Raw genomic sequence first — 144,179 nt, 5'->3', positions numbered from 1 at the left:
GAAAGTAAGCCAACATCAGTGGATCTTTGATAAAAAAGTTGACTGTTCTTAGTCTGAGGAGTTTTTCTCCCTAGTCTTCCTTTTATCACAAACATACCTATAGAATCTTTCTGTTTTGTCTTTCATGTCCTTGGCCAGATTCAATTCTATTAGAGCTTTAGCTTTCCTAATTTGATCCCTGACTGCTTGGACAATTTCTCTGTATTCCTCCCAAGCTACCTGTCCTTACTTCCACCCTCTGTAGGCTTCCCTACTATGTCTTTCTAATGAGACTTCTTTTTTAACACCTTTGCTCATCTCCACCAGTCCCCAAGTAGCAGACATTTTATTTTTTTAAATCCAGAGATATAACAGCTTCCTGAAAGGCATGCAACCTACAATTAACTTTTCTCTTTGCTTTTATTTTTTGTAGAAGAATCAAACTTTCTAAGGTACTCTTGACAGCCTGAGTCATTTGATGGGGTCCTCCATGGTAAAAGGGTCAAGAAACATCACAGCAAAGGGAGCCTTCTTATAAAAACCCTAGACCTTCACCTTTGCTATAACTCTACTTCTTTTAATTCTCAAGAAGAAACACTGTGCTTCAAAATGATATTTTTCTACCATACAGTAATAACCTAGGGTCGAATAGGGAACAGATAGAAATTTTCTCCTCATTTCTGTCATTTTTTGAAGTCTGTATTGGGAAAGATGATTAGTAAAAGGTTCATTAAAATAATTTGATTTAATTTTTGTTACCCTATTCTTTGGTCTAGTTTCTTCTTTCCAAACCAATTTTATGAGCTACTACTTGGGACAATACCCATAACACCAGGAGAATTTGCAAAGGTGGTACAGCTATTGTGATCCATCCATCCATCAAATGCAAACTATAATTAATAATAATAATATTAAAATAATGTGTTTGATGTCAAGCATCACATTTTGCAGTAGGTCTAATGCTCAACTGTACCACCAGGAATGAAATTTTTCTCTCATTGCAATGAATGGGGATTGGTTGCATTGCTCTCAATGCTCAGACTCTGAGCTAAACATTACCAGCTATATTTTCTGCTTGCTTTTCAAGCATGAATGCTGCAATTATAGTTCTTTTAGAAAAGGGGAAACGACATAAAGAAAATCTCTATGACAACTATGGCAGCTTACTTGAGTGTCAATGTAGATATAAAGAACTATTGATAATTGTGTAAAATAATTTTACCCTTTAAATGGAAACTAAGGAGATGAAAAGTGCTCTAATCTATCATTAAAAGACAATGAAACTTCAGAAGAATTTATGACAATTCCCCTAGCTCTCTGTAGCCTTGTGGCTTGTGGCACTTGTTATGAACATTAATCAGGAAAGTCACGATGGAGTTGATAACAATAGTCAGGTATATGGCAAGGTAATTGAGAGAACTGCCTAATCTGATTAGAAAACTGACAGATACCAGGAGGGAAGTCAGAAATGTTTATGGGCTAAGCAATGGCCAAGGACCTGGAGAGTCAGATGAACAGACATACTTAGCACAAACTGGACACCAGACACAATAGAGAATCTAAAAGTAAGAATCTGGGTAAGTGGTGGTGTCTGAAACATGACTTTCAAAGGGTTTGCTTCATTTAGGAAAGACAGGACTTAAAGTGACAGGTGATTTTCTGTGCTAATAAATCTGTAAAGTAATAGAAAGAGAGAAAGAAAGAAAAAAAAAACCAGAAGAGATAAACAAATGGCTTTGAAACTAAAGTGCTTCAGTGTTGGTTGAACAAGGACCTAATGGAAAATATCAGCAGTGGGCTATATGCTACCAGGCAAAGTTTTGGCTGAGATTAAAGAATCTAGTTACATGGTCTGCAGAGCACTGTGAGAATTGTGTTGTGGTGGACAGGTTTAATTTTCCACATAAAAATGAGTGAAATACTGAGAAATGGTAGGACCCAGCTTTAATTCACTGTGGGAATGAGGAGCTTATCAAGTTTTTACAGGAGAAATAAAAGGTGAAACTATGCTGTGTTAAGCAGTGAGTACATAATAATATTCAGATAAAATTCTTGTCTTGGTTGATGCTTTGATTAATTTCAAATTAAGTAGAAATATATCTCAGACTGGTTTTGAATGACCTTCTAGCTTAAAGAAAGCAAAGCAAAGAGCTATTCAGTGAGTTCACTTAGACACCAGAACTCAGGACACAGAATTGCTTTTAAATTGTTGGAAATATATGTTGGAAATTTGCATCTTAAACAAGAGGGAATAAGCTTGTGAGGAAGGTTTTGAGGTCCAGTTTCAACTGGGTAATGATCTAAAAGATTTATTAAGAGTAAAAATCCCAATAGAAATTGGGAGATCAGTAGAAGTGTCTATGGTACCGAAAAACAGAAGAATAAAAGTTTTGTTTAAGAAGTGTATGCATGGTGCTGAGGATGGTCCAAGGTAACTGGCTATTGTTCTGTCTTTAACAGTATTCACAACCTTTGAAAAGAAACTAAAAGACGACATATTAAAAAAACAAAAATGCTCAGGAGATTGATTTAAAATGGGCGAATACACATTTATTTACCAAAGATCGATTATACAATAAATCTCTTTGATAAATTAAGTTTTTCATGCAAAGGATTTTTTGTTTAATCCTGACTTCAAAACCAAATTCTGCATTGGGTCACATGGGAAAAACCATGAAGGTTGGGATAGAGGGAAATAAGAAAAAAACATAAGGTAGCTGAAGAATTCTGCAAAAATCTATTCTAAAAGTGAAATTTTTTAATTGGAAGTAGATTGTATGGAGGTGTTTTTGAAGACCATCTTTCAATCTCTGTTACATAACAGTGAAATAAAAAGCAGGTACAGCATAATTAAATTATTGCAAAGCCCCAATTTATGAAGTCAATGGTATTAAGAAATGAAAATAAAAAAAGAATTTGGTGACTGAGGATAATGGAAATGGGAAAGCATTTAACAGTACAAAGGATGATGCTGTGCTTTTAAAAACTAGTCATAGGGATTTCTTTTGTAAAATCTGAGCTAATCAATTGGAAATGACAACAAAGAGAAGGCACTGAATATATTAGCAGATTGCAGGGTGAGGGTGAGCTACCACTGGGATGTGGGTTGTTGAATAAAGCAATAGTTTGACACCCCTGAGGAAGTATTCCCAAAAGGGACAGCTTACTGCTACGGTCATATATGTGACAGTGCTGCATGTTACTAATGTTGTTATATGCTGGTCTTGCCTCTATTTTGGTAGTGTAGTTCCAATTGAAAGAGGTGCAGGAAAAGGCTACAAGGGATATCAGTGAGCTGGAGAACCAGTCTGCTGAGAGGAGCCTCAAATAGATTGGTTTGTTTAGTCCAGCAAGGTGAATCTGTGAAAGAGGTTGTTTGCTCTTTACAGGTATGTTCAAGAAATGAGCACCAGACAAAACAGTAGCTTAAGAAAAGGTAAAATATTGGCACAAGAATAACTGGGGATCACCTGGTCTTGGATGTATACATTAGGACTGAATATGAGGAGATCTTTAAAGACTGGAGAATGGAGATGCCAGAAATGCTATCAGATGGTAGAAATGGGAGAAATATGCCAAAGTACTGTTAAAATTAAGTATGATTAATTTATAAACCAGGTTGTATGATGATGTGGCTGGTGATAGCAGGCAATAAATTTTTATTTAGGAAGCTTCTTCATGCCCTGTGTTTGGGATTCCTACCTGCCTTAGAGTGCATGTGGAATGGGATGGCATGGTACTGAGGGAATGCCAACAATGTTGTTCTCAGCTGTGTCCTGAAGTCAGGGGAATCACCAGTTGAAGTTCCTGAGGGTGCTGTGACTTTTCTTGAGTACTCTCTTACTGCTTATGACCTTTTCTAGTTTGCCAGTTTTATACCTGCCTTTTTTCTCTTGCAGTTTTGCTGTCTCAGTATAGATCAGAATATTTGGCCAGTTCTGGCCTTCCTCATAGAGCACAGAAAAGCAAGGAAGAAACCAGACTTCTCTAGCTGAAGAGTAGCTCTGAATTCCCTGACCCAATTCTGGTTCTGGGATTGCATCCTATGAACCTTCTAACATCTCTGGCACTGCCTGAGTGGATGTGGGAGGCAGGAGCAATGACTGAAGTGTTCTTGAGCTTCACCAGCGAATTCAAAGTGAACCATCCTTTTTAGGAACCACAGCTGGGCAGTTCTGTGGTGCCTTCTGAGACACTCTCAGACACAAGTCTGTCATGAAAACTGATCTCAGAATCCAAAAAGCTGTTGTGTTGCTGGTTCCTCCCAGTTTTCTTCTGGTAAGGCTTCAGTTTTTCTGCAAGCACTGGGTGAGCTGGTTAAATCAATTCAATTTGTTGTTGAGCATTAGTAAGCTGTAGCTGCATCCCTGTTCTGCAATATGTATGTTTTAATGAATGAAATTACATTTAGACATAAGCTGAAGAAAGTATGACTGAATATATCTTACACAAATGACAACTGTTATTTTTCCTGTTGCATTTAGTAAATTAAAAATGTGGATGCTGAGGGTACTAACCCAGATGCTTCAGCCTCAACAAAAAAAACAATGCAAAAACGAGTTATGAAGAATAGCTTTTTGTTTGTTTTGGGTTTTGTTGGTTTGTTTGTTTTCCCTCAGGAGGTCAAATATGAATTAGAAGAACTGGACTTGAACTGGGATTTTGAGGTAGGGCAAGAGTTTGGTATTGTCTGCAAAAACCCCATGCAGCTGGATTGTTTACCAATGTATCTTGGAAAGAAATCTTTGAAATAAGGAACTCACCTACCTGAAAATCTTTTCATGTTTCTTTCTACAAAATTGTCATGAAGCTTTGACTCTAGATAAGGGAATTATAATGAAATAAAGGAAACATTGTTTAGTTGTCAAAACGAATTTGAAGTGTGACATGTGTGGGAAGGAAGCAAGCACATAAAATTGGATATAGGCTTTTTAAAATTTACAGATGTAATGTGATGACTGTGGATTGTCTAAAAGAATCCAGCCCTACGTGGTTGGTAGAGTCCACGGTTTTCTTGACCTTTCCATTTTTATGTTTTAAAGAATTTTAATATTACTGTCACAAAAATACTGTAAAAAAAAGAAAAGAAAAAAACCCTCAAGAAGTGTTTATTTGTTATCAACTTGATATTCATTGTTTCTGCTTTTTTCATGTTTTATTATCATGTTTGCTCAAATTTCCTAGTAAGTGTTTGTCTGTGAAACAAAACACTTGCATCATAAAATTGGTTTACTTAGTTGATTAATATTTGCTTTTATACAAGTAAGAAGTAGTCACGTGCCCTGCCTGCTAATCAAAAATCAGATATTTTGGTATAAGAGTGAGCAATGCTGTTTCACCTAATTACTGCTCAGTGATCTTCACAAAGCTAAAGTATTTAGTGTTCAAGTATAAAGGAATATAGAGAAATCTGTTCTCTCTCACACATAGAAATTTATATATGAGAAGAGCTAAATAATGAATGAGCATCTTTTAAAATACAGATACAGATTTAAGGCATTGTGCTTATCTTCTAATAGCCAAGCATTTGCATAAGCAGGATTGTATCAGCTTCAGAAGAAATGTAAGGGATCCTGAAATCAGCTTTGACAGCTATAGCACAGGGAGCTACCTCAGTCTTTTGTTTTTGATGTGCCTTTCTGGAGAATCCTAGAGTATGCAATGATGATAGTGCAAATCAGCTGCTGTAAGACAACTTGTTCTCTCAGTAATATTATATAACTCAGTATAAACCATGAGTAAGTTTCTTTTGAGTTCTCTTAGGCCTTTATAAAATGCTATAGGAATGTACATGTAATATGTTTATGCTGAGAGGGATAATAACCTGGAGTGAGGTGGATGAGGGTCTGTGTTATCACAGTGCAGTGACAGAGATGGTGCTGTAAAGCCAAAACCAATCTTACCTGATGCTTGGGGTTTTTTGCCATTTTATGCTCAAAAAGTACTCTTGAAAACTAGGAATAGTAGTATTTTCCTTCACTGACACTAGTCAGAAGTAAAATTTTCCATTTCCAAGAGGGTTCACAGAACAGAAATTACTAATATAAACTGATCACTATTGGGAGGGTAAGGGCAGGGGGGAGAGGCCTGAGCTGCTGACAGGCAATGTCACTGGTTAGAAACTGCTGGAAGCTGGTAGTGACTGAAGTGGTCATTCTCTGATGGCTCTTTGATAGTTGTATAAACCAAGTTCATGCTTCACTCAACTCTTAGTTGATAAATGCCTTCAATTTCAGAAACCACTGTGGTGGCTGTAACAAACTGCAATGATTTTTTTCAGCAATTTTGCACTGAAATTCAGGAATGCATGAATTACAGAGACTTAGATGTTACTTTGCTCCTAAGTTTGCAGGGAAGAAGTCCATATGGATTTATAAAGCCTTACAGAATTTGAGTCTTACCTCTATTAGGTTTATGGTAGTCTCTCCCTTGATGTGTCTCCATGCAGTTTTTTTCCTGTGTTTTCTTAGTGTGGGTTTATTGGCCAAAAGGAGACTCCACCTGACTGTGGGAGCAGAACCCCAGTGAGTGGTGGCTCAGTCTGACAGAAGGCTCTGCCTCCAGGCATGGGCTGAGTGAGAAAGCTCTTTCCCTCCGCTTGGCTTGCTCATGATGGGAAATAATCTTATGCCTCCTCCCTAATTATAGGACCCACCACACACACACCTTCTTCCTGTGCTAGGAGGTGACTGAAATGTTGAAGAAAAGCTTAAATTCATTTCTTTCAACCAGCCTTATGCCTTATCTGCATGAGGAAATGTGAAACTGTGGCTGTAATCCCCTCTCTCCAGGTGTGCATTCATATGAAATGAAATGATGCTATGCAAGTGCGTGGCCCCTGCGGGGCTGTGGCGGAAATGCAGGGAGCCAACCAGACAAAAAACCCAGTGCCCTCACAGAAAGAACAGGGAACTTACACCAGTACTGCATGAAATGTTTCAGCAGAAGAAATATTTGTATTTAAACAGCAGTTTACAAAGTCAGTTCAGCAAATCAAAACTCAGTGAAAGGAAGGGTTTAGTAAAAAATTGTATTTCTTTGAAAGCGTGATATTTCAAGACAATTAAAACTAAAAAAGAACAGAATGTGTTACTAGTGAACAAACCCTGTTCAGGAAGACCTATGGTTGCAGTTAGTCTCTGGATGTGTTTTCCCTCCTGGCCTTGTACACACCCCAGCTGTTTTTTCCCTTCTGCACCCTATACCTGGATGCAAGAAGTGATTGCAGCCCAGGCTGAGGCAGACATAGGCTCTGCTTCTGCTCTCTGTAAAAGCTGAAGTAGTCCCATGTACTTTAATGGTTTCAATCCTGATTTACTGTGGCACCAACTGAGCTTTTAATCTGACTCAAAAATAATAAATCGAGGCATACTTGAGGGAAAAAAGATCTTATGTAAAATCAGGGAAATGCTTTTGTTAAAGAAGGACTCTGAGGTGTTATTTTAACTTTGTTTTGTTGGGTTTTTTTATCCATGATAAAATGCCATTTTTTTTTCCTCAGATCAGTTTGTCACATCAGAGTAAAATAAAAATAATATATAGTAAATAATATTTTGGGCTTTATATAATTAAATGTGTTGTTCATATCAGTGAACTCCTGTCTTTTTCAACACGTCAGGGGACTTTTGATACGCTTGTGTTGGCATCATTATACTGTGGTAGGAAGAAGCCATTTATTTATTCCCTTTTGGCATCCAGTGGATTTAGAGATGAGACATTGCCCTTCTGGATACATAATCCAATTCTGATGCTTTTGTTTTTTCCAGGAAAACATCAATAATTTGATACATTTCTATTGTCTAAAGCGGCTTAGTCTTGATGAAAGACATTTTAAGTGGGCAGTGTTTCAGAACAAAATTTCTCTCATGTAGCTTGTCATTGTGTGTATAATACGAAACCAAATCTTATCTATTAAATTAATGAGAATGTAGGGAGAAGGAAATATTTTTGATCAGCGGTAACCAAACTCTGAGAAAAGGGAGGAAAAAAAAGATGTGCAAAAAGCTTCAAAATACAGCGCCGCATTGTTTGCAAAAAGCCTGCTGTTTCCTTTATGTCTAACTGATCCGTGCCAGAAGCCCTCTTGAATTTCTACAAGAATAGAGCTTCAGATCATCTGCATTCAGTGCCAGAGTCATGGCCCTGGAACCGATAATTGCCTCTGACAGGATTTAATTACCTTCTCCAGGACCTTTTCTCTGTTTGATTGGAGACCACCCCCTGCCTCCGATCAAATCAGACAGGAATAACACGCCGCGGCGCCGGAGCCAATCCCGAGCCCGGCCGGCGCGGTGACCTTGCCGAGCCGGAGCGGATTGGTGGCGGTGGCCTTGGCGGCGGTGGCAGCAGCCGTCACCGGCCACCGGGAGATAAGAGAGCAGCATTAATGCTAATGGAGGCTGTCAGCAGCCCGGGCCCCGGCTGGCTGGTGGAGCAGGAGGGCTCTGGAACCCGTGCCGGCCACCAGCGTGACGTGGGGGTTTTGGGGAGAGGGTCTTCCCGCGCTCCCCTTCTGAAAGAAGTGGGGGGGTTTCCTGGGGTGAGACCCACGGGAATGTTGGGATGTAGATGAAGGACGTCCCTACTTGGTATGCATCACGCAAGCCCTGTTTTTAATATTAAGTCGACACATGCAGTCACTATATTATTTATGGTTGTTTTAATGTAGAGTCTAAATGTCCCCTTGGCTTTAAGAAAGAAAACTGCAGGCAGCTTTTCAAGACTTCAAGCTTTCGAGGTGAAATAGCAACAGAATTTAGAGTGTGGGAGTTTTTAGCAAATATTTTTTCGTTCTCAGGAATTAAGCAAAATCTTCTGCATGCACGTCATTTAGCAGCTGGCTGTCCCAACAGCATTACTGTTTCGAGAGTTTAATTGGCTGCATTTCAACTCTAAGGTGTGCATAGCAGCCAAGAGTCAACAGATATTCCTTTGTTTTTGTTCAAACTTATATTTGATCCTGGTGCAGGTAAAAGGTTTGTCCCTGCTCCAGTGAAGCCAGTGGCTGAGCTCCACGTGGAGCAGGGGTAGGTCCAAGCTTATTTCATGCTGTATTTGTTGCTTCATCTGTTTTCACCTCGAAGGGAGATGTAAATGCCATGTAGTGAAATGGAGGGGAGGGGGTGATTTGATGTCATGGTAACTTCTCCCAACTCTCCGTGTACAGCTGTACATAAAATGCAGTGCTGCCAGAGGCAATGCATCTCACAGCACCTCAGACAGCAGCAGGGGGATGTGGATTCAATTCTTTTCCTTGCAGCTCCACTGACAAGAGCTGCAGTTACCCTGGTGAAAGCCTTGCATCCCAAGATTGCCCCACAGGAAAAAAGATCCCAAGCAGTGCTGCAGAAGCAGCAAAGGAGCAAAAGCAGAGGAAGGTGGGGGGAGCACGTTCAGTTCTGCATTAGATAATCTCCCCCTTTGGTCTTCGTTTTGCCAGTTACTCTGTTTTTCCCTTTTCCTCTTTCCACATAACTGGGGATTCAAGATGTTTTTGTACACTCTAAGTGGGAACTACAGGGGCCTAGGGCTCTCTTATCTCAGGGCTAATAAACTTTCACAGGAAATTATTGTTTGGTGAAAATAAGTTGTGTTTCTGCAAGGCAGCTTGTAATCATGTAGGTGTGACTCTGGTCTCACCAAAGGCCAATTTAGTTAAAAGTTATCCCATCCATCTGTGGCTGGTCTGGCAACACAGGTCTCTCCTGTGATGAGAAGATGTTAGAAAGAAAAATGCAGAGGGGGGGAATTTTTTTTTCTTTCAAACCTTTACTAGCATGTGGCAAAGTATGTAGACTGCTCATACAGACTGAGACACCCCACAAATGGTCTTAACTGCAGTGCAAAATCTCTTCCCTTTCCTCAAAGCAAAGTACTGAAAGATCAAATTCTGAGTGCAGGTCTCGGGAAACATGGAGAGAAAATCCACTAAACCCGCTTCTATAAAATTTCATTTTCTACAATGGAAAAAAACCACCCAATTTTTTCTTATTTCAAATAGTAACACAGTAAAACAGAAAGTGTCTGTGGTGTGTGTGTGTGTGCCTGTGCTGGGGGAGGGTGAGTTGAATCTGAGGCAAGTAACATTTATTTTTGTTTTTCATTTGCCCAGACAGATTCCACTGTGAGCATGTAATGGTTTTCACTGAGGCACTGTGTTATTTTAAGGTAAATCTGCTGACTTCAGAATGCATAATCAGTTTCATGATAGTAATAAATTATATCATGGCCAGCTCTGGTGGGAAAATGGAAAGAAATGCATAAAGCAAGAGCACTAGGACAACTTGCTGGTTAGGATGCTAGCCTAGAATCCATTCTTTTGTTGCTTTTTTAAGCCAATATTTTCAAAAGCATCTCGGTCAATTAAGTGCTGATTTTTAAAGCATTGTAGGCACTCAGAATTCAGGTGTCTCTGAAAGATACTTTTAAAAGCATTGCAGTTCAATTCCATAGCTGTAAATTAGGAATTGCAGTGCTTCTTGCAAAAGTGATGAGTGAATTAAATATATTTGAGGGAAACTGGAACAAAATAGAAACTCTCTAAGGACCTAGGATAGACAAACAGGCTACACAGTCTGTGGTACTGAGAACATTTATTCTCTAACACTCATAGCTTAAGTAGCTGGGGCATTTATCCCTTCTCCTGCAGGTTTTTCCCAGCTCTTGCTTTTGTTGCCACAACTGTTGGTACTGTGGCAGAGTGAACTTGTTTAAGGAATAGATCCAGCTGGTAAAAGATAAAATATATGCTGACTGCATGGCAACACAAATGTCTGTGCCAGCCAAAACAGTGGTTGTCACGTGAGGCAGAAGGAAGGCTGAGGAAAAGGAGAATGGGAGCTACTGAAACAACCCATCACCAAATGCAAAATCATAGTGTATTCTAATTTTCTGAGCACTTTAAATGAGATTCTAAAACAGTAAAGCTTTTGGCCTAATGTGCAAAAAGGTTTGACCCGGGTCTGCTGAGAAAAACTGCGGGTTTAGTCACTGATTTCTGTACAAGCAAAATTGGCTCTCATTTATATATTAAAAAGGAGAAGTAAAATATACCAAATTTTGTTAAACTTTCATGGCAGCAGCCCATGAAAGAGGTGATTTAGGAGGCATACTGTTGAGTGTTATATTTTGATTTTTCTGAGGAATTTAATTGAAAATATACAGATGGAATGCTGCCTTTTAAAAAGGCAGCTATAATACATTATAACATTTCTTTTTTTTGGAAGCTTGTGTTGTATGTCTGCTACAGTATTACTTTTTTTAATTAGCACTGCCTAATTATCAGATAAATCATTGCTGCATTACCTGTTTATATTTGAGATACAGATACTCATACTTTGGGTTTGTCTTCCCTGGCTTCAGTGAGGATATAGTAAAGATGAATTTCATCTATTCCATGTGACACAGGTTGTTTAACAGGAAAATGTTTTTATTAGAAGAGCTGGTTTAAGGGTCCATCTGGAACCAATTGAATTCTCTGATGGTCTAACCTTCAATTTCTAGAGGGAGAGAGGAGAAAAAGCGGGTAGGAAATTCAGGTCAACAGCAGAGTTCTGCAGTGTGAGTTTAAAAACTTTCCCCTCTGCTCTCTCCAGCTTCTTGTTCCTCCACTCCTGCTGCAATTTGCCACATCCTCAGCTTTGCACATACAGCTAATTCTATGGCTTGCTGTAAATTATGCTGTTCAAATAACTGCAGTTAAAAGTCATCATCAAAAGAGGAGGGGGGGAGCACTTAAATGGGGGCAGAGTCAGTTATGTTGTTGGGAAGGAAATGCACATGGGTCTATGAGGGAAGAGCAGGAGCTCCTCAAGCCATTATCACTCAAGCCAGTCATTACCAAAGCCCATATAATTACAGACTCAGTCATGGACTTTGAATGATCAGCAGCTCTCTTTCCCAGCACTCAGGCAAAGGCTTTATCAATATATTAAGTACTGTAAAAATGGGAAGCTCCATATTGCAGCCTGATTCAGTCTGGTGACCATTCCAGATGTCATTCTGGTATTCCAGGTGGTTTCTAGAGAACCTGTGTGTAGGATTTCTACATCAGATGAGAAGAATTCAGCCCATCACGTGCTACAGATCATGCTTAGCTAAAAAAAGGAAGATTTGCAGTATCTTTGAAGGACTTTTTGCATATCAGAACTGAAGTTCTCCATTGAAAAAATTCTGTTTCTAAGTCATGTTGTATTATTAACTTGTACAGGAGTGGACAGACAGCAAAATCTAGAAATGGAATATTGGTAACAGAAACAAACAGCTGTGACATCTGAAGCTGTGACTTTTGTATAGTTTGTGTTCCTCAGCACCACATCCCTTGCAGAAGCATTATAGGGTAGAGTATACCTAGAGGAAATTAATATTAAAAGTGTTGTTTATAAAATATAGGTGAATGCATTTATTTGTGTTTGGGGAGGAGATAACTGTGCAGTTCACTTCTAACCCCATCTGCTTAAGTGCACTGCACAGTTATTTGAAAAACCTTATTAAAAAAGATAAAATCCTGAGTGCAAAGAGCCTAAAAATGCATCTATATTGAGAAACTGTAGCCAATTGATTATTCAGCTGGCAAAATGGAAATTTCAAGTTGCATAGACAGCTAATTGTGGGCTGCCTGTGGAATGACAGGTCTATAATTTTTAGTTTTGTGCACATTCAAAGCCAGTCACCTTGACACTTAACAGTCCATTATCTGCCGGCCACCAAGCATATGATGATATTCAAAGAGTGACAGATCTTTTCCATTACTGAATGATAAAATGCACTATCCTTTATTTGGATAAAGCTGTCTTCAGACAGAACAAACCAGGTGCTTATCTGATCCTTGCATGCAACAGTGACATTGGGACACCTTTTACTCCACAGGGCTAACCTTTTTTTTTTTTCTTCTTCTGGGACAAAGATGAGCAAAATGAGTGTGATATGGTTTCCCCAGCATTATTTTCTACCTTGGCTTTTCTATATTGGTTCACTGGATTTTTCTGTCTGTGATTTCTTTTTGTGCTAAATAAGACAGATTGCAGGAAGCATTGGGGGCCAGGTCATGCAACTGCATGATTCATTATCTAAGGAGAAATTTTTTTTTTTTTTTTTTTTTTCATAAAAAAGATGTTTGTTTAAGAGCATGGATACAGGGCAAGGTCAGGAAACATGTCCCAGGATACTTACTATCCAATAATAAAAAACAACAAAATGCCACAAATCAGGCCAAGACCTAGCATTTAGTTCAAACTTAAACAAGGAGCTGGATCCACCCAGGGACTCTGCTGCATCTTCCCTGGATGTGGTCAATGTGTCCAAGGCTCTGTCCCTGGTCTGCAGCAAAGACCGCAAGACTGGTGACCATCTGTCTTTATAGGAAAAAGATAGCCTGAAGAGCAGACAGTGCTTGGAGCTGGTTCTTTAGGTTAGGGTTTTCCCTGCCCAGCCATCTCTTCAGTGCCATAGTGTAATCCAGGGAGCATGGGGAAGCTGGGCTTCTGGAGCAAAAACTCAAGCCATGGTGGACAGACAGAATCTCTTGTAACTTGCTCTGGGGAGAAAGCCACACTTTTGAATGCTACAAACGATCTGAGTACAGGAGCTTGGAGTTTTCAGGAATCTTATGGCAGATGGGCCCACATGAAAGTCATAAACTCTGCTTTGGCCTCAGCCCTGGCTCTTGTGCCAATTGCTGCCAGTGAATTTTATGTACTTATGTCTAAAAGTCAATTTTAGTTGGGAATTCTGAATGTGCCTTTAAAATAACTATTTTAAAACTATTTCTGAAGTTTTAGCAACAGTCAGTGTCGTTTTTCTTTGCCAGGGTTTGTTTCAGCTCCCAGTGACATTGGCTGAGAGATGCTCACAGATCCAGTGTGAGCTGGGGCAAGTGCTGCCTCAGGAACCCTGCAGAGCATTGAAGAGATCAGCTTTACCAACAGGTCCCTTTGAAATTAATTTCAAATGAGAAAAATCTTTTGAATAACACATTCACAAAGCAATGTTCTTGAGCATTTAGTGTTAACAACACCAACCTTTGTCACTGGAAAAGGTGATCTCTGGATTTTCCAAATGTTACAGAGCTACCATTACAGTGTTAAATATTATTCTTTTAGTTCCTTGCTTAATCAGTAGTGAGTGATGTTAAATCTACAATACTTATATGACCTCCCCCTACCATTCCCCCCATAAGAAATGTACTTCATATGCAAACATTCAGTCTCCTATGTTCCCATATGTACAGTATATTACATGTATTTATAGCTCTGGAGAAAAGGCTAATGAAGAGACCATACTGTAAAGAGAACAGCCATGACACTTCATTTGTTCCCTGCATACTACAATAATACTAATATAGCTTTTACTCTACAGAATGTCTTGTACTTGGGGAATTGTGTTTCATCCAATTTTCTTGCAAATAATGAACAAGTTCCTCCAGGTTTATTGGCACTACCTTGTGCACACTTTTTTTGGTGTAAATTATTTATCCTACTAATTTAAGAGCAAACAGTCCTAGGTAGTGAGCTTAGTGAGGCAATTTCATACATATTGGTTGTAGGTTAATTATTTAGGGACTGATATATCTCTGGTAATGCCAAATAAGTGCAGACATAATCAGAGAAAGCAATTGAATGCATCTAGGTTTTCCAAATCTCAGATCATGCAACCATTATTTGATGGTCATTAGGTTTGGTGGTTTATTGCAAAAGAACACAAATGTGTTTTGAGGTAGCCCACAAGTTAACCCTTATGGTTCCTGTCGTTATGAGCCAGCAAACCAGACTGTTCAGATCCACATGTTCTGTTATTCTGAAAACAGTTAATGATGGGTTGGGATATGTATCTCATGGGATAGCTTAATGGTTTGGAGGCTGTTGAAATATGAATGCTGAAGAATCAACAGATAAATCATATTTAGGACTAAAACTAACATCCTCTGATTTATTTTTAAAGGTACAGCCACACGGAAGAGATAACATAACTGTTGTAATTGTCACTACTTCATTTTTATAGAGAGTTTTTTGTATTAATAATTTGAAACTCTTGGAATGTCTCAAGTCTTACGTAGCATCACTATACAGTGTCAGTTTAGTGGAAATGAGTAGTCTGTTTTTTTAATTCAAAGTATTAATCTGTATGAGGCTTCTTCAGCTGACAGAAAATAAATTGGGCAACTCATTGGAGAGAAGTGTAAGCTCTGTGTAAAGCCTGGGAAGACAATGAATAAAAAGCAGCATGAGAAGAAATCTGTGAGCAGTGCTTGGTTGGGATAAAATTATGTTACAACAGAGATGTTTCCATACTATCTGCTTTATTTCTAGAGCAAAAATGCAGCTCTGGGCTGTATTGTGCTTGATTCCTTAAATGGCACTCAAACCAGGCTTTGGAAGGGCTAAAACCTGTTTATCTTTTGTCCCTATTCTAGCATTTCTTCAGTAGCATTTGGGAGAAGTTGTTTTATTTTTTAAGATCCCCAGTGGGACAATCTGCTCCACAGGCTGTTCGTTTTGGTAGGGTTTGGTTTTATTTTATCTTTGTCTTTGTTTAGGTTGTTTGTTTGTTTGTTTTTAAATACTCATGTGGCTTCCTTTTTAATCTTAAATTTAAAGCAAATTCCTAAAATGTGCCTAAAGTTGGAGCATTTAGTGGGGAAGAGATGATCTCTTATTTTCTAAAACTGTTTATTCTACAGTTTTAGACCATCCCTCCTGGAAGTACCTCTTTCCTTTCAGATGAACCCTGCCTTCTTGGTTAAAAATCTGTGTTGCTGGGGGAGTGTGTAGTTCCTTGCAAAGCTTTAGGATTCACAGGTTTTCCATGTCAGAGAGGAGAAGATACGATGGTGAAAGCCTGAGAGTTGGGATGGTTAAAGAGATGTGCTGCACTAGTTGGATTTTATTTAGCATGGAAGCCTTTGTGCCAGATGTGTTGCACTGGTAAGAGGAATGAGGAACAGAAGCAGATCATTAAGAAGCAGGATAGGATGGAGTCACTTTGCAGCAGATCCCTCTCTGGGAGGAAGATTTGCTAATCTGCTTAAATTCTCCAGTTGCTGTGGGATTTTTTGCATTTCTGAAGAGAGAGCTAATAAAACTCATGATTAGTGGAAGAAGATAAGAGAACCTTGGGAAGTGCTTTAATGACATAGTTCTTCAGGGAAGCAAGGAGGAGACCTGGGGCTATGATCTCAAGGACAGTTTCTGAAAAGAGGCCTGAAAAGATGGGTGTTAAAGTCTGTTCAAGGCTCTATATTGCTGTGGGGCAGACCAAGAGTTACTTCCAGCCATGAGCTTAGAGATCATTCAGAAACTTGTATTTTATGGAACCTTGGAAACTACAAATTAAAAACGTGAAAGGAAGACTAATAGTTGGAAGAGTATATGAGGAATCTTGGCAAAAGTGTGAAATAAAACATACACAGCTGCATGAAGAAAAATATTTAACTCCATTTTAAATGCCATGAATCATCAGGATGTGTTAAAAGGCAAAAAGCATAGTATGGTTTTCAAGCAAAAAGTAAGAACGAAAACTATACCTCTCTTCATTATAAATTTTTTTAACTACAGGAGTGTGCTGCAGTTCTGCTTAGGTGTAGTCCCTGGGCTCTTAAATCCATCATCTTAGAGCTGTGCAATTATCTGTGGACATGAAAATGTAGGTAATCAAAGCTCCAGAGTTATACAGGGTGAATAGAGGATGGGCTGAATGGGTTATGTGAGGATTTGGAGGAATTGGACATGTGCTAGTTCTTGTTAATTTAGAATCTTATTTTGTTATTTTAGAATCTTATGTTGTTATTTTAGAACCTTATTTTGTTAGACAAGGTGCCAGTGACAAGTAAGAAAGATGACTTTTTCATAATTTAAGAATTTGTAATCTGGAAGAAAACAAAGAAACTTTTAATATTTGGCTTCTGTGGGTTGTTCATGCAGTACAGCTTTTTTTCTACAAAATTGAGAACATGTTGAGAAACTGAGCTAATTAGAATTGAGGAAAAGTGCATTTAATTTTCTGATACCAGTCTGGCCAGTGAGTGAGAGCAACAAATGAAAGACACAGCTTCATGAGATGTGTGATTCTGACTGTGATAAACCACTTGCTCATTCAGTATGAGTAAGAAAAGTGGATATGGGTTTAGAAAGCAGTGATGGATAGGTCCTTAAAAGCCTTCTAGTTTAAGGAAAAGAATCAAATATTTATTTTACCAACCTATATGAGGACACTTTAGCTAGTCCAGTGTTTAAAGTTATGCATGTGTTTGACATCTTGGAGTTCTGTAGAGAGCTACCTCAAATAGAGTTAAGTGAGCAAGACAGGTACTGGGAACAATCTGGTTTCTAATAGTTAAGAATTCAACAAGCCCTAATTTATCCTGTTAAAGAAAACACTGGTTGTGAATTGCTTGTTTTTTTCTTGCCTACTTATACATTTTAAATCATCAGTGCACGATGCAGTGACATTCATGGGTTACAAATCTACTATTTTGTTAGTTGTGATGCTGCTTCAGGGTGACAATTCAGTAGGAAAATCCTGGGTCCCATTCTGCCAGGTTCCTTGCTCCTGTTTTGCTGATCTGAGCTAAGAGATGCTTGCTGCAATGTGACACAAGATCCAGCACTGTATTTCCAGTGACAGGCTTTAAGTTCCCTCTTCTGTTCACTCAACTGACTTGAATTTTTGAAGAAAGAATATAGTAGACAGTCACAGTCATAATTTTATATGAAAATTTTTTCAGTGAAAATCTTCAGAAACTCAACATATTTTGTCTAGTAGATTTGTGCAGTAATCCATTTTTTATTTCTGCTGAAAAGCAGTTTTTAAATGGAGTACAAACCATTAGGAATGACTGTACAAAAAGTGGGATACTTTCCATTGTACTACTACCCGTTTACCTAGTTCATTTCCTGGCATCTCTAATAGCATGAAAGGCAAAGTTCACAGCCCAGCTACACGAGAAGGAGGACACAGAACTGCTGGTGCTCTGAGGTGAGGCCAATCAGCTGATAAGGGGGTGGCACCCAGCGCCGCCCAGAGGGATATGAAGGGCTGGGGAGAGCTGCCACACCTTCCTCTGGTGCTCTGAGGTGAGGCTGATCAGCTGATAAGGGGGAAGGACACAGCATCGCCCAGAGAGATATAAAGGGCTGTGAAGAGCTGCCACACCTTCTGCTGGTGCTCTGAGGTGAGGCCAATCAGCTGACAAGGGGGTGTCATCCAGCACCTCCCAGAGGGATATAGAGGGCTGCGAGGAGCACCAGCGACCTGGAGCGTGGTGAATAGTAGCAGGCAAACAGGAACGGGGCACGGCAGTTAGCGAGGCAGTTTGCACAGGAGGGGCACAGCCACCTCCCAGCTCTCTTGAAGGAGCAATGGTCTCCAACAAAGCAAAACCTATTGCTGTTAAGATGTAGGGTGTGCCCACACAGATAGAACCCCTTCAGAGGAACAGCAAGAGGGATGTAGCTCTTCAGGCCTGTGGATGTGTAGAGTGTCTGAGCCTCGTGTTAGCACCAGAGGACAGTGTGAGTGGGGTCTGTGTGCGATGTGAGTAGGTGAATGACTTGCTATGCCTGGTGGCAGAGCTCAAGGAGGAGGTAGAGAGACTGAGAAGTATTAGGGGCAGTGAAAGGGAAATTGGCCAGTGGAGTCACACCCTTTCTAACCCAAAAGTAGTCCAGAAGGGGATGGTGAAGCCCTGCCCCTGCTGCCATCAGGCAGCTGGAGCAAACCAGGTGGATGGGAGGGAATGGAAACAGGTCCCTCATCAGAGAGGCAAAAGAATCGCCTCCCAACCCCCACCATCTCCCCAGGTGCCCTTAGAGAACAGATGCTCCTGTCCAAGCTGTCTGGTTATGGAGCAGATCATCTTGGGAGCAATCACACAGCACTTACAGGATGGACAAGGTATCAGACCCAGCCAGCACGGGTTAGGAAGGGCAGGTCCTGTCTGACCAACCTGATCTCCTTTTATGATCAGGTGACTCGTCTGGTGGATGAGGGGAAGGCTGTGGATGTGGTCTACCTGGACTTCAGCAAGGCCTTTGACACCGTCTCCCACAGCATCCTCCTGAAGAAGCTGTCATCCCACAGCTTGGACAGGGGCACTCTGCGCTGGGTTAGGAACTGGCTGGAGGGCCGGGCCCAGAGAGTGGTGCTGAACGGGGCTGCATCAAAATGGCGGCCGGTCACTAGTGGTGTCCCCAGGGATCAGTGTTGGGCCCGATTCTGTTTAATATCTTCATTGATGATTTAGATGAGGGGATTGAGTCCATGATCAGCAAATTTGCAGATGACACTAAGCTGGGGGGGGAGTGTCAATCAGCTGGAAGGCAGGAGGGCTCTGCAGAGGGACCTGGACAGACTGGAGAGTTGGGCTGATTCCAATGGGATGAAGTTCAACATGGCCAAGTGCCGGGTCCTGCACTTTGGCCACAACAACCCCATGGGGAGCTCCAGGCTGGGGACAGAGTGGCTGGAGAGCAGCCAGGCAGAAAGGGACCTGGGAGTCTGGATTGACAGGAAGCTGAACATGAGCCAGCAGTGTGCCCAGGTAGCCAAGAAGGCCAATGGCATCCTGGCATCCATCAGGAACAGCGTGGCCAGCAGGTCCAAGGAAGTGATTCTTCCCCTGTACTCAGCGCTGGTGAGGCCACACCTCAAGTACTGTGTCCAGTTCTGGGCCCCTCAGTTCAGGAAGGATATCGAGGTCCTGGAGCAGGTCCAAAGGAGGGCAACTAGGCTGGTGAAGGGATCCAGCACAAGTCCTATGAGGTGAGGCTGAGGGAGCTGGGGGTGTTCAGGCTGGAGAAGAGGAGGCTCAGGGGAGACCTCATCACTCTCTACAACTACCTGAAAGGAGGCTGGAGCCAGGGGGGGGTTGGGCTCTTTTCCCAGGCAACTCTCAGCAAGACGAGGGCACGGTCTCAAGTTATGCCAGGGGAGGTTTAGGTTGGAGATTAGAAAGAATTTCTTTACCAAGAGGGTGACCAGCCATTGGAATGGGCTGCCCAGGGAAGTAGTGGATTCTCCGTGTCTGGAGATATTTAAAAAGCGACTGGATGTGGCACTCAGTGCCATGGGCTGGGAACCACGGCGGTAGTGGAGCAAGGGTTGGACTCGATGATCTCAGAGGTCCCTTCCAACCCAGCCAATTCTATGATTCTATGCTATGGATACAGCCAGACTGGTCAGGGAAACTTGAAATAAGAAAACCTGATAGATTCCAGTTTCTGGGTAGAATATAGCCTTTAAAAGGCTCAGGAGAATAATGCATTGTCTTTCACTGACATGTCTTTCAACCAGTCCTCTTATTTTCACATTGTTCTTTAGTATGAAATGTTAAATGGAGATTCCACCTGGCTGTTCCACAACTAGGTCACCATTTGATAACTGCCTTAAAATTGGCCTCTTAAATCCTCTCTCTCACTGTAATCCTTCCTGTCCCTCTCAATTTTCCTATGTTCTAATGCTCCATTATGGAGAAAATATTGAGTCTTTTACAGATTATTTCCAAACTTTCACCCACAATAGAGCTGTTTTCTTTCTGTTTTGGATCATGTTTCTTCCTCAAAAGCTTCCAAAGATAGACATCATAGGTATTATGCCACATGGAAAAGAAGTTGCGGGATTTTTTTTTTTTAATGCTGTTGTTTGGTTTGTTTTTTTTTTTAATGCTTTAATTCCATGTCTTTTTCTGTTGTTCTGAAAGGAAAAAAATGCAAACAAATTACTCTGTCCTTCTGAAAATATCTTAAAGAATGTATTCAGAATATTTAAATATACATGGAAATTTAATTCTGAAGCCTATCATTCAGTTCGTTTTAAATGTGGCCTATCACTTCTGGTGTGACATTACTGAAAACCTTCTGATTAAAGCCAGCTCTCCTATGCATACTTTACCTCTTTGACCTATGAGTAGCTTGAAACCATTTGAACTCTGTCTAAATTGGATCCCCCTGGTTGTAAGTGTTACTGCGTGGCAGTTCTGTGTCAGTTGGATGGAAATCTTGCTGCAAAGGATGAAAGTTCACAGCTCAGTATTAATCTACTGGGCAAACTACATCTAATGCCTTCAGCTTTCTTGAAATACAGTGTCTTATGACCTCTGACAGGTAAAGTACAATATGGGATTTTCTAATATTCATTTTTAGTGTAGATATTTAAAATGTAGCATGTATCATCCTTCTGTAGCAAATAAATGCTATAAGAGACAAAATTAAGAATAATGCCAAGTGCGTTATTAGATGGGGAGACTTTTGCTCATGAAATATGTCTAGGTCCATTACTTCACAATTGTTGTGTTTTCAAAACAGAAAATGCAAATCCTGTTTTCAGTAAAGGAGGCTGTGTATTGATGAACTGCCTGGGAATCTCTTGATATGTTTTGCATGAGTCTTTCAAACTGGTGTGTGAAGATGAGTTTAAAAAAAACAAAACAAACTCTTGAAGCTTCATGGCTCTGGAGTCAGCAGCATAAAGCATCAAGTGCTGGTGGAGTCTGCTAGAGACAAAATCACAAATAAGAACTTTAAATATAGCACCAACCACTGTTTGAAAAAGAATCTGTGCAGAGGAGATGTCACCAGGAGCATCCTCTGTTACAAAGTGTCACCTTTAGCCTGCCAGTGTTAGGGAGTCTTAAATTGTAAATTCATTACATTGGCTTTGCTCTTGAAGTGACCATCTTATACATAAAATGCCAAGCTAAAACAAAAAAAGCAAATTTAATAGGGGCAAGTTTGTATGTCTGCAACTTGAGCTCACTTCTGTTTAAACTAATGGTAAAACTCATACTTCTTTCATCAGGAGCAAGATTTATTTGTAAATATCTACTTATCATCCACAAGGAGACTGGGCCTGTATTCCTTGTATATCCCAAATTGTCTCTGAAAGTAGTGGGACTGTTAGGAGGAAAGAAATTTTAAAAAACGAAGCTCTGGCTTGAGATGGGATGGTGCTGATGCTGTGAGGGGTGTTTTTCAGGTAATAAACAGGAATCAAATTAATTTTTCTCAAAACCTTGCTCCAGTCCTGTTGAAGAGAAATGGAAAAATGTCCTTGTGTGAGGCCTGAGGGGAGCCTTTGGCTTTTCCAGAAGCCTGTGTTTGAAAGAGAAATGTCAGTCTATAGGGTATGTACCTTGTTCATGGAGGAGTTCCAACTCCTCTTACTCTGTAACTACAGCTTGTCATTAGAAAACATTGCCCTTTGCAAACTTGGACAGAATATCTCATGATTCTCATCCTGTCACTCCTCTTAGGGAATTACAAAACAATAGTAATACATCATTATCAGTACACCTAGAGGTATTTTAAAACAGTGGCTATTGGATCAGTTCTTGGACTTAGATTTAGGAGCATATTTTCCTCTTGTTTCCATTTCTAAACCCCAGCCTTCTAAAATCCTAAGAGCATGACTCTTTTTCCTCTGAGTAACACAAAGAAATGAATTTTTTATTACACATCCAGAACCCAGAGACCAAAACCTTGGAGTTCTCTTTTGTTGGAGTCTCTGACACCTGTTGTCAAAAGATATGTGTCAGGTTGGTGGAGTTTCGTGTGGGCTCAAATTTTGGGTCATGGTGCTCTGTAGATCAGAGCTCATTCAGTAGCAGTTCCACAGAAGTTCTTTGTGAGAACACATGCTGTAGGTACACCCATTCTGGTATACAGAATAGTAACTCGGGGACTCTTACAACAATGTAACATGAATAAAGTATATTTAAAAAAAAAAAAAAAAAAGAAATGAATCAGTTTGAGCAGTTTGCAATCTATCTGATCCAATAATTATGTGGCAAAGAGCACACTGTTGAAAATCCATCAGAAGATAATGTTTCAGTGTAACATGAGTCTGCAGATTAGAACCTGAACTGAAAGTACTGAAGTGTGGACTGAGAGCAGTGATCTCTTCCTCTACTGGTCCTTGGCTCACACTATTAATTTTAATGGAATCCCCCAGATATAGAGGAGTAATTTACCCATTGTAGCACTCTCATATGTGGTAAATTTTCTTTTTAAACCTACAGAGTGCTTCATGATAGACTAAACTTGAAAGAATAGAAAGAAACAAACAAGAGTGGATGAAACAGTATGGCTTAGGAGTTTTGCATATGAAATAGGTGGTTCAGAATCATGTACTTAAATAAAAAACCAACAAAAGAACGAAAACACAACAACAAAAAACCTGCTATATCAACAGCTAATTTTGCATTTCAAACATAAGGATTTTATCTGAAGGCAGAGCAGAACATCTGTTCCTTTCAGTTTTATCAATTCAGCTAGAAGTGAAGCTAAGGATTTCAGTGGGATGAAGGTGATTCTGTAGCTTCTGCTCTCTGACCCAACAACATGAAGGATATAGCCCTAAGTCTGAAGCTTGGTCAGAATCTTAAATATATATATTTATCTGGGTTTATTCAAGATTTTGTCCTTAACAGCATGTTCTAACTGGGAGTCATTGTCAGACTGTTTATCTTGCATTTGGGTAGAGATATTGGCTAATCTGTGGAAGCTTTGTGCCTGCATTTGTTTTAAAAACTATAGAGTTTCTAAACTGTTTCTAAACTGCAGGTTTAGCCCCATATTGGATATACTGGGTCAGATTTCCAGCTTTTGGAAAGCTGGAATCTGAACCCCTACCTTTTCCTTTCTTTTTTACACTGCTGCTTTGATATTTTTACATTTTTACATTGCCATTTCTTAATTTTTAATATTTTTTTCCCTTTTCACATCACTACAGAGGTGAGACATCTCAGTAGATGGGTCACTGTGACAGTGAGGGTACAGCAGTCAGTGTGACTGCTGCTCTCAGCTAGTGTCAGAAGCTATGCTGTGTGTGAACCTGAATGCACAAAAGGAATTCACAGGAACCCAACATGGAGAGAAAGGTACCTTGGTTCAATTCTAACTGAGATTTAGAAATTATTTTATAAACTGGCTTTCTTTTAGGAGGCAGTTTTGTTCTGTTTTATTTTCAATAAGATCACAGGTTTGATTTTGCAGTAATAATGTCAGAGAGGAAGGAATTGTGGTCAAGAGGTCCGGGGAGGAGGGTAGGGAGCACTGACAGAAGGTTCCTTGTGTGCACAGTTTGACTTAACAGTAACTGACAGAGAAGATGACTTTTTAACATATAGGTTTTGAGATCACCTCATGGGAAAAGATGATATCAAAACCCATGGAAATCATGCCTAGATTAGTTTAGAAACTTGAATGTACTACCAGAAAATCCTCTCAAGATTCCACTTACCCTTTTTTCTACTAAGCCTCCTATCTGTATATTCCCTAATAGAAAGAAGTCTTCCAGATATTTGTTAGCACAACTTTCTAATTAGGCTTATTGATAATTAATCTGGATAAATACATGTGGAGAAATTTTTCATTGTCGTTCTTTTAAAGCATGATATAGGACCTTCAAGAGATATTTGTTTTATAGATATTCTTCGTTTCATGGTTTCTGCTGTGTGCATGCCATGGTGAGATTGTGGATACAGTTAGCTAAATTTCCAAATCAGTATGCTTTAGAGTAATTAATGTTTGGTATCCACTGCTTGATCTTCATGATTGCCTTTTTAACATGAAAGTGCTGATGTGACTGTAATAAATATCCTGACATAAATATTTTAATGTACAAGAGCACACTTTCTATCATTTCTGGGTGATTTTGTTGGTTGGCTGATTTTATTTTATTTTTTTTTTTGTTACTTCCCAGTTCTTGTTCAGCTGTACAAGCACCCTGCTAAGTGGCAGGAGGAATAACATATAGCATGTAGTCCATCATCTGCATTCCCTTTGCATTAGGTGTAACACTGGCATGAAAATCAGAGCCCCTGCTCCAATTTTTCCAGCTGTCTCTGTCTCCCTGTGATCTTTTTGTACAAATTTTCTGGCAAGTCTTTGAGTATGCAAGCTTATATCCCTTTCTTCAGCATACATGCACATGGTGCTATCTAAAGACATGGGCACAACTGAATAGAATAATAAGTGTTTTTATCAGTAATTCGAGTGTTTACTGATGCAGGCAAACCCTAAAAAAATACAGCATTTTCTTCCTTTGTCCTCTTTTACTGATATTTCCATGCAAGTTTGTTTTGTTTTCATTCAAATTGTATGAATAAGAAATATCAAGATCTTTTCACTGCCATCTTCAGGTCTTATTTATAGAGTACTTTTACAGCTTCAGGAATTGTTAACTTTTAGGCAATAAATGTCATCTTACTTCTGAGGTTACATTTGTTTTATTTTCCTTAGCAATATTATTGCTTTAAAACTGTAATATGTTTTCTATTTTGGTCTTTTTCTGTTGCCCCAAGGGACTTGAGCTATAACTAGGATTTGCATTGGCCACAGTGCTGTTCTTATTCTACACATGGTTACAGATAGACAGGGGAGAGTGCCAGGGCCAAACATGGTATTCTATGAGAGAGCTGGTGCCAAGATTTGGGCCTGAACAATTTGGAGGAGACATGATGTCACTGTCTCCATAAAGTGAATTTGGACAAGAATGTTGTATTGTACTTTGGGCATGTGTTTCAAAAATAACAGTGAAAATAATATCTTGTATGTTTCCTTAATTTTTATATTTACTCTCTGATTTCACAGTCCTTGCTCTGAATTTCTCATGTCCTAGTGTTATTTCTGTTTCATTATTTTTCAAGCAGAGTTTGATGACACTGATTTAGCAGTTTCTCACAGTTCACTGCTTCAGTTTGCATCAAATTATACTTCTAGTTACACTAGACACTTTCATCATCAATTTCCATATGCCTCAAAGACATGCAGGCACCAGTTTGCCAACACTGAACTCAAATGCTAGACAATAACTGGAATACAGGATTTTTTTCCTCGGGTGTTTGAGACAAAGAGTATATAATCTCTCAGTTCTTAGCAAGTGTTTTCAGCCTGGATGCATTAGAAATCTAGACAATAACTACTATGTGATACTGATTTTAAAATGTTTAATCAAAGGATAAAAAAATAACATTAACTGGAGATACACTATGAGACTTTATCCATTTCTTTCCAAAAGCTTAACAGGAGAGAGCACTGCATCCAAATCCAAGCTTTGCTTGTTCACCACAGAATGGGAGGATCCTTAAGCACCCTGCACTGTATTTTCTGTGCAACAGTATTTAATAATTATGATACTTAACACATAATAAAGGTTTGGGCTTCAGGGTCTAGGTTTATAGGTACCTTCAGATCAGCAGTGTTCTGGGGGACACTTATATTGAAAAGACTCCTGATAAGACTGTCCAAGTCTTATCCTCTCTTTAGGGTGTCTTGTCCTTAACTTTATGCTCAAATTTGAAAGATTTCCATTTTGGAATTACTGACCCCTTTAAAGGTAATTAGGAGTCCACAAACTGGAACTAGGCATAGATGTGCTGGAGACCATTCTTAGTGACTGTCAAAAGTGTAAAGTTAATTGTGCAAGGCATGAAATGAAGTTCTATGTGTTCAGATATAAAGAAGTTAAGTCTGAGTAACTGTTGACAACAGTCATCATTATCAGATGAATTTGCTATTAAATCTGTAGTTTTAAAAAGAAAAATCTTCAAGATAACATATGAGGAATATTCTCTTTTCTGCACCACCATGTAAATTGCTCTACTTGCACTCTGATCTGAAACCTATTTCAGTTTTGCAATTTGTGTTCCATGTGGGATTTTGACTGATATTGAGAATTTCAGATATAACTTTCAGTGCAATAGGGACCTCCTCTCAGGAACAGAATGAAGAAATTTTCTCCATTTTCAGGAATTTCAGTATGTGGAGTCTGTCATTTGCAGAACTCACTCATTGTGGTATAAGTCCACTTCACTGAATCTTCTCTTTCAGGTCAGAAGGACATGAGGGAAAGTGAAGACAGGAAGCTGAGTAGTACCACTGTGACTTCTCAAAACTCATGGGGATGTGGTTCATCTCACATCCAGGAACAGAAATGTAGTGTGGACAGAGTCTGCCACAGGATGAGATAATCTGTGTGATGAAGAGGGAAGGGAGTCACTGAGTAAGTTAAAGGTCAAGGAGAAGAGGGATTGGTCATACTCTTTGCTGTGATCCTACATTCTTGTTTCCTGACAGACCCTCAAGTTTTGGAACTATTTGGTACAATGAGCTGAGAATGCCTGAATTAAGTGGAAGGTTTTTCTCACTTGTCTCCATGCATTGTACACCATCTAAGTGATAAAACAATTTGAAATTAGCATCTACCTTCATTAATCCTCAATAAATAGATCATTTGAACACCTCACTGTTGTGTGTTCCTTGCCACAGCACACTGACCAGAAGGTGACCACCAAAAACCTTTTCCTGTAGTGTGCCATGAGCCTTCAGTATCTAGAAGTTCCTGCAATGATGTCTTTGCAAGAACTGCCATGCATCCAACAATGCTTGCATCTTTATGTCCATATAAACCTGCAGTCACTGCTCTGTTGTGAAGGAATAAATCGCCCACACATCCTTCTTGATTTCCAAAAAAGATTATTTGGTGGGATGTCCAAAACAACAAAAAATGAGAGGAATAATTTCTTCTCTAGGTACCCTGACTAGCAGTTACACTGGCAGTTTTTAGAAGGGCAAATGAATCACCTACATCTTTTTTTGCACCACTTTTTATTTCTGCAGAGAGCGAGTAGGAAAGTTCCAATCAAATATTTAATGTAATAAGAGCAAGGCAGCAGACAACCATTATCCTGTGACAGTGTTCTGGTCCATCGAATATAAAAAGAATGCCCAGAGGACAACTAGTGAGATTTCCTTGAGTAGTCTTACCTGGTGCTCTATCAGCATTATAATAATGTGCTTCTCTCTCTCTGCAGATTCAGACAGAAGGCTCAGGTTTCAGTTCCTTTTGAGAACTGTCCTTTTTCTCCAAATGCTGATGCACTTCCATGGAGAGGAGATGGATTCTTCCTGAAGACGCAGTGTTTGCTGGAGTAGTGAACAGGTTAGTGCGTGGGCCCCTGTTTGTGACAGAAAACAAGTCAGATAAAAATTCACAGTGGCAGAGATTACAAAAATCAAAACCCAAGGGCCATTTTTAAAAAATTCATTTTTTAAGATGAAATTAGCTGCTCGTTCCAGTCTGTGATTGTTTTATAGAAGAGAAGATTTAAGAGCTAAAAAGCTTCTTGTATATTCAATATTGGAATTCTGGTTTTGGTGCTTTTTTGGTTTGTTTTTTTGTTTTCTGCTGGTTTTGTGTCTGTGTGTTCTGTTTGTTTCTGTTTGTTTGTTCTTTATATTTAATACTATGGGTTTTTCTGGTGTCTTTTTCTTGTTAGCCAGCATGCAGACCAAGTGATCTGTGACTTATGGACTACAAATGGAGGAAAAGAGCAATGGAGAACTTCTGATTTATCCAACCACATTCTGCAAATTCGGAAGGTAGTACCTGCTCAGTGGGCATGAAAGCCTAAATTCATGCAGTTTTCTCCTGTTGCCTTCTGTTCCACTGAAGAATTTCTTCTTTAATGAGGGGAACCAGCCTGTTAAGATAAAGTTTTTGTCAGAACTATAGTGCTCTATATTGAAATGTGGTGATCTCACTGACTTTGAGTGTAAATTGCTACCAATGGCTGTCCATTGGGTCAAATTCTGTCAAAATGTTACCAAATCAAAATATGCATTGTCTGGTACTGTACCAGCACGCCTCATGAAATTGTTTCCTGTCTGCAATACAAACAGGAACCCTTGGTGCTCTGGTCTTAAAATGACTAAAAATCCAGGAAATACATGTACTAAAAAAAAACCCCAAAGCCCTCTGATAGTCTGTCCAAACTAACAAGTAGTGTGAGGCCCAACTTCTTCTGTACCTGTAGCAAATGCTTAGGCTGGTCTTGTGTGCTTTGTAAAACAGGACAAATAAGTGGCAGAGGAATGGGGAAGTTTTGGAAACACTCTTAGAGTAACATTGTTGATCATTTTATACAGTGAGACATGGCCTTGTATTCAGGTCTTCCCTTCTTTGGTCAGAGAATGGAATATTCTTGAACTCACTTTGAGAGTACTCTCAACAAACAACATGCAGCACATTCTGGAGGACAATAAAGCACCACATCACATAGTGCATCCTGACCAGTTAGGATCTGAATCAGGACAGTACCAGCCCAGTATCCAACCCACCATAGCCCAGTATTATGATGTATGGTTTGAAAGGGTTTTTTTAGAGGGTTTTTTTGTTTGTTTGTTTTTTTAAATTCCTTTTACACAGAAAGATCACATGAAAAATCTTTTTATTTAAGGAATGAGTTCTCAGAGGTAGACTTGAAATGATATTTTCATGTATTGCTTCACAGATACACGGGCAAGATTTTTCCCTGCATAAAGAGCAAAGTGAGAGGGGAGTCCATGCTTCATTCTGGACTACTCTATGTGTGTCTCCAAAGCTGTTAGTTCTGCCTTGTGCTTGGCTGAAACTGGAGACAGGGATACCTACGAAGTGTATTAGAGATGAAATTATAGATTTTGAAGAAACTGTACTATTTTTGTGGCATTGTCATGCTTTATAATTTTTAACATAAATCTACTGCATCTGTTCATTTGATGATACTCACTTTGGATTTCTAAAAGTGAAAAAACCCAAAACCCAGCACAAACTCTGAACGTGACTAAAGTTTTATGTATAACATACAGTTTCAGTGTGACAAATAGGAAGTATTATAGTAAACAAAAGCTGCTTGTTCACTGTTTTGAATTTTCCCAACCAGAAAAGTCAGTCTCATGACAGTCACAATAAACAGTTTGTTTACTTTTTAAGTTTTCAAATTTACTTCTGAGATGCTCTTATCAAGCATGTATTAATAAATACACGTTCCAGCCAAAATTAAGTTCTCTATTTCTGTATTTACAGGCTTGTGTGATGTGAATTAGAGAAGAAAGTTGCAAAATGCAACTCCTTTCCTCAGAAAACTCTTAAATCAATTTAAGAAAAATATTTTTCCTTCTTCTAACTTCTCCAGGGCATCCTATTTCTAAAATGGGTACACTTTTGGAAAGCATAGCATTCTCAGGGAAATAGAAAACAAATAGTTTTTAAATGGAAGAGTTTTATTATGTGGTCTTTATAGAAGATGTTTCAGTTTGTTAAGCTATATATTAAAAACAGAACTCCCAGTGTTTGTATTACAGCTTGGTATTGTTGCTGAACAGTTAGTATTATAAAAAAGATGTGACCTTAGAATCAGGCCCTACCCTGGATCCATATGAGCAAAACCCAAGTGCTAGTAACTTTCAGACTACTTACATTCCTTTATATAAGGACCAGCAAATTAGGTAATTTTTTAAAAGATTATTTCAATACTAGGACACTGGGGTAATGTTTGATTTGTCTCTCACAAAAGGTATCAGAGAGGAGGTCTCTGAGCTTTCTAATTCTCAGCACAGTCATCTACCCAGGCTTCTGCTCTCTTTTCCCCTCTGTGCTAGAAGCTCATTTCTGTAGTGCTGGGGGCTCTATATGTGGTTTGGGGACACAAATACAGGAAAAAGTCTTCGCTGCAGCTGCAGAGAAGGGATGCACCAAGTTCAGAATAACACCCTCTCCTTCCCACCCTCCATTTTTATATTTAAGCTGGCAGTGGTGCCCATGAATCTGTTGTGCTCTCTTTGTGCTCTCTTCCCGCCATTGCTCATCTCACTCTTTGCTTTGTTCCATCAGAAGCATTTGTGCAGTTGTGAAGTGGATTGGATGAGGAGATTGACCCACACCAAACCAGACTGGTTTTCCCTGTAGTAACTGGATTGGTTTCATGAAGAGGGTTCCCTGTTCTCACACGAGGACTGGTACAGGGACAGAAGTGGGGTAAGTGGGCTGAAGCTGGATTCTTTATTTAACAGCTATGTCAGAATAAGTGATCTCAGAATATTTGTGCAACTATGGCCTCATGCTCCATTCTAGGCAAAGATTGATTGGGAATGTTGCTTTTTTTCTGTTGAGGACGACTCATCTGTGGGCCTTTTTATCTGAAACAGGAATTTTCCTTTAATGGTTCAGAGTGTTTGCTTGTATTAGAAAGGACAATTACTAGTAAAATCAGACTGAAATATCTAATATAAAATCTTAAAAAAACTTACACAGTTATTCTTTTTTCTTGATTTGCCATGCTTCTAAACAGGACGGTGTATCCTAGTGGATTTCTGTATGGCAATAATGGGGACCTTTCTCATTGTTTTCCACAACAAAGAAAAACCTGCTCAGTTGATATGCATATAAGGTTGGCCAGAGTCAAAATTACTTATTTAAAATATGTAGGGCAGTACTTACTCATAGAGGCCTGCTAGGAGCTTTTATTTTCTGTGAGGTCGATTATACTGACTTATGTGGATTTTTTTTTTTTTCCTGCCTGCTCTAAGTGTATGACTTTGGAAGTCCCCCCTTCCGCTTGCTGTCTTGAAAGTAAAAGAACAAACACCTCTAATCTTTACTTTGTTACTGCTGTGGCTGTTGACACAATTGCTGTGGATTTCAGGAGGAAAAAAAAAAAAGACCCAAAAAGAAAGGAAAAAAAGACAACAACAATCCCTTGGATTCTACCTCTCCACAGAATATCCCCAATTACCCTAAGACAGCGTTCAGCCTCAATGGCTAGCCCTACAGTAGTGTGTGTTTATGGGTTTTTTTTCCTGCTTGCCGAGGTTAGCTTCCCTACAGAAGGAGCAGAGCACTGCATTAATTCCTAACGTTGAAAGGTGTGGAAGACGTGAAAACCCGTGTCGAGGACTATTAATTTCTTTTTTTTTTTTTTTTTTTTTTTTTTCAAATTGTTGTTGTTATTTTTTTTATTTATTTATTTCATTATTTATTTAGGCAGAGGAAGAGCCGAGCAGCGATGCGTGGTGCCGGGCCGGCAGGATGGAAGGGGTGCCAGCCGGGTGCTTTGCCGCGGCCTCCCAGGCGCTGCCCCGCCGCGTGGTTGGGGGGTCCCGGTGGGGTCCCGGCTCTCGCCTCCCCGTTCCCCCGGGGCTGTGGCCGCCGGTACCCCCCCTCCCCGCCTTGACCCCGACTGGGCTGCAGAGCCGCTGCTCCTGCCGGCCTCTCCTGCCTGCTCGGCGGGGGGGAGGCTGTGCTGCACTTGGGAAATGCAGCAGCGATTCCTCCCTCCCTCCCTCCCTGCCCGGGGGGGGTGAAGTGCGAGGCAGCGGGAGGAGCTGTGCGTGTGTGTATGTGTGAGTGTGTGTGTGACTGTGTGTGAGTGTGTGTGTGAGCGAGCAGCGCTCCGTGGCCGCCGTGTTTCCTGGTGCCTGCTCCCTGACCCCAGTGGCAGTCCCGCTCACTGCACCGCGCCCGCCCTCGCCGCCTCCCAGCACCCAGACCCGGACCTGGACCCGGACCCAGGCCGTCGCCAGCACCGGGCACCGCCGCGGGGTCGGGCGCAGGCTCTGCCCCGGCCGCGCCCCCGCAGCCCCATGGAGCGGCCCCGCTGAAGGCATCCCCGACCCGCCCGCAGCAGCAGCCGGCGGAGGGAAGGTGAGCGGCCCCGGGTCGGTGTCTGCATGCTGGGGGGGGGGCAGGGGAGGCGGCGGGGGGCAGCGGCGCACAAAGCGGCGGGTTAGAGGTGCCGTGTCATGGACGAGAGTGGCGGGGAGGGAAAGAGGGGGGGGGGGCGGGCGGGCAGGCAGGAGCTCCGGCGGCGGCGCCGGGGCCAGCCTTCTGCAAACAATAATAAGGATAAAACTGGCCGCCTGCTCTCCCCGCCTCCCCCGCCGTGACCGCCCCGAGCCCCCTGGGTCGGGTCGGGTCGGTGCGGCGGCGGCGTTTCCCTAATACCGAGGAGGTTTTTTTCAGCTGCGTTGAGCGAGCTGCCCTGCCCTTCCCTCCTCCCCCAGGCCGTGCCCCCGCTGCCCTCCGCCGCCTTGCTTCTTGGCCGGGGTGGAGAGATGGGGGGGGGGAAATGATAAGGGGGGGGGAAGCGTTGCAGCGCTGGAAGTGGCCTGGGGGTGGGAGGCAATGTGGCAGCTCTTAGCTCGGGGGTCGGGGCGGGGGGCGCCGCGGCGGGGCCGGGAGGGTAGGCCGGGGAGCATTGTGCTGGCTGGGGCCAGCGGCAGCCCCGGCGGACGCAGCGCCGAGCAGCCGGCGGGGAACGGGGACGGGGCTCCCGGTACGGAGGGACCGGGGGATGGGAGATGGGGAAGTGTGTGGGGGGTGGGGGTAAGGCAGCAAAAGTAAGGAGGATAGAGTGGGTTGGTTTGCCGTTCCCCGGTGGAGTTTCCCCTCTCCGTTTCGCCGGCGGGAGAACCCGCTTTGAAACCCTGATCCCGGAGGCCGCGAGCACTTGGAAACCTTCCGGGCGTGGGGGCGAGGCGCGGGGGACGGCGCGATTGGCACTGCCAGAATAAAAAGCAGCGGGCATCTTCCCCACCCCCTCTGTCCCCGCCGCGGTCGCCCGGGGCTCGCTGTGGAGTTCACTGCATCCCTCCCCCGAGCATCCTCCCCTTTCTAAAGAATTTCTGTTCAGTGACAGTCGGGGTGGGGGGGTGGGTGCGTGATGTGAACTTTGTGCGCCATGGCACGTATCGCGCAAAAATTGCAGAAATGCCCCCCTCGGTGAAGAGCCGGGGGCTGGGGGGCAGGGCAGGGGGCGCGGGGCGGGGGCTGCGGCACACGCCGGGACGGGGCCGCGCCGGAGCCATTGGCCACCCAGAGCCATCAATCACCGGGAGGGCGAGCCCGGCGCCCCGCGGGGCCGCGGCCCGGGAGCCGGCGGCAGGAGGAGGTGGGGAGCGGCCGGGGCACCAGGTACTGTGGGTCGGCGGTGGGGTAATAGGGGGAGGAGGGGAGAAGTCGGGGTCTGGCCTCCCTGGTGCCTCCGCTTCGGGCTTGGTGGGTAGGCTGGAGCCCGGTGTTACCCGCAAACTGGAGCGGAGCATCGCGGGGGCTGTGGGGCAGTTGCTGAATGGCTCTCGAGGTCGGGGTAACGCACTGTGAGAGCCCGGGGATGCGAGGGCTGCTGCGGCGGCAAGTGCCCGCGCTCCGGCTGGCTGTGCGGTGTTTTGTTGCTGTAACAGTGTCGGGATAGTGGATGTATCAACAGAAGGTGTTGACACGGAATTAACCCTTTCCGTCTCCTGCCTTTCAGAATTTTCTTTTCCTACCCTAAAACAAGCCGGAAGGCAAATTTTTGAAATTCGCATGAGGACGGCGTAAATATTTTATTTGAGGGAAAAAATGTGTTTTTTCGCGTGCCTGTATATGCATATACATCTGTAACGTGAGCTTGTGCGTCTAGCTCTCCGGGAAATGCAACCCCACGTTTTAAAATTGTACATATTTTGTGATCGGTTTTTTTTTGACGTGGCAGGAGTATGATGATTTGAAATTGGCTGCGTGTAAGTTTGCGTCAGCCCTTTTATGAAAAAGTGCCGGTTTATACCTGTAAAACGGAGCAGATGTATACAATAGCACATCTGCCTCGCTGCCGGTACAAATCCACGCTGGGAAAGGTTTGTGGCTCCCAGGATAACAGCTATAATTTGGGAACAGGCAACATGCAGAAAAAACAAACCCAAATAAAAATAATTTAGGTTTTTAATATTATTTCTTAAAACTGCCACATAAGGCGTGAAAAATTCCGCACATTGTTTTACTTGACAGATGTGAAATATATTGCAACTTTTATTCCTTTGTACTCATCTCCTGTATTTAAGCTTCAAAGAGTGATTGCAGTTGGACAAAGAATGGTAGTGATGAAAAAGCCTTTTTTAAAAAATTAATTTTCTTTCAATCTTGGGCCTAAAATAAATTTGTTTTTAAAGTTTTGAAGTGTTCAGATATTTTCTTCAGAGAAGTTCACTGTAAGGAAGGTAATAGATACTTCTGGTAGGTGAGCTCTAGCAGTCTGTGGAGCACTAAATGGAAAACAGAAAATTGACACAGAAGCCAATGTCAATTTTTTTTTCTTTAGTCCGCATTTTTTTTTTTAAATTTCATTTCAAAAGGATGCTTTGTTGGACTTTGTCTTAATTTAATATAGAGATTTATTCTTAAGATTAAAGATTAGAACAATGGGAAGCCATTACAGCTTGCATACTTAAAATCTTACTGAAAGTCAACTTTGAAGTATTTAATACAGCTATTCAAGTATCCTCTTATCATTTGTTTTATGCCAGTTAGTTGTAATTTCTTTCTATAACATGGATTGTTATAAACCTTGTAAAAAAAAGCTTATTATCTTTCTGTATAATGCACTCTCGTGAACAAATTGGATTCTTTTTCTCCATGAGCCAACTACAATATGAAATTTAATGTTGACCTTTCTTATTCTAGATTACTGAAAATAGGGTGATTTAGCAATTCTGAAAGCCCAAGATTGTTTCAGTTGTTGCTTTAACGTGTTGTTTTACATTGTAGCTTTTAATGGCAAAACCTAACTTCAGATAGATTTTTCACACTACTACTTAATTTATCTGGACGCTTAAGTTCTTGCTGTGTAAAAAAAAAAAAACAAACCGGAAAAAAAAAATCAACCCACTACAAAAAACCTTAGGAGTTTTTCCTGGGAGCTTTGACGGCAAGAATTCTTGTTAATGACAGTCATTTCTCTAACAGGAAGATGTTTTCATTTGTATTTACTTTTCAGTGCAGGGCAATTATGCTGCTCTGTGTTGCACACTCTTTCGTAGTTTGTATCTCAAAAGAATTACAGTACTTGGAACAGGACTGCAATTTGAAGCAGGTGTTGTGTTTTACTGTTATGCAAAATAACACTAAAATATAATTGTAAGGGAAATTAAGGAAACAGCTGCAAACTTAGTATGGTAACCACTACATTATGAGCAGTTGTCACACACATCTTACATCATAACACATCTAAGATTTGGTTCTCTAAAGCTTACCTTGCTGTTTTTTTACTCCTGTAACTATTGTGCTTACTCTTAAGAGAGGGGCTTAGTGCAAAGACCAGACTGCAGCCTTAGTTATTGAGATGTACTGTCTCACCAGTGACTCAGTTTTTAAATGGGAACTTTATGGTTTAGTTTCATCTGCATTTTTCCCCTCTCTGTAATGCTAAAGAGAATGAAGGATAGAACCCAATTACTGGAATGAAGGTTGCAGAATGTCTTAACCCAACTAACATATGGGAGTCTACATAGGCCTGAGGTTGTAAAATAGTAAAATAAATGGCCTATAGCAGGCCATCTGCCATTTCCAGGGCATTTTTATCATGCTTCATGCCAAACTGGAAATTAGTCTTTGTATTAAAAATATATTTTGAATACAAATCAAAGATTTCAAATGTTTAATGTTACACATGGCAAACACATTTCTGTCTGGGAGCTGAGAAGACCAGGAATATTACACTGGAAAAACAGTGCTTAGTTTGATGCCCAGGACTCACTCTCTTATCTTTCCTGATTGTCTTCCCAGTAAACACTGATTCACTTTTGTAAATTACACACTAGATGTGACAAATCCACTACTGCATGTAGCAGCTGAAGGGAGGATCAGCTGATGGAGGGTGTTGTGGTCTCATCCAGGTCCTTGCAGCTCTGATAGTGTGGCCCAGCTGAGCATCTGCCTCTCAAACAGGGCTTTTAAAGAGTTGCTCATCTTGAAAGTATTCTTCAACCATCAGCTGATCAATTTTCACAAAGTCCCTCTGAAAGGAAGGCATCTGAGGTATCCTCAGTTTATTGATAAAAGAAATTGAAGCTCAGATTCTGTGCAGGGAAGTCAACAGAAATCAGGTTTGGGAAGTTTCTGGCTATTTTGCTTGTGCTCATTTTATAGAATTCTTCCAGTCTTAATGTGAAATCTGTTTAAGAGCACTTTGAAGAAATGAAAGATAGGGGCGCACAGAGAGGGAAGAGCATTTTTCTTTCATCTTTTGGGGAAATATTTATGCATAAGATTGCACTTAAATCTGTCAGATAAATCATTACTGTGAGATGATGAATCCAAGCCCATTTCCTTCCTAGTGCAGTAAAACATGGATATTCTGTTAAAATTGTCTAGATACTATCCTTTGTCTGGACAGATAAATAGTTTGATTCAGAAGTATTTGGGTGTACCTTTTGCTAGGCAAATGTGAAATTTTCTGCTTTGCATTAGCTTCTTGTGTCTCAGATGTAACTTATTTTGTAAACTTAAAACAGAGCCTTGAAAACAAGTGTGTGTATTTGTGGAAGACTATTGTTCAGGAAACTGGGTCCATTTGTTAATTTCCATTGTTGCAGTTAGCTCAAGATGTGATTTTAAATAAATAGTAGTTAATGTGGAGTATTTAACTGGAGCTTTCAACAGTTTGGGGTTTTTTTGTGGGGGTTTTTGTTTTGTTTTTTTCCCCCAAAGATAAAGCCTTTTTTAAAGCATTTATCCTTTGGATGTATTTAATGATGGTGGCGTTAACTGATAAAGCAATTAAAAATGTGAATAGTAATGCTTGGAGAGTTGGGTGACGAGTACATCAAAAATACAGAAAAAGATATTTGGATAGAAATCGGGAGAGGATAGACCAATAGGTTTGAGTGTGTTTAACATCTTTGAGTTTATAGAAGTGTTTGCTCTCTTTCTTTCGTGGTAGAGGTCTGTGGAGTTGATGAGGAGCTGCTTGGAGTGTGGAGTTGCCTGGAACACAATGCCCTACCCTGCTCCTGGCCTTGGGAAGTTGTGAGCTGCTCATGTTCATAAGGAGGAAGGATGGCTCATGGAATTCCTTCACAAGGCAAAGTTACCATAACGGTGGATGAATACAGCTCCAACCCAACACAGGCGTTTACTCACTACAACATCAATCAGAGCAGGTTCCAGCCTCCGCATGTGCATATGTGAGTATTCCTGAGTATTCCTGACACGGCCATCGTGTGTGTGGGTGTGAGTGGGGCTGTGTGTGCCTTCAGACAGAGCTGCTGCTGGCGGCGTGGGTTGGAAACTGGAAAAATTGGTTAGTCACATCAGCTAACAGGCAAGAGGGTTATCAGATTTCTTACATGGTGTGCTTGACACACACTGCACCATCATCCCCTGCTGCCCGGGGCTCAGTGCCACCGACTTGGTGGAACTTGCCCCAAGGATGGCTGAAATAGGGTCCGTTTTCCTGAAACTTGGCACTTCTGCTGATCCGCACTTTAACTTGCCTGAGGGACCCATTGCTTTAAAATTTAAGCTCCCTTCCCCCCAGCCCTTACACTCAGCTGCGAAATAGGCCTAATTGGGACTAATTGTCCCCCCTGATCACTGAATCCTTTGTCCTCCTGGTTGCGAGTGGAACGTGTGCCGCATGCTGCATTCCACTCGCAACCCGCAGCACAAAGGAGCGGGGGGCTGCCCACCAGTTCCTCCCAAGAAATGCAAATTCTGCCTTAAAACCACGTCTTTGGCCCGAACTTAAAACCAACAAAAGCCTGGGAAGTGGGGAGCTGAAGGCTTCTTACCTCTACCTTGTTATTCCTGTTATTCCTTGTTATTCCTTGCTTGACCCCCAGGATCATTCTGCTGCCCAGTACCTAGGCACAATGCTTTGCTGGAAGAACTAAGTACCAGCTTTAACTCTGAATTTCCTTTCCATTGTTTAGTTAGGTTTGATCTTTATCGGTTATTTCTGTGAGGGTTCTTTTTCTTTTAACATTAATAGACTGAAAAGCACGTGGAACTAAAACAAAGACGGCATCTCTTGACCTCCTGCATACCATTGTTAGGCAGGATTTGGAACTATTGTCACACTATTGAATTTGATAAGGCTTTTGCATAATAAGGGGGGGAAAAGTTGTATGGAACTTCATTGCATTTTTGTTATGTAGAAGCCTGCCGGAAGAGTCACAATGTAAGAGTTCAGCACCTTCTAATAGGATTTCATGTGGCTACAGTCTTCCTAAGGGCAACTTTAGGAAGGATGCTGGAGTCTGTCGTGACTTTCAAGGTGGAAAAGATTTTAGTTTTATTTATTACTCCAGTGATGATGTAACTCTTCTTTTAGAAGTATGTCCATTTTTTTATTCACCTTTCAGACCTTTTGTCCAGCAAGCTTCTGTGCAGTTTGCACTCAAACTGCACTTCAGCCTGACATTAACTATAAATTCTATGTAAAGAATTACTTAAAAACAAACAAAAGAAATGTAGAAAGCAGTTTTAAAGGACCCTCTCTCATTGACATTGATTTCAGTGCGTGCTGAGTTCAGGACCAACTAAATGTGGTGTTGAACACTGCAAAAACTACTCGTGCTTTGTTTCAAAAACTCACAAACATTTATACAGCTACTTGCCAAATAGTTCTGTGTCTTAAAAGATCTTTTACTTGCTTGAAGAAATTATATAATTGAAATAAAAAATGAAACAATAAAATACAATATAGTGAAAGTATTTAAAAGAAATTTTAACTGAAATTTGCAACTTTATTTAACTCAGTAGTTTGGTTTCAAGGCAGAGTATGGCATACTGAAAGGGATAAAAATTTAGAAAAATTGGAAGGAGGTTATTCTCACATTTACAATGGAAGCAAAGCAAACAGTGCTGCAGTGCAGGAGGTGAGTTCAGGTGTAGGTGTGGATAGCTACCAATGGATTCTGGATAACCTGATGGGTCCAAAATTATAGGATCCTACCAGGCATTTGGATTTGGGTTGTGTGGTTTGGCCGTGGGTTTGTGTGTTGGTAAGAGTAGTAGAGTTATTTCTGGGGAGGAGAAACTAGGTGATGTGGTAGCTTCACAGGGAGTCCTTATTTGTCTTCCCAGTGTTTTGTAGTGAAAGCATTATTTATATTTCTGAAAGAGGATGTCATCAAATTAGAAACCTGAACAGAAAACTGGTAAAAGCAGTATTATCAAAGAAACTGATATTTTTACCCTGTTGTATCTTTGCTAGTGTTGTATTGCTGCAGCTCCAAGGATTGTGTGATTTGATTTGGTTTTACAATCTGCTTTTCTTTTTTGCTATCTTAAGCAAACATATGAGGGATTTTTAGGAGGGAACTTGAGGTTTTATTCTTCTCTAGTAAAAAAAAAAGAAATACTTAAAAAATCATGGGATGATGAGGAAGGAGTAAAACAACAGAGGAACTGAGCATTACATGTGTGAATAGCAGGGTAACATTGCCATAGAGTCCTGCTGCATACCATAAATCCGTGGCTGGATGAATATTAAGGATGATGTTATTTCCTAAAGGAAATAATTATTTAAAAAGTAACTTCCTATCAATGTGCATCTTCCCGTGCAAAACTGGGAACTGTATTCTTGACATATACTGAGCCATTTCTGGTTCTGGTATTCTTTGGGCCTGATTCTCATCTTGGGCAAAGTAAATGGAGAGACTGTAGAATATTTCCAGCAGAAACCTGTTGGTTAAGGCACAGTGGCATTATGCTGCCTGTTCTGTGGAACACATGTCCCCTGCTTTTCGTCCTGCTTTTATTTTGTGCCTTTCACGTGGCAGTATCAATGCACTTCAGTCAGCAGGGGTACAGTTCTCTTATCTTGATATGTATTTCTACATCAGCACTTCTTATTGAATCCTTTTAACTCTCCTATCAGGTAAATAACAGTGTATTAAAGCTCCCCTTGCTTGGGCTGGTTGTGACAGCATTTATTTTAGGTTCTGGTATCATATAAATTTTGAATCAATTTGGCCAGTCTTTGTGTTTTATTTTCCTAGTAATTAATGTTGGAACAGGTGTTCTAATGACAATTTATACTGTGCAATTATTTTGAATAAAGGGATATCATGTAAATTTTTTTGTCATCTTAAATGCTCCCACCCACTGATTTCTCTCTTTCTGAAGATGTTATAAAACATTTGTATTTAAATGCTAAGCAATGTTTGCTTTTGGTTACTTTTAATTAACTGCATCACCATAGTTCTCTGCTTTAAAGAGCAGCTGCAAAATAATAACAATTATAATGTGCCTGACTTTTAAGATCATTATTATTCTTCTGAAAGTCTTTGTACTTTCCTGATTTTTATCAGGAATTGTGCCTTCAAGAGGCAAATGCTTTTTGCTCTTTTGCTGTAGTGCTGCCAAGCATTATAAGTTTTTTTTTATATATAAAAAACCCTCCAAAACACTGCTTCTGTTTAGTCCCTTGAGATGTTCTATATGAGGCTATGGTCAGTGGTGCCAGTGATAGCAGAGAGCAGCAGTGGGATGCAGCCTGGGGCCAGGCAGAAGGAACTGAGCAGCTGCAGAAGGCTTCATCCTGTGAAATTGCAACCTCAAAGTAGAGAGGATAAAGAAATATTATGCTATTGTAAGCAAACACTAAGAAAAAAGCAAAAATTACTAGATTTGGAAGATAATTGGATTCATCAGGTATATTTGTCGTTTGCTTAGGGTGTTCTCTCTTTTTGGGGAAGACTTTTTCAGTTCCTCTAACTCTTCAGCTTTACAGCAGCCACCACACTGGGTCTTTAGAACATATTAATTTCACAGGAATTACTAAGACCCAGTTTTGTGGAACCTTCCTGTGTCTCACTGTGGTTTTTGTTGAGTCCACTGGAAGGGAGCTGTGAAGAAAACGGGACAAATCCAAATGGAAAATTGTAGGTTTTAATCAGAGAGGAAAATCTTACTGTCTGGGTAGAACACACCATTTACTTTCAGAGGAAAAAAAAAGAGGGAGAGGAAAATAAACTTTGTGAATATGTTGTGGAAAGTGGATGTTTTGGCAAATCATGTTGCTGAGGGAGAGGGGAGTTTTGTGGTGGTAAGGTGCAGTCAGAGCTGCTGCAGGCTGAGCCTTCTAGAGAAGTTCAATAGCTTTCTTCTGGTCTCACCAGAATGGCTTGGTGGCTTGCTTTTAGGGTACTTGGAGTATATAATAAAATTGTAGTATGGTTTAAATTCAGTGGTCAGGGAATAAGAAATATAGAGGTTTCTGTGCTGGAGCAGAAGTCTTCTAAATGAATTTACACAAACCTGGAGATACATAAAATGATCTGTAACTCTATGATTTTACTGCCTTTTCTGTACTGGAGTAATTCCCTATGTGAATATTCTTATTTTAAAACAAAGAGTAGAAACAGTGTTTTTATATTAATAGAACACTATATGTATAGCTGAATAAGGTGTTTAAATGTATGAGTATGTGTAAATGTGTATATATAATAGTAATATAGAAATAGAGCTGTATAATATATATATATGGGAGAAAAAACTTTAAACTGTGACAAAGCCTTAAATTGTGAAAACTCTGAGACCTATTAGATTACTAACCTTGAGAAATAGCATGTGTGAGGGTTTTTTTGTTTTTTTTTCCTTCGGGAAACCATCTGCATTTAATGGGTTTAGTTAACTCCCACCGAGATTAGGGGGAAAACATGCATTTGATTTGTAACATTCTCAACTTTCTTTTCATGTAAGGTGTGTGATATCTAGGGGGAGGGGAAAAGAGTTGACATTAGTGGAATAAGGACTCATTTGACATTTTACAAATGGCAGAGTTCATACATGTGATAAGACTGATTGAGAGAATACAGAAATTCACTCTTAAGCTAGTTAGCTGTACCTGGTGTGACCAGGCAGGCTGTTTCAGTTGATACTGATGTGACAGTAGGTGATAGTTTTGGTGGAAATTGTTGCCTGGTCCATTAGTAACACTTCTTAGAAAAGCATACATAGCTCATGACCAGCTAAGCCACTTCTCACTATTAGTATTACATAATTTTTCTAAATAAATTGACAAAACCAGTCAAGTCACATTTAAACTCTAGTCATGAAAGTGCGAGTACGTTCAATGAGTGCAGTTAAAACTTGAGCCTTATTTTGGGCACAGTGATTTTTACTGGGGTCATGGTTTCCAATCAGTCAGCTTAGCTTCTCTTTGTGCAGTTTCAGTCCCCTTTCCCTTCCTGGTCCTTCAGTGGCCACTGAAATGCAGCAGTTGACAGCCCGGTGTGTTAAGTAAAACAAACCTGGGGTTTCTTAAACCAACAGCAGCTGCCCTGAAGCAGCTGAGCTCCCTGCAGCAGCAAGGCAGGAGGAGGAGGACAGCTGTAGGTGAGGATCCTGACAGCTGTCCCAAAATATACAATCCCCACACATTAACCGGTTGTGTTTTCCAATTCTCCTGCCATAGGACAATGGAAACTGACAATTATCAATTGTCATTAAGAAACCTTTACTGGATACAAGCATGACTTAATATCTTTTAGGATCAGTGGGGATATTACATTATTTTAAGTTATTTATTTTGCAAAATCTAAGCCTAACATGAGTTCTAAACTTAAACTTGTAAAATGAGAATAAAAACTCATTCATGAGGACACACTTATATTTAAAGCCATTTGAGATGCTGGAGTGGAGCATGCTGAAGGTGAAGTGCTCATATAAGGCTCAGGTATTGCAGTCCTGTAATTAAAACTTGTATTTAGTCCCCTTGTGTTGGTGCAGTTTAGTCATAACATGCTAAACTCTTGAAAAAGTAATCAAGTATCTGACTTTTCTTTTTGTCATTAGAAAAGAAATAACAGCAACCCACCTTTAACAAAATGTTCTGACGTCCCTGGGAGGCTGGTGATGTTCAAGTGCCATTATTACGATGAGGATGGATGTGGTTGTTGTAGTTGATGTGGCTGTTACTAGTGTAGGACAGATTTAAAATAATGTTTTATCAGCAATACCCGATTAGGTACTGTATTTGCAGATTGATCATTCCTCAGATGGAAGCCAGGTCTGGTTTAAACTGGTGACAAAACTCACCTCTAGTACCAGCGGGAGCAGCCTGCTAGAGGAGTCTCCATGCGGAATCACGGCATCCTCATGGTTAGAAAAGACCTCTGAGATCACTGTGTTTAGCCATCAACTCAGAAAAAAAAATTAAAAGCAATTGGTCCCTCAGTATGAGGTGTCAGCCTTGTACAATTTTACCATGGGTTTCTGACTGTGAAAGCAGTGCCTGTAGGTTCCTTGCAGGGCTGGAGGGGGAAAGCTTTTGCCGCTGTGTCACACACTTTGCCACCTCCTCGGGAGTACTGGCAGAGCCTTTTGTGAGGCTGCTGCATAGATCATAGCCCTGAAAGGGCCCAGGTTAAAAACATCCATTCTGTGGTGGTTTTGTGGTTGTTTTTTTCCCAGTGAGCTACTTTTAGTGGTCACTTTCTTGGCGTAGCCTCACCAGCAGTGGGTTATGGGGATGGCCAGCACGGGGGTGAGGGCAGTGAGAGTATGGATCAGCCAAGGGCAAAGGTAGGAGATGGATGTTTCTTCACCTTGTTTCTTCATTGACAAAATAGTGCTGTTAAACCAACACTTTGTAGGGTCAGTCTGACCCCTGTGGTAAACACAGAGAGGGAGAAAGAAAATTGTTTTGGTTTTATCTATTTTTCGTATGCATGTATGAAGTGCTTTTATGCTGCAGAAATTGTATAAAGAACAAATACTTTAATTTTAAGGCCTATTTCAGTAACTGAGGGCTATAAATGGAAATTTTCATTCCATGACCTGATTCTATGTTACAGTTTCATCTATGCAGTTCATTTAGTGGTCAGTCATACAGAGAGCTGCCTTATGGTTTCATGTTTGTGTACAGTGTGTTCTGATCTCATGAGAGATGTGGGATGGGATCTGACCAGGAATGCCACAGTACCCTGTGTCACAATACCCTGTAACAGAGAGAGGCTGCTCACCAGGGCAGTGCTTTACTGACAAGTAGTCAGTCAGATAAGGTGGCAATAACATTACAGTCAGGATGTTGTATTGTCACTGGAAGCTTGTCACACAAGCTTTGTTACACACACAATGTTATTTTATTTTATTTTACAAAGCCTTGTTTGAGTATTTCATTGGAAAAATAAGCAAAAGGAAAGCCCTGTAAGCAATGTGGATTTGGAGGTCTATGTTGAATTACTGTGTTTGATGCAGGACTACTTCAGAAGTGGTGAGGTGTTGGTGATGGACATTGGTTGTGTACTGATTGTTGCATGGTAAATGTCTGAGTTTACATTTCCAATCTTGAGCTACCAAAGGTGGCTTGATTGCTGAGTCAGTTGCCTGGCCTGGTTATCTTTGCATAAAATTAGAAATGGAAGGCCAGCAGGTCTCCTTCCCAAAAGAGCACCTGACAAGTTTGGGGTTTGAATTCTGTAAAATGTTGTGGCATAACTTGAGAAAATAAATATGCTTATATAGAAGAAAAACGGAGGCAGGGAGATTTCTTTAAAACATTCATCTTTTACAGCCAGCTGCAAAAGTTGTTCATACATCATGTTCATACAAAAGATGTTCATACATCTTTGAAGTTACATCTTCAGCGTTCAAAACACTGAAATCAAACCAATTATATCCAGAGCAGTACCAGGCATTTAGAGCAGAAAGTTTCAAGCCTGGATTCCAAGCAATAAACTTTAGTTACCATAACTTGCAGTCATTTACTTCCCTCTGGAAGAGCTGACCATGGTCTTAACCTCCATAACCCTGGAGATTTCTTCTGGCGTCAGTATTTATCCAGCAGGATCTGCTGCATGAAGGTTGGCTGAAGCAAAATGCATTGGTGTTGCATGCAGATGCTGAAACTTCAGGGTGGGGGCAGAGAGGATGGCTTGAGACCAAGTCAGCCTCTAACCCCCAGGTATGGTCATCCTCTTCATAAGTGATGGATGAAGACCAGGTTATTTCTTTCTCTTGCCTTGAAGATCAGAGTGCTGACAACAGAGTTCACTCGTGTACGCTCCACTGACAGGGAAATGCTTGCCCCAGTTTGTGTATGTCCTATTTTATAATGGGTGTAATTTCTAAATTTAAATCAATGTGTCGAGAGGCGAGACAAATAGGAAAATCCCAGCTCTCTCCTGTTTTCACCCAAAGGTTATATAAATGATTGTGCTGTGCATTGTCTTGCAAGATTTGTATTTTTTCATAGGCTGTGGATTTCCTGTTCCTAGACCCTCTCTTCCTTGCACTTTTCTTGACATTAAAGCTACAGAGATTCCACTGGATGTTGACAAGGAAAAATCTGTACTGAAGGCTTCCTCACAGCAGAGTCCACACTTACTGTACTGGGCATTAACTTATATCCAGCACATTAGACTTAAAAGCACAGAGCCATTAAGTGTAGCACTCCCTTCCCAGGAGGGCAGCAGATGGATAGAGAATGGGGGAGGGCAGGAGCAAGGAGTACGATAGAGGGACTTTATCTGATGTATTTGTAAGGCAGGAAACTTGCTATTTACCACGTTTACAATTTCTCTGGTATAAGGAATTGAGTGTAGTGACTGGGAGCATCGGGGTCAGCACATTACTCCTAAATGTTTTGCTATTGTATCAGCTTATGGGAAGGAAAAGGTGCTAGTCCAGTATATCTTCCCTCATGCTCCTTTTAGATAGGGAGCACAAAGAAAAAAGTCATTACTTTTTAATTACTCTAGGCTTCTTTGTTTCTTAAGGCATTCAGTTTGGGCCAGCAGTGAGAATTATGGAAGGGTTATTTTTGCTCCCATGAATTGTGAAGTAGGTGCTTTAGGGAAAATCGTTGCTCAGAATTAAAATATTGTGTGGTCCAGCATAGTTAATAAATAGTAGTCTTGTCCTATACTTGTTAAATGTGGTGATTAGTGACAGTCACTTAGAGATGCCAGATTAAGTGGCTTCCTCAGTTTTAACCTCTGATTCTTTCAGGGACTCTGGTTGTTAAGAACATCCATATAAGATTATGATAATTGGCAGATTAAAAAAAAAAAGGGGGGGGGGAATTTCATCTTACTTTTTTTGTTTGGTTGTTGTTGTCATTTTTAATGTAAAATCAGCCAGGCATTCACTTGTCTTCCTGGTAGAAAGGAGTGAATAAATTAAAACTAAATAAATACATAATTATACATTAAGAAATTACATAGAACTCAGATGTAATCTTTGAAATTACTTGAATATTTAAAAAATAAATTGTTTTGATTTTGATTGTATTTCTCTTGACATTACTTTGATTTTCCATCATCTTTTGTTTGTCAAACAATAATGTTTGAAGCTCTGAAAGGAAAGAATGTTTACAAGAAGAATAAATCTTGTTCTGCTATTATTATTATTATTATTCTATAACTTGAAAGTTTCCACTTAGTACATGCCCTTTGAGTTACTGAGGAAGAGTTATGACTCCTATTGCAACTTCTTACATCTTGTGGAGAATATTTTAATCGTTTGCACAAAGTTCTTAGATGGCTTTTCTGCTGGAAATGTCAGTATAATAAGGCTGCACAGATCAAATACTGTAATACAAGTTTCAGTCACCCTCTGAAAATTAAAATGCTGATAATCCTCAAGGGGTGGTATATGAATTTTTTTTTTTTTTTTTTTTTTAAGCACTGTGACCTCTGGTGTTGTTCTGCTCGACTACTTTGCATTGCTGCCTTATGAGAGTGCCACTGTGTTAATGGAAGGCTCACACATACTGTTCCTCTTAGAACCTGATACATCATCTTGGCAACAAAACGAAGACCTTTAACTCTTTGAGTTTTCATCACTCATTGTTAGGTATCCATTACCGTAAATTCAATGTCTTCAAGAAAACAGGTTGTTTTAAAAATCTATATAAGTAGAGTAGAACCTTTATTTTCTCTGAGCCAAAGGAAAAAGAAAATCCTGGTATTGGTTTCATAGAATTTAAATTGTCCATGTTTGGCAAGGCTTTGGTTTTGTTTTCAGGCTCATTTGTTTTAGATATTGTTAATACAGTCCGTGTTTTCCTGAGAACTCTTGCTTTCAGCCTAGATTGTTAAGAGTAATATAAATTTAATTTGAAAATTAACTTTGGATCACCTGGCTTCCTTGATAGGTTTGTTCATACCATCATTTAATGCTGTAATACCCAAGAGTCATTTTCAGTAAGTATTTATCTTGGAAAGTTTCTAAGTCTTCATTCTACAGAATGGGAAAGACCATTTATGAATAATTTGCTTCAGTGCAGAGTTAAAACGTATAAACTAAAGCATATGGAGACAGGAAGTTGGTAGAGGTTTTGTTTGATTAATTAATTCAAATTAAATGGCAGTCTGTAAAAGATTTGGTACAAGAAGTGACAATTTTCTGGATATCTAGTTATAAAGAAGCAGTGCAATTTCTTTAGGGTCCAGACACTTGTCCAATAAAATGCAAGAGGAATGTACTGGAGGTGACTAATGTGGAGTAAATGGAAGATTTACCCAGAAATAAGCAGGGATAAGGTGTTGGCCTACAGTGCAGATCTTAGCTCACCTTGCACCTACAGCTGTATTTCATTTGTTAGGATTTTACTGCCTGCATATGTGTTTAAAGGCAATCTTGCTCTAGCGTGAAGCCTAGCAGTGATGTATGGCAGGTTCTTGCTGCAGCAGTGCTATCAGAGCCTCTCGTTTGTATGTGTTTTATTATTTTTGTAACAAAAGCTTTTTAAGATTTCGAGCTTCCAGACTTAACACCTTGTAGTTGTTCACAAGGGAATCTGACAACGCTGACCAAGAGGTTGTACATTCACATACTGAGGCAAGGTCATTTGAACCTTTCAGTGCTGTGCCCAGACCTCAGCAGCTTTAAAGGCAGACCTTTCCTTTTTTTTTTTCCTTTATGATTTTTCTTCTTCTGGGCTTAGTGTGCATGTTAACAGTGTCAGACATTGCACTGGGAACAAATTCTCTTTCTCCACGTATGCACACAGAGCTTTTGTAGTTACTATTAGAACTTCCCTCATAAGTTCACCACAAATGACTCTCCTGACTCTCCTCTCGTACCTGTAGGGACCTCACATGGAACCAGGAGGGTAGATTGGTCTCTGGCTCCATTCAGTTAGAGTTTATTCAGAGAACAGGAGTAGTCATGTTGGTCTTTGTTACATGAATGTCTTTATAGGAACTAAAGTGGAGTACTTGATGCTTTTTTTTTTTTTTTTTTTTAAGGCACTAAACAGCTGTTGGGGGTAGAATTTCAGTTTGTTTAGGGTCAGATTAGACAATGGGCTTTAAATGAAAAATCAGGTATCCTGCTATCTATCCCCTGAGTCAACTAATCTTAATATATTGTGCATTTGTAGGACACTAACAGTGCTTACAAGTAGATTCAAAGAATTCGTAGATTTTTTACTTGGAAAATAGAAAGGAAAAAAGAGAACTAAAGAGTTAAAATGTTGACTCACTGGTGGTTTAAGAAGTATATTGGGTATTAGCTGCAATGGATGGCTGCTGAAGTTGCAGTCTCCAGCATTCTGACTTTAGCTCTCTCGTGCAGGCTGTTACCCTGCAGAAGGATCAGTTGAACGATACACAGAAGTGTTCCCTGAACTGCCTCAGTTTTCACTTCAGTATATTATTCTAAATGGAAAACAGCTCTAGCTTACCCATATACCATAGTTCTTGACTATTACCATTTCATGTCAAAGTATTCAGGTAAATTAGAGCTGGTCCTGTTAAATTTGTTGCCAGATATGGGTCAGTACTCTGGCTCAGAGTGTGCAATGACACTGGTTGGCAGCAGTGCTCCAAGTTACACTTGGCAGTATTTAAATGTTTTTAAATGCCTATCCAACTTTTGCAGTAATTTTTAGTCCAGTACTACAGAAGGGTTGTGTTACTTATCCATGTGACTACAGATGTGATTCCCTGTGTTCTGTGAGTGTAGCAGAGCTGAGGTTTGTTCTCTGTGAACCTGATGTTTCACACCCTGCCAGTTTGCTGTAGTTGTTCCCCTGTATCTCCAAGCTCTAGGAGGTGTGGCAGCTACTGCATTAGTTCCAACTTGATATTTTAGTGATGTTGGTTCAGAGTTCTTGCATATCTTATAACTGAAAGAGCTTTTAAAACCAGCAACGTATAGTACTAAAGCAATTACTTCGTAGGGTATAGCAAACACCTGTTTTCTGTTTTGCTCTTGCCTGTGTCTTAGAAATAAAGTCTTCTGACATTACACAGCTACACTTCTGATTTTTCCAAGGTGCCTTACATCTGTATTTTGGACATGTCTTCTGCAATGTGTGATACAGCTGCAATGTGTGATACTGGCAGCTGAATCATGTTAGGAGTTCAACTGTACAAAGTAAAAAGAAACCTTATACATTAACCCCCATGTATCTTTTTTTGGTAATTAGCAGAGATGGTGTGGGTAATTACAAAATAGATTTGAAGGTAAAATGAGAGCTTTTCCTAGGTATTTCCCTCACTGTGAGAATCTGACTTTGTGATGGCATGGGGGGACACCAGTCCACGTGTGCAATTTAAATGGGTCTGGATTCAGCATTATAAATATGCACTGGATGCAGGGAAGAAACCCAGCACATTCTCTCAGGATGCTGTTAGGGCCAAGCAGAATCTCATTAGGGACAACTTCAAAGATCAGTTCCTCATGTCCATAAAAACAAGTGTAAATTATCTTCTGTGAGCCTGCTGTTAGCAGTCGCACTGTTACATTATGCATGATTCTAGACTGCACATGGTATGAACAAACTGCACTATGTTTCATTAGTGTGTTTCATTTTTATGCTAAGCCTGGCAACTTTTGTTATTTATTGGTGTTGTTTTGGCTAATACACCATTTGACTTAAAATTTCATGTTATATTAGCTGTTAGGGGTGACACAGTGTCTGAAAAGGACTTCTAAGGTTGTACACTACTTATGTTTTTACAGAGGAATAGCATATGTCTGACCCCCTATATTGGCAGCTTTTCTTGCTTTCTCATTCTGCTGCTCTCTGCACTTAGGGCTGGTCCTGACTCTAGGAGAGAATCTTGAAGGATCTTTCTTGTGATGCTGCTCTGCACCACTTGACCTGAATATTGATGAAAATAATAAGAGGGTAAAACAGTAACTTGCACTTTTGCTGAGAAAATTTACTGAATAATTTTAACTTTTGTCCAGCCACAGTTACTAACTGGCCTTTCAAATGTACATAATGGGAAATGTTTTAAAATATTGTCACAAGTTTCAGTGGCATCAAGATTTTTGTGTTTGTCTTAGTTATCCTTGTGGAAACAGTAAGATGCTGGGGAATATTTTCCTAAGCTGAGCTGTATTGATAAAAAAGGGGAAAATACTTTTTTAAGAAGATTTTGTGTGTGTGTGTGGTATCTGTACCTTTTTTGTATGGCTTAGTCACTGATGAAGCCAAGATAGGGATTCACTTGCATACCTAGTCAAGGTTCACCACTGTTTTCAGATGTGATGTTGAACTGCCAAATGGGTCAGCAATCTGATTGACACTGGTTTCACAAAGACCTGCAACCTGGGGCTGCTTTAAGCTGCCCTAACATCTCTTGTAACATCCACTGTGGTTTAGGCCACTGCTTGCTAAATTAATGACGATGATTGTGTGAAGCTGTGGGGTTTTTTCTGAGTGCTTTTTTTCCCCGTGTTGTTTTTTGAGGTGGTGATACTGCCAACTTGAAGAGCCCTCAGACCTTTGCACACTGTTCTCTTCTCCCACGTGTCCATGTTGTACATGTAACATAACTGGGAATTCAGAATAATCCTCTGGAGTTAGAGGGAGAGAAACTCTAGCCTGGTTTGGATCTCCAGTCCTGTTCACCATCTGCCCCTGCAGAGGGTTGTGCTGGCACAACAGGGGAGAGTGACCAGACATAGATACAAAGTTTTGGGTTTCTTGTCTTGTGTTGGTGGTTTAGCATTCAGTGTGTGGGTGAATTAACCCACATAAGCCTTTTGTGTAACTTCCACACAAGATATAAAGAATTCTCCATCATTGTTCAAAGATCCAAGGATAATCTTGTGATAATTCCTACATCCCAGAGGGCCTGAATGCACCTACAGAGATCAGTGGGAATTTCAACTCTGATTTTGTGCAGGGTCAAAGCAGTGCTTTATATTTAAAGCGTGGGGAGTGCTGAGCTGCCAACTGTCTTGCTGGTGTTGCTGCAGCAAATGAGGATGCAAGGCACAAGGACTGACTAGAGGACCCTGTTCTGAACCATGGGAGCCTGGACCTTCCCTGGGACTGAAGCCTCTGGGGAGCTGTGGGTACTCAGCATGTTCAGCCTGTGCTGATGGGGTGGGAGGGGATGGATGAAGAATGGTCTTTGTTAAATAAAGCTTTGGGTAGGATGTTGTTCTCTCCTCAGAAACCCTTGGTCCTCATTTAGAGATCACCCTGCCTGTGGCTCCCTTGGAAGAAAAGGCAGTTGGTATTAACAGAGGCAAAATCAATTCTAGTGAAGTTTCCTAGCATAGTTCTAATGCTAATTGTGTTAACAGATGATTAATGTTAACAGATCCACCTAATGAGGACACAGATTTTAAGCTGGTAAAAAAGCTTAAGTTCCTGACAACAAGTAGCCAGATGGAGAAAAACCATGGAAGCAGAAGACACGCTCCTTCCTGGGTTTAGTTCTTTTTGTTTTATTGCATACATACCAGATATTTTACTGCTATAAAAACATTTCAAAAATAATTTTCTCTAACATCACTTTCTATTGCAGAGTTGTCTGAATTTTAATGAAATTAAAAAACGTGCAGTTCTTTACTCTGGAAAAATCCCAGCAGCTTCTGCAGCCTTTTAAAATCTAATGAGCCAAAAAGCATCCTTTGTATTTTTTTTCTACTCACCAGGTGTAGGAGAAGAATTTAATAATTTTTGTGTGTGTGTGATTAAAAAATGAAGAAATCAAAAAACCCGTAGGGTACATATTTGTTTAGATGTGTGTTTATGCACATCTACACAGAGCTGGCACTTGCCTTTTTCACTGAGAGAATATTTACATTCAGCAGTAGTTCTGCTGTTTGCTTCCTACTGACAGTCTCTTGACTTTGATTTTAAAGCCCGTAAAGCCCTGATGCATTTTGGTATCTTGCTAAGGAGTGATCAGTTTCATTAGAAGTTCAAGACTGCTGTGTGTGGGGGAAGTCTTCATTTAACATCATTGTTTGGGTCTGGCTCTTTGTCTGAGCAGAGCAGACAATGTTTGAAATGGCGATAAGATAAGAAGTGGCAGTGATAGCCGGGCTGTGGGGTTACTGGGAGGGCATGGAACAGTGTCTGGCCATTGGACTTCAGGGATCTGATTCCTAGTTGTAATGGGTGATTGAAATGTTCTTCTCTTGGAGTTGGCAGTTAATGTGGCATTTATGTCAGTGTGTCCCTCAGGAAAAAAAAATGGTCATTGGAAAGCAAAAAAGAAACAAGCAAAGTCAGTAGAACTGACTTTGGGCATAATTCCCTTTTTCATATACAGCATAGTCTCTTGCTGCTTTTAAAGTTTAAATAAATACATGAGACCACCTAATGGGACTGATTTGTTCAATGAAAGTATAAAAAAATGGAGGAACAAAACCCCATGGATGGTTAGGACTGAGGTGCTGGAAACAAACAGTGTGAAGAATCCCTGAGCACCTTAAAGTCCAGTCAGGGCTCCTGTTATCTCAGTATATTGAAGTTAAGTGGGGTTTTTTTTGTTGGTTTTGTTGGGGTTTTTTGTTTTGTTTTTGTTTTGTTTGCTTTTAATTTGCCTGTTTAGGTAGTCTGTTTCCCATCCAAGTGTAATATTCTCTCTAACAAAAGCAACCATCTAGAAGCTGAACATACAATGCTAGATAAGGATGTGACCAGCCACATGTCTATAGGCTCCCAGTATAGATTCTGGGTTAGCGGGAGGGAAAGAAGGCCCTTTTTGTCTTTTTCCTGACAAGTATTCATGAACTGGCTCGTGACTCACCTTTCACACTGACTTTTAAGGAGGACCAAGTCTGTGCTTGTGCATTTTACACTCTTAGCCTACAAAAAGTGGCCTTTACCAGACCTGTGAATGGGACAGATGGTAAAGGCAATCATCTTGATAGCTTTCCTTTTCTGACTCATCTCCCTTGAGTCAGATCTTGGTGTGACTCTCTTGACAGAGGATCACAGGCCAGGGAAAATCCAGGAGGCAACGTGGTTAACAGTTTCCTCGTTTTTCTTAGTGGCACGAAAAACCACAGCAAGTTTGCACAGTCAACAGCACTTCCCTGCTCTGACTTCAAAATATAAAAGTGGCTTTACGTTGTATTATCCTCTGTGTGCAGCTCTGACATCTCATTAAACTGGTGGCAGGCCATAGGTAATGTCCCAGGGCTGAATTCTCTTTGTACCATCCTGCAGTTGTCCTTCCACATCTAAGCACGTACCCATCACGCTGGGACTGGAATTGCATTTTTACTATCAGGCTGGGAACTGAAAAGTGAGTGGCACATGGAACGAGTCAGGGACCTTGTTAAATTCCTCTGAGGTTGGATTCCCTTGGGATAGTTGGCTTGTGAGGCAGAGCCCTGTGTGCTGAGGTCTTGGGGCTGATGGTACAGACACCTGGCAGGTCACCTCACACTGAGAAATAGCTCAATGGCAAGTCTGTAATTTGGGCTATTCTCTGGGCATGGTTATTTAGCAAAGATCAAGGGCAGGGTGACTTACTGGATCATGTTTGGCTTGTGTGTGTGCACAGAGGGAGTCTGGCTTAGAAGTCAGGGCATGGAAGTGATTGTCAGCCTTTCTAATTAGCTGGTTTACAAAAATCATACGGCTGTGCTTGTTAAAGTTGTATTTTGTTGCAGTCTTGGTGACTCTATAAAAGATATATAGGTATCAAATCATAATAACAGCAAGGCATTGCTTTAGTGAGAAATGGTCTTTGGAGAGATTGTGATGTTTCAGACAAGAAAATGTCATTTGTGTGGGTGAGATGAACTGCATGATGTTCTCTTCATCAGTTAAAGATCATTATTTAAAAAAAAAAATTAACATTATTTGACAAGGAGAGAAATAAGAAATAAGCGTGATCCTTGTTACTGTAGGTAATACCAAGGGAAAAAAATCAAGTGCTGGAATTGTTTTCTTAGGCAAAAGTAGTTGTTTCTGGAAAATCTCTGAGCGTGTTCCCATTTGGTAACCATTTCTGCAGCAGCCTGCAGACTAAGCCATTCTTGAGGAAAGGTTTAGAGCATTCTGTTTTCCAGAAGGCATCCTGACCAGAGTGTCTTAAATCTAGAAGGAGCCATTTTTTGCTCCTTAGGGGTAAAGTTAGTTGCCAGTCTTCACATTCTGCAGAAGACGAAGGAGTTTAGGATTTTACAGGCCAAAGTAAACCAGTAGACTAGAACTGGATGGAATAATCAATTACAGAGGGGGTTTCTGGAACAGACTGAAGCCAGTTTTGCCCTCAGGGGTAGTGTTTGTTATGCAACAGCCTGGAAGTCTGTTCTTGCTTGCAGAGAGGTTTTGGAGGGTTCTTCTTTGGAGAAGAAAGGTTGCAGGAAATTAGTCACTATCGTGAAAGAAGAATCTGAACTGCTAATATTATTTAATATAGATGACTGTTAAAGTATTGATGTGATCAAAATAGTTTCACTTAGCTCACATTCCTGTAGCATTACAGTCACTGTGAACTTTGACTTCATTGACTGACTTCTGTAAGCACCAGCACAAGCCCTTTGTGCTGCCCCAACTGGAAGTTTCAGTGGCAATGCCAGAATGCAGAAATGTAGAGAAAACTGAAAACCCAAATGGATCCAGATGTAAAGGAAAAAATGGTTTTAAGACTTTAGAGTTGTGGTTTGTTGATTTTTTATTTTTTTTTCCTTTTTCTGTCTCCTGGAGCAAAAATTAGCTCGTTTCCTTTCTTAGAAAATACCCTGTCAAAAGGTACAGGGAAGTTTTGGTTACTGTCTTTGACAGAATGTTTAGTAGTGATTTTTTCTGAGTACTCATAGAAAGAGCTGTTGTGGAATTCTGTTGTAGTCTGTCCCCAGGTTTTCCTGCTCTGTAATGACAGGGAAAAGAACTGGCATTTCATTTGCACACTGAAAAAAATTACTGTGGATGACTAGGTGGGTGCAGTTTTACCCATAGTCAAAGCAAAAATGGTTTTGATTGATAAAAAAAACCCCATCCAAGTTAGTATAGCTGAGGATGAGTGCACCCTGGTATTCCATGTATTTATTTATTTATTTATGTATTTTGGTTTTGGCAGTTAGGGAGTTTCACTTTGAACTTTCAAGTAGCTGAAGCTTTCCTGAAGTTTTTATTATCAGAATATTTTTCTTTTTCTTCTAAGTACTAAAAAGAGTATGAAGATGAAAACCAAGAATAAGTGTGCAGTCATATAGGGAATGTGATTTAGGTAGGTCCTACAGAAAAGGCTATTCTGCAGCTGGTACTCTGGAATTCCTCTTGGTGTGAACACTCATTCTCTAGGAAAAGTGCTTAAGCTAAATCAGAAAATAGGACTGTGCCTAATAAATAGACTCCCTGGGGAGTCATATAGGAAAATCTATGGTGCTTCTAATTCATACAGCCTGTCTTACTTCAGAGTTGCCTCCTCATATTCTCAGGCTTCAAGAAACCAGAAAATGAAAAGAACAATGAAAAAAAGATTCTTTTGCATAAAAAAAGGTGTGGCATCAGATTTTTTTGTTGTTGTTCTGGTCTTTTTTTGTTTTTATGTTTTTAACTCATTATTTGTGAATCTGAGCTATGATTTCTGTCTTCAACAAAATTGTCATGAATAAGGAGGAGTTAATCTCTCTGCATGAGACCTTATGTGCCACTGCCTATGTGAGCTTAAATGTTGCATGATTCAGTTTATGGCTTGCCAGCACCCACAGCAAAAGGATGAATATCACCCACCTTGGTTTTTTGCATCTAAATGTGAAATGGTGGTTTCTATTTGTTCTGCTGCAGATAGGATTGTTTGTAATTTTTACATGTCTAATGCATTGGTTGAAGTAATGAAATTCGCTCTTTTGTTTTGAAGAGTAATCAGTGAGATTGCATTTGCATTGCTGGTAACAGAATCACATAAATGAAATTACATTGCCCACATCTCATTTTCAATCATAAAATGTTATGTGGTGCAGCTTGTTTCCATCTTTCCTGGAGCTTTTCATGGTTATATTATTTCTTTAAGTTTCAAGGCTTCAAAATACTCGCTTTTTGTATTTGCCATAGAAATTGCTTTCTGCATTGCACTTCTGCATCTGCTGTGTGAACCAAAATTTTGATAGTGTGCAGCATACGGGTTTGGAAAGCAGTTTTCAGAGCTTTCAGGGTCTCATGTTCTGTTGCATATTAAGTGATTACTGAATTGGTTTGTGCAGTGAACAACAATCCCTGAGTCTTTCATGATAATACCTCACTATTCTTCACGTATAGAAGCTGCATACTCAGGGCTTTCGGCTTATTTCACTTTGGAATTAACTTGTGGATAATATTGAAATAAAAATTATTCTGTTATTCTTCCCTCTTTTTCCCTGCTTTTGGAACTGGCAGAGAAGCAAAAGTAAATTTATTTTAAAATTGAGTTTTTTAAAAGTACCCCTGAAGTAGATTTCTATATTGACTATAATGATTTTTTTTAATTGATTTGATTTTGGAGGATACATCTTTTTTGAAAAGAAATTGTTTAACAGAATAATTGCTAACTGCAGAAGTCAGTAACAATTCTGATAGACATGCATGTCCCAGGTACTCCCACTAAGGATTTTTAAGTCATTAATATTTATTATTAAAGTATAAGCAAAACAACAATATTCTTAGATAACCTATAACACTGTGGTTGCCCACAAAACCTCTGCCTGTTAACTACATTATTCACAAGACTTCCTGATTGTATATGGAGCACTGCTTCTCCTAATGTCTAAATGTGATATGTGCCAAATAAAGCCATAGACAAACTATAGTGATGGTGCAACAAAAATATTTGGTGCTGGATTGATCCATAAGATATTTTATTTTCTGATATTTATTTATCTAAGTCTAGAATCCAAGTTGAGCTTAAGATGACTGGTGCCAAAATCTGTGGCAGTGGAATTATTAGGAGTATAGGAATATTAGGTCAGCTGCAGGACTGTATAATATGAAAGCTTCCATGATTTCATCCATTTAAATGTAGTACTGAGCTTTTTGGTAACCCAGAGGCTGAGTAGGAACCTGTCTGGTGTTGGTAGAAACTGGTTAATAATCTCCCTTCTCTATTCCTATTAAGAACAAGAACTTAACTTGGGAAGGAGAGTTAAATTGCTGTCAATATTTTATCATCCTCTGTGCAGAAAGCTTCTTAAACCTTAAGAGGAGTTAGAGTCTGAAACCTTTGACAAAGGCTGAAATAATTCATATGCATGAGACTGAATGGCAAGAGACCTTTTAAGACAGCATAGTGATTATGAAGAGTTTTACATGGTAGAAAAATAGTGTTAGATGCCCAGATTTCAATGGGAAGTATTTTATTCCTGCTATCTTGGAAAAGATTGTTAGAGTTTAGATGCAGAAGAGAATACCAATGGAGACAGATTTTTGTACTGTTTCAGAGCCACAAATGGGTTTTGTAGGTAACATATGGTGTCTGCCAATTTGCTTCCTTAAAATAGTATCTCATGCTGGATGAATGCTAGGAGATTTCTTTTTATTTGAGTTAACATGTTCTGTTTGTTCACCAATCTCTTGCTAATGTCAGTGACCATTTCATAGGCATGTTGGTGGCACTCTGTGCCCTTAGCGACTTAAAATGGGAACTTGTGGCATTTACCCAGCAAGAATTGTCCCTCCTTTGTACAGTTTTTTTGGACAGGGATGTATCACCCCTATGCAAGTCAAATTGTAATGCAAAGCTGGAGAGAGACTCATTATTTGCACTCTTTTTAGGAGAGGGCTAAAACTTTGCTTACATGGAGGCTGAACTGCAACTCATGTCTGGAGAGGGAGATTCCTTCAGGTTAGAGAGTAAAATGATTGAGAAAGCAAAGTGCAGTTTCTTACTTCCACTGCTTACTTGTGGATTAAAGAAGACTTGTATTTCCTGAGCTGCAAGTCAGTAAAATTTGAAGTGGTTATTATGCTTTAGGCCAAACATATATTGTGGAGCAAACAAATCAGAACCAACCTCTGGGGTTTCTCAGCAAACAAACTTGGCTCAATCCTGTGGGTTTTTCAACACTGAATATTTGCTTCTGAATCTTGAAGGTAGCAAATTCTAAAAGATAATGAGTTCTGTACATTTTTTGCATCTTCAAGTCCAGTTGCTCTATTAAGTTAAGAATTGTCTATTTGCTGACCTCTCATCTCCAACAAGAGGTATTGAGTTACACATATGATTTCTGTACATTTTAGAACATTCCAGATTTTATTCTTAATAAAATGTGTCACAAATGGTGTATAGAATTCAATACATGCCTATACAGTTCTTTTTTTTTTTTTTTTTTTGACAGAAACTTGTGATTATAAATCATCTCACTAGTTTTCTACATTTGTTCTTCTGACCAAAATTGTTCCAATGTCTGAGAAAGATGGCATTTTTGATGTGTCACGTTAGAGTGAAATTAATTTAATTTAATCTGCCCTGGAGATCTGCTTCTATTAGTTTTGGGGTGGGGTTTTTTGGGTTGTTTTTGTGTTTTGTTTTCTGGTGTGGGGTTTTTCTTTTTTTCATTACAGTTTGAAAGCTATTTTACTATTGAAGCAAGGACTAAAGCTTTCTCTGTGGTTTCCGCCCTAGAAATAAGTCCACCCCATTTTATGACTCATGCAATTGAAATAATTGGAGGGATACCAGCCATTAATTTAGCCTCACTCTTTCAGAGATATAAAAATGTGAATTTTTCAAATCTCATTGTCCTTAAATTAGGGTTGGTTCACAATTCACTTCTTTTGGGGGTTTGGGATGCCAGATTATGCTTTGATTAAATTTAATGAGTCAGTGTTTGTGTATCCCCTACAAGGGAAATAAAAATCTGCTTTTTGATATAGAGAGCTTATTGTCATACCTTCATAGTTGGGGTAGTTTTATCAGCAAATGAATTCTTTCAGGGTGGGGGAAAGGCATCTTATAGAAGTCCCCCAACAACAACAACAAAAAAATGTGGGAAAAGTGCTTTTTACTTTTAATTGAAACAGTACTCACATAAAAATGGCAATTTATTTCAAGGAGTAACTTTTGCCTTAGAGTGATGCTGTTACTGGTGTTGATACTGTTTTCAGTTCTGTTTTGCTTCTCTAGCCTTTGAAATGCCACTTGTACCCAAATTTTAGAAGGTACTTAATTGACTAAAAAGAAATTTTGTCTGCAAAATGATGAATAATAGGATTTTCACCAGTGCTCAAGCAGTTCAGTTTCTGAATTCCCACTAATATCAAAAGAGGTTAGAGACTTTAGAAAAAAGACCAGCTGACTATTTCCCCCAAAGAATACCTTAGAAAATCTGTATTTTACCTCTTTCTGGTTTCATTACTGACCAGAATCTGGGATTAACCAAGATTGAACTCAATTTATATCTATATTGGGCAGGGAAGAGGCATTATTACAAATTCCTTATGAAGGGGAGGGTTTTCTTAAGTTTGCCCAAATGATGACAGTGGGTAATATAGGTCTTTTCTGTTTAATCTCATAAATCTCACTGGAAGTAAACCAGCTCCAAAACCTGTAATGAAAAGATCCATCATTTCCCTGCAGCTATAATTGTTGGAAATATTAGCAGTAAGATGCTGAGTGGTGCATTGAATCCTCCTGTGGGTTTGTAAATGTAATTTTTTTTCTTTTTTTCCACATTGCACCGAGACACAATTAATGCCAATTCTGAAATAAATATCAGACCTCTGATTTACAGTTTCCAGGACTCTCTCTCTAAGATTTTCATTGGTGACACATCTAGGCAGAGGTTTCCAGAAGTGTGGCTTTCTGGCTAACTGGAGGTAAGGTGTTCTTAGATGCATGTGCTTGTAGAGGTAAGATCTACCAGTGAGTGTCAGAAGATATTTGCTCTTTTTAGTCAGAGAAGCAGCCAGTTGTTTCCTTGCTGTTTGGCCATTCTGGGAGATGTAGTCAAATTAACAAATGTGCTAATATGTATGATTTAAACAATTCATGGCTGATAGCGGCCAACTAAAGCAATGCTGTATTTTGACATGCATTGTGTTTATTTAGAGGAAATGAGGATGTGTCTTTGTGTCATTCAGCATGTGTTGTAGCACAAAATCAGCTCTGTTTGTGTGTATATTCCTGGCTGGAGATGTCTGGGTATCGTGCTGAATTTATGCTGTAAGAATTTTCAGTCCACCTTTCACTGGAGGGTACAATGCAGTCAGATAACCTGCCTGCCCCCTTCAAGGTTTTTGTAGCTTCCTTTTCAATATCAGATCAGTTACAAGTACTGAGAAGTTAAACTATTTGCTGTAACATTTCATACAATAGTAACTATGGCTTCAAAAATATTTGTGAAAGGCCTGTTTTGTTTGTAATTTGAAAATTCAAGTGAGGACGCAGTAATTCTTGACTGATTAGTGTGAATTTTCAGGCCTACAGATCCTTATGTGGGAGCTGTGGCACGGGGTGGCTCTGGAGATGCAACTGGCGTGTGACAGGAGGGAGAAGTGTGTGCTGAGCTTCCATGTTCCCTGCATTGGCCCTGGAGGTGCCACCAGGGAGCCAATGGCTCTGATGCCAGGAGCCTCCGGCAGAGGTGCCAGGGTGGCCATGGGGAGGTTGGTGACTTGCAGTTGTTTTCTTACTGTGTGCTCTGGCTTTTCTCAGTGTACTGTTACCACAGAGTTTACCCTGTTCCTTCCGGTCCCACCAACCCACCTGGCTTTTTCTCCAATTTGTTTGCCATCTTGTTGGCTGAGGAAAGACTTTGCATGGAACCTGTGGTGTCTGGCTTTACCCGTGGGTGCCAGGATTTCTTAAGGGGGAAAATCATAAAATTTCCTGTCAGCTGGATGTGGCAGTTACTTGCACCCTCCTCCCCCTTCTCCAGGTATTTTCTACTTTCAGTGGGTTCCTGTGACTGGGCCCTCATAATGCAGAAGCCTCAGTTAGGGTTAGGATCTACAGCTGTGCTTGGGAAATCAGCACCCACCCTGGCAGTCAGAGTGAGATGACCCCAGGGGATAAAGATGCCAGGGCCTGTTGGACTTGCTGAGCTGAGGCAGTTCCTGGAGCAAAGCCAGCAGGATGGGGCAGCTGGGCTGGCAGCCATCTCAGGAGGGGTGGCTGAGCCTGAGGCAAAGGTGAGAGGGTGCTGGATAAAACCCCTGGGGCCTGGAGAGTTCTCAGAACAAAAACAACCCCCAGGGCCCAGTCACCATCCCAACAGGCTTGCAGCCTCCCTTGTGTGCTGTTGGCTCAAGTGTGTGCCCAGTGATGCCCTTTCACTGGTGGCTCATCTTGATGGGTGAGGGGATGCTCTTGCTCTGCCCAGGTGGCTGTGGGACATCACAGAGGTGTGAGCCAAGGCTGTCCCCACCTGTGGCTCTGCCTGCCAGCATCCTGCAGCTGGGGCATGTAGTTGGAATGTTGGGTGTTGAGATGACTGCTGGCACAGGGGTAACTAAGAAGTAAGAGAGCTGCAGTAGTGAAAAGCAAAATACCTGGGAAGTGCATCCAGAGCATCCATGGGAGATGAAGTTGCAGAGCAACCCAGGGACAAACATCTTAAACCCATGTAGCTTAAGGAGACAGATGCAGCTCAAAAGATTTTGGGTAAGTTCTAATAAAGAGCAGGGGCACTGTGAGTTCTTGATACTGGAGTTCTGCTTTAATCTGATCATGTATCAAGTATTTAGTAATGTGTCCATGTTCATATCAGCCCGATCAACTTAGCTACATGACACTGCATTTTAAAACTTTATTTTTTTTAGTTGAAGTCTTCAAGTACAGGTGTTAAGATTTTGTTTCAAAATGTAGACACATTTACAGTTTGATATAGTCCTCTGGTTTGTGACATAACTGGTTCTGAAATGATAAAGTTGACCTAATAGTCTTAAGGTTTTTTTTAAAAATAAGAACAGTTACAATTTTAGTTGTTTTCATTTCATTTCTTGAATGTCTTCAGGGCATACAGATACACTTCATGCATTTTGCTTCGACTGAGAGAATTATTGATGTTATTTTGACAAAAATAATTAACTTGCAGGTCTCGCATGATTACCCAATGCCAGGACTTTGGACTGTCTTAAGAGAAATAAAACAATATCACCATATAACAAACATCTGAGATTTGGCTACAGTAACAAATATTTAAAGTACTGTACCAAGAAGTTTTCATGGAAGTTTCCATTCTTCTCCTTTCTTGAGCTTCCCTTGCCAGAAGGAGCATGTTTTGAGGCAGAGATATGAATTCAAAGAAAGAAAAACCTGAAGATATAGAAAACATATTGCTTGTGTTTTCTAGTATCAACAATATTACCTTTTGTTGCCTTAGCTGAGGAGGGGTAATAACTTAGGAACAAGCTTTGTAAAGTATTTTTGAAGAAAATGTTTATATTTTAATGCTAAAATAAGTACACCAAGCTAACCAGCTTTTTTAAAAAGTATTTGTTTTATAAATTTTGAAAATAGAAGTATCAGGAAGAGTATGAAGGTTTTGCAAGAGGAAGTTGAACTGTAAATAAAGAAAACTGACTATTGGTAGCAAGTCTGAGTAGATGGGTTTTTCAAAGCTAGCAACACAGGTATGTTTTTTAAATAGTTACTAAATAGTGTGTCTCCAAATGACTCCTAAACCACCTGAGCGACTGCAACAACACACACAGATTTTATGTAGTACACAAGACTTGAAGCCTGTGCTTAAATAGATATAATGGATGCTAATTTAGATGTCAAAAAACAAACCCACAAATTCAGTCACAAATAGTACCCAGTGCAGAAATTATTATATTATGATATGACATAGCCTGGGAAGGATGTGGCCCCATTTGTCACGAGACTATTTATGCATCTGGTAAGCCTGGGAAAGAGGAAAATGATGTGGTCTTCTGCACTTACTTATGCCTTGTTCACCTGTGTAACATAGGCAACAGAACCAGCTTAAAAAGTAGTGGCCTGTAAGTAGTTATAGTGCTGGTTGTAGGGCTTGGGGCAGGGGGAGGGGTTTTCAACATCTGTAAATGTTTTGTCCAGCATAGGTGCAGCATTCATCTGAATGATTTATTCAACGTTAGGAACGGGAAATTCTTCCTGGCTTAATGTTTAAGATTTTTAGTCCATCTTTGTGGATGAATTGGTTTCTTGGGAACTGGTCTAGAAGGGAGGATTTGGGGTCTGCATATCTCAAAACCCTAGAGAGCAAGGAAGTGAAAAAGCTTGTGGGTTCAGCTCTCTAAGCAGAGGCATTCCCAGGGACTGGCTAACCCAGCCAGAGCCCTCTATGTATTTTCAGCATTTGAACTCACCCATGCAGAATTATACCGTGCAGTCAAAACTATTTCTTTCAAAAAAAAAAAAAAAAAAAAGGTGTTTGTGTCTAAATTTTCTTTGAAAACAGGGTCTCAGTGTAATTTTGCCTGCAGCTCTGTCTCTAGGAGGGCTGTGCTGCTCTTTCTGTCTCAAAAGAACTTTATAATGCTGCTGATTTATAAGACATCATTATGAGTAACTAGTGTAAGCTTGGGCCAAAATATGCAGCAAATGTCTGTTCCAGTGCCTGACATCCTAAATCAAGTCGTTTGTGTGTGAAAGGCCCAATGTTTTCCTCGGCTCTGGGTTTCTGAATTCAGCCCTCATACCTCGCTGTCGGAATCTCCTTGATAATTTCTGCATTGCTCATTGCTGCTTATTTACCTAATCTCTGCTTTTAAAGCTTAAAGCCATGACAAAATTTGCTTGTCTGATGACTGAGGATCAAGCATACAGGTCCTGAGCATACAAGTCCATACAGCATACAAGTCCTGAGTCCCTGCAGTCCCCCAGAAGCAGCCATGGTGCCAGTGGCCCAACCAGGATTGTGCATGGGCTGCTGTGGCCACAGACCCCTCTGTATTGGAAGTCCCACGGTAACCACAGTTTTGGAGGAAGATTTGAGTTAGTGATAGCTGAGCAAGCCAAATCACAGCCTGGTTTGCAGTGATTCAGCTGCAGCAATGTGTGAGGAATTGTCAGTTTGAGGTTTGTACCTGAGGGACTCTTACTCTGAATGGAAATAACTGGTGGTAAGGGCAGTTTAGTAAAGCCAAGTAATTATCTGGTAAATGAGGTCCTTATAGAAGTGTATGAAGATGATATTGTCCCTTCTGATTTCTAAACTCTCATCATCAATGCATTAAAAGTGGCAGATTTTGCGTTACCCTCATGATATTAAAAAGCAGTCATTGCTCATCTGCCCTGTGGGATTGTACTCTGGGTCTTTTTGAAAAAACACCAAGGTGCCTGATTTTCTAAGGTCCAAGGTACCTCAGGATGGATAAGTGCCTGTTGGCAGCTGTCTGGAAAGAAAGTCAGATTCCCCAAATAATTTACTAACTTTAGGCAAAACCCCATTTACTAACTTCAGGAAAAACCTACCATTTTGATACCTGTCTATTTGGTTAGCTTATTTTTCATTTCCTGATTCCTGTAATAATCCTAACATATGAACTGATTCTGATGCTATAGACTATACTATATGTACTACAGTATAGTCTGTAGTAGAGACTAAACTACTAGACTCATAACATAGGAAATTATTCTGGAATAACATATACTGCATCTTATCATTAACATGCTTTTCCAGATGCAGTGATCAAATAACCTGTACAGTTTTTCGGTCTGCCAACTCAGGAATTCTAGAAAAATAAAGTATGGGTGATGATGGAAACTGTCAAAATTAGCTGGATGCACTTTGTTTGAAGCAAATGGTAAAGAATGTGTAGAATTTCTTAGATATGTGCTCTGATTCAGCAGAGATTGATGATGGGCAGGTCTGAAATTATTGTTATACCTCCTTTTTAATTGTGGCAAGGGTGGGATGCATAACAGGGTCATAACAGGATGTCCTAGGGCTTTTAGAAGAGCAGGTCTGTAATCCCCAGTTGTTGGGTCATGAGGTGAGCAGACCACCAGAAGAAGGGATGATGTTCTCAGCCTGCTACCAAGCAGTGTGAAAGGACAGTGCCTTGCCTGCTGTGGTCACTGATCTCCCAGGTTCAGATGCCAAACATCTGATAATTTAGTGAGAAAGAACAATCCTACATTACAGTGTGCCACACTGTAGCTGTGGATAAAAAGAAAATTTGAGCCTTTACGTCTGGCAACAACACCACTTTTATTCAGTTTCTATTGAAGGACTATTTTGAGTAAGATAAATTGATGGGCTGAACACAATAACCTTCAGTATCTCACTTTGAAATACTTAGTAGGCAAGCACTAGTGAATGAGAGAAGAAATGAAGGAAAAAAGGTTACTTGGCAACATCATAGTGTTTGTAAAGAGGAGAAAAAAGGGTCAGGAACTTAATTTCGATTATAGAATTTTCTGTAAGTCAGTCATTGCATGAAGAGAAAAAATCCTAAACCAGATTTTGGTGTCATGCTCTTACAGGGATTGCCTAGGGCAAAACAGGGTTTGTTTGGAAACAGACTGCACAGAACAGCAAAATCAGAGCTGCTCTGTAGAAACAAAATTGGAGTCCCCAGAGGCAGGCAGTGCTGGTCACAGCTCAAGCAGAGATGATCTGAACAAGGTATATGGTACTGATAAAAGCTGGTGTTCATTTTTTGTGTTGTCTGGAGTAAACATACTCAGAAGTGTGAAAATATTGATATGGAGACCCCCATGTTTACCATGGGGCATAATACTGAAAAAGCTTTGGCTTACTTTTGGTAACTGGAGAAAGACATCAAAACCAAAAGCACTGTAGCCTGTCATTGCAGTTCTGCCCAGCTTCCCAGTGTGGTGTCAGTGAGTAAATGAATTTTCCAGTGTAATAATAACCTTATTAGTTTCTGACCCTTGCAGAGAATAACAACACATTGACTGTCAGAGCTCAGGTTTTTGCAGTGGGTTTCTGTACCTGTAGCCAGTTGTATGGCTCAACTAACTAAATAGGAGATGAAATACCAACCCCCCAAAAAAGTATCTGCCAAATGGCCTCTCCTCATCCAGGCCAGCCTGCAGTAAAATCTGTTGTTAAAAGAAAAGACCAAAGTAAAGTAAACATCCTCTAGTAGAGTCTGAATTTTGCATATTAAATTCAGTGGAACACAGCAACCAAGTGTGGTACATTTATGGTAAATAAATTTTAATTGGAAATGCTTAATTATGTTTGTAGGAAAGGCAGTCCAACAATCTCCCCACCCCTGTCTTCATGCTAAAATTTTAGCTCTTAGTAAACATTCTCCAGATTCTTAAAGACTGGGAAATCTTGTTTGCAAGTGTTCACGTGGACATTTTTCCATTGGACAGCAGTACATATCCATATGGAATCTGATTTCTTGAACCACTAAACACTGGTGGAAGTTCTTTCACATTTCAGTGCATAGTAAATACTAAATACAGGTTTCATTTACTAAAAATAGTAAATACAGGCTTTTAAATTAAGGAATACTTCAGAAATCTATTTTCTTAGGATTTGTTTTATTTCCTGGTGGATCATCCATCTCATTATAACTATGGGGATTTAAGAACAGGTTCAGAATGATTTACAGGATTATATTGTGTGCTTTAGAATATATGGAGCTTGGTTTCACTGCTCTGATGATTTGAGACATGAGTGGACGATTATTCGGACTTAACTCCTACATACCTCAAAACTTCTAGCTGAAGCTAAGCTCTGACCATGATCAAAGTGGCACATCAATGGAATGGGTTGAAGTTTTGTGTGGTTGGGATGGGGTTTTCTGTGATGTTAATCCAGATGCTGAGCTATTCAAATGTTAAATTGAGCAAATCAAATTATGGTAACTTTGTAAAGAAATAATTGCTACTCCAAAGGAAGCAATGGGTTGCCTTTTGTATTTTAAGTTATTCTGTTACAAATTAAAACTTCAACCCCCTAAGTATGCACCAAGCATTTCTCTTTCCTGTTATTTTTCTCTGTTCTGCTTAAATTTAACAAACACAAAGAAAAACAACTCAAAACCAGATTTCTGTGTTGGGCTGATATCATAGTTAACAAATAATTACCAAATGTAAGTTGCAAATAACCAACTGAACTAAATTTTTTAACATCATTGACTATAATTAAAAGAAAAGTTTTATCTATGATTGCTTAATGCTCTACCACAACAGCCCCTGACTGTACAGATTTTGTAAAAAAACAAGGTTGGTATTTTGTATGAGAGTAAGAAGTTAGGCTCAATGTTGTGATTTCAAGGCTTCCTCTAAGTACTCCTGAATGGACTTGATTGTGTAAAATCAAATATTCCTGATGGAATCTATAAGAGTGTCTATGGCCTTGAACAAAATCAGATGCTTTTCTGCTCAGCTCAAGTGTCAGTGTGTTGCTGGCTCACCTGTGAGACCTGTTATTTACTGAGTTATTTACTGACCTGTGCACCTGTTCATCTAAAAGGCAGATGATTGAAAAAATATATCTGAATTCAAATTCTTTCAAATTCACTTTTCCCAATGTTTAAATTAACTCCAGTGTCACAAACTGGCCATCTATTCTGTATTTTTTATTTTCCATCCTTACTAGGTAAGTATTTAGGAATCACTGTTGCCCCTTCTGGATTTTTGGTCATTTCTTTTGGCATGGTGTGTTCCAGTGGATGTATATGTGTGTTCTGTGTTCAGCTGGATCCATTTTAATACCTGAAATAATAGATGTGAGGGTTTTAACCTTGTAACTATTACGAGATCTTTATGTGTCTGCTTTAGGGTCGACCCTATTCCATATGACACTCCAAAACCAGCGGGCCACACGCGATTTGTCTGCGTCTCAGACACACACTCCAGAACAGATGGCATCCAGATGCCTTATGGGGACATCCTTCTCCACACGGGCGATTTCACCGAACTGGGACTGCCCTCAGAGGTTAAGAAGTTTAATGACTGGTTAGGTAAGGAATTACTTCGTTTTGGTGACCCCAATTAACCTCTCCTGTGCGAGTGTCAGTCAATGCCTCCTAATTGAATTAGAGCACTTGAACCCCCTCCCCCTTTGCTTCACTTGTCCTCGCGTGATGTACTGTTTCTAACCTGAGTATCATTCTGTTAATTAAGATAAATTTAGAGATTTTGCTGTATTTCTGCATTATCTTGAGGGGAAAGATTCTGTTATGTAGCCCTCTGTGTGCTCTGAGGGGATAGTGGCACCTCCTATGAATGCATACAGCTAGTTCAGTGCTGTGGGATTTTATGTTCACAGCCAGAACTATTGCTCACTGAAGTTTTGAGTTTACCATAATTGAAAGCAATGCTGAAAGTTAATAACATATTTGGAAATGATGGAAGTCCTTCTTCCCACAATGTAGGGTAGCAAAATCAGTAATACTGTCTGGAAGAGGAGAGTTTTGGGGGGATGGTATTCACATGATTGCCCCTTGGAGTGATGAGCACTGGCATTTGAAATTTGAACACAGACACTGAAAGCCTCCTTGGTAGAATGCTGCAGTTGATAGCAGTGCCTTAACAGTGTCTTGCTAGAGATGAGGACAATTAAATTTCAACAGCAGAAGACCAAAATGAAGGAAAGGAAGTAGAGCAGGATGCATCTGTTATAAATGCCACTTGTAGCATAGCTGTATACCACTATCTCACCACTTGCATTATTAACAGTCAGAACCGAAGGTGACTCAAGCAGCAGATCTTCAAGAAATGTTAGAATTAATGTTTTGGCATTATGTAAAAACCTTGGAAAGCACAGCTTTGCCATCATGCTTTTACCTCCATCACAGCACCCTCTCTCACCTGCTGTATGATGGCCACATCTCTACATGTCTTTTAATAGCATCATTTTATTCCATTGGAGTTCCTTGGGTGACCCTTCAAGAGAGAAGTGAAGAACATTTGGATTTACAATAGGAATTTTTAAATAGAAGAGCTTTCATATTCTCTTGCTTTTCACCCTTCTTTGCATTTTCTCCATACCATTCTTTTTATTTGCCTTGCAACCTCCTGATTTCCATGGCCCAATTTAGTTTTTTTTTCTTTTTTTTTTCTTTCTGTACGTGTGGGATTTGGGCTTCCAGATACTGATATGTTACTGTAATTTGGTTTTATCATTCTTATTTCTAGAAAGTGGCACAGGGTTGTATGAGCTTAAAGCTATCAAAAAAGAAGTGATGGGAGAAGTAGGTGGATATGTAAACAGCTTGAGGGAAGGAGACACAGTAGGAATCATCTGCCTTAAATTTTGAGTATTCTTTGTGATAACCTGTAAATGGTGGTGTGAAGGAGGAGGAGCAAGCAAGGTAAGGGCAGTGGGTGGGAAGCTTCACATCTTCACTGGGAGTGCTGTTCAACAAGGTTCTGTTGTTAAAGATGCCAGGCAGCTCCAGAAAAAATTTTGCTTCCTGGAGAGCACTGACCTCCAAAGTCTACCCTGAATGCACTGGTAAGAGCAGTGCCTGGCTACCAGAGTTCCTCTTTGGACTAATCTCTGCTTTAGCCCAGAAAGGTCAGAGCAGATGATGCTTGTTCCCTTCCAAGCTGGTATTTTATTATTCTGTGACTTTGGTTCATTTCATAGGTATTGTTTTGATACAGCCAGAGCCAATACCCAGTGCATGGCATTTGGAAATGCTAACTTAGTGTTGATGGAAAAAAAAATAAATTAAGCTGCTAAGTATTTTAGTGTATTTTCATCCTTTTATGGAGAATCTTACACTGTTGGCAGCCACTTGGCATCCCTTGTGTTTAACAGGTGTTTCATGATGCATTTCATCACACACATACTTGGTTTAACATTTGCAGCAGAAGAATGAAAACCCTTTGAATGGGTTAAATAGGTTTTGTTCCAGGTCCAGTAATTCACCATGGTGGTTTATTAGTGTATATGTAGTTCTTGTAGAAGTATTTCACTGAGGAAGCAGGTTTTACATTCTTTGGAAGTCAGTGTCATTGAAACTGGAAGCTTTGAGTCTGTGAGAACTTTTGGCTTTGACCTCAGGCTTTCATATTTCAGGTACAGAGAAAACGCCTTTGTTACTTCTTTTTTTTCTTTTTCTTTTTCTTTTTATTCTTCTCTGTTTCAAAAGTGCACAGAGCCCACCTGCATTTTCATATATATGATGGTACCAGTTGCTGGGTTTCTGACATAAGGTGAGGCAGCAAATTGGTACCCTTATGGAATTTTGTTGAGTTGGTGAATACTTTCTCCAGGGCTGTTCTCTCCTCATCTGGAATCAAAACAGTATGAAGTCAAGTTTGCCCCTTTGCAACTTTTTTTTAGCCTTCTATGTGCAAAATGGGAATTATCATATTTAACTATTGTCTGTATTGTGAAGATTAGTAGCTTCAAGGTTCTGAGGTGATGACATATAAGTGTTCAAAAAATACATACTACTGGCTGGCAGGAACCAGCAGGATTCCTTTTCATTCTGCCATAAGGTGGGCAACATCTTTTTTTCATCACAGTTGATAAGAACCTTATCCCAAAGCAGTGTGTGGAGAACTATTGTCAAATAAAATGTCCTTACAGAAAGGAATTTTCATATCTTTAGAGTGTGGAGTTATACAAGGCTGGAAGCATTTCTGTCGACTACACAATGTTTGATTTTGTGGGCCTTGCATCCCTCTGCAGCTCTTTGGGTGTCTCACCTTTGGGTATCTCTTTGGGTATCTAAAATTTTATTAATATTATCCTTCCTCATCTCTGCTGCCAAATCATGGAACGTGCTTTCCACTCCCTTTTTACCTCCCTTGCCTACCTGTCAGCCCTTCCTGCAACTTTTACTGAATCTTATGTTTCCTTCTCTTTTTCTGATACATTTTCATTATTGGTTTTGCCTGAAAGTCTTCTTTCTGCATACATTGAATAACCTCTGTGGTCACTTAGTGATTGCATACACTGGCTGAGGTAATTTATTCACTTTTGTTTTGGTGTCAACACATCCCTTGGGTCTTGTAACTGCTGTAATCACTTGACCTTAGTGACTGTTAAATGCTTTAAACACAGTTATTTTAAATTTATAATTGTTTTCATTAAAAATCTCTTACAGTAACTTAGCTGACCTTGCAGTAAACACAGCAGTATGTGCTAAGAAAGAATTAAGATGTTATTCTATGCCCAGTGTATTTCTTACTGAATGTTTCAACATGCTATTATTATCACTGTTCATATTTTTCCCATCCATTCTCATTCAGTCATATATGGGAAATGAAATACAGGAATATCTAATTATAACTCTGCCTTCATAGTGCAATATTTCCTTTCCTGTGTGATGGGAAATGACTGAATAACTCATAAGCATTGAAGAGAAAGCAAAGATAAGTTTAGGCAGATAGATCTGTAATGAGTGAGAATATGTTTATTGTGCTCAATTAGTACGGGCCTGATTGTGCATATCCTTACTTGTGTGAATAATTTGCATCTGCTTTAGTAATTTTCCTGAAATAGCCAGTTTTGTTTGTGTGTGGCTATCTCTTATAGTGTTCATTTTTTGGTCTGGCTACAGGTTTTTGTCTGGGTTTTTTGTATATTGTTTGGGTTTTTTGGTTTTTTTTGTTTTCCCATGCAATATTTCTAATATAAATTAGACTACTGGATGAATTAGAAAAATTCTTCAGAACTAGATACCAGTGAATCTAGTAGGTGAAATTACTGCTGGTCAGTTTCTCTGAAGCTTAGAGTAGAATTTGGTTTTTTTTTTTCAAGTTATTCTGGGATTTAGCAGCTTGACTCTTTCATGGTTTTTCTTTCATGGTTTTATTTTGATTGTGTGTTTCTGTTAACTTCTTTGGGATATTTTATTTACTTGATGAACTTTTTGAATGATTTAGTGGCTGACTACGAATGGGCTTCTACTGTGAGAAGTATTTCTTTACCTGTAGTATATCCTTGCCTTTAGTATAAACATTGTTGATTCAGCTTTTCTTTCTGTGCTGTAGCTCCTCTATCAAGAAAAGAATGATTATACTATTTTAAGATGGAGTTTTTGTTATGCTCTGCATATGTATATGTGGTCCTCAAACATATTGTCAATTCTTTTGAAATTAATTTTTCTGTGAACATTCAGTTATTGAAAATATCAGCTGTACCTTGGAATTGCTGTTTGGTTGTTTCATGGAACTGGTGACAAAAGGGGAAGAGCAATGTGGTGAAATGTGGTGTTGCTTTTGAAGGTGGCTCCAGTCTATGCTTAGATTTCTGCATTAGTACTGTAGAAACCTGAAATTATATCCAAAAGTGTAACCTTGACACCTGCCAAAATTTTGTTAGGTCTTAAAGATAGTTTTGTTTAATCTGGAAACAATAAACTGTAACAAAATAGTATAATAGTAAGATCAAGCTCTTATCACTGTTTAAAAATTCAGGGTCACATTCCTCCTGTATCTTTTCTCAATCTCTCTGATCTGGCTGAGTTATTCCATCATTTTATCTGTGCTCCACCTCCTCTCTGGGCATATTGCATTTAGGATATTGTGTGGCTGAATACCTTTTGCTAATGTACACTGCAAATGTTCCATTGTTTCATTGTGGCAAAGTATTTATTCTTGGGAACTTTCACTCTCTAAAATTAAATTTGTGATGTGATTTTTTTTTTTAAGCATCTGACATGATAATTTTTAATAAAAACAAACCAATAAGCTCTAAATTTCTCCAAATTCGGGTGGATATTAACTTGAAGTATTCTGAACATTTAGGAAGAAGCTTATGAATATTTTAATGTAAAATTCTGTCAATAAACCCAAATATATTCCTATTTTGATAAATTGATTTACTTCTGATTTGTGGTTCTACCATCTGGAGCATATTTTGAACCTTATATTGCTCTACTTGTTATAGCTAGAATGAATAATCAACCGAACATAAAACACCATTTTGATGAACAAAACTCTTAGCACTTGAGTGAAAATTGCATTCATTGCAAGTGAAAGAAAATGCTGAGGTAGCTTAAACCCTAGAAGTACGTTTGAGTTTTGCACAGCTGCTCTGGGAGAGAGGAAAGCAACTCCCTGGAAAACCTGTTAACAGTCTCATTTTGAAAACAGCTCCTTCTTCTGCAAGTGGCTCTGCTGAGGAGCTTCTTTAGGCTTCAGATGCAGGAATGGGAGACACTGAAATCAGAGACTGAGCTGCCTGGTGGGAGTTCTGTGGTATTTGGAGGATCCTGACCATTTGGCTGCCTGTGTCAGAGATGCTCTGAGCTGGAGAGTAATGGGCACCTGAAGATGCACTGGGAAGGCTGCACAGGCAGTTTGATTGTGCCTACTTATTGATTATAGGTGCTAATAGATGCTGACTTTGGAACAAGTTGATGGGATTTCATAAAAAACAAACCCAAAACAAACTTGATTTATAAGGTTGGTGGTTTTTTGTTTGGTGGTTTTATTAAATTATTCAGTTCTCTGGGTTATGTATATCACTGTCGTTATGGTAAAGCTTTTAAAGGTTTCTTCCAAATTTATTTAGATTTTATTGCAGTGTCACTACTTAGGAGTATTTCCTTTTTGTTGTTGTAACTTCAGCTGTGTTTTAATGTCATGGCTAAATTCTCATTTGTACTTAAAACTCAAGTTCCGATATGGCTTGACTAAATCAGTCATCAGTGCTCAGCTTTTATTTGGCTACACCTTTTTTAGGTATATTAATACTGATCTTAATTTCTTTTTCTTTTCAGAGGCATACAAAAATGATTTTAATGTTACATTTTATTGCGTATATAAAACTGTGGGAAGATACAGCTGTGTGGGTTTTTGCTAATAAGCTGAATGATGTTTTTCTGATGTAGCAATCTACAAGGAAATGTGAAAGCAAAAGTGAAAAAATGGGGTGAAATTCTACTTTCATGCTCTGGTTATTATAGCTGCTTCTTCATAACTATCCACAGCTTTGAGTCAGATACGAGATGCTTTGTGGAAAACAGAGCCCTAGAAGTATATCATAAAAAGCAAAATAAAAGAAATTGTATAAAAATCAGTGTCAAGATAAAAATTTCCACTGACTAAAGTGGAATTCATATACAAGGAGTAGTTTAAGTTTATTCATATCTCCTCAGTTGTTTCTTATTTTGCTCGTTATTTCTGGCACCTTTTCATGAAGACATTCCACAGAACCTGTTTTAACTCTCTCTTAATGCCACACAGAGAAACTTGGAGGTTTTTTCCTGAGTTTGTAGTCAATAATTTACTAGAGAGACAGTGTAAAATTGTCTATACAAGTTGTGTACTACCTGTCATGGTTAGTCAAACCAAGCATTAAAGTGTTGTTTGACAGCCATTAGAAAACTTGGCTCAGGTGTAATGTGCTTTCAAAGAGAATAATGTTCTGGATTGAGTGGCTCTTTATATGTTTAAACCTAATGTATTCATCTGGTAATTTACAATGAAAGAAAGGAGCCAGTGAGAGCTGGAAAGTGTTGCACAACTCTTGGATAGGACTTTCCATCACAATAATTGCTCAGTCATTTCTTGGATCTGCTTCCCTTGGATCTGCTGTTGTCTTAAGAGAGGAGGATGATCAAATTTCAAACAAGAAATCATAACCAAAACAAATTTATCAAATAAGCAAAATAATTTTTCCTTTCAATTCCCTCTTTCCCGCAAATCCACTTTAAAAGAGAACAAAGATTTATGGTTGTTATATTGACCAGGCAAGAAACAAGTGATGCCACCCAAATAGAAAGTTTTATAGACATTGTCATCAGACTCTTCCTCCAGCATTGCTGCTGCAGTGACAAATCATAACATGAGAAAGATTTCAATGGCAAGTCTGTATTCATTGCAGACCACCAATTTATGTTGTCACTTACAAATTAAATCTTGCATCAATAATACAAGTGCAGAAATGCCTCTCCTAAATCTTCACATTGCACAGACAGTATTAACAATATCTAATTAAAATAAGAAGTCTTTTTGTTAGTAGAGCATCACATTCCTGCTTAGAAAGAACAATGGTTTTGGAGTGGAGGAGTTGCTTTTAGCAGAGCGAGGTTGGGGCTGGGGAGAGAAAGCACTGCAGATTTCAGTATTATGTGTAGTGTTCAAAGAAATTTTATTTCATCATAAAGATTAGCAGGCTGTGTAATTCAATTTAAAGCTGGTTGGCAGTGTCCTGTCTATTACAAAGCCTTTTTTTTTTTTTTTCCCTTTAATCACCACTTTTTTTTTTTAGATGTTGTATGCAACTACAAAACCTAGCAGACAGCAGGAATGATCTTTGGGTTTTGTGCTTCCCACCCCCATTCCTCTTTTCAGTTCTGCATTTTAGGAAATGCATGTGATTACCTTACACTGAGCTACAAAAGGGTATCTCAGTGAAATGCCATCCTGCCTCTTTTTGGCTTGTATAAAATAGGGTTTTTTTCTGTGGCCAGCCACTGAGATTTGTTATAAATGTGAGACTGGGGAGGGGAGGATTGAATCAACCTAAAACTCCAGTGTTAACCTTCATTCACACTATTGAGGACGTTACTGTGCTGTGGAAACATAACATGGAGCACTTTATGTTAATGCAAGACTGGCAGACCTTTATCTTACAATAATTACCTGTGTTACAGGGTTAATAAATGTTCCAAGAATTACTAAGTTTTTATTTATTTTTTTATTTTTTTATTTTTTTTTTATTTTTAAGAAAAACAGGTTGTTTCTTCCTGCTGGCTCTAACCAGCCTTCATGGCTTGGTAATTAATCTTCATGTTGCAGTCCTCTGAAGCCAAGGATTTGAGCTTCTGTGTGCATTTTATGTATTGGGAGCAGAATGCATTGGCATAAAAGGGCTCTGATACAAAGATCTGTGCAACTCCATCTCCCCTATCCACCCCATCACACCTGTTAGAAGAGGTTGAAATCTTTACTGCCTGTAGTTAGGAAGTATTCTGATTTCAGAGAACAGGAGTTGTATTTGTGAGCACTCTGATACCTCTGGTGGGGAGAAAAAGGAGAAGAGAACCCTTTCTCCCAGAGCTAAAAGGATTTGGGTTTTCTTTGTCAGGCTTTGTCAGCATGAGGATGACAATGTGAGGAACTTTGTAGGGTGGTTACAAGATACACAGGCAGTGTCTTCTCTTGGTGAAGAGAAAAAATTTTCTTTTAAGAGAGAAATCATTTTTTGTGTATCCGGACAACATACTTTTAGTTTAAAACAGAGCAGCAAATGCTAAAAAATTACCCATATTTTCTTACTGTTACCTGAGATACTCTCCATCAAACCTTACTTTTAATACTCCCCACTCCTTAGTCCCCTTACTCCTCAGTCCATTTGCCTTCAGTAACTGACAGATAAGCAGAAAAGCTGTAAGGCATCATCAGGTTTCCTTCATACTAGTGCAGGAGATGTCTCCTGAGCATTGTGGGGAAGGAGTTCATTCCTGCTGCTCACTTCTGTCCCTGCCCCAAGCTTCAGTGGTCCCTGGGAATAAAATAACGTAGCTGTAGCCATACTCCTGGTCCTGAGAATAAAGGTCCCTAACATCCCCTCATCAAACCCCAGGCAGAGTAATTCCCTGACAAGCACTGGAGGGAAAGCCATTCACCATTTTCAGTCTCCTGGTTGTAAATTATAATCCTGTGCCATTATCTGGAGTGTGAAAGGTGGGGAGGGATTGTGTGAGCAGAGAGGGCTGTGGGGGATGCCCTGGGGACAGAAGGAAGGAAGAGCCACTGCTCTGGTGAGTGACAAGCACTGGTTATCTGCCTTAAACTGGGTCCTGGCATTTGAGTTACTGGAGAGGGATGTGTGTAGGGTTATAGTGGAAGCAATATAGCCATTCATAAACAACTGCTTCCGTGAAGCCAGCTGTAAAAACAATGATGCTTGCCTTGGAGGTGAGAGGGCAAAACCTTAGCAGAAAGGAGTATAAATAAGAAATAAATTGTTACCTTTGTGTAAGTGACTGAAATAGCTTTTCTCTTAGTGCTCTGTCTTAATGGCCACCTGCGATTAACTACAGTTGCCACTTTAGTGGAAATAATTTAAGGTCTGTGTATCAAGTTGTTTTATGGCAGGTTTTTCATTCCTTTTTTTTTCTTTTACAAATTATGGCTAAAATGCTCAAGTCAGGAGAAAGCCTACTCTGCAGAAAGCACACAAGTTGAAAAATTGCAAATACTGCATGTCCCAACAGTTAATGATAGCATTTAATTACAGAGGAGTATTTGTCACGTACCAGAATCCTCAGTGTACTTCTGTATACAATGAATCTGAAATGACAGATGCTGCATCATACAGATTTTGCAGCACCTTGTGAAAATATTCCTTGAAAATTATAATACATGGGTACAAATGTTGTCAATCTCATATATTCATTTAACTTGGTTTAAAAGCATTTGGTAACCTTAATAGACTGGGTAAAGGAGCTGAGGTGACTGCAGCAAAGGGCCTGTGTACTTGTACTGACAAGGATAGAAAATATAAGAATTTTACCTGAATTCCATCACAAATCAAGCACTCAAGCTCTTTATAATGCAGAATGGAGTTTAAATTATGCATATGATTTTTCGTTCTTATTTTTGTCCTTTCTTCTTAGGAAGAGCCATTAGGTATTTTAGCACATAGGTTTGCCCACTGAAATTCTAAGAATGGGTGCCTTGGATTTTTAAAAAACTCACTTTGAGCTTTCTGTCATGATGTAACATAATAAATTTTGTAACTCAAAATTAGGCAAACCCAGGAGAAGAGAGGAGGTGGCAAGAAATAGTAGCAGGGGTGAGGTTTGGAAGCCAGGCATCACTAGCACCAATTTCCACTGTTACTGCTCTAGGCATTTATCAGGCTTAAAGTTTTCTCCTCTTCATATTTATTGTATGGAGTTACTGTATGTGCTTAAAACATAAAAGGAAGGTGTCTGAGGCTGTGCCATTCTGCTCAGACAATTCTAGATGGCTAGGGGGGGAAAGAAGAATTTATTTCCTTGTAATAACATGATACAGCTGGAGTGATTTGGTTGTCTCCTTTAGTAGCTAAGAAACCTCTCTGTGGGCTGGGTTATTAAAAGGAATTTCCTTACAAGACTCAGGAGATTCCTGGTATCCAAGTTCATCTTGAAAGACAATAATGGAATGTTTAGGTTTATTTAGAATAATAAATTTAAATGTAGGATTCAGAAAATAATACTAGAGGTTTGTAAAGACCTTCCTGGATATTTTTAGTTGACTGTAATTTCTCTTTGCATTCTCTGTGTACTTTCTCTGAAGGTTTCAGGAAAGAACAGTGGAGGTTGTTCTGATATACAAAATGCTGTCAGATGGATAGCAGGCTCCTTCTAGAAATGGACTTTAGTTCAGGTGTTAGATTTCTTCTCTTCCAACTCAAAAAAGGAAGAAACAACTCCCAACAAACATAAGTATCACCATCTGAAAATACGTTTAAAGAGACCTTTGAATTTCAAACTTGCTTCTTGCACTTAAATGTTTACAAGTAAAAAGCATGACCACAGGGTAAATTTCAAAAGCTGCTAATTGCTTTAGCACACTGGAGATTGTTGCCATTCTCAGAGTTAATGAAATCTGATGTCCTGCTTTTTCAACAAAAAGTCCATGCTTTTAAAACCTTTGGGATATTGAAAAAACTATTTTATTTCTTCTTTTTTCTTTCAGTTTGTGTTCTTGTGCTTATTCTTGCTGCCTCTGCTTACTTTTTTCCCCTTATTATTGTAGGAATTTATCTTATGTTGCATTAGCATTGGTTAAGTCAGAGCATTTGGGAGGCATTTGGGAGGGATTTTTTCAGAAATAGTGACTGGGCTGTGAGATAGAGCAAGGTTCTACCTACTGCTTTGTGCCTTGTAAGCCTCAAAGACGTTCATTAAAAATGAGAAAAATAATGGAACAAATGTCAGAGAGAAGATAAACAGGAGAATTTTTTGATTGTGTATGTTTTCCTGATGGATGGATAGATTTGTTTATGTTATGATAGGTAGGCAGATACTGGGAATACCCCAAGAGTGATGTATTTTCAGTCCTGTGGACAGAAAAGGAGGTTTAGTCACATAAAGGTTCCTGTCAATAAGCAGAGAAAAATTTTGGGGCAGAATCTAGAACTGTATCCTGCATTCATCATTCTCATTTCCTTCAGTAAGTAGTGAAGAATTGGTGTTTTGATTTGTTTCTCTTTTAAATAAAGAATTTAGTTTGTCTGGAAAACCTTGTCCCTAGCATTTGCTGGCTTTTTACAGTGTGAAAAATATATGTACATGAAAATACCAGGACATTATCTGTGATATTTATGATTATCTTAATTACTTTCTGGTATAATTGTTTCTGAAGATGACCTCCTTTTTGAAGGCTTTTATTCATCTACTTTAGAAAAAAAGACTTAATCAGAATTGTAAATTACAGAGACAAGGGTATGTTATGGGAAGTAGGTCCAGATCTGTTTCTGTCAAACAGTGACTCTTTCCTGTATTTTTAAGATTCATGGATAAAAAACCATTTAAATTGTTACTGTGTGAGCATCCACAAGGTAATATCAGCAAACCAATATATTTCAAAATCTGGTGAGTTTTCTTTATGCAGGATTAGGTGGGGGGGGACTCCAAAAAGAAAAATAGAATTGTGTATTGATGCCTTTGGAAATATTATTTGAAGGCAATAAAAATGTTCCCTGAATTCCCTCCTGAGTGGAGAAAATGGAGTTTGTTTGCAGTAATTGCATTTCCCAGCGTTTACTTTCACCACTTTCAATATGAGTTAAGCCAATTGGGAACCTCTGATTTCGTTTTGCTTATTGGCAAAAGTACCATGTAAATTGATCTGTGAGGCAGTTATGAAGAATGCTTTGAAAATTTTGAAATAGAGATGGCTTTTCTTATTAGATTTAGATAGTCTTAGGGTGCATTTCTATACTTTAGCCTAATTTAATAGTCACCAAAAATGTTCATTTTCAATTGAGTCTTAATCAAGTTCAAGGAGAACATTTCTACTTAGCCCCACTGGCTCTGTGAAGGCAGAGTTTATGTTCCCATTTGGTATTTCAGAATTCAGCATCTGAGCCATTTTGAAACCCATTGAGTGAAATTGGTCTAAAAGTTAATCAGCCCTCGTACATTAGATGCTGATGGCAAGAGAAAATGTGAGGTTTTCTCTTGGATAAAATGTAACACATTTCTGTGGTGTCTGCAATATCCATACACTATAGACTTGAAAACTACAGGGGTGAGATGCAGATCTCATAAGTGTAAATGTGGGGTAATTCTGTTTTAGAGGAAACATCCTTCAGCTCTGCCAGACAAGATGCTCTTTCCTGAAAATCTTCTATATTTTCCCAATTGAATGCTGTTTCACTTAAAGGGTCTTTTGAAAAGTGCACATATAGCATCACAGCAGTGCCAGTGGTCCTTTATGGATTGCTTTGCTGTGTCAAGAGCAAGGGTAACAGGATACTACCATTTCTGCAAGAAGCATTTTCTTGAAAATGTAAAAGGAAAATAAGGCTAAGGCAATTTCCAGGTAGGGTGTTGTTTCCAGAGTTTGCCGTATTTAAAGGGAACTTCGTTATCTGTCAGCCTTTTTGATTTTAAGTTAGCTGACATCTTTTTTTTTTTTCTGTGAAAGCTCTTTCTTCTAGGTTACATAATTACAAGCCTGAAAAGAAGTCTTTCCAGGGACTAGCAAGCAGAGAAATCTGTGTTCCTCTGTTTCAAATTTCAGGATTTTAAAGTCAATTTAGGGGAACTTACACCTAGAGTTGGCAGTGAGCTGCAAAATCTGGGAGTTTTGGTTATTTTTTTTTAATTTTTTTTTTTTAAGGTTTAGACTAAACAAAAACTTCAGATTCAGTCTGTTCAAACAAATAAATGCCATGCACTTATTGATAAACACTTAAGTGAAGCTTTCTCTGTTTAAAGAAAAAATGTTTCAATAACAGCAGTCCCAGTGAAGATTCCAACCAACTTTGAGATCAAACCCGCCACAGCAGACAATGATCACATAATGCTAAGGAAGCTGTGAAGCACTGAAGTGAATAAAAAATAGTTGCTTATGTTATGCTAGATGTTTTCTTATAACAGAGAGGAGGATATTAACCCACAAACAGTTACATTTAGAATAATGTTATGGTTGAGACATAAATACATAAAAGCAAGGAACTGTTACCGAATGCAGAGCATGGTTAAATTCAGAGCCATGGTTGATACCATGGCCCTGGTGCAGGTTCGTGCTGCACTTGGTGATGTTACAGCCCAGTGTTGTGCAAAATTCACGTCGTTTACCTATGAGAGAGACAAAAAAGTGGGAAGAATGTGGTGTTAGGTTGCCACCATTCTGCAGTCAGACTTCTCCCCATGCCCCGTGTAGGTTCAGCAGCAAACCTGTGTCTGGGGTCACTCGGGAGAGGACCCACGTCTTGCTGCTCTACCTTGGCACTGCCTCACCGGCAAGATTCAACTCCACTGCTTCCTTGCCTTTCCATGGGTTTATGACTCAAACCTTGGCATTATTGTAACGTAGTTTTTTGTGTTTTAATGTTTCTTAGACTTGGTTTCCATTGCCAGCATGGAAGAAATCCTAATGCATGAGTTTTGAGAGGAGAGTAGCAGTCTGACCCTGCCTGTGTGGCTCGATCCGCAAGTGTGAGTATTAACGCTGGAGCTGTCAGGCCCTCTGGAAATTAATGAAGCCTGACGGTTACAGAGTGAAAGGTCAGAGGCAGAGCTTGTGCTTACCTAACATTGCTGTTTTGTTGTGTCTAACAGCGTTTTCAACAAAGGGGAGCTTTAATGTACAAGCTTGAGATTTATCGCAGGAATTCAAGGGTCTCAGCCTTTGCTTCTCCCTGTGCTGCGGTCCGATGTTTTCTTTGCATACAGGCAAAACAGTTTAAACTTTCATTCCTCTGCTCCTCTTGCTTGGTTGGGTGTTTTGCCCTTCGTTTTTTCCTTCCCAAAATCTTTTGGAGTAGAAAAAAAAAAGAAAAAAAGAAGCATCTGAACCGACGGTAGTTAAAAAAGCTGATGGAATACTTCTCATCAGGAAGATTTTGAAAGACCACTCCTTTGTACTTCTTTTAGAAGCATGTTGTGGTTCCATGCATGTTCTTTTATTTAATTGTTTGTGGGTGTTTTTGTGTTGTTTGTTTATTCTTTTTTTTGCTGTTGTTTTTTATTGTTTCATTCATAGATTTATACAGAGAGGTAAAAATTCATAGAGATTCATGGAATTATGTTTCAGGCAGTGTATTGGTTGACATTAGTTTTAGCTATTCCTTGAGGACTTTTTGTGAAGGCTGTTTTAACTAAAACAACCAAAGATATTTTCACAGTCAATTGGTCAATCTCATCCTAGAAAAGATGTTTTTCCTACCCAGTTTTGGATTTCAGTACCTGCAGCTGATTGTTGGTGAGAAGAAGTCCAGGTGTGAGTCTGTGTAAACTGTACCCTTGCACAAACTCCATTTGTTGGTGCTAAAGGAGAAATAATATCCTTTCAGATATTATTTTGTTCTTTTAAAACAGATGAAAAGGACCTGTGTGTGCTGTGATTGTGTGTAAATGCTGGGAAGACAGAGAAGAGCTGGCCCTGAGATGCAGTGGGCTTTACATGAGAAATCTGATATACCATAAATTTGAGAATGATTCACTTGCACAAGCATCTCAGTTCTACAGATTTCCCTCTTTTTGAAAGTGGCTAAGATTTGTACTTCAAGGTTTCTCAGCCCATTTTCAACATATGGCCAAAGGGTCTATGGACTATGAAATGGGCATGAAATGCTTCATGTTTTCATGGACAGTGTTAGGTGGGTTTGAGTACGGCTAATGAGTGGGTATGCCATATTCCAGGAGCTTCACATGCAAAAGCACTTGATAGCATTTGTGTGGTAAATACAGTTTTTCTACCACTATACAGATGAGCTCTATTCATATTATTATCTTATTCCCCTACTTCCCTATGGGGTTCTATAGGTAACAGGCATTCAAAAATAATGTGATTTTCTATTTTTATAGGGATTCAGCAGTTAACATTCATTGCCAGTCAGACTCATTGTCATGCCTGGCAGCTCTACAGAACCAGGAACCAGGCTTGTGTCACTAAAATTGTGTCCTATGAAGCATGGCCATTAAATCAGGAATGGTTATTTAGCAGATTAAGGGCTTCCTAGAATCCAGTCCTTAAAGTGAACTTAAAACCACAAAAAAAAGGAACAACCTACTTACTTAGGTTAAAAAAACCCCACAATCCCCAGTTTCCCCAGCTTTTTCCTTTGTCCATGTAATAGATGTATTGTCAGTGTCAGGTTCAGCTGCTTTTGAAGCGATCTGTGGTTGCAGCCTGTGAAAGAATTCCTGCCTTACCAGTGTTCACAGAACCTCATTCTGGTTTTACTACATCAATTTTCAGCTGGGATCAGTTTCCTGAGCCACTGTGCTCTGCGGCCACCAAATCGTCTGGCTGGCACAGAGTGAGGGTGAATGCTTGGGGGACAAAGATATGTGGGACTGGAGATTTAGGGTTGACTTGTTAAATAAGTCAGAGAAATCTTGTGTGACTTCTAGATTAATGTATTTATTATAAACAATTTCAGTTTTACAAGTTAGCCACAGTAAACTAACTTTGTTCTTATTCTAGCAAGAGTAATACTGAGTTTTTAACTTCCACAAGAGAACAATTTGTCTATTTGCAATATTTCCTTGATCAGTAATTACAGTGAGCCTTTGTTTATACTGTTGAGGGCAGGTATTGAAAAACAAAATACTTGTATCTATATATATAATCAAGATACACTTGAGCAAACACATAGGCACATGTATAGACACATAAATAAAGAGGATTTCAAACGTTGCAGCATAAGTGACTTTATTTCACAGACCTGGCACACAGACCTTTTTAGTAACTGCAGGTTTAGCCTTCTGATCTCACCTGTTAAACGTTGAAGTATTTTTAATTAAACTCATTTATTATCCAGGACTTGATAACAGGGGTTTCAGAAGTGCTTTTTCCCAGCAAACAGATCTACCTCTTTTCCTAGTTTGAAAAGTGATTATTCTGTCTTTTCCAGATTCACAGTGTAAATTAGAATGAATAATATTACTGATGTGTAATGGAAAATGGAATCATTAGGAAATTAGTCTAATAAAGACCAAATGGAGTTAACTAAAACGTAGCAAAGGAAAATGAGGAAATGCCTTTCAACCTCTGCATTGTGCTGCAGCATCTCTCTGTACAGACAGCACGGATGGAGATCTGAGGGGATTAATCTGGTCAAGATGGAACTAAAATACCACGGAGTAGGAGATTTGGTGTGTGACTGTTTATGCTTCTGTATTAAATGCAGGAGGTCAGCAGATTATAGAGAAAGGGCAGGTCTGCCAAAAAAAACATGCCAAAATATTTTAAATTATATCAGAGCGAATGAATGTTGTGCCCTGCCAGAGGGCCTTTCAGGAAAGGAAAACCTGAATGTGATGAATAAATAGCTAATCTGATTGCAGGTAATTTATTACTGTGATTAGTGCTATATAGTCTTTCCTCAGGGAAGAGGAAAGCAATGGATGAGACTTCTTACTAATCCCCTTTTCTTGGGCCTGGCTTTTGGTGTTTTTGCATTTTGAATGCTAGCACACAGACCAGTTCTGGAAGATGAAAGCAAAATGTGACTGGTTATAAAGTGGGGAAAATGGGTGAAAAGCCTTTTCATCCATCCTGGGGTTAATATTAAAATATGAACAGATATGGAGTGAAGCACATCTCTTCTTGCTGTATGGGATATGCATCCACAGCCATCCACGCTTCAGCTCATAGGCCATGGGCATGCAGTAATTTTAACCTGGAGCTTACAGTGAGGTGTTCATGAACTTTGGTCCCTGTGGGTGGTTCCTGGGCCTGTTTTGCCTTGTTCCTCTGTCCTTGTGTTGGTTTCACAGTTCTGGCTGTGGCTTGAATACCCCGGTGCAACCAAGGAGATGCTTTTCTCTCCCAGGGGCTCCTGGCCTCTGCCTGGCTCTCAAGAACTGACCAAGCAGAGCTTCTCTGAAGTCTTACTTTAATAAAACATCATTTTCAAGGTGTTTTAAGATAAAAAGCTTGACTTAAAGTAAAAATGTTCCAGACTTAATTGGATATAATATCCACAAAATGAGCTGATTTTCAACTGTACCAAAATAAATGGAAGAAAGTGTCCAAGTTTGCTTGGACATTTATCCAGTTAAATCAGAAGTTTTCCCTGCTAGAACTGGCAAATGTTGATAACTTGGCAGAAACCTGAATTTAACGTCTCCATCTTACTTTGCTGAGAATTTAATCACATCTAGCTTGTTTTGGGGGATTGATAGTTATGACAAGTGCATCAAATTTCATGCCAGTGCTATCTTTTATGTTTCCTGAGAGAGGAGAAAATAGCAATTTTACCTTGTACCCAGGAGTCACGGGGAGCAGGAATTGTAGGTACCTGCCACATCAAGTTTTTAAATAAAAATGAATTGCAGAGCAGCATGAAGCAGAGACGGGAGGGAAGAGGGGAAGAAGTGAGGCATAAGCTGTAGAGGAGCATTATTGCATTCCCCCAGCTTCTAATGTAATGCAGCACCACAGAGAGTTATGAATATGTATGATCTGTATTTTGTTCAGATGTGAGGTGTCTATAAAGATGCCAGCTTGTTTTTTTTTTTTTCAGGGGATTTATGGCTTCTTGTTTTGCTATCCAGAATTAACTAATTTTGCAGAGATGATGTTTATATACATATCTTGTGTAATTTCTGTTTCTGTACTGTAAATATTGAAAAGCTGAAGGTTTTGACTGGTTCCCCTTAAGTCTTATTTAGGGGAAACTTCATCTTGTTGTAATATTTACAGCTTTACTTTAAAACTTCTTTTAAAAAAACACCACAAACCCAGTCAATTTTGAAAGCTGAAAGAGAGTTTTAAACTAGCAAACCCACATCTAGTTAGAACTGTATTCACAATAAATCTACAGAATCCAGCGCTGTGTTCCTCAGGTCAGATGTTGGCTGTACCAGAGCTCTAAGATGGACACATAATTTTCCACATATATTTTGCTGCTTTTATGGGGAAAACAAACGTACAGAAAATGCCAACAAAACCAAAACCCAACCAAAACAAACCCAACCTTTAAAAATAATTACTAGGAATATACACCCAAATGAATTATTTGGTTATAAGACTGGGAAATCAGGTGATGATGAAGGTTGTAGTAAGGAGATGTGAGTCTGGTTCTAGCTTTGATGCAAACTTGCTTGTAATTTTTGGCAAGATACAGTGGGACAGATTTTCTAAAAGAACTCAACTTGTGTGAAGATGCCACAGCATGGAACCATATTTTTTAAGGGGGCTCAACACCCAGTATGTTTATTTGGAAGATTTGGCACTGGTTGTTGATACCAAGTGCTTGAAAATCTGTCTCTAGACTCCAGAAATCTGTCTCTGTGGGCCTGATCCATGCCTCCTTGCAAACACTGAGAATATTTGTGCTGACTTGAGGTGACTGAGCCTCTACTCTTTATGTGTGACCCTCATGGTAAATGTATTAACCACATTTCCTTTTTCCTACCTGATATTGTACTTGCTTGAGTTTCATGGTTTCTTCTACATGTGTGTGCCTTACTCAAGTAAGATACTACTGTAAACTGATTTCTAATAATAAAACAGAAATCTGTTGCAAGTGAATGGGAACTTTGAGGAACAGGCTAGATCTGGAATAAATACCAGTTATTGAAGGCTTTGGGCTCTGTACAAATTCATCCAAATAACTACATAATTTAAAAAACAACAGCATCAGCAGCCTAATTGTGAAAGGTCCTGCAGTCTCTGCTCTGCTTACCCACTCAGACACCCGAGGTATCTCCCTGCTGGTCACTCCTGTGCTGATTGTCCCAGTCCCATGAATTAAGTGATGGAATTTAGTGTCACGTTTTGTGTGTCATCAGTTGAAAGCAAGGGAACAGTGGTGGCTTGCGCCACCTTTGGAGCTGTTTGTCTGCAGCGCACACTTTCTTATGATGACATTGGTTTGTGTGATGTTACTTTACATTTTAACATTTTCATTCAGTGGAGGAGAAGCAGCATTAATAACTTCTGTTCAACATGGAGATGCACACAGATCTTGAGTATCTCATTCTGTCACTGCTGGCTCTCTGCTTATTGTGCCGGCAATGCTGGTGTGGGAGGAAAATGTGCTAATTAAGTCCTCTTTTTTGTTATTGCAGGAAATCTACCATATGAATATAAAATAGTGATTGCTGGAAATCATGAACTGACATTTGATAAGGAATTCATGGCAGACCTTGTTAAACAAGATTACTACCGCTTTCCCTCTGTGTCCAAATTGAAACCAGAGGACTTTGACAATGTTCAGTCACTCCTGACAAATAGTATTTACTTACAAGATTCAGAGGTAACAGTTAAAGGATTCCGAATATACGGTGCCCCATGGTAAGTCTCAATTTAAACTTTCCTTGCTGTTCATTATTTGCAGTGCTATCTCAGTATGTATTAGGGAATCTCCATTACAAGATGTGCTGTTTAGGTATTTATGTCTGCTCATAGGTGAGTAGGGCAGCACTTAACACCCACAGCACGGGATAGAAGACAGTAGGTGCTTTAAACCTTTTTTCTCATCATTTCTAGGCATTGTTTTCTTTAGCTTGTGAAGTTGTGATTATGAAATTTCAAGCCAGTTTTGATTTCATTAAACCCCTGCACCAAGCCTGAGAAATTGCTGTCTTGTTTTGTGCTAAGCAGACTCTTCCTTGTTTTTATTACGTGTTGTTTAATTGTGATACCTAATATCTGTGTGGATTGGAGTCTTGGGTAGCACTTGTTATAAATTATTATGTTAACAACAGCCACAGTCCTCTGAGGCTTTAACAGGAGCCTGAACTTCAGTGATGGTGATAATCATTATGTTACTTGGCATTCTCAATTGTCAGCTGAGGTTCTTAGATGCTAATTTATGCACACCTATAAGAAGGGTTTATTATAAGCTTATAACTTACATTTTTTTATGTCAGGCTTGCTTTAAAGGTGAAAGTGGGAGAGGAAAGGTGAATGGCAGGAGCTGAACTAAGAATGGGGCAAACCCCTACAAATATTAGCAGTTTTCCCTTTCATCTCATCTTTATTGACTGTTCACTTGGCCCGGAGGCCTTGGTGATTTGTACAACACCACACACATTGATGCTTCTGACAGTGCTTTTTTTTGTCATATTGTGTACATTAGTGCTGCCTAGAAAACTGTGACCCAGCTCTGTATCTCACATTCTTGACTTCAACTACTAATTTCTTAAATTTGAGCTGTAGCCTCAGCCTGATATTACTTAACTAAAAAAAACCTTATCCTCTCTTGAAGGATGTTTCATTTTTGTTCAGCTGTGAAAAACTGTTGTTAAAACATGTTTTGAATAACTGTTCATGTGGAGTTGAGACTACAATTTTGAATATAACTTTTTATATCAGCTATAGTGTGTTTGGAGACGCGTTTTCATCTTTCCTTTCTTTCTTTCTTTCTCTCTCTAGTTTTTCATTCTTTTAATAATGACAGTTCCTGAAATAATGTGAAAATTCGGCTATTCTCCAGGAGGTTAGTTGGTCTTTGAGAGGAAGGAAAAGTCACATCAGATATTAGAAAAATCTGTTCCAAATCTGTTCTGTGCTTGGAAACTGACACAGAATGATCAGGCAATCCTGTTAGTATTTCTGAATTTTTTTCTCTTTCCCCTCCAATCACATCTCACTCTACTACTATAAATCTTCAGATTACCCTGAAGGAAGAGAATTTGGAGGGGGATTGTGTGCATTTATGGCCTCCTTATCCCAATTAGTTCTGTCACAGAAGTAGAACAGTGGCCATTAACCCAGAAGATGCTCCAACCCTAAAATGAGATATGTTGGCACGTTCAATTTATGTGCATTTTTGTAAGTATTTCCAGAGGGGAAAAAAATTCTCATTTGCTGATAAAGCTATTGGTTTTAATTTAAAAAGAGGGATCAAACCAAGAATAACAGCTGTGATTCTGGAGGTTTTAGCCCGTCAGAGGTTTCTCAGAAGTAATTGCTAGAACACTGGGAGCACTGGCTATAAGTCATCTATCTATTTAGAAAATGTAAATTGCCAACTCAGTGTAACTACAGAAAAGAAATACTAGTCCATATTCATTACATGTTATACTCATGGTACATCTGAAAGCTTTCTAAAGACTAAAGAGATTTCAAATAGTGCCTCCAAACTTCCAATTTAGTAGAATTTGTATGTAGAAAATAACTTACAATACACAGGAGCATTCATGTGTATTTGCAATTGGAATGTGCAGTGGTGCATATCAGCTGCCTCTAAGGAGCAGAAAATTTGAATTTAGCCTGATGGTTCTGAGAGTATTAAATAGCATTAGCTGGAGGGGAGTTGAAAAGAAGAGAATCAGCCCCTAAAGGAGAAGCCAAGGATGGGACATGAATTGTGTTCAGAGGTGGGGAATGTTACTGACACACATTAAGTAGCAGATTTTTTGATGAACCTTGAAGAAGCAAAATGGCTGAAGATTTTCTATTTGGTCTGTAGATAATAATCCACAAATACATTTCCCTCCTTTGTCTTTCTCTGACTGCCCTACAAACCTATCTTGTTTGGTTGGAAAGTAATTTATAGTTTACCCAGTCAAAACTCTTTCAGGATTCCAATAGTAACATTTCCTCCTTTGGAAATTTGTGGTTGAGGCTACTTATAGAACAGGATGAAAAGTACACACAGTAATTGGTATATGAAATCTTAAAACTCTCTTTATAAAGTATACATAACTCACACTGATGTGTTTGTAAAAGGGTAAGGACAGACAATCTGTTTTTACTGCAGCTTCAGGTGCTGAATATGTATGAGTACATATAAGTTCTAATAAATTCAAATGTTGTTTTAAAATACATGTCTTTTTTAAAATTATATTTGAAGTTGTTCATCTGTGATATGGACTGAATTTACTAGAGTGTGCTGTAGATGTTTGAGTGCAAATATTTTAGCAATGTCTCCTTCCTAGCAAAGCCTTAAAAGCTTTCAAATCACCAGAGAATTCCACTAACTGAAGCCAGAATTTGTTTAAAATGGGTTTTGAAAGAAATAAATATTGTGGGAGAATATTTCATTTTGTTCTGCTGTTCAGCTCTACAGGTAGCTTTTTTTGTTAAAAGACAAAAATAGTTTAAATGAAAAAAAATATTTCAAAAAACTTTATTTTGTGTGCATAGAGATGCACTACAGTTAAATTCATGGCTAATGAGTCAATAGACTTATTTATAGATTTTAAATTCTGTTCTCCATAAAAATCCACAAAAAATGTCAGAAACCATAAGTATAAAGCAATCTAATAAAGCAATCACTTATATTATTTTTAGCTATCAAAATATATGGGGCAAATTCCACCCCAGTCTAGCACTGGAGAGTAAAACTGAAGACCCAAGACTTTCAGAATATACATTTGTTTAGATAACTATAGATAGGTTAATCTTCCTGAGGGCAGAAAATGTAGAAGCTAGTGATATAAATAAATGCATTTAATGGTTAACAAAATCAGCTTCATGGAAATAACTGAAAAGCACAAATGTGAAAGATTAAAATTGATTATTTAAATAATGACTGAAATCTGTGATTTGCATCATTGTGATGAAAATCAATTCATCCTGAATGAAGCTGGGAATAAAGCTCTTCCCTTTTGACAGGAACAGCAGCATTGTTCAGCAATATCCTGCACATTTGTCAAGCTGTAGCTTGTTCAGGTCTCAAGAACAGAAGCACAAAGCTGGCCTCCCAGTTGCTTTTAATGAATACTAGTGGGTTTTTCCTATGTCCAAGAATTTGATCTGTCGGGTGATCCAGAGGTCAAGAACAAACAGCTCACTACAGCTCACCTCTGAGAAGCCAAGGCTTTCATTTGCTTTTTTTAGTAACTCTAGAGGAAGTGCCTTAGCTCTTTTTCAGAAGCAAAATTTTAATTGGCATAGATAATGCAGCCTTAAGAAAATATTGTGGATGGGTGCAGTCATGACAGTTAAAAATAATATTTTATGCAATGTTTTTCTTTTCCTTTTTTTTTCCCAGTGTAAATCTGGGGGGTGTGTGTGTTCAGTCAGTGGTTTTTTCATTAGTTTGAAATTATTTCTATAACTGTTTCTTTCCCTGTGTCATTTACAATCATTTTAATACAAGCAGCTCGAAGTTAGTACCTCTCCCTTGGTCTGATCAGTTTATCCTGTCAGAAAAGCATCAGATGTTGTTTTTTTCTTTTCAATTATAAGTTTTGTAATGCATCATGGATTTTGCTGACAGTCTTCAAGTTCTTGAAATAGCAAGCAAATTAACAGCAGATATTGAACATGAGGACTGGAAAACCAATTGGCAACTCACATGATAGGATTCAGATATACTGATGGGTTGGAATAGATCTTATTTCTTTTATTTCCATAGTCTTAGCTGGCAATTAACTTGCTCCTAAAAAAGGGAGGAATAGAAATGGGACTACTCAGCAATAAAGTTCTTGATTGCTGTTTGGCAGTGAGGAAACTGGGGGGGGGACAGGGAAAATCTGCTGGTGTTGTACCAGTGTTTCAGCAATTCCAGCATTTATGTGGTAGAAGTCAGCATCTGAGGAAAGGGTTGGCAAAGACTGAAATCTTCCATCTGTGTGTTAAACAAACACACCACCACTGTACCATACTTATGTTTAAAGGTGCAAGCTTCTATTTCATTTTTCTTGGCATTTGTCCTTCAAATCTCTCTATTTTAGGATAAAAGAATGTATTCTCCCCCAACCAAGAACTGCTGTGGTTTGTTTATATTTTCTGTTTTGTTGGGAATGCTGCTGATTTTTCTTCAGCCTGCCTGACACCAGATTAACTTCTAGGCAAAAAATTGTCCTGCTTACTTTTAGAAGTTTCTATGCTAACCTGTCCTAACTAATTCTATGGCAAGCTCTGCATCCTGGCCCTGGGGCAAGTCATGAACCTTTCCTTCAGGACTGACTTCATCAGGAATAAGAACTCGAGAGGATTCATTAGTAGTATAACACACAGACTATGTCTGTTTGTGGGTGCAAGGTCTAGACAGTCAAAAAAGACATAAAATGGTGTCTCTCCTAACTCTTAAATATTTCCTGGTGTACAACAAGGGATTTGAACTCCTTCAGAGAGGTACTAAAAGATGATTGTGGCAAGCTGCTCCAGGTCCCTTAATTCCTGCCCCATTTTCCTGGAGTTCAGTAGGTGCTGCACAAAAAATCAAATGGTGAGAATGAGCATGAGCTGTGCTGTGAGGGGCTCATTATTTATGGCAGTCTCCTGTTCCTGGGTCAGAGTGTGGTTTGCTCAACAAGGACATCATTTTGATATGCAAGTTGTGCACACAAAATCTACAAGTCCTGCTTGTCTGCAGTTTTGCTCTGTTTTGTTTTGTGGATTTTTTCCTTTGCCAGCTGCCCAGGAACATAAAGTTTGCATTCCTTTTGCTGAACACTGGAATAACACAGTGGTCAGTGTGGCATTTGTGTGCACTAAGCAGGCTGAAAGCATTTGCATCAGTGAGTTAGAAAGAGTAGTGATTAGTGAGAATGCTACAAAACTCCTGGATTTTTCAGCTTAGGTGCTACAGACTGCATCATGGAGCAAGGTCTGCAAACTCTTTCCAATTAATTTGTAATTGGAAAAACCAGGGATACTTTCAAGTGTCTGTAGATGGTGTGATGAAATAAATGAGATTGGGGAGAGAGGGAAGAAGGTTGGTCTTGTCCTGTGTAGTGTCAGGAATGTGAAAGAGGTGTAGTCTATAGATGTCTTACTCATAGTTCATCTATTAAGTACAAACAGGAAAAACTTGGAAGAATTTGCATTGCTTTGGTAGAGCTGATGGTAAAGCTCCTGTGATGTGGTGGTGTTATAATGCAATAGAAATGGAAGAGAAATTCTATTTGAAAAATTGGACTTCTTTTTAATACAGAAGTCAGTCAAGTAGCAAGTGACTATGTTAGCTCCCAGTGAAAGATAAGATTTCTCATTACTATTTTCGAGATGATTTGGGTCATATTGATCTAATAGTTATTGATCAGAATGCTAACTGTACCATGGCATGTGTATAAAATGCTTGAAGATATTCACAGAAGCTATGAAATAAAGCAAAAATTGCTCAAGCACTTCACATAAGAGAACACTGACCATGAATCTGAGCCTAGACATAAAGGTCAAGAATGACAGCTACATTCATCAGGTTTTCATGAGAATCCATTCAGTAGAATAGATCTGGCAACTTCTTTCAGAACTGGTCAACACTCATGGATTCTGTTGAAAATCTATGAGACTGCTGGGTATTTCTAGCAACCTTGGAAATGTTTAGGTGCTAGTGTGTATTATGGTTTTGTGTGCATCTAAAGTGTGAGAGTTGCTGACGTTTCTGACTCTACTTGTTAAACATCAAAATCTTAATATGGCTGAGAGCTACACTTGTATCCATGAGTTCAGAGAGAAGGCTTAAGCAGCAGTTCAGAAGCAGGAAGATGCCAGCAGCTCATCCTTGTGCTTTCACAGATGTGGCACAGATGTGTTTTCACAGATTTTGGTTATCCAAAAGTGCCTGCTCCAGCACAGCCCAGTTCATATGACAAAGCCCAGCAGGTGAGCTGTACCTGCTGGCAACTGTGTCTGTGCATGCAGACCTATAATTTACCCAATCTTGCTATAATTATAGTAATCTGTATGTACAGGCAAGGTCATTAATATAAAAAAGATATCCTATATAAAGTCTGGGCTGCATTTGTTGTTTGCCTGCCCTTGGGATAACATGGAATGAAAATAGCAACATGGATAAGGATAGCAACACAGATAAGGACCTTTTTTTATGAACTGCACATGCAGAGTACCCAGGAAAAAGTGGTGGCAGCTGCCACCTACTAACTGTAACAACCCAGTAACTAACTGTAAACAACCCAGTCTCCTTTTAATATATGTGCTTAGGGGGTTGCCTTATGTACTGACATTTATGTCATGCCTGGAAACCCTGTGCCTATGTGGCTACTTTGGCAAAGGAAATAATGCTTCCTCGCAGATGAGCTTGTGATGATTTAAAGTCATCTGACCACTCTGTCATCGTATTTCTTTTACAAGTAATGTTTTGAGTACTTGAGCTTTGGATCTGCAGCTCTGCCAACTTTCTTTCATCTGCTCCTGGAGAGCTCTTTCCTGACGTTTTGATGCTTCAGCAGCATTTGTGGGATGGGTGGAATTGAAAGTTGTGTGGTCTGGTCCATCAGAAAGACAGTTTATTTCTGTACACATGTAAATCTCTGTCTCCCTGACAAAAGCTGATCTTTGCAGCTGCTGGCTGTGTCGTCCTCTTGAGAAAACTTTGAGTTTGTACCCAAAGAATATACCTGGGGTCTGTGCATCTCCTCAAACTTTGTATAAGAAAGCTTTATGTAAGAAGAAAGGATGACTCTTTCAGTCTTCTCTTCCTGGCACAGATGTTAATGCATCTTGTTTCCAAACCAGGAACGTAATAACAAGAAACTACAAGAAAGGTGTTCTCTTTATCACCTCTCTTGTTCCATCTGGGCTGCTTGGGACACTTCTATGTCCTGCATCACAGGAAAATGGAGGAGTAAGGCAAAAGGAGTGCTAATTCAAAAGCTGTAGTCATAAATTGTTCCCAGTTTTAGTGCAGAGTGCTCCAATACACTGTAATCTGCAGGGTTTTGGGTACCTGAGTTTAGTTTTTTCAATCCTTATTATCTCCTTCTTCTATTTGTGACTGTAACACAGCTTTTATATTTGTTGACAAACCTGAAAAATACCATTTTAAGAAAGGATGTGTTCCACTGCCTAACAGGTAGATCTTCTTTAATAGTGTTCAAGAATGGCATTCCTTGTGTTCTTGTGTGCATAGTACTGGAAGTGTTTGAACTTTCGGGAGAGCTTAGGAAATGTGGAAGTAATTGAAGTATAAATCACTCTGATAAGAGTTCACTATGTTGTTTAATCTTTCTATAGATAAGGAGGTATTTTGAAGTGTAAAGAATGCAATCATCCTTTCTGGATTCAGGAGGGCATTTTTTAGTTCACTGAAGGTTTTGGACAGCAGACTCCACATATTTAATAAAGTGGCTGCAAGTGGTACCTACACTGCTTCTGGAGCTCTGAAGCAGGCACAGATGCAGCATTTAGTGTTGACATTATTTTCACTACATTTTGCTACAGCAAAGCACATTGAATACTTTCAAAAGAAGATAAATGAAAAAAATCCTGTAATTTCCCATGGTAATTGTGTAGATGCATAACTTCTAATTGTTATGGAACATTAGCCATAGTGTAGGTAATGAAAAAATGTGTGTTATCTAGCATTTAATTTCAAAGGGTTTTATTTGTAGGGCTTTTCTCTGGCTGAGTACCTTTTCTTCATGCAGTGGAATCCTTCTCAGGGTCAGCAAAACCCTCTGGCCAGGGTGGCATTGCAGGAGCAGGGCTCTGCCTCACAGGGTCAGGTAGAATTTTGAAATCACTCAATTCCAATAGAAATTTAAATGGTACCTTAAATGTGAGGTGAAAGTTTGCTTTGTTTCTGGGAAAGGTTTGTTGTTGTTTCATAAATTTTGGAGTTAAAATACAGATAATAAAGACTTGCAGATCCTGATCATCCATCTGGAACTGAGCTGCTTTAGCACAGAACAGTGAGACCTTGCCCTGAGGATGTGCCTTGAGCTGATAATTACTAGCAGTCAAACTACCTAGAGTGTACACCTTTTCTTATTTATATTCCAGCCCTGTAACCTTCCTATTCTCTTGTGCCTTTGTTCTATTAATCTACAAAACAGGGCTTGACTTGTGATTAGTCCTCAGAGGTTGTTTCTATTAATCAGGCTGCAAAACAGGTCTACTTGGATGTTCTGCTGCAAGTGCTTAATGTGCTTTCCTCATCAGTCCAAAGCAGAGAGCTGCTGGGGCTGGCTGAAATGGCAGTGAAATTCAGTAATGTGTCTGCTGCACTTTCTTTGTATTTACATCTTGGTTGTGTTGCTGTAGGATGGGGAAAATAGAAAGAGGAAAGTAATTGCAATCCTATAGACAATAGCTTAAGTTAGTGACATTTGTGGCTGCACGTGGAGAGAGAGAGAGAGCAAGGGGCAGCTGCAGGATGGATCCTTCCCCAGCAGAACCACTTGTTAGGAGTGTTTTGAATGGGAACCTGCCCCATCTTTGAATTCAAGGATTAAAAATCAAACTTTGCAGGGGGGGGCTAAGTTTTGAACTCTTTAATATAGTTTTAAAGGTTAATCTGTCCCCGTTATACTCAGGGAATCATTGAAGTTAGTGCATACGTTTCTGTAGCATGTAGAAGACCAGGCAGATTTCTGCTGATGTATATATGGCAAAAAAACCCAACCTAAGAGTTGGCAAAATATAAACAAAAACCCCCAAAGTGAACTGTTCTGTAATACTTCCATCATTTGAACTTGTTGTAAAATTTGAACAATAAACAGCATGTGCAGTGAGAAAGTAATCTGGTTTCATTATAGAAGATATTACTAACTATAAAAGTGGAATGATTTATGCTTCTAATTAAATACAGTATTTCCTCCCTGTAGGATAAAAGTATTTGTTTTTAAAATGTATCAGAAGAAACAAAACAGACCACTAGTCATTTTTTTTTTCTATACCATTTCTGTGGGTGGTTTTTGGTGGTGTTTGTTTGTTTTGGTCCTGATGGGGTTTTTTATGGTTTTGCTAGGCTGCTGTCTAGAAAAAAATCCTGGCCATGGGGCAAAGACAGCAAGGTTTGTCTTGGTGGCTGTGTGTGCCTCTCACTCTGCTCATGCCCATTTTCCCTCTGCATGCCTCAATTTCTGTAATGCACAAGTTTAAACCCCCAGACTTGGCAAAACTGGCCCAGTCTGGACTGCCAGGGAAGTCCACACCTGAATCCTCAGAACTGGTCCCTTACTGCTTTCTGCCATCCTTTAACTGCTAATTTGAAAGGCTTTGTGCTGCCTCACTCCCAGCTGGAAAACTGCTTCCCTAGGCTGTGGTTTGTCCAGTTTGACCTTTTGTGGTCTAAAGAGCAGAGCTAAATGCCAGCCTGACACCTCCCTGGGCTGAGGCAGTGCAGATGTCAGGCCCTGGCTTGTGCTTTATCACCCGTGTGCTCCTGGCACAAGTGGCCAAGGGAGCAGCTCTCATGCTCCAAATAAGCTGTTCCACAGCAATCTGGGAGAAAGGGTTCCCAAATGTTTAATGCCTTGAAAATTCATCATGCCCACTCTTCGTTGTGTTGGCTGAGGAGGAGCTGGGATTCTGGGTGACCACCACCTTCTCCTTGTAGCAAACCTGAGGTTTTCCCAAGGGCTGGCTGGCTGAAGGTCCCAAACAGCAAAGCCACTTTTTTTTCCAGAGATTTACAGACCAGTAATAACAGGCATTTCAACAAATTTAGTAATCATTTCTGCTGTCCAAAATGATTTTCTTTCCAGTTCAAGCTGTCTTTGGATAATGCAGTTTCAAAGCCACCACTGTGAAATTTTACATGTATTGTTCTTATTAGGAATTCAGAAGAAAGAAGCCCCCCTGGCTAGCCTGGTGTTCTCTAGTTCCGTTCTGGTGATTTCTTTTCTACCCGGTGTTTCTACTGTTGGGTTTTTTTTTTGCTTCCTCTCCCCCCTGCCCTTTTTTTTTTTTTTTTTTTTTTTTTTTCCTATTTTCCTCTCTCCCCAGTTATCAGAGAAATCACTTTTCCTGCATTGATTCATTTTGACCAGAGTCTGGAAGGCACAGAGAATCAAATTAACTAATATTTTACTTTTGCATGTGATTAATGCTAATGCATACAAAGAAGAAAATACTGTGATTTAATTTTCATTCTCCAGTTGATTCCTAGTGATTTAATTTTGCAGTGGGTCATCTCTCTGCTTATTGTCTCTTACAGAATCATGGGAAGTAGAGATGGAAAAGACCTATTAAGTCATTCTGCCATCATATGATCATCTCTGTGCTCTGTTTTTGAATCTTGTCCAGATTTAATGAATGAAGAATGGGAACTAATACCCTGCTTACAGTCTTCCTATATTCATTTAATTTACAAAACCAAATAAACAAAAACCCCAAAGCAATGACAAATAGTACCATATTTGATGAGACAAGCCTGAAGGTTTCTTTGTACCTTTTGTGATGTTTACATTCAAGTATCTTTCAGACCCTGTGTCAATTACATTACATATTCAATCTTAATAATCCTTCCAGGTTTTTCTCTTTTGCTCTTTGTTATTTTAAGTGATTTCTTCTTTTGTATTCCTGGGTATTGTTGGGTTTCTTGTTTGGTTTTTTTTTGGGTTTGTTTTTTTTTTTTTTTTTTTTTACTTTTTTGTTGTAGTTGTTTGAGTGTTTTGTTTTGCTTGGTTTTTTGGCGTGTGTGTGTTTGTTTTTTTGGTTGGTTGGATTTTTTTGTTTTCTTGGTTTTTTTAAATCTTCAGAAGTGTCTCAGGAGCAAATCCCAATGTTCTGTATGAGTGTCACTAATAAACTGTGTGGTTGAGTTGAGGTACTTGGCTAATTGATGCAGTGTGGTGACTGTATGTTTCATCAATTCTTCAGAAAGTCCAAAGTTGCATCAGTGTCTTTTTTATATCTTGTATGTAGCCCAGATAATTTTATTATTTCCTGTGTTCAAGTTAGAAGCTCATACATAATTTGGTGTCAGCTGCTTCCCCTAGGTCTTTTGTTTTAGCTTAACAGCTTTTGGGTTTCTTCCTTTCACTGATTATTTATGTTTATTAATTTTTCCCAGATGTATTAGCCTGCATTTTTTTCAGAAGGAATCCCATTTTCTTATTTCTTTCAGAGCTTCTAACCTCGTTTTGCACAATCTCTTTCCACACTGTCATGTTTATAACACCTCTCACTATACTGAAATCTGTGAATTTAATTAATGTTCTGTTTACCCCTTCTTCCAGATCATTAATAAAGATGTTAAATAAAACTGATCCTAATGCCAGTCCCTGTGGCAATCCACTAACACTTCCCTTGTGCTGCTGCAATCTATTTGTTTATAGCCTTTTAGTCACTATTTGTGTGTGTGTGTTAGTCCTCACAGGCAAGCCAGCATTAGGGATTGTATCACATTTTGCCAAAGTCTGGGATAATACACTTTTATCTACTATTTTATTTTCATCTGCTGACACTACTGAATTTACAAAAATTAATTGTGATGAAATAGCATTATAATTTTGAAGGACTTTAAAATCTTACTAGCTGGAATTATCCTTTCTTAGAACAATTATACCTCCTCCATCTCTACCCACCTCCCCACCCCAATTACACTGGAATTTTATTCTGTTCTGAATTTAGACTTACTAGGAGATAATTTTCAGTGCCACTTCTTAATCTGTGGTGTACAGATGAGCATCATGTTGCCTCCTGCTTCTCCAGGATCTGATTTTAAAAGCAGAGGTACTCCAGATAGAAAGCAGTGTCATGGGTTCTTAGTGTAGAGGCAAAAGAGTACTCATGAAAGGTGTCCATAGTTTGTGACAGCTGATTACATATTCATGTCAGAAATGCCTTAAAAAATTATAGTTAGCACAGTTACCATGCTAGTAGAACACGTATCTTCAAGGAGCTCTGGTCCTTCTGCTTCCTGAATAAGACTGTGGTGGTATATATCACAGCTTAATGACCTGACTATTTCTTTTTAATTATAGTATTTGATCTGTGAAACTGAATGTTTAAAGTTTGTTTGCAGACCTGCACGCTGCTAGGCAGCTGCCCCAAATGCTGCCTGGGCTTCTAGAGAGCCCCGTGGTTGCCAGAAGGATGGAGCATAAGGGTGAGGGAAGTGAGAAGGGGAGTCCCAACTCTGACACTGTCTCACCATACAAGGAGCAGGAAATAACTGGGTTTTTGACCTTAATTTCTTCATCTACAAAATTAATCTTGTAATATTTATGTGCATTCCTCACTACTTGCTACTGGGACAGTAATTTCTGCACGTGAAGCACTGTTAATTTATTTTTAGCAAGGTGATCTAGGAAGGTACTGAGCAGATGCAGACTTTGTTCCATGAATGATTTCAAAGGAGCCAGTTGGATTGTTTGCCTGCTTGAAGTTTGTGTACTTCCTTAAGTACTTGGCTGGATCAGTGCACTGGAAAGCTAAGTAGGTGTCTATTTTTTGCAGGATAAGAAGGGGCGTATTTGAGATAGGGTTGAAGTGGAACAGATAGCTGTGTTACTTGAAGTGGGAGCTGATAACGTGTGATTTCAGGACACTTGAAGCCCTCTTCTCCAGAAAGAGGAAGGTTAATAAAACCCACACTAAGTTTACTGCCTGACATTTCTTTTGGGGATAGTAGAAGCATTGCTCGTTAATAATTGGTTTATTAATAAAAAATAAAAGAATGCAGACAGACCTCAGTCTATTCTGCATACAGTGGAGTCAGAGGAAACTGTCTGGAAATACTATGTTCCCTTTTTGCTATTTAAATGCATCAAGGGGCTTGCTAAGGTTTCTTTACTATAAAAAGCATTCCCCACACCAAGTCTGTACTCCAATGCGTGTTGAGAACTTGTGCCGTGGAAGTGATGAATTGTCAAAGACTTGGGCAATGCCAGCCCTCCCCTCCCCAAACTCCAGTCCATTTGTTTTCCATGGATCTATCAGGATATTGATTATTTTTCCAGTAGAGTCACTTTGGCACTGGGTGTCTGTGAGGAAGATTTAGACTTCAAAGGAATTTAGACCTTCATTTGAACTTGGGGGTGGGCTGCACCTGTGGGAAAAAACACACCTTTGTACCTCACCAAATAATACTAATATTCATTCCTACCTACTAATAACTATCTCCTGCACATTACTGAAAAATTAGACCAAAAGTTGAAGATTCAATCTTCAATCAAAGGCTGTTCCCAGGTATTTAAGGAAAGAATCCTGCAGTCCAGGCAGTGAAAACCGACGCTGCTTCTTACCTTCTGTCAAAAGCAGTGTTGAAAAGTAGGGTCTGTTATTGTATATTTATTCAGGCATCAATCACAATCAAACCTCCTGCTAGTTCATCTGTAAGGGCATTGTAATCCTATTTTTATCAGTTCCTTCCTGTACAACAGACAGTTAAAATAGCATGAGTAGGGTCAGAAATATCTTAATGGGTTCAGTTCCCAGAGATATCGGTGACCAGAGGAAGAGTTTTGCCGAAATTTCTTCCTGAGCTGATAAGGTAGATAAACAGGGGCAAGGTGCAGAGCAAGGGCATGCCATGGGAAGCAGAGCATTGCATGGCACTGGGAAGGAACTGCAGAAAGATTAGGTAGACTGTGTTACTTATAGAAAAACCTCAGGAGCCGATGGAAAAACAATGTTACCCTGTGCCAAGAAGTCACCGGTTTGTAAAAGAAAGTGTTTGATTGTTCTCAGGGTGGGCTGGTTTAAGTCTTAAATGGTTCTTGCCATTACCTTTATTCTTGTTTTTGCTATTGTACTTCTTAAAAATCTGCAAGATATTGTATGATTAGAGAAGGTTGATTGTTGCTGATTGGCAACATTTAATTCTTAATAACTTTGGAGGGTATGCTACTGGCTGTTTGCCATTCATATCTACTCTCTTACTTTGTGTTTTATGAGGATTTTATATAGATAGCATCATGCCTCTAATCCTCGCTGTAAAATTTTCATAACTCTTCAAAGAATATGGTGCTTTGTAAACAAGGTATGATCCAACATTCACTTCATCTTTCCACTGACCTCAGTGAGCATTTGATCCAGTTCTTCTGATCCTTCTTTCTGGGTTTCCAAGGTTTTAGTACCATAACCACTGATGAAATATGGTTTGCAATAACTCCCCAGTAAATGTCTTGCCAATAGTCTAGAATTAAATCTTGATAAAATTTAAATCAATGGGAAAACTACCCATTTCAGTGAGAGATGAAGTTTCAGTCCATGTAAATGACTGTCAAATCTGTGATGAGAAGACAGGACAGTTTGTCCCCCAATACAGGCAGGTTCTCACCCTGTTTTGCTAGATGTTGCAGTCAAGCAGAAATTATTGTATAAACCCTGCATTGTAAGACATTGTGGTTGTAGAGGCTTTGGTAAACATATGCTCAGAGGTTAAATAGTAGATTATAAAAGACAGAAATTGGGAAATCATATTTACCTATGGGCATACATAGCTCTTGAAAGACAGCAGACTGACCTGGGGGGCTTTGGATGAGGAAATCAATTACACTGGCTGTGCAATATTGATATAGCAAAGGGAAGTGTGTCTGGATTTTAATAGGGCTGGGCTAACATGTTACAGTGATTTTCAATCTGCTAGTGCCAAAAGAGGCTTTTTTGGCTATGAAGTAGTATCTCATTTTGGTAACATATTGTAAAACATGGCACTTACAATAAATAAATCTACATAATGAACAATCAAATAATTACCTTTGATAGTTACCCTATGTGAACTGCTTTTCATAATTTAATATCTTTAAATATGCTAAAAAAGTATATCTGCTTCCATGAATAGTGTGAGCAGAAAGCCCTGATAATGAAGTCATTTTCTCTTTGGGAAGAATAGAATTACCATCTAAAATATTTATAGGAAATATCTCAGTGACCATATAATGTATCAAGTCCAGTTTAAAATCACTATTTCCTATAGTTTGAGTTCAACAGAAGTTAAAATATCTTTGCATAACACATGTAGGAGTTAAGGGTTATTAGTCTCAATTTTATCATGAAGTTCTATAGTCAAGGATAATCCAAAGTTTTCTGAAGTCACTAAGACTTTTTCCACTGATCTCAGTAGCCTTTGAATTATGTGCTTGATCCTGAAGTTCCTAGACAGCAGATGAGAAAAGTTTTAGTACTGTACTTGCAATTCTGCCTAATGAAGAACTGCAGATTTTAAAATACAGCACACAGGCTCAACCATAGCTCCATCTTGATGCCAGCTTTGGCATCTAAATAGCTTAAAAATATCTATTGAAATCTCCAGGCCTGTAAGAATTTGAAAATGTTTTTTTCTTTATGCCTGAAAAGGGTCCTTCATTGCAGCTATGTATGTAGCGAAATGAGGCAATCAGGTGTGGCTAATTACAAGGTGGGAGGCGGGAGCTTGTGCTAAGCCCACCTGTGCCTCATTAAGGGTTACCCCAACTGTTTGTTCCAAGCCCACCTGTGCCTCATTAAGGGTTACCCCAACTGCTTGTGCTAAGCCCACCTGTTCCCAATTAAGGGTTACCCCAGCTGCCCATGAGCAGGATTGGGCAACCAATAAAAGGGGAGCTTCCCAGTGCATGCTCAGCTCACTCTGGAGCAGCTGGAGGAGGAGGTTGGGTGAGTCTGGAGAAGAAGCGCTGAACGAGGCCAGCCAGGTCTAAAGGCAGCAAGATGGGAGCACTGTTTGTGCACCTTGGCAAGAATACCTGCTTGACTTCGAAGCACCGTGCCCCAAGAAAGGTTTGTCTGCTACAATAGTATGAAAAGTTATGGGAGTGTTGTGTTTTCCACAGTGGAGGTGTTTTCCAGTATCTCAGAGTGGATTTTTTTAAAAGAACTTCCTTACACTGAGCAGGTGTCAGCTCATTATGCAGATAAAAATAAAGTTTAGGGGTGAAAGCCAGCTGCCTCTGCAGCCAGTAGCATTGGCTCCTCACTTCTGTAAAGCCAGGATTTAATTTCAGAAGTTACTTCAGAAGGCGAAAGCTTTGCCAAGAAAAGACATGGCCAATATAGTTTTATACTAGAGGGCTAAATAGACAGGACCCTTCTAATTCTAACAGCTTTTCAGCAAACTTGACTGTGAAACAGTACGTGGCATTTTTTCAGGTTTTTTAAAAGCTATTACAACTTTTGCTAAAAAAATTAACTTCTAAAAATATTGTTTTATATTTTTTTCTAGTGTTCGTGATGCAGTACAATACTATCACACCTTAGAAAGGCAGGTGGGGAATATATGGGAAAGCATCTAATCCACACACCACCTTTATAATAACCCTATTTATAATGTGGGTTGTAAGACAGAGAGCTTTTTAAGTTAAATTGTGTGGACTTGAAAGCATCAATGCTGAATATTTTATGTGAAGCTTGTCAAAGGACCTTACTAAAATAGCTTAAAAGCAGTACCACAGTTGCTTTCTTATAAGCATTGCACACTTTCAAAGAAAAAACATGCTGAAGGGTTTTCAGAATTGCCAGGAGATGGTGTATATATATTTTTTAGGTGTCAGATTTTATATGCTGTATATATACATGCACACTCACATGAACAAACACCTTTCTCACCATGTTTTTTGCAGAAGCTTTTTTTAATATAATGTGTGGTGCTCCTTAAGGAATAGTAAATTCTTTGTTGTTGTTTTTTTGGGCTTGAATATTTGATGAGTTTCTTTGTTTCTACAGTCTGAGAGTTGAAGCTAAGGAGTTCCTCAGATCCCTTTTTACTTAAAGGCACAGAAAGCAGCACCTGCAATCCATACCAGCTGCTTTAAACATCATCCTGTGAACAAGCTGAACCATTTGCAAGGCTCTGTTACCTAAAAAGGATCCCAGCAAAGTAGATTGTACCAAACATTTGACTTTTGAATGGCTAAATTTAGCTGACAAGGACTCCAGTATTAATAGACCCTGGGTTTAATTCATTGTACCTTATAATAACAGGTCGCCTCTGTTCCTGATGCATTCATTATAAGAAATAAAGCTAGAGAAGGGCTAAACTAGCTTTAGTAAGGGTATGGTGACAGTGATTTTGGCAGTGAAAAATGTTGACAGGCAGAGGTTGCTTGTATTTTAAATACTTTGCTAATTCATCTAGCCAAATACAACTTGCAGTTGAGCAATTAGACATTGAAACACAGTTAAATACTGATCTCATTTTTATAAGTCCATACTTAACAGGCTGAAGCTGAATTGCTTTAACATTTGTTTAACACAGTTTGTATGTTTTGGTATGCAAATATATCAAACAATCTTTACATGCCATATCATGCTCATTTTCTACATGCTTTTTGTTTAATTATAATTGTGTAGCATGTAATGTGGTAGATCTTGTGTGTGTATATATATGTATATATATATGAACAAATATATATGGGATATATTACATGTGTGTGCATGCATGCATAGAGTTACTGGCCTTGCCTGCTGGGGATGATGAAGCTATTCCTGTAGTTTTCTGCTCGGTTTTAAAAGAGCATATAATTCATGTCTCCTGAATGATGAGAACTTTCTGAGGAAGTTTTCTAACCACTGGAGTATTGAATAAACTGAAATCACTGTCTACAGTCTTATGCTTCCCTTCCCCCTCCTTTCTCCCAAGTGTAGCAAAGGAATGGTGAGCTAAGGAAATGGCTCTGGCTATGGGTCTCCTGGGGGCAGGTAATCTCTTGCATCCCTGGAAGAGGAAGCTTTCAGGCCCATCTCACTTGAGCTCTGAAAATATATCTGCAAAATATTGTTTATCTCATACCCTCTTGGTCATGGTAGATTCTTATCACCTGGGGCCTTGGTTGTGTACTGTTAAAATAGTTGTATAGATTTGCATTTTCAGGGAACTCTAGCCAAAACGTGGTGTGCAACCCTATTTTTGCCCTACATCTACTACTCTCAAAAGTTCGTTTCCTAATGCTTATAAGAAAGACCATGATGATCTCTGGTTTGGGTTTTTGGGTTTTTTTGTTTGTTTGCTTGTTGGGATTTTTTGTTTGTTGGGTTTTTAGGTTTGGTTTTGTTTTTTTTTTTTTTTACACAGAAGTTATTGTGATAGTCAGAATTACTTTTGTCCTGAGAATAAAGGCAGGTGAAGGCTGAATAACAGCTTGTATCAGAGAATGAGGATGGAAGGCAGCAGGGCTTTATAAAGAGGGTAGAATGTGAAGTTTTCAAGTGGCTGTTCCTAATAGAAATGTACATTTTTTTATCTGCTGTAGTCTGAGAAGCAAAGCAATATCAAAGAGCCAGGACAGTGAGAGATGATTATTGAAAAATAAATCATGGGTGAAATTTTGAACATTGACTTCAATGAGACCAGCATTTCACACACATTGATGGGAGTGCTGGATGTTTCTGGATGGAGGTTGTTGCATTCAAACTCTCACTGCTCTTTTTTTTAGCATTGCTCAGAAAAGCCAATGCTGAGTGGCAAGTCTTCCTGTCTCGTTGAGGTGAGGGGAACGAACAGGAGTGTTACTCAGATTCCAAGTGGATGCCAGCTCTATGGTATCAGCAAGCCTATATAATGAAGTTGCCTTTTAAGGGCTGAAGGTGATTATTTCATTACAGCAAGAATAAGAGATTTTTAGAAGAGTAATCTAAGTTCCTAGTTTGGTCTTAAAGGTGTCCTTAGAACAATTCATTGTAGTTGATAGAAATACATAAATTAGAGTGATGTTCAGTATTTCCCTGGTCTTCTCCCTACTGTAGTTGAAAAATAGTCTGCAGATTTTGAAATTCCAGTGAGCAGGAGGCATCATCTCTTACACAGAAGTTTTCTTAAGGATGTTTTCCTTTATTTTTTTTTATTAATACTGTCCAAGGTAGAGTGTTATCATTAATACCTGGGAGTGGACCAGGAGCTAGGAGCAAAAGTAAATTTTCATGTTTGCCAGGAGGCATGGTTTGTTGGAGTAACCAGCTCTGTTGCTTTCTTGTGCCTTTAGTCATCTGTCATTGCAGCAATACATAGTGACATTTCAAACTGCTGGCATGGAAATAAGATAAAAAGTGTTTGGGACAACTGGGAAATTTCATTTAGACAGCATGTCAGACCCTAGACTCCAGTGAAAATACTGTAGGTTTACCATGTCCAGCTTTGCAGTATCATTTGATGTGAAATTAAATCAGAGGCCAGCCATGGACAGGAAAGCAGTGGAGCCTGTTCAGTTTTAGTTTGTTGTACAAGTCTGGTACTTGTGATCTCTGTTCCTTGCAAAAGTAAGTTACAATGGCTAAGGATTTATAAAGGTGGTTTGAAAGCATGATTCCCACAGAAATGTCTTTTAATATGTTGTGTTACCCTGAAAAGTCTCTTAAAACCTTGTTGTGGCCCTCATTGTTCTTGTGGATCAAGTTCATGCTGGCCAACAATTATTTTGCTTTGCACAGTAACCTAACACTGATATTTCAGGACAAATAGGCACCAGTGTGGCTCCTGAATGGGGGAGCTACATGTATTCATAAGCCATTCCATTCATTTCTCTGACATGGAAAAAAAGGGTAGGGCTGCTTTCATCCTGCTGCCAACCTTTTTATCTTTAAAGAATCAAATTTCAGGAAACCTTTCTGCCTAGGTCAAAATTTCAAAGGGCTCCTGTAATATTTAAGACGTTTAACATCTTAATTCTCAAGATTTCAAGGAGAATGTTTCTTTTTCCCACTGAGAAGACAAAACAAACAGCCCCCCAGAGCAAAACAGAAACCCATGGAAAAACAACAAAACACCAAACTAAAGCAAAATGCAGCTTTGGAGGTGTGGGGATTGGTAAAAATGTGTTTAGTGTTACTTCACTTCCTACTATTCAGAGCAGTGCATTGTTAAAACTGATGCAGTGTTTATACACATTGTGGTTATGGCTGTAGTCAGGGCTATTGTTGAAGGATGTTATACTGACATTTATCATAGTATGTCAGTAAACCCATTGTAAAAATGTCCTAGTAGTTAAATGAGGCTTAGATTTAATGAGGCTGTAAGAAAGGCCTGGATTTTTTTATCATACTGTAAATAAGGTTCCTATAGCAATGTCATTGGGATTAACGTGCAGATTTTCTTTTGTTTCAAAATCAGGGTAATATCTTTGTGAAGTTAGGCAAGTGATTTAAAGAATATATGTTTACAAAGCCTTTGAAGAAATAGTTGCTTGGCTATTCTCTTGACTACCCAATGATAGTAAATAAAAGTGGAATATTAGAAAAAATTCTAACACTGCTACCCTCCCAAGAAAATAATAGTACAGTCTCGGTAATACAACCCTAACACTGATAAAATACTACTTTAATGGCTAAATAATACATTGGGAATGTCAGAAAATTCCTTTTCAATATGTTTTTAAAAATGCTCATTTAACATAATTCAAACATTTTTGTGCTATTTCATATGCTGAATTGACTTCAATAAATGTTTTTAACACTGCTGCCACTGAAAAATGAGGCTTGTAACCATTATCAGGACTTTACCCACCAGCATTTATTTTTCTTGTAGCTGTGAAAACAGCCATTTAAAGCTCCAAAAGTTAGTCATTTGGGCCACGTTTTAGCTTTCTGCATGTATAATCAATCTGACATACTTTCTGTGAAGTATAGGGGGTGTGCCTTATGTTGTTGAAATAAGGAAGTATGAAACTGTAAGGGGACAAAAAATGTAATCTGAACCACTTGAAAGGACATTTTCTACAGCAGAAGATTAAGAAGGGTGCGATGTCTTAATTACTCTTCATATGCTTCTTTAATGGTAGGAGCAAATTATTACCTTTAAAGCTGTAGTTTGATGGTAAAGCTTTAAGTGAGTTTTGCCATTAGAGGAGCAGTTCAGTGACTGAGTGCTCAGTCCTGAGTTCAGTGCTGGTGTTTTCCAGTCTTGTGTTTGAATGCCATAAAACCAAATAAAAGATCTTCCAGTTAAACAAAAAAACAAACAAAAAAGGGAATATCCATGACCCCACCTCAACCTCAGCAGTCCCACCAAAAGGGAGCGGTGTCTGTGCCAAGAAGGAGCAGGGAAGGCTCAGGACAGAGACAGGACATTTTCCAAGTGGTTTTGCTGCCAAAGACAAATTTCTGACTGTGAGCATCTCTGTCCAGTCTTCGTGGGGTGAATTGTGCCCATCCAATGGCAAAGGGCAGCTGTCCACAGAGCAAAAGGCAGAACTGTCCTGGGCTCCTGCCCTTCTGACAGCCCCAGGGTGGATGGACCATCCCACCCCTGCACAGAACCCATCTCTGCATCAGTTGACTCCACTTTTAGAATTGCTGGCTTGAAGAGGAAGATCCAAACAATGGAGTATTCTCAGGGAAAAAAACCCACCAAAACAAAAACCCAACAAAGACCATTCAGGATGAGAGTATTTGGATCCATGGCAACATCTTTCCTCTTCCACCAAGAAAGGTTTTGGCTGAACCAGAGACTTCCATGCCTTGTTGGTTCCCTTTTGGCAGCATGTTTTGATTTGGCTGCTACGTTTTCTGATTAAACCTTTCTGAGGGCATGGCTAGAGGTTTGATTCTGAGTACTTTACCCTGCAAGAGCAGATTCCTGCAGCTCTCTATTTAGAAGGCTATTTAATGTTAGCTCTCTATTAATTTGGAAATAATGGTGTTGGGGAAAAAATTTAATTAAAATGGCTCAGAAAGTAGTTAATTATAAAGCCTACCATGGCCTGAAGTATAAAATACATTGCAGACTGAGAAATCACGTAGGGGTGCATTACTAAAATAATTAATTTAAAATTTTACATATATCACCCACACAGCAAATGCCGTGGCTGCTGCTAAAATGAGTCCAGTGCCCTTCAAAAACTGTGAGCATCTCTCCTATCTCCCACTCACTCCTTTTTAGATATGCTTGTTTTCTTCTTTACTATGGGCACGCACTTTGTGTTGAGAGCATCAGTTTGGTTGAAAGACTTTGGGTAAAATATGAAATCTTTGCCACGTTTATTTTAGGGTTATCATTTTGCTTTGTGGAGCAAGGGTTTGCCTCCTTCAGTGCCCAATCTAACCCAAACATGAGGTGCACAGACCTGTGCTGTATTTCCTTCATCTGTTGCAGCCTCTGCACTGGTCTGGATCAGTTAGTGTCAGATGTTAAGCTCGTCTTAGACCATTTAGAATCCTGCCAGTTCTCTCACAGGATAAGAGAGATGCAGGGCTGTGCTGCTGTGCTGCCCTTGTATCTCCCTGGCATCCCATCAAGGCAAGCTTTTAACTTCAGCACAGTTGTACCACGTTTAGGGATTTTCTCTACTGTTGCTGCTGTGTTTGCTTACGTATGACAAACAGAGTTAAATATTTCAAAGCTTCACCTCTAAGTACAGGAAAACAGCTGGGAGGTTTTGGTATGAGCTTTTTGGGGGCATTGGGGTTTTTTTTAATCACTTTTGAAGAAATGTCTTCTGTGTAGGTTCTGGTTTTGTGATCACATTCAAATCGTACCTGTTCTCTGGTAGCTATCAATATGCTGAGAGTTGAGATTCTTGCCTCTTGTCAGTCTAATTTCTGGCTGGTGCAGGTTCGTGACATTCAGCACTTTATCAAACATAGGCTGCTTGGCACCTATTACCACTGATCTCAGCATTGCTAATAAACAGCAACATCAAGGCCATATTTTCTGGTTCCTGTCAAACCACTGCTTTCCTGGGTGAAATAAAAGTCCTATTAACATGCTCCTCCTCATTGGCTCTGACAGTTTGATTAATTAGGCCCCCTCTTTAGATGACCTCTGCACTGACACGACAAGGAGGTGAATATAAAATGAATAGTTTGCCCACATAATGGCATACAGCAAGTTTCAGATTTTTATCAGATCAGAATGAAGTCCAGTGCCTGTACTAAAACCTACACTGTACAGCAATATACAGCTGTGGGTTATGAACCACAGCCTTTACAACATGGATAATGAATTTAAACCAAACCAATCCTGGCCATCCTGATATATTGACTTCTCTAGGAATGAATCTTTCCTTTACTTTCTTGACCATACAATACAAATCTAATTAATTTACATTATCAAATAAAATGACCTTTTGTTTTCAGCAGATTTTTTATTGCCAGAAAATACAGTATGTGAAGTCTGTGGTTATTCAGCCTCCCATAAAATACTAATGTAAAGCCATTATTCTAGTGCCACTCTATTTAAATGTCAGTCTACCTTTCTATTATAAACCACCAATTCATAGGCTTGTAACATCACTGAAAAAATTTACTTTGGGTGAGAACTTGGAGTACAAGATCCAAACTTTTCTTTGAGAAGTGTATTTTTTTAAAATACAAATGGATGTGATCCCAAAGGATGAACTCTGAACCTACAGCACAGCATTCCTTGCACCAGAAACATGTGATGGGATCATTTGCTGCTGATTGCTTGGACTTCATTATGTTCCATTAACAATCTCTTGAGGAGAATTGGGTGTTGCACATTGCTTTGGAGAAATGTGGGGTCAAAATCCTCTCTCTGTTGTAATGATAACTGGAAAGAGTATAGCATTTTGTTGCTCATATGGAGTCACTGAGATTGAGGTAAAAATTCTAGTATATTGGTTCCTAATTAAAGTTTTTATGTTGGTTTTTTTTCACCAGGAGGGTCAAATTAACTTTCATTCAGTCTCTGGTAATCTGTGTCTCCCACAAATTTCTTTGAAGGGACAACATGAAGGTGGATGAGCCTAAAATTAAATGTTATGTAAACTGACCTGCATGTAATCTGAGCTCCTTGTTTAATGATCTTGAAGCCAGCAAAAGCAAGTGACCCATGCTTAAGCAGATCCTTTCCAATTAAATAATGCTCATTTTGCCTCTGTGATGCTGAATGTTCTCTGCAGCCTTTTAAGCAACTTCTGCTTCCTTTATGACCCTTACATGTGTTTTTTTCCCATAGTCTCTTCTGTCATTTTTTCCTCTGTGTTCATCTGTTGATCAAGTAACTGCATTACCTTAATTGATTTGCTAAATTGGCTCATACATAAGACAGCTCCTTCAGGTAATAACCTGAAAATGTTCACTTGTATTACTGGAGTCATGCTTGAGTGCTGTCAGTCAGAGTTCTTTATTGGTTTGGGAGTGCCTTTTGCCATTTCTTTAAGTTATTTGTTTGGCTCCTTCTTCCAGGCAGAGCAGGAGGAGTTAAATTTATTTATATCTATATCTATATTTATATTTATGTACACACACACATGCACAGGTTGTATGCGTGTAATATGGGGTATGGGGTTTTTTTAAGTGTGAACCTTGTTTGCATATAAATTTTCTGAGGTTGTCTAAGCTGAGAAGGAGGTGTGATATGCATTTGGAGATCCATAATATCACCCCTTTCCCTAAATGACTTTTGTTGTTAGCTGCTTGGTTGACGGAATTTGACAAATAAAGTAGCAATATTTTTCAATGAAGATTGGACAAGAGTTGCTAACTCTCCCTTCCTGCAGACTCCAAAATAGGATCACAGTTAAGGTGAGATTTTGAGTAGACCAGATGTTTAATTTCTGCTCAAAGTCTGTAATAATTGAAGAAAATAAAGCAAATCAGCACATCTCTTAAATAAATTATATTTCCTGAATGTTACAATTAAACAGTAAGCCAGTACCATTGCTTAAAATTCAAGTATGTTATTTTATACTGTTACTTACTTGCCAAATAAGCATGTATTGTGAGACTGGAAACTCTTTGTTTTGGCTGTTTTCATCTGGTAAGCAAGGGTAAGTGACTTGACATCCAGCCTCAAGAATAAACTGAAACGGAAGGTAGCACAGACTTCAAACAAACAAGAAATGCTGGGAGCATCCTGTGGCCTAATTATAACTAGCTCTTTGCATTCTACTCGGCAGATTTTCAGAAGGTTATGTTACAAGTTCCTACAATTAAATATCATGGGCTAAGCCTGCATGGAAGGCTAATATGTGTCAACCTTGTTTGGTTTTCCTACAAGGCATCCTGGAAAGTTTCAACTTTGTCTTGAAGAATGCTGAGCAGCATTTTGGGCAAAAGATAAATAAAAATAGTGATGTTATTTAGAGGTAAACAGTGTCATCTGGCAATAAGCAATCTCAATGTCTGATTTTAAGTCTTTGGAAGCTGCAAAGATGTTTGACTTACTGTTAATAATAGTAGTGAAAATTGTGGAGGGCAGCATTCTGTGTCTACCCTCTGATTTGCCTTCAGCCCATCACTTAGGCACATATTCTGACAAATTTATTCTTGGTGTATGGAGTCAGGCTTGTTCTATGCAGTATCTCCATGAACAGTGCTCAATCTAAACCATTCTGAGGCTAAGTTAATTATTGCTTGTTAGCTACTTCAAAAGAGTTTTTTTAAAGACTCTGAGTTCCTGTGATTGTGATGCAGGTTTGTGCTTACTGGATTTTTCTGGTTGTTTTTTACTTCTCAGAAACAACAAACTGATTTTGTCAACTCTGGAAATTAGATCAGGAAAAGCAAGGGCAACCCAAACATCCAGAATGTGAGGGCACAAAGATCAAAATGTTTTCTTCTTGATTCTGTGTGCTGCAGTTCAGAGATGTGTTGTGTGAAAAGCTTTAAATCAATGCAAAATGAGTGAAATTTAGTTCTGAAGTAAGCCCACTTTATAACTCAGTCCTTTTTAGGTGAGAAGATTTACTGAGATAAGAGTCCTGGTGATGGGTTTCATCCCATGAGGAAGCTCAAAACAAGTCTCTTGTTCTCAGAGGATTATCTTTAGAGAACAAGAGACTGAGAAAAGTTACTCTCAGATAGCCCAGATGCTGTTTTTCCTCTGTGTCAGGGTTTTGCACTATAGAAGTAGTGATCTGGTGTTCTGCCTCACTTGTCAGGATGCAAGAACCAGAGCTGGCCCAAGGTCTAATGATGGGTGTATGGGGGGGCTGTGGTTGGCAGCTCTCAGGGAGACCCCAGCCAAAACTGATCCTCTGAAGGAAGTCTCACCTTTCATTTTAGTGTCATTAAGTTACATATATGAAGAGAAGTACAGCATGCCCCTGCAAAGTTACCTAAAGGTGCTGAAACACTACCTAAAAACATGTATGTGGAATTGTTCTGGTTTGTGGCTCCATCACTTATTAATGAATGTTCAATTATGTTGTTCTCTGACCAACATAGCCCTTCAGAGCAACTACAGGGACTCTCTAGTGATTCTAAAGAATTCTCTTTTAAGTAGCATTCAAAAATGTAACATTTCTAGAGGCTGTTTTTTAGGAACATGAACCAAATTTACCAATGGGGTAGGCAGGCACAACTACTTCTGAGTTTTTATTTGTTATGCTTCCTTATATCTGGCAAGGTTTATTTCACAGTTCACTGAAATGTAGCTTGCTTGTTTTAAAGGTAGCCATCTTCATTCAGTGTTTCCCAAATGCTACTTTTGTAAATATGTGAAATATTCAACAGAAGCCAGAGGATGCAATTACATCTGTACAGATTTTGCTTTTTTGCATGTCATAGGCACACACACTCCCTAGGTGAATCACAAATATGCACAGATATGTATGTGTTGGAGTGCTCCTTACTTCCCTATTGCTTGTGCTCTGGTTTGTGTCCACATTGCAGCAACAGGGCTACTGGTAAAAACCTCTTCCAGGTCTACCTGGGGTGACAGCTTTGTCAGTCTGCAGTTCTGGCATGGATAATAAGAGGCATTAATTAATATAAGATGTAATGCAACTAGCATAATATGTTCATCATAGGAAGTTGAAGTATTTGAGCTCTTTTCAATACTGCAGCATCCTTTGACTCTTGAAGGGTGCATTTACCCTGCTGAGGGATACACTGTAGGAATGAAGGGGAAAATCTGCCCACTCTGAAATGAGAAGTGGTCCTACAAATCAGTCCAGGTTGGTACTTTCCAGGCCTGAGCTGTTGCCACAGTGCTCCCATCCCCATGCAGGGAAATGCAGTGTACTTAATGTATGCACCCAGCTAGCTAAGACCAGGACTATCCCTCAAGCCATCCTCAACTATATGCAGCACAGAAATACACAGGATCTAATACTTCTATTAGTAGGCCTTTGTAATTCTCTTCTTTTCAAAAGTAGAATGAAATTAGCCCTTGAGTCAAGTTAGAATTATTTTCATATTTTTTGGATATTAAAATATCTCCCAGATCTCATTAAGTAAAGCCCTAAATAAAATAACTGCAATACAGTTAGGGATTGGAAAAACCTCAGAAGATTTGGAGGAAATTTCCTCTTTGATGAGCAAATCAGATACTTAAGCAAAGGTTGTCTGAGTCATAAACTTAAAAAATGTATCTAGTCTCATCTTCTCCCCTCTGGTATCCAGGGGCTTCTTGATGTCACTCCCTCCTCTGCCTCATTTTATATTTTCCCTGTCCTCAGGGAGCCCTGTGCTCTGCAGCCTGATGTCATCTGTGTCTTGGGAATCTTCCATGATATTGCTGGCATTTTAGCCTCCTGCCTGTCTGCTCCTTTGGCCTCAAGTTTCTTAAGCCCTGACATGTTTTTTGTGTGTTTCTTCATGTAATTTCCTCCTTTTCTCTCTTTTTAAAAAGCAATACATCTTCCTTCCAGAAGACAAGTCATGGTCTGTGGTGCTCTGTTAATGTTAACACAAAACATGTGAGTGGAGCAGATGCTTTATGTTCCTCCAAAACACATCACTAGCCACTCAAGACACAGACAGAAGGTGCCAGTGGTTGGTATGGGCCATCAGAGAAATGGAATGCTGAAAGGTTGTAGGTTGTAGGTTTTAGATTTGGGGCCCAGGGCTCAGTCACCTGTTTGTAAAGTTTGGGACAGCTCAGAGGCAGCAAATTCAAAGATGAGAGTGGGAGAGGGAAGAACTGCAAGGTGCACTCCTTTCATGTACAATTTCCCAGTTTTGCAGATGGCTAAAGCTGCATTTCTGTATCTGTTGTTGGTTTGGGTGATTATCTGCTTCAGATCAGCACAACCACAGAAAGTGCTGAATGGCAGCAGTCTAGATCCTAGTTTTTTCTTTCATACTTCTTAAGCCCAGCTCTCGATGTGGCAGGAGTCTAAGCTAAAACCTCTGTTGCCCAGATTCTACAATCTGAGATGGAACCTGAGAACAGGTTGGTGCAAAGCGTGCACTGGGTCACAATAGCTGATGGTGATGTGGTGGTTGCCTCATAGAGAAAAGGCACCATGTGGACTCTTTCCCTTCAGACATGATGGAGAAATGGGGGTCGTGTTTCCCAAAAGTTTTGTCATTTAGAAAACCAGCAAGTGTTTAGAGCTTGTAGTATATACGTTGAGAGAGAGAAAAACCTGGGGGGGGGGGGGGGGGAAATTTGCCAGCAGCTTCTGAGACTTCAGGTTTTTGTAACATAGTAAAAATAGCAGAACTATAATTTAGAATGTTCTCAGCCTCTGTGCAGGTCAGTAATAAGATACATACAGTAACATGGCTAACATAATCACAGTACTGGTAACCCACTTTCATGAGAGCTTCAGCTCTCAGGGTAAGCAAAATCCCAAGGAACCAGACACTGTGATGCTTCTTTGGGTTGTCTATTATTGTCCTCACTTTCTAAATAGGACATTGAGGCACAGCAAGTAAATGTTAGTGGAGATTAAATGTAGCTCAAGCCACCAGACTGTGCCTTTTACTGATAGCACATTATAATGATTAAAGGAATTACTTAACCTTTAAGATTTCCTGGTTGTTGTTACATTATGAGTAGTCACTATAAGAAAGAGCCAAAAAAAAAAAAAAAACCAACAAAAAAAACCAAACCCAAAAACTAGCCCCCAAAACTAACCAAGTGCACTGAAGGCAAATTTCAGAGCCTTTCTGTGTCCCCCTCCCCAGGCTCTCTCCTGACAGAGCAGCGAGAGCTGTGTCTGCGCTGCAAGCGCATGCAGCATGCAGGGTGGGGGGAGGCAGATCAAAAAAAGGTTTTGCTTTTCTCTGCACAAAGGCCAATTTTTTATTTTTTTTTTTTTTCCATTTATTCTCTGCTGGTTTGCTGTACTGTACAGTTTTGGTCTAGTGATGTAACAGATAACTTTAGGGGTACGTCTGTGTGCTACTTCTGTGACTGAACAAGTCTGGGAATGTGGATCGGTGTCCTGAGCCACCTTTTTTTCCTGCTAATAGAACTGTCTCTCCTCCTCGTGATCCTTCAAGTCTTTGAGCTCAGTGAATTCTGACAAAAATAAAGAGCAGTTCATTATTGTTATTAGTTTTGTGTAGAAGGAATTCCTGCTATGATGCCTTTTAGACAACCCCTTGGCTGTTGTCCTGGGGAAGGAAACTGATTGAGATTTTTTGCCTCCTGTGCACTTTTCTCACTGGATTAAGGGTAAAGCTAAAGCTTTCCTAAAACACTTGGTAGCCTTAGCAATGAATGAATATAAGGGATTAAAATCCCATGAGATAATTTATTTTTTCTAATCCTGTTTAGAAGTAACTATTGAAATAAATGGGTTTAGTGGTGGAGGTAAAAGGAAAACCTGAATCTAGAAGGTCTCGTTGTACATTTACCTTTTAAGTTGCTGAACTCTGAGGATCAGGTAATTAAATTTATGAGCCAGAGAAGAAAGTAGGTAGCTGGAGATACCATCCTTTAAAAATGTTAAAGTTCTAGGAGGAGTAAAAATTCCCATATTACTTTTGTGAACTTGGCCATGGCTTTGTGTCTTCTGTTTCCCTGTGCAATGGTATTGCTTCAGAGGTGCATACATCGAGGAGTGATTGTGATTTTGCTTCATGAAATGAAGTAATAATAAAATAGTAAAATTGTAGGAAGTTATTTCAGAACAGGGAGATGGATGAAGAGAAGTTAAAGAGATGGATTTTTGTGTCATGTCAGGGAGTTATCTCAAGGCAGGTAGAGGGTGAGTCTTGTGAAACCTAAGATGCTCTCCTTGGTATTATATCAAGTGATGTCTGCATCTCTTGCAGAAGGTTTGCAATAGGGGGGGGCTGAGCTGTCAGGTGAGCCAGGGAACAAGAGTTATCATGATGGTTTGATGGTACCCTAAGGATGCTGTGAAGTGCACTTGGTTCTGACAAGCAGAGGCTCCAATAGGTTCTGCTGGATGCAGGGTGTGGGCTGGCGGAGAGGGACACGCGTCACGCTGGGCAGCAGGGATGAGGAAGTGTTCTGGTCTGTCAAACATAAAATGACACAAGCATTTGTAATCTCTCATTACTAATCCCTCTGGCTCTTACATCTACACCTCCCTTGTGGTGTTATTCAACAGCTGGTCACTTTTCTTGTCAGCTGCTTAAAAATGAGATATAAAATTAGTGTTTTCAGGAGTTAACTCCAGTCTCTTTTTTAGAACTTCTCAGGAAGGGAAAGTATGGCAGATCTTAAATATAGTTACTAATAACTAAGTAGCCTTTACTAAGGATTGGCACTTGATTGTGACTTCCCATGGGTGGGTGAAGCCAGAGTTCACTAAAGATATTTCTTCCTTGGTATGAGATGGTTTTTCCTGGTAAGTAAGATTGAGAAGATGGTGCAGAAGGCATATAACTCAAACTACCATTTTTCCCTCTCTAAATTATTTAGAAGTTGAGAGCAACTTTGTTTAATTCTTATGAATCCAGAAAAAGGACAGCAATAGTCCTTTTTCAATAGGATGCTTCCTACCTGCAGTGCAGGCTTTCTCATTCCTGCACACATTTCAGGTTTGCTGGGGGTAAGCAGCTCCTCATCTGGTCCCTCAGGGGACTCCCAGCTCATCACTGCATTTTGTGTGCATTGCCACACAGCACAGTGCAAACACTGGGTCACCTTCCTTGTGATCTCATCTGAACCTGCATCTCTACCACAAAGCAGTTTTTTGTTCCTGGTGTTGTTCTGAACGTGTCCTCTTTCCTCTGGGCTTTTCTGGTGGGGGCTGGGGACTCTGTTTGCCTGGTCAGGGCACAGAGCTGACATGGAACATGGAACAGGTTTGTGTTTTAAATGTCTGAAACCTAAACCTGGAATCCAGGTGTGCTTCCAGTCACCCCTCACTTCTCCCGGATTTATTCATTTTGTATGCAAATATTTAGTATATTAAAGTAATACTTGACCATCTTTGTGCACATGCTGCATAATGGGGAAGGTTTCTCCAAAGTTTTCTTACAAGTGGATTCCCATGTGGTGCCTGTTAGTCACAGCTAATTACAGAGCCTGGTGAATGAATATATTGGAGCTGAGGTTCCCCTCCTCCCCCAGTGCTTCAGAAGAAAATAAAATAAAAAACCTGCAGACAAATCCAGGTTTTTCTGTGGGTATAGTCTCCAAAGAGCTCCAGAGAGATCACAGATGTGGTTTCACATTTCAGGTTTAACTATGGTGTAATAACTACAGTATTATCTGCAGGAGAAATGCAAGTGGGGAAAGAATCATTAATTGACAGTGAAAAGTTCAAACTGTGCACTGTGTGTTTGTTTTTTTAAGCAGCTGAATGTTTAGCCAAACCATATTTTAACTGTTAACTGCAGCCCTGAAGGTTACAATAATCTTGATACTTTAAAACCTAGGAGCATTATAGGAAAGGAAATTTAGATAGGTGTTTCAGAAAGGTCAATCATAGCAGAGCAGAAACACTTGTGACTTAGTTAAAGCTCAGACACATGCTTCAGTTTTAATTCAGTTGCATGCAAACCCCTGTGAGGGACACTGACCTTACTTTACAAGATACCAACTTCTTACAGTGTTTCAGAGGGGTGCAGAGCAAGCCAGCAGTGAGAGGTGAAATTTCCTTGCTGTGTACATGAGGAACCTGTAGCTCACATAAAATGTTAAAACTAACATCTAATTTTCTCATCTTTTGTTAGCATTCAGGAAGCCTCCTAGGTTGACCAAGTTCCTCTGTGTGTGTAGTTGTTAGTCAAATAGAACTACATATGATATGTCTATTATTTGTCACTAAGACACCAGGGACCTTCTTGCTCCTGCCCCAGCACCTCCCACTGTGTTCCCTTGCTGCCAGAATCAGAAATTCAGACCATTTGTAGAACTGGGTATAATCTCCATTGGTCAAATAACTGTCTCTGGAAAATGAAATACCCCCAAAAATTTTACATTACAACCCCCCAAAAAATAGAGATGTAATCTGAGCACGAAAGCTCCATTTAAATGCATATTTGAGGCTGAAAAATGCATAATTTAGAGGGTGCAGGAAGCAGGTTACATAATGAAATTACATAGGACTCTTAGGATTCTTAATGATCGCTCTCTTTTTAAGAGGTCTGCTTTTCCTCTAAGGTTGGTTTGTGGTTGTTTTTCTCCACCCATTTTTTATTTTCAGAACTGCAGTACACAGAAGACTACAGCAGTAGCTTGAACTCTCAGAGAGATGCCCCTGTGTGACTAGGGACAGGACAGGAGTTATCCTACCTAGCGAGTGGAGCAATTCCATCAAAATCTGATGCCTGAGCTCTTGAAAACACTCTAATGAAAACTTGTTAAATTAGTACAATGCTAACAGCTGTATAGGAGATGTTAGAACAGATGTGAATATTATAGTTTCTTTTCAGAACAATTACTTTTTTCCCCCTTTCTGTCTAGTGAGGAAGTGCCCCCAGGGCTGAATACTCTTAAAGTAACAAAAAAGTATAGGATATTTATTTAAATTTAACCATATATATTAATGTAATCATGTATTTGAACCAGTTTGCTTTAGAAGAATCCCCTTCAAAAAGGCTGTCTGCACATAATCTCTGAAGCACAGAAACTGCTTTAATTCAGAAAAATTGGAAAGGGGAAGAGATTTTTATTTTATACTGATGCAGTTCATCTTATTTTTCCCCAAAGGACACCGTGGTTTAATGGATGGGGCTTCAACCTACCCAGAGGTCAGTCTTTGCTAGACAAGTGGAACCTTATTCCTGAGGGAATTGATATACTAATGACACATGGACCTCCACTTGGTAAGTGAAAGTAAAGCTGCGTGTGATTTTTTGCATGAGAATTTTACTACCAAAATGAGAAAGTTCAATAATACAATAAACTATACTGTAATTGCACCCTCACTCAAAACTATGGATTAAAAAGCTGTTTTGGAAGAAGTGTAATTTGATTAGTAGTCTTAGCAGATGTGTTTATTATCCAGGTGTTATGTCAATCAAAACTATTTTTTTTTAACTCAAGCTAGGGAAAATAAAATATCTGACTCCATAGCCACCATGGTTTGACATTTTATTTAAGAGCAGTATTAATCTTAAAAAATTTATGATCTTTTGGAGATTGACTAAAACTTTTTAAACATTTGTCCACTGCAATGACATGTTTTCTTAAGGTTTTATTGTACACAGGCAAGCTTCAGGAGTATGCAGTCACATATTCTCCTTGGTAGGGTCCTTGTAAACTTAAAATATGCAACATTAGTTTGAAAGTTATTGACTGGCTGATAGTGAATTTGTGAAGGAATAAAAATTATATTCTCAGATAATTGTTCCTTATTCAAACTAATGACAGGTGAGCACAAGTCTAAGAATTCATAAAATGTTTTTTCATTAACTACTTAATGTTTATAATTCAGTTAAATTTTGCTTGCCTTGTAAATGTAATTTACTGCTCCCCATTTTAATCATAAGTTCTCAGCTAAGTTCTGAAGTTCTCAAAAAGACATTAATATGATCATTCAGCAGAGGCAGGAGCAGTTGGGCCTAAAAAAAGTCATGAAAGCCCACAGAAAAACCATTTGAAATTACCCCCTTTTTTTCCTCTGTTCTGTACCTCACAAGATAGTATTACATAACATTTACTACTTTTCTTTAAGACACGTGTGGCAAGCAGTCTAGGACTGTATTTTAAGTATTTCAGTTGCTTTCACAAAGCATCTGCCTTTTTACACATATGGCAGGATAAGAAATTGTGTCAGTCTCTTCAAAAGCATAATTGTTAGGAAATTGTGATTTTTTCAGAGGTTTAGTAAGCTCTTGGAATCCAAGGGGTCAGATCATCACATGATGTGTACTACCTTTAAGATAGGAGGCAATATAAGAATATTATAAAAAAAAAACAACTTCCCAGGATTGCATTATAAAATAAATAAATAAAAAAAGTGCTGCCCAGCTGGCTCAGTGCTCTCTTCACTGTAAAGTCAGGAATTAATGCCTGCTGATGTTTTGTGCCACAATGAAAAGTCAGCAGAGAACAGAAAATTTTTGACCAGTAATGTACTTACTATGCCTTTTATAGCCTGGTTACTCTTCTAATACTACTTAGAGAATGTTTTAAGACAATCTGCAAATTCTCTGTAATCTTCCTAGAGGTACCAGTGTGCTGCTTTGATACAGCAATGATACACCAGCCACTGGCACTGGAGTGCACCGGATATTGAAAATCAAAGCTTTGAATAGCACTCTTTTAATCTGTTTATTTTCCCAAAGATGCAAAAAACCCCACAAGCATGTTTATAATGTTTCTTGGGTGCTATTTTAAGTGGCTTGCTAATCCATCTGCACTGAATTGGGTTCATATAGAAATAGTGTGATGCTGCAGACACTAATGAGTGCTTTAATTGAATAAACACACATTTTGGTTCTGATGGATAATAATGAAGTTATTCAGTTTCCAAAGGCTTTTCCAAAGCCAATTCCAAAGGCAATTCCGTGTTTTAACTAGACACACAGATTAGGTGCTAGTACTGTATCTGTAGGGAGTGGTTCTAGGTTTTAGCCTTCATGATAATATTGTTAAAATGCTGCTTTTTATGTTAAATAAACAGTAAGGGAGGTAGAGCTATAACTGGACTCTTTGTTCTCTCCAATGTGCAGTGAATTTCATGTCACAACTTGTTTTTACTAGCTGGAATAAACTTGGCACGGGGTGTAATTACTTCAAAGTCAGTAGAACAGTGTTGCAGTTGGATGTGGCTTCTGATTTCCCTTTTACTCCTCCTTATCCATCTTGTCCTGCTGTCCATTGTCAGTGCTAGTCCAGGCACTTCTATAACAACTGCTGTCAAGTTCTGTGCCTTTTTCTGTATTGTCTGCAGGACTGAATGGCAGTGTGGTCAATTAGCACTGCTGGAAGCTATTTCATGAGATTGCTTGTTGGTGGAGACTGGGGACTCAAAAGTTACCTGACATTTGCAGACCATAGTCCTCTGGAAGTTTTGAAAGATACTTTATTTTTATTTGTGGAAGATACGGTATTTTAAATCCTTGGGGTGGCAGAGGTGTCAGGCTGTGGTTCAGCTGATCTGCCCAAGGTATTTGGTTTCTGGAGTAACCATCTCGCTGGCTTTGGGAGCTGGCAAAAATCTGCAGCAATGCCAGGAATAAATGTCCCAGGGTTTCAAGGTGGAAGATGAGTTTAAACTTACAATTTAAAAAAACAAATCACATCCAGAAAAGTATTAATGCAGATGGAGGGAGGAAATCTTAAGGAAGACAAAGTGACAGTGAAACATTCCCTAAAAGCCATTGTGTGCTTTAATGGAGAGGTTATGACTACAAATACTGTAATAATCCTTCTGTGAATTATGACTTCCTGAAAGACTACACGAAACTTTACCTGAATAGAGAAAATTAATGGTAATAATTGATTTCTGCCCTTAGGTTTTCGAGACTGGGTTCCAAAGGAGCTGCAAAGAGTGGGTTGTGTGGAGCTGTTGAACACAGTGCAGAGGCGAGTGAGACCCAAACTCCACGTCTTTGGTGGGATTCATGAAGGTAAGGACCAGCACTCCTCCCCTCTTCAATCCCAGGCTGATATTGAGGAAGGGCATTTTTGGAAGTGGCAAAGGATGAATTGGACTAAAGTAGGAAGAGATCATATGCACAGCACTTTGTGAATTTATTCCAGAATTAAAACTGTTTCAGCAAAGTGTGCTACATTTAGCCACCCACGTGTTTCACTGTGCAAGGGTTGTCTATACAGGTTGCTTGAAAGCAATTCAAATTTTGACAAACTTGGTCAGGGGTACAGATGAAATTCCCCACACTTGCAAGCCAAAATTAAAATTATTCCCATTATTCCAAGCAAAGGAGACAAAAAAAAGTGCTAGAAAAGAAAGAAAATTGGAGCCAATTCAATCTCAGCTCACCTCCCTCAGCTTTTAAGGGAAAGCAGAAAGCAGGGCATCTTGAGTCAGACATCAGGAGGAGATTGGCACATCTCACTCTGCATACATTTCTAAAACCATCCTGTAGTACAGTTTGTGCTCTGTATGTTGCCTTCTAACATTTTAGAAGAGAGATTTCCCCACTTTCACCACCAGATCAAGCATCGTGTGAAGCCTCAGAAACAATAAACTCAGTTTGTGGCAGCTGAAGAGACCGAGAGATTAAATCCATTTTGTAGATACTTAAATATTTAATACAATTTTGTAGCTTTCATGTGGCTGAGAGACAAACACGTGGAGCTCTGCCTGAGACAGAGTGTAAGACTGCATGACCCTGGAACTCAAAATTACACATTAAATGCTTTATACTGTCCCCCTGGAGGTTTTTTCATTGACTCTAATTAGGTTTTCCATAGGCTTAAAGATTTGGAGGACTTCATAAAAGAAAAACAAAAAAAGAACAGCTTTCTCAACTAGTGCTGTTGGTTTTTCTGAAACCCTTGTGACTCCATACAATGAATTTTATGCCTGGTATCTGTAAATAGTTTATAATGGAAATGCTGACATCATGACCTTAAGTATAGTGGCATGAATAGTAGTTTTTAAAGAAAAGATAGAATATTTTGTACAAATATTAATCCTTTGATACTAAGAATAAAGCAGGATTTCCAGCTAAGTAATGTAAATTCTCTACCACCTTTTAGGCACTATATGATGAAACTTCTAGTTCCAATAGGGGTAAGTAATGGGAAGAAAGGTATTTGAATGTTACAAGATCATCCTTTTGAAAAAGGACTGAGGAACCCTTGGCAGTACTTTACATTTAAATCTCATAGGAAGGTGGTAGAACATGCTAAAAGTGAGCACTATAATACATGGACACCAACAAAAAAGTTACAATCCCACTTAATACTTATGCAGAAGAGAAAGGAACTGATTGACTGCTGCAAGAAATAGCCACGTGTTAAGAGCATTATCTTACAATACAATTAATTCTCATCCAACTCCAGCTGAGATGAATGTGCACTACATTCCATTAAATCAACAGAGTCTATACACACATTTTGGTGATACAGGGTTTTTTTCCTGCTTGATAAGAAAGAACAACTGCAAATGAGGCTTTTCCCACCACGAGATGATCTAAATCAAAATTGCCAGTCTAAATAAATAAAGTAATACAAGCAGACAGTGCAGCAATTCTGAAGTGATTATTCTTTCTGATAGACACTGTGGGTAGCTGTATTTATCTTTCCTTTCAGACAGCAGTGATCTGTACTGTATCATAATGGTTTAAAAGAAAAACATTTTTCCTGTGTGGGTTAGCAATGGGAAGTTCTCTTCCACCATGAAATGGGTTTGCTGTTGTTGTTGTTTTTTGAAGTACATTTGGTGCCAAACTCTTCCTTGATTATTTTTGAGCTTGTTAGCTTTTTTATGGAAGTCAGCTGAAAACAACTGTAGAGCTTTGTCTCATCTTCCACATGAGTGGAACTGGAGCCCTGATCCTTATGCTTGAGAGACTGTGAGAGAGCCTCTGCCTTCTCAGGATCTGTGTACTTTTGTTATTCATTTTCTCAGATTACATTTGCTGAATTGAAGGCTCAGGGGTTACTCAAGTCATGGGTCTCTATAGTTTGCTTCACTTGCCCAAAATTATTGGAGTGCACAACCCCCTGTTGTGCCCTGTTCCCATGTGGCAAGTGGGAGAGAGATAGAGGCCAGCTGAAAAACCACATTTCTGCTGGTTCCTCAGCCACACTGAGCACAAACATTGCTGGCCAGATGTTTAGAAGGTTGAGCATTCTGATACTGATGCCATAGTGCTACTGAGGAGTCAAGTTCTTGGCATCCTGAAATACCTGTGATTAATATTCTCTGCTTCTTGTTTTTTTATTTGGGAACAAGTTATTAAGATCCCTTCAGAAAGAAAAGCAGTCATCTATTTAACCTTCAGCTCAATTCTCTGCTTAAGCTAGAGGTCATCCATTGACCTCCAGTGCTCTGGTGTGTTTATAGCAGGAAATTCCTTTCCCTCATCATGATTTTCACTGGTAAATATACATATATAAAGTATGTACGTGTGGATATTTTTAACCTGCTAATGAGTTTCTGAGGTTCCACAAGCTGGTGTGAACACCAGGTTGCCAGTCCTGTGATGAGGAACTGGATAAAAAGTACTGGCATGGGAAAATCTTTCCAGGTTCAGTTCATTGCCCAGAGAAGGGCTTTTGTAGGTGAAACCAAAGAGAATTCTAAAATTTTTGCTCCTAATTAGTCTTTTTCATCTGACAAACATTACAGGCATGCAAACTACATCTCACTAATTTAGTAATTAGGAAAAGTGCATGTATGGCTTTGTCTGCTTCTGCTGTGTCCAATTGCAACAGGATTTTCCACAGGGGAGAAAGGTTTGTGTATAATGCAAAAGCATCAGTTCTTAGTTCAAACACAGCACGTTGTATTTTTTTCAATCAAGGCTTTCTTGCAGCTTCCACGAGCTTGTAGCATTTGGAAGGGATTAATTTAATTTTATTCCAAAGCATTGATCCCACAACAGGCTTTCAGTGCAGCTGCCCAGGGGCAGTATTGTTGTTTATGGTGCAGTAAGTGTGACACCTTCTCCCTACAGGTTATGGCATTATGACAGATGGTTACACAACCTACATCAATGCTTCAACGTGTACAGTCAGCTTTCAACCCACCAACCCTCCAATTATATTTGACCTTCCAACCCCTCAAGGATCATGAAGCACTAATGCACATTTGGAACTGGGGAAGGTCTAAAAACTGCCATTTTCTAATTGTAACATTTGCATTCTGTTACATGTTAATTTCAAAACTGGGAAGGGGGGGGAGAGGGTGAGAATTTGGGGGAACCATGGGGATTTTGTTTTGGGATGGGGTTTGGGTTTGTTTTTTGGGGGTTTTGTTTATTTTCTTTTTGTAAATTGCTGGTACAAAAGAAAACAAGAAAAGTTAGAGGTTGTGCTTTTTGGAAATGCAGCATTCATTTTGAATTGATAAAGCATTGTGAATTTGTAAAATGAATTTTGTTTTTCAATGAATTTGCCATTGTAAATTGTTATAGTGTTCTCAAAAGGACAGCCAAGCTTTCTTTTAATAAGTGAGAGACCTTATTTTAATATTATATTATAAGCTAAAAGAAAAAAAAAAGGCAGCATTTAAAAACACCCAAATTTGCACAACTTTTGTTCTTGTAGAGGTTAAGCGTCTTCTTTTTCCCTAGGTCTAGATACTAGCTTTTAATTTCCATGTGTATCAATTTTTTTTTAATTTTTGTAGGACAAACGATAGTTTGGGGTCTATTTACCTCTTGGTGTTTGTGCATGTACTGAAACTTGTTTCTATTAACAGCCAAATGCAGCAAGGGAAGAATAGACCTCTCACTTGTTTGTCTCTACCTGCTTTTATACTTTAAAGACAGCCTATATGTGATATCTGCCTTTTATTGTTTGTTTTTAAATTATTTTAGCTTTAAAAGACTGAGGGTGAAAGCTGCAAAGAGCAGGTATTTCATGCAGTTAAAAAAAAAATGTAAATGCGGACTCCTTTTAAATATGAATTTATATATATATGTATTTTTTGTGCATTATAACTAAGCTAGGATTTAATATTGCCAGTATAGCATCTGCAAAATTATGCTGTACAGCACATCTAAATTATGAAGGATGTGACACATTTTCCAAGTGCTCAAGGCCTTCAAGAGCCTGAGTTAAATCTTTGTCATAGTTCAGGCATGTATAGAGTCAAATGGATACAATCAAGCCTAACTAAAATAAGGCTTAGTTGTCCTTTATATTTAAATATTCTTCTTGTATTTTTATTTCCTTTTTCTTATTTTGCACTGTGTGTAAATGCAATCTTGCTAGCACAAAATATTGTTGCAGATAGTTATTTCTGTTCTACCACTGTAAATGCTATTGAGCTTTGTTCTGGATTATGTTACCTTGTTAATGGAAATTAGAAAAGCAGTTGTTTCTTTTAAATTTATTGTGATATTATAATCTAGCGGCCTTTATATGCAAATAAAATTGCAGAATTTTAAATACGTGTGCAAGGGCAATTTGCACATTTCTGTGGCATTAAACAATTGTGGGGGGAGAACAGTGGTAAGGGGAGGAACTTTTCTATTTCTCAGTACCTTTTTATTGCTTACCATTCATAGGATGTCAGGTTGGGTCGATAAAGCACTCAGACTTTTCCTTCCATTACTCTACCATCCATCTTTCCATTCCTTTTAGACAGAAGAGTTTTTTGGTCTTCAGATATTATAATTCAGTGCACCCAAGTTTGTGCAGTTAAGCCTTGCAGGATGAAAAAAAATTGATTAGGGGGTAACCTTTGTGCTTCCTCCCTTGGTTGTCAGGACTGAGCTGCAGGTGCTTTCTGCTCATCCATTATGGGTTAATAAATGAATGAATGGTCATAGATGAACCAACATCACTTCTTATCTGGATCTCTTCTCAGTTTTGTGGCTACAGCAGCATCCACCACTGCCAGGAGAGCTGCAGGGGAGTGGGGTTTGGTGTGTGACAGCAGACTGGAAAACACAACAGGACCTGGTGCTGTTGCTGCAGTTCTGTTCTATCAGAGCAGAATCTTGTTTAAAAATAGAAGTTATGGCTGTGAAAATCCAGTTGCAAACATGAGAAAATCTGCACCTCCAGTAACATGCACCAAGACCTGGAAAGCCACAGAGTGTTCCTGTTAATCTCAGCAAGATACTTTTGGCTTTATTTTGATACAGAGGTTGTAGACAACAATTTCTGGGCTCTTACAGCAGGGTGCTGCTCAGAGGACTGCTGTCTGTGTGTTTTGATGCAGTGTGCATTACATGTAACTATGGAGTTAGGTTGAAATTTTCAGATTTAAGGCTGCTATGCTAAGTATTTTCTAGGAAAAAAGCTGCTGTACCTCTTAAACCTAGTTCTTGTTTTGTATGTAGAATTTCTTGTCAGGTTTCCTTAGGAAACAGGCACTTTCATTCTTTAAAGGATACCTGCCCTGCTTTGCTCACGCTGCTGGTTATTTCATCTACTGAGTGAAGGGGAAAAATTCACCAAATATATGTTCTTCCTTTTGCATGTATAGGTAGCATCTGTCTTGTGAAGGGTTTTTCAGCCAGCAATGGGAAGACTAGAGAACTGATTTTGTCAGACACAGCTGTTTGCTGGCAAAGGCATGGCTACACTGGAGATGGCTGTCATTCCTCAGGTAAAGTGTTTTCTTGGAGCACATAGAAGTCATACATAGAGTGCACCTTAAAGTCATTCTCTTTCACTTATCTGGCTTGTTGTCACTGCGTAGGGAGAAAAATCCATCATCAGGGGTGCTTTTGTAATGCCATGAACTTCCAGAGGAGCAGAGAGTAGCCACTGCATCTGCATTGCTGAAGGACCTGATTTGATGCCTCTTGCTAGCTAGGACAGATACAGTCCATGGCACCAGTCTGTCATTCTCTACTTCAGGTATCTGCATCTAGTGAAAACTGGGTTATTCCTAATGCAAAAAAATTTAATTCAGCAGCTTTCTTCCAGCATTTGAGCAGCCTGGAGTCTTCTGGGACCAGACAGAGCCAGGTGAGTAAAGACTGATGGATCTTCAGCCAGGAGTCTGCTTTGGGTAGGGATGGTTGTGAGAAAGTAGCAGAAGCAATGCCTTGAAGAAGAAGTCTGTCTCAGACTCTTCAATAAGCTATAAACGGGTACTTGGTAGCTGTAGATGTCCTGAAGGTGAGGATCTCTTGGCTTCAGCTGTTTGCCATATGGCATTTTGGCAGTGTGGTATGGCAGGTGTGTTACCAAGTGGTTCTGCACTGGGACGTGAGGGCCTGGGTTTGTAACAAGAGGCTAAGACACTCTGCTTCCAGTCAGAGAGAAAGTCACTGCTTTGTCATCACTTGATGTTAATGTTGAATATAGCTGTTAATTTAGACACATACCTAATCTTTAGGGGTACTTCCCAGGCATGTGTTGTTTCTTGTATTTTTTTTCTCTGGCTCTGTCAGCCTCACCTTGGATACTGCTGGTTGTTCAGCACTGAGCTGCTTCTTCTCCATGGCAGAATCTTTTTAATTGTGTTAGCTTTTATTCATTTGTTTTTCCTCAGTTTTCCTTTGGCCTTTCAGAAATTGATCTAATTTTTTTCTCTTCTGATCATTTTGGCTGGTGGCAATTACAAAATGACCAGGAAAACCATTAGCAGTTTGGCATTTTTTCTTTCTGTGCTCTGTAGAGATTCTGAGATGGATACGTGTCTGTCTGTGCTGTCACAGGCAGGTGATTTGCCTTTGCTGGATGTCAGCCATAGCTGACAGTCGGGGTAAATGGAACACAGTTTGGTTTGAAGAAGTTTGATTTTCACAGGGAGGCAAAAGTGTGATGACTCCACTTCTTCTCAAGGATCCTTCACTGCTGAAAGTAGCTCAGTCTCTGTATGCAGAATAAACCTTGGATAATAAGTCTTCCTCTGGGGTCTGATCCAAGCCCATTGAACTCACTGGGAGTCTTTCTATTGACTTCAGCTGGCTTTGGATCAGACACCTGGCATCTATCTGGGTTGTGTTTCTATTACTCATCCTTCAAGCTGTAGGAGATGGTCCCTGGTTAACATGCAAGAATCTCTTGGCAGGAAGAGGGGCCTACCTATTGTAAGTGCTGCATCTTTCCAAGTGATTGATTAACAGCAGTGGAGTCGATTAACCTTTCTTTTTCTGAGAGCAGCTTTCATCTCGTCATCTCCATCAGGCTGAAAGCAGTCAAGGCCTTTATCAGGGGAGGGCTGCAGAACAGGATGTTCCCCAGAGGTGATTGGTTCCCAATTCTCTCTGCATTGGGAATTCAGTGAATTCAGCAGACCTTGAGGTCAAGCATTTATTAGGCTAAGAGACTGTCAAATCAATCTGGTCTACTCCAGGCAAGTTCTACCAGGAGAATGCCTTTGCCAAGACTCTGTCTAAGAAATAGATTCATGAGTGAGTCCTGGTTGAAGCTGCTTTTCTCTTTTCCATTTTCCGTGAATCAGATTTTTTCCCCTCACTGACACCAATATTTTCTCCCCGGACAAATTTTATTAAGGAAACTCCTGGAAATCATCTATAATTTAAGTAGCAGGGAGCCTTCCAAACTCTGTAGCCCTTCCATTCTGTGTTAAATTGACCCAAGGGCTTTCTTTGAGACCTTGCTTTTGACCACACCTGATTAAATTACATATCTGGAATTTTCACCTCTCTCTTCCTCCCCAGCTCCCCCTCTTTTTTTTTTTTTAAATTCGTATTTTCTAGCAGTTATAGGTAGGCAGGGCAATTTTTCCCTGCCCAACATGATAACTTCTTATTGGAAAGAGAAAGCATTGTTAAAAGCTGCATGGAACAAAGCTGCATGGCAAAGCAGTGCATTTTGTCTTGCCTCTGTTTTGAGATAAAGATCCTGAATTCTCTGTAGATTCCTCATTTGCAGTAACCACTCTTTCATGCACCATCCTTGCTTCTAATTTACATTCACCTGCTACTCAGATAAAATCACATTACGATCAGGCTTAGACACCTGTGTTAAAACTTACAGGTGACCCAGTGCAGGAACCTTGTAGGACACTTTTTGCATGCGTGGCTAAAGTCAGATTTTAACATTTTTTACTTCAGTTCTTGTAAGCCTAATCAGGACAAAATGCAAGAGAACTCTGAGTATACTAACTTGTAGACTAAATAATTTTTCAGTCATCTGTAGTGAGTTCTATTTTCCCCATTTAGTTGTCACTTTCCCTACCTCTATCTCTGGCTTGAGCCAGCCAGTTTTGTAGCAGACGACAGCCCTGTCAGTAACACTGTATTTTTATTAGTTTTGTGTTATGAGGTATCTGGAGAATTTTGGAGCCAACATATTTGAGCATCGTATTGACCCTACAAGGCATCTGGCTCAAGCTGAACTCAGTCTGGGAGGGTGGCAGTTCCTAAGAGGACCTAAATTGTATTGATTAAGGTCTCCTAATCAACAGAACAACTCCTAGTACAAAGTGCTATTGAATTTTACTGTGGGCTTAAAAATTAGAGTACATATATTTATTATTTACAATCAATTATACTAGATGTACAACTTAGACATTCTGTAGCAGATTAAAATGAAACTCAATTGGCTTTTTTTTTTTTAATCTTTGATTTGGGTTTCTATTATCAAACTAAGGCCAGATTTTCAGAAATCTTAATGTTTCTAGTAAGATTTGAAAAATCCTATTGGACACCCTATCACTTTGGCATTTAAATCCATCATCCTGTGGTTTCTAGAAGTATTTAGAGGCTTTGGGACTCATCCTATGCAAAAAATCTTAGTTGTTCCGTGATCACTTTTGAGCTGTTTCAGTTCCCAGATAGACTTCAGCACACTGGAGAGCTGCAGATAACATTTACTGTTCTCAGTGCAATGCCCTTCAGCAACCATGGAAATTCCCCTCAGAAGAGCTGCCCCTCTTGGTTGTGTGGCAGTGGCACTTCAGTCAGGGCTAAGCCTTGACTTGTGTTTCATGATGTCCCCTTCACTGTCAAGCTGAAGCAAGAATTGGAGAGAGAAAAAAGTCTTTTTTAACTGTTAGAAACCATGAGACAAAATTAGGATCAGCCAAACTCAACACCATCACCTGCAGCCAAACTAGAACTGAGCCCCTTTTCCTATTTGACAACTTGCTGCTGTTAGTCCCCATACTTTTATTGGAAAGATCTTGGACAGAGATGAGCCAGCTTCCTATTCCAACTTGAGAAACAAAATACATTAAAACCCCACAAACTATTTCACCTTAAAGCTGTCGGGGCATCTGAAGACATACTGGATCTCCAGGTCAAATACATAGACAATAACTACTGCAAACACCAGACAAACTGTTACCAAAATCCTTCTTCTTCTGATATAACAGTGAGTGCCAAAGTACCAAGAATAGGAACAATTTTAACAAATCCCGCTCAATTCTTTGAGGCTTTGGGTCCATTTGTTGGTGGTATTGAGTTTGTTTTGTTTTTTTTTTTTTTTTTCAAAGTAGTTCACAAGCACTGCCTCTGCACCTGGGGTAGGAACTCTTTTTGAAAACTTAATCCCATTTATTTTTTCAGACAAGCCAGTTGGACCTCTGTACACTGCGCAGTAATTTTTTTCTTCCTTAAACTGTGTTTGATAGATTATCTCCCTGTTATAAAGAGAGGCCCAACAAGGGGGCAGGTAAGCAGAGTGGTTGCACTGATGATTCGAGTTTGGCTGGCTTTTATGGAACAAGAGGAAAGCTGCTCTGGTGTCAGCAGTCATTACCTTCTGCCTGTGATGTGCTTTCCTGACACAGCAGCACTTCAGAGACTGCTTTGTAACTATGTTACTTGAAAACAGACTTTTCCAAGGAACCAATTGTCTATCTGGAGTGTAGTAACCATATGCAGACAACCCCAGCTATAGCTGTGGCTTCAGAAGTACCATTACAGGCTGAGTATTTGTATAAATGCCAGTTAAGCTGTGAAAGCATATTTGTCACAGAAAGCTTGGCCATATAATGAAAATGCCTCAGTTCCTGTTGCAGATAATTTGAAGAGGACTTTACTGCAATAAATCAGCCTTACATGGTTACAGAATGCAGTAAGTAGTTTCAGGTTTCAGGAGTTCAGATCTGATTTTATGAAATTGTGACACTGCTTATGGGTTAGGGGTGGACAACTGGATGCTGGTGAAATCACTGATGAACAGCAAATACAAGCAATTCTATCTGATGGAACAATCTTAGAATATGGCAATGGAAGAAGTACTGGAAGTGTGCTAAAAGGGGATAAGCAAAATTACTCCCCTGCAGTAAATAAACATTCAAACAAGGATATCTTGTCCCAAAGTAGAGTTTGCACACAATTATAGCACTGATTTGGAAACTCACATGAAACACATTGCATCTGCCTAAGAATCATTCTGTGTATAATTTGTATGATCTAGTTACTGAAATAATAGTTTTCTGGCCTCTAAAAAATCATGAGTAGCTGCTATTGTGTGTTTGTTACTGTACATCATCAGCCAGCAGTGTGATGTATTCCCTGCATCCACAGTAGATGACATCCTGCCATCTGGGTCAACTGGTTCTTTCCTTTGAACAATAGTAGCTCTTCATAGCAAATGAACCCTCTAATCTTCCCATTGTCCATTTACACATGAGTAAACAGTTAAACTGTTCATAAAATGACAGAATCATACCAAACAGTAATACAAGTGCAGCAGCAAAACGAAAAGCATCCATTAGATTCAGCTCTGGTAGCACCTGCCAACAAACCAAAATGAGTACAGCAGAATAATGGACTGGTTTCTGCCAATGAGGGCCCTGCCCCAGTGACTAAAGCCATAAGGACGTGAGATGTCCCAATCACAGCTGTGTCTCTGCACAGAAGGGCAGTGATTTTCATTACATAATTAGTCCTTCCTTTCCGCTCACTTTTGTGGTCTGACTGTTCAACCATCCTTTCAGTCATATGAATGAAACATGGCTTCAGCGTTTCTCCTCCTGTAGCCTCTGGGATCTGCTCCACTGGTCACTGAGTGCAGCTCTGGGCAGGCTGCCCCTGGGGACTTCCCTTTAGCTCCAGAACTGATCCCAGACAGACAGGTGAGAGCACATGTGTGCAGCATCAGTGTGGTTTACAGTGTTTTGCAGGTGCAGCGACTGGTACTCACTCTTAGATAAGCCTAAAAACAGTTATCAGTATTGCTCTACCAAAGATGAATACTTCACTGAGCCAGGCAATTTCCCAGCTCATCATCATCACCCCCCCTTACCCTCCAGTAAGCTGATATATCCCAGAATAATCACTGGACTTATCTTTCTGTTTGGGTATTTTGTCCAATATAATTCAGCCAGGACTTACGGCTCGTCCCCACTGTAAAGGTCACCATATGCTTCACATCTGGTCCTACAAAAAGCCATATTACACAAATTATGGCAACTATTTGGACAGTCTCCAGAGACCCATAAGTGTGACTAGCAGTCTTGACAGCTTAGCAATTTCATTAATCAGCATTAAAACCTCATTTTACTTATTACAGGCATAATTACTGCTAGTCCAAATGGTGACTAAAATAAGCAATTTCATGAGTTTCTTATTTAGTGAGCTGATATAGCCATTTTTTCTATGAGGTAGCATTAAATAGAAGCCAGCAGCAAGTCTACCACTTTGTCTCATCAAAATTCATTGGACCAAATTGACCCCATCAGTGATGATAGAGTAGAAGTGATTTAATAAAAAAAAACCAAACCACAACAAACCATACACAAGAGAAGAAAGCAGATTTCTTCATATTTATGTTTCTCAGAATTCCAGTCTCTGGTTTGTCACAGGAGAAAGTGCTGCATTAGGATTGCCTGGAATAAATACTGAATATCTGCTTCCAGGCAAACATTCAGTTTACAGTTGGGATCTAATACCTTTCTCTGAGAGAAAAAGAAAAGAAAAAGAACTCAGTTTAGAGGCAGTAGTACACACAGAGAGTACAGCTCTTTACACATCACACACCTTACGGTATTTAAAGCTTGAAACATTTTATTTTCTGTTAGATTACTGCAGAGGATTAAAACTTGATACTAATCCCTTACTTGAAGTTTTCTAGGGTTCTATACATGTGGCTATTTTTTGCCAAAATCCCCAAAGCTTTCTTAGCATATCACCTTCTAAAACCATACAATGAGGAGATACCCAATGGGCAAGTATTTTCTAACTTTATATGGTTCATCTTTTTGAGACAGCTGCCTGCAAGAAGTCAGCCTGGCCAACTGAGAAAATTGTCCCTAAAAAGAACCAGAGAATAAAATATTTCTCTCTCCATTACCCACACAAATTAACTTCCATTGTGGGTCCATAAAGCACATCTGACAGCTTTTAACTTCCCTGGCTGTGGGTCCTCAGCTTTTGAGAGGACTCCCTGGGGCCACCACTGAGTGTTTCAGGAAAAGCAAGCTTCAACTTCTTTAAGAAAGATGGTTTCTTCTAGCCTTATAAAAGAAGAGTTACTGTCTATCAAATTCAGTTACCTTTTGGGATTTCTGGACCTCAGATTCAGTGTAGTAGCAAGGTATATGAACTACTTTTAAACCTTGGCAGGGTGAGTGCTAATTTCTATGTGATTGTTATAATAAAATCCTCCCAAAGTGCTCTGGAATAGTGGACATGACTCTGTCCTGTGGGCATCTCTTCAAGGACAAATAATTCCTTCAGCACTGGCAGCTGAAATTTCCTGTTTTCCTGCAATTTCCTTTTCCTAGGGAAATTTTCCTTTTATCACAAGAGTGACTAAATACATTTTTGGTGGGCAGCTTTTGGATAATCTGCACCACAAGGTACCATATACCTGTTTTAAATGAAATGTGTTACAGCTACAAAGCAAGGAAAGGCCCATCCCAGGCACTGCAATTAAATTGAGCTATAGCTCAACAGAAACAAACTAGATGGTGGGGTAAATGAGTGGGGATACTGGCACAGAGCTTCCCATGAGCCCTTTAAAGGCTAGGTTAAGACTGGAGCAGGAGGCATTGGAAATCCCATGAAAACTTTTTTTTTCTTTTTCCCACTGCCAAGAACATTGATGCTAATCAAGGAAAACATGGGTGATGTACTGGATTCTTTACATGAGTAAAGAAACCCTTTACAACTCCAGGCTGAATTTATTTAAGCGTGTGCTTATTTTTAGAGAGCTCCTTGCTGTTGTTGTCAAATCTGTGCTAAAGTAATTATGCCTGGGAGGGTCACTGGAGTTCAGTATTACTGAAAAACTTAGAGCAGGGCTGTGAATGGCCTGCACAGACTGGGGCTTAAAGAAACAGCAGCTTCTTTCTTGCCTCTTTGCTGTGTCTCAACCCCCACCCCTTTTTGGTTTTTTCCTTTTTTTTCCTTGTTTTTAATGAGAAGCAGGTTTGAGCCCTTTTCTTTAATTGCATCAAGCCATACTGCCAAAACCCCTCTCCCTGCTCATAACAGCCAACTGCCCAAGTGCAAATCCTGACCTGTACTGGGTGGCAGCTCCATCTCCCTTTTCCCTGCCCCTCGGGGGTGGAATCAGCCATCCTCAGGCTTCCCAGCAACCCAGAGCAGCTCTGCTTGCCATGCAGTCTGAACGGGATCAACCAAGATGCAGACAAGATAAAGCTACAATAAATGAAAGCCAAACCAAGAAACAAAAGTAGCCACCTAAGGGAATTCCTGGGACATCCTTTCCTCACTTGATAAGCTGCAGGGCTTCAACAGCTCCTTTTCTGCCCAGCCAAAGCTGTGAGTAGGGAGCTGGCTGCTCCAGCACCTGTGTCACTGCTGCCTGCCAGCCAGCACTGTCCCAGGAAGGTCTGGCCCCAAGCAACTTCCTTTTAATGGTCATATCTTCCAGCTGATATACAAACTCTTCTCTTAAATAACATCATTTTTGCATTTGGATGACTCTAGAGAAATAATTTTTTTACTCACCCCTTGGCTGGGGAATTACTGAGTAATTGCAAGGCAGCTGTTGCTGCATTTGAAAGCTCTGTTCTAAGGTCTTCAGTAGAGAGAAGTCTGTGCTAGGGAGGAAGAGAGTGGCAGAAACCTTCCCCACAGCAGGACTCAGCAACTTAGGTAAGTTCTATATTCCTCATGTGAAGCCATAGGCATTGTTTCTCTCTGCTGTAAAAGAAAGGTAGAATAGATGTAGCTGCTTGCAGAGTAGAGGAGGAAAGATTAAAAAAATAATGAGAAGCTGCCTTCTTTTCTTCCTTACCTCATGCACTTTTGTGAGTTTGCAGACTTTGCTAAGAGCTGAGGAGTTAATTGCTTCATTATAGCAGCTGGAGGTGGAGGGCTGCTTTGCATATGAGTTTGTGTGTGTATGTTGTGTTGTGTGTGCGGTATACATACACACCATCATGTTTTCACTTCTATAGATATATGTGTGTGTATCTGTACACCAACAATAAAAGCTGTGTTAAGCCAGCTGGTTGTGTGGGATAAATGCATACCTACACACACAGACTTTGAGGACTGTTTTCACTAGACAAATCAGTCCTATTTCAATAGCAGGACTCAAAGTTGCAGGAGAGATTTGTTTTCAGCTTCTCTGTCTGCCATGAAAAAATACCTGCTGAGATACAACCACAGCTCTTTGTTGAATAAGTTATAGGCAATCTTCAGGAAAAACTCTTGGGCAATACAGAAATGCTGTCATTTCATCACAACAGATTTACCTAAGGAACTGCAGAAGAGCAGGTGCAGGCCTGATCCTGCCCCACTGGAGTCAAAGGTTTTGCTGTATCTCCAAAGGACAGGCAGCTCTGGTGCTGCTCACACTAGTCAGGCACAAGGGTTTTGTTAAGTAAGAATAGAAACAAAACTAGAATTTTGATAGAAGCCTTCTGGTAGATATATAACCAATTTTGTCTCTGATCATCATGCTCATATTTACCAGTTTGCAATTATGTGTGCTAGGTGAGTACAAGCAGGATCAAAATAATTCCCTAATGGACAGTCTGAAGCCCTCAAGAAGGGCAGTCTTTATGCCTGTGTGGTGCTGTCAACATAATAATATATCATGAACTTCAACTTCGAGGCAATCAAACATCATCTTATTGAAGGAGCCCATTAAATGCTCAGATTGTTTCTTAATTTGATCTAGTGCAGTCATTCCTTAGGGAAGGAGAGACTGCAAAAAAATCGATGCAGCCTTGCAAAGGAAGCTGAGGTGTCTGGTTGTGTCTTCCAGGGAAGATGGAACTGTTGAGGAGGGGAGTTTGTCTCAGTCCTGTTGAGACACAGGGTGATAAAGCTTGGGAAGAAGCTTAGATTGCTTAGGCCAGATGCTGGGTTTCAAAGACAACTGGGCTAAGCAAATCAGACTTGAAGCAGCATTTCTTCTAAATCTCTGCCGGGATGGCATATGAGAGTATCTTTTAGGTTGCCTTGTTCCCCAGTCGTTCTTTTCCAGCCAGTTTGCAGAGCAGCATCAGCTCTGCCAGGCCAATGACACTTCTCTACCCCTGGCTGCGTGCAGCTGGAGTGTGGCTGCCTCAGCTGTAAACTTCTGTGCTCAGAGGAGAGGCAGAAAGCTCTGCAGGTCTCAGTGCCAGCTTCAGTTCCCTCTCCATTTATAGTTCTGCTAGTCAAAATATGCAGCTGCTTTCAAATTTATTTATTTTTTTTTAAATTTCACTCATTCGGAGGACATAGTCAAATGACATTAAAAGGGGAAATTCCTGGATTTGTGGGCAAACTAAGAATAAAAATCTAACACACTAGGATCAAGCTTTAGTATTCATAACATTTAGACCTGGGTAAAGAGCCTCTCCCAGAAGGACCCCCTTTCCCTATCCTGTCTATCTTGCACCGTGGCCTTCTGCTATGCTTCCTGTTGCAGCTTTTATAAGTGGGCACCAAAAAGTTAAAATAACTGGCACAAAATTTTTTTTCTGGAACTGGGTTTCATCTCTCATGGCTTAAAAGTTGCCCTCTGTTGCTTTGTAGTTGCTCTTTTAACCACAGTTAGTATTGAAATATTTCTGTATAAAGAACAGCTAGTGGTAAGCAATTTTTTTGCCTTATATTTTGATGTAGGACTGTGCAAAAAATTAAACTTAAAAAAAATCAAAAAAACCCCCAAGAAAAACTATTAAAGCCACAGCCGTTTATAAAGTAAAATGTCTTTTCATTTGACAGTTCTCTAAATCTGCTCACTTGTAGGATGGGGATCAACAGCATTGGGCTTTGGGGATCTGAGTTTTCACCAAAAGGAGAATGAGAGAGACTTCTGAATTGTGTCTCAGACAGCTAAATTAATTTTATGTCAGACATACTGCAAGTGACACAGATTTTACAAAAAATATTTCATTATATTTCCCTTTCTCATTACTGGTTGAATGTTGGACAAACTTGACCTAAATCAGAGCAGGAATAACAACTCTTACTTTTTAAGTGAACTTCAGTGGACAAATGTTGTTTTGCTCCTACTTCTCAGAGGTAATGAAAGCAAACAGACTTTCCCATCCCTTTAGCCTGTCCCCTGCAGCAGGTTCAGACTTCACACTTAAATCTGCAAAGGAAGGATCCCTGATTTTCCTTTACCTGTTCAAAATAAGCAAAACTTTTAGCTTGCTTGTCCCACACAGCCACCTTTATGTGTGGCAGAAGATGGCTCTTGACTGACATGGCAGGTGCCGTGGGAGTCAAGACAATTCTGCATTTCAACTGATTGTTGTCACTACCCAAGCCTATTATCTAGGGTAATAAAGTTTAAGATTAAGGGGGTTTGTGTTATTCTCCCCAAAGCTTATCTTCTAATAGACCAGCTGCTTTATTACACTTCTCCCACCCCTTCTCATTGTATAAAGAAGCTGCTTGTACGAATGGGAAGGCGGTGAGGCAGACCTTGGCTACCAGCTGGGAATATCTCATCCCCCTCAGCCTCCATCTGGGAGTATTAACTTACCAGCAGTTGCCAGCTGGAATGTTGCATCTTCCACCTTGCCCAGCAAAGCACATCGTGTGATTGCCAGGCTTCTGCCAAGATTATAACCCAGCTGTGTTTCCCACTCTTCTTCTGCATGACTTGGGTACTCAATCTGCCACAGCTCTGGCTCTGCTGACCCCCAGTGAGCACACCCACTTCATGCTAAAGATGCAGATATTCAGGTAAAAATGTCTCTTCATTCTGTTCTCTGGTGTATGCCCTTGGGAAAAAATGTTAAACACCTGTAGCAGAAAATGCTCAAATGAAACTGCCAACCATTCATCACCTGGAGAATTTATGAATGTCTTTCCCTCAAGTCTTAAAACCTTTGTTCACTGAAGGCCACAACACAGAGATATTGCCACCTATCTTATAGCAAACAGGGACTAGACTAACACAAGGTCAGGAGGATGGAGCTGTCATCACCCCCCTGCCAACCCCCTCCCCATCACACTCTCTTTCTACCATCCCTTCTTTTATTTTTTCCTTCTCTGGATATACCCAAGGGCATTTTAGGAATTAGGATCTGCCAGTGTAACATCCTGCCTTCCTCAGAGTACACATGGGAGCATTTAAAATAACATTAAGCATTTCACTTCGTCCAGGATCTTGGAGTGTTTCAGAGAGACAAAGATGAACTGGAGGAATGGGCCAACAGAACCTTAGGAATTCAGCAAGGGGAAATGCAAAGTCGCTGCCCTTTGGAGGGTCTAATCCTGTGATACTGTGCTGGGGAGAAGCCCCACAGGAAAAAAGTGCTGGGTCTGAACATGAGCCAGCAGCATAGGAGCTTTATTGAGAGGAGCACAGCCAGTAGCATTGGTTATACCCCTGTCCTGGCATTCGTTAGATGACATCTATAATTTTGTGTCCAGTTCTAGGGCCTGTCATATAAGGAAGATGAAGAAACAAAATTATTTGATCAGGCTTTTATATTACCACTTGATTTTTCAATAGGAGTGTCCTTAACACCACCCTCATGGGGAGTGAAAGAGAGTTACAACCTCAATGTCCCTGGTCCTTCACTCTGTATCAGATCTTGTGATATGTTATAGCTCCAAAATGAAGACTAGGTCTGACAGCTCTTTGGGGATGGCATTACCTTTAATTAGCAGATAAGACTACCCCTAACTTAGAAATCTAGTTGTCTTTGGGATTGACATAGCAAAGCCAGAATAAACTGTCTTGAGGTTTGAGAACAGCTTCAAATATCACTTATTTCCATCCCTGTTTCAGACACGCTGTCCTCATATTGACTCAAGAAAGCAAGCACATCAAAGATCAATATACTTTAGGGAGCAGGTGGGAAGAAGAGAAGAAGAGTAATGGTGAGATGATTCTTACAATTCTTTGAGGCAGACTAATATTTCCTTGGCCACAAAACACAGATCATGGATGTTCTAAACTCCAGAATAATGTAGGTCTTTGCTGCAGGTGCATAATACTTCTGTGAGCTGGGAGCCCTGCAGGTATCTTTAGAAAGAGTGGCAGCTGTGGGCCAAATCACTGACTGGAACACTTGGGCTCTTCTCCTGTTCTGGAACATCTGAAATAGCAATAAATCAGAGCAGCCTTCCAGTACATGAAGGATGCCCATAACAAAGGTGGGAAGGGACTTTTTATTAGAGCATGTAGTGATAGGATGAGGGGGATCAGTGTCAAGTTGAAAGAGGATAGATCTGGATTAGGAAGAAATTCTTTAGCATGACTGGCTGACAACCAAATATCAACAAATAAACCAGAAGAATAGCAATCAGGAAATTTTTCCTCCAGGAATTCACTTTTGAGAAAGATCTATCTGGTCTGACTAGAACTTGAGAGCAGAGCTCAGTGTGTACAAACACTGCAGTGACAATGCCACAGTTCCTGTTCCTGTAAGCTGCTTTATCATCAGGCAACAGCACTTAATTTAGCTCTTAATAAAAAGTGTCAGAAGATTAAGACCGAGCTGATGATTTCTACTGCCATCCTGGGATTTAGAGTTTATATTGAAATCATTAATACAACCACTGTTTGAACTCTTTTGATCACCAAGTATTAAATTCATCCATAAGTACATAAGTCCCAGGAAGCAGGAATGCAGAGCTACCCAGCATTGATGGTCCTTTCCCACTTGCTTTTCTCATCATTGCTTGTGGTTGTAACGTCTCTCAATCATCTCCTGAACTGCATAAAGAACCAATACTACAGTCCCTCCCCATAAAATGTCATTTTAAATTTTTTTAGAAGCTATTTTCTTATCTCAGACTTGCTTGTAGTGTGCAGTAAAATCCCAGGTGTCTTAGCTTCAGAGCTCCAGGCATGCTTTATGTCACCCCAGAGCTCAGAGAAGTAGGCTTGACTTGGCCCCTGCGTTTTGGAGCAAGCAGGTATTTCCCAGGCACATTTAAGTAATACTGATGAGTCTTAATTCATTTGCTGTATCCTCGGTTGTGATGGCCCAGCTGAGCCAAGGCAGTGTGCTGAGAGAGGCTGAGACACATTTCATGGGTCAACATAGGGACTTAGCTCCCTGTTTCCTTGGGGAGTTCAGGGATGTTATGAATTTCTGCACGGAAGCTCTGGCTGTACATAAGGGGAGCCTGTGAGATGTGACACTGCTGTCCCTCCTTCCTATCCCCAGGGGCAGGAGCAGGGCTCTGATTTAAACACACGACAAGGCAGCACCTGCTTTGCTCAGGTCTTTTGGTTAACAACAGTTCTTGGTTTTCGTGCTGTTATTTTGCTAGTACATATGGCTTTCTGGGCATATCTTTGAAGATATTATTCTTTATTTTATTAAGATGCATTTGGGTCTGTGACTGAGTCCTTGTCTGCTGGTAGAGCTGAATTCACAGAGCTGTTCTGGCTTGCACGTGCCACTGTAGTGGGTCTGGTTGTGGGTCCAACTATTTTATCCCTGTGCTGCAGTCTTGGAACTCGAGCAGCAATTTTGTTGTTGTTTTAGAAGTTCTTAAATATTTCTAAATCAGACAAAGGATTATGCTAATGAGTCTACTGAGCTGACACTGCCTTTCCATAGCCCCAGTTGTTAGGACAATGGCCACATTTTCTTCTAAAAACAGCCCTGTCACTAAAAGAAAGACCTCCAGAACCCTTGGATTCTCACAGAGAAACAATTCCTCCTATTATGTTTTCTCTTCCACTGTAGGGAGTATTTGGATAAAACTGTCACTCCACAATATGATGCCATTGTTTCATGTTCTTTCTTTTCATATCCCTCCCTACCCTTAAAATGAAGATTTGTTTGAAATCTCTACTTACTGTCACAGAAAACTGTTGGTTTGGGTTTATTTTTGTATGGGTTTTTTTGTTTAGTTCTTTTTTGTTGTTTTTTTTTAAGTCAGGGGAGACAGCTCAGGTTAGATTACAGGTTCTCTCAAGAGGTGAAATGGTCTTAGTAATGCTTTCAACTTTCATTACTCAGCCAGATTGTGGAGTCTATCAATTACACC

The 144,179-nt window shown here is 39.5% G+C and overlaps 1 protein-coding gene across 1 annotated transcript; it reads left to right on the top strand.

Annotated features, from left to right (window-relative positions):
• Positions 1–32,318: 32,318 nt before the first annotated feature.
• On the top strand, positions 32,319–127,074 carry MPPED2 (metallophosphoesterase domain containing 2). The gene is made up of 7 exons (XM_030451224.1): positions 32,319–32,433; positions 37,487–37,730; positions 68,385–68,566; positions 87,764–87,989; positions 120,985–121,100; positions 123,738–123,851; positions 126,873–127,074. Exons 2-7 carry the CDS (start codon positions 37,603–37,605, stop codon positions 126,989–126,991), a joined length of 885 nt encoding a protein of 294 aa, XP_030307084.1. The 5' UTR covers positions 32,319–32,433; positions 37,487–37,602; the 3' UTR covers positions 126,992–127,074.
• Positions 127,075–144,179: the final 17,105 nt, after the last annotated feature.

Source organism: Calypte anna, chromosome 5 (genome assembly GCF_003957555.1).
Source record: "Calypte anna isolate BGI_N300 chromosome 5, bCalAnn1_v1.p, whole genome shotgun sequence".
Taxonomy (NCBI): domain Eukaryota; kingdom Metazoa; phylum Chordata; class Aves; order Apodiformes; family Trochilidae; genus Calypte; species Calypte anna.
This window is presented reverse-complemented; position numbering and strand designations above follow the sequence as displayed.

Coding starts and splice junctions, on each gene's coding strand:
- MPPED2 (XM_030451224.1), top strand. CDS start 37,603: ATGGCTCATGGAATTCCTTCACAAGGCAAAGTTACCATAACGGTGGAT. Junction 68,567..87,763: donor GAAGTTTAATGACTGGTTAG/GTAAGGAATTAC, acceptor TTGTTATTGCAG/GAAATCTACCATATGAATAT. Junction 87,990..120,984: donor CGAATATACGGTGCCCCATG/GTAAGTCTCAAT, acceptor TTTTCCCCAAAG/GACACCGTGGTTTAATGGAT.